We start from the raw sequence: 125,000 nt of genomic DNA on the forward strand, positions 1-125,000 counted from the left end.
GACCTCACTACATATCCGTCGCCAAACCCACTGGCTCCAGGTCATCTATAAGTCTTTGCTAGGTTAAGCCCCGCCTTATCTCAGCTCACTGGTCACCATAGCAACACCCACCCGTAACACGCGCTCCAGCAGGTATATTGCACTGGTCATCCCCAAAGCCAACACTTCCTTTGGCCGCCTTTCCTTCCAGTTCTCTGCTGCCAATGACTGGAACGAATTGCAAAAATCACTGGAGCTGGAGTCTTATATCTCCCTCTCTAACTTTAAGCATCAGCTGTCAGAGCAGTTTACCGATCACTGTATCTGTACACAGCCAATCTGTAAATAGCACACCCAACTACCTCATCCCCATATTATTACTTACCCTCTTGCTCTTTTGCACCCCAGTATCTCTACTTGTACATCATCATCTGCACATCTATCACTCCAGTATTAATGCTAAATTGTAATTATTTTGCCTCTATGGCCTATTTATTGCCTTACCTCCCTATTCTTCTACATTTGTACACACTGTAGATAGATTTTTCTATTTTTTTTCTTCTATTGTGTTATTGACTGTACATTTGTTGATGTGTTGTTATTTTTGTCGCACTGCTTTGCTTTATCTTGGCCAGCTCACAGTTGTAAACGAGAACTTGTTCTCAACTGGCCTACCTGGTTAAATAAAGGTCAAATAAAAACTCCCCTTACCTCATTCCTTTCTACCGTTCCCATGTGGAAGAGGTTAATGACATATTGTCCCATGACATCATAATGTTAAAACACTTAGAATGAGTTTATATGGTCACTGACAGTGTTTTATAATGGTCTCCCACCAATATATTGTATTCCAGTCATTTATTAACTTTGTATCTGTTGATTTGTGAATGCTGTACATGCTGTACATGCTGTACATCCTAGCTTCTGCACTTTCTGATGTAGGCTAGATGTTGTCATTGGGTTAGCATGGCTACTCATGTCCCCTTACTTTGTTAATTTGTACTTTGCAGAGGAGTTTGGCATGTTAGGGCAGCACAGTACTTGTTCATGGAGGTTTCTCCTGTTGATTATCAGGTGTGCCATGTGTTTTTGTTTGTCAAGTTGTGTTGAAGATTTTTTACTGTTAGTTTGCAAGAACACATCATGTACTGTACTGTACCGTACCTAACGGCTGTTATTTATGAAAGTTGGCTAGCCCAGGCCCATAGGCAAATACTGTACATTAGCTACATTTTATACTGTACACAGTATTTGTTCATGGACGTTTTACCTGTCATTATCAGAGAATAAAAGATCAACACCAACCCTGATCCTTTGGTCAAATGTAAGCCAATCGAAACACATCACAGAGGCAATCTACAATGGTCTCACAGGCACCTGTTTACAAATGCCAATGCCTGCAATTCTCAATAATTCCAATAGGTACAGAGGTCAATGACAGTTTCCCCCGGTAAGAAAGGGTCATGTGCTGAAAGACTGCTGACATACTGTGACCCCAAGTATACTGTCACATCCACAGTCACAGCACAGTCAGCCATCTGTAAATACACAGGTAGCCTACTGCACAATGCCAACAATACGATGCAACACAACATGTATAGATACTGGTGGTGTTATTCAAAGAAGAGACAGATACTGGTGGTGTTATTCAAAGAAGAGACAGATACTGGTGGTGTTATTCAAAGAAGAGACAGATACTGGACATACAGTAAATGTTGGGGGGGGAAATGATAATAAAAGCTATTTTAATGGACTGACATACTCAGATGAATTTCCTTTACCTCAGCGACACACACGTGTGAGCAGTTCAGTCTCGTGAGTGACTTTTACGTTAGAGTAGTACTACAGTACCAGTCCTTCAATTCTTTCTATTAGAGGATCTGATCTGGAAAACCATCAGGTGAACAGTGGGAAACATACCACTCATCTGTTAGTGAAGAAGATAACGTTTTATACCTTGACAGAAGACGAATGAAGTCTGCCATCAACAAATAGGCTAAAGAATATGGCCTATGTATAAAGGTGTCGTGTCTAATGGTTTTTCATTGAAGTGCTAAAGAACATAGGAAGATAAAGTGCACAGTAGAACTACAGGTGATTGAATTGACATCTTCCTATTACATTGAATCTCACCTGGCTGTCACTATTCCCTGGGCTCAACAAAGTCACCAACAACAACAGTTTAAAGAAGGACTTTTATTCATCAGAGACACAAGGAAAGAACAGCCAAGAGAATGTTATTTATTTTACTAGGCAAGTCTTATTTTCAATGACGGCCTAGGAACAGGGGCAGAACGACAGATCTTGTTAGCTCAGGGATTTGAACTTCCAACCTTTCGGTTCCTAGTCCAGCGCTTTAACCACTAAGCTACCCTGCCGCCCCAATGCCAGCTAGCCAAGGAGAAGGGAATAAGTGTGTCTGAGAGAGATATAACGGCAGGGCCGATGAACCACATTGGCACGCCTCCCTCTCTATGAATGCACAATGAGGCCGCTGGGCTTGTTAGCACTTGTCTGGGAAGCCAGGAGCCAGGGGTGAGGGGTTATGTCGGCTAACCCCTCTGCAATTCTATTACACTAGTTTATAGCTCTTGGCAAACGCACGGTGCACCAAAGATACTGAGAGAAGGGTGGGGTTAAAGGGGGACTGCTACGTAGCATCCCAGAAGGAGACGGAGAGGGCACATAGGGAAAAGAGTAGAAAAGGAAAAACAGGGAGAGAAAGAGAACATGACCAACGTTCACTGTTGCGTGACCAAGAAGCTTGACATGGCATGACACAGATGTAATAAGCATACATCACACACAAGTACAACAGTTGGAGAGGACAACCTTTATATTCTGCCTCCTTACTACAGAGAGAGAGAGAGAGAGAGAGAGAGAGAGAGAGAGAGAGAGAGAGAGAGAGAGAGAGAGAGAGAGAGAGAGAGAGAGAGATGTGCAAAACACATGGTTGTGGTTCCATTTGTACCTGGCCTTAAAACAAACGAGGCTAGTCTGCAGGGAGGTAACCCCCGATGCAGTGTTAGCAGTGATCCATCACACTGTGTCCTGTGTGTGTGTGTGACCTGCCCTGCTCGCTGCTCTCGCTGCTTTCCCACACACGCACACACAGACGCACACACACTCAGCCTCAACCAAAAGGTAATTGAGGAACAGAATAGGCTACAGTGTGATTGCAGGAAAGGCGTTTGGGTTTGTGTCCCTCTGTGGGTGTGTGGTGTGGGAGGTCTGGTGTAAAGAACAGGGCAGGCAGAGCACAGTAAACAGGTCATGACTGAGTGTGGCCAAGCGTAGTGCAGCAGCCAGATGCGCCATCCCATCCTATGCCCCCGTCAGGCGCCTGACAGAGAGCTGACCCTGAGGTACAGAAACAAACAGACCAAACTGGGCCGGAAAATCAAACCTCAGACTCATTTTAACTCCCATACATAAAAACAGACAGACCCACCATGACAGAGACTCAACACAACACATTAATACCTGGGCCTGGGAAAAGGCCGTAGACACTGTGAAGCACCGCCTCACAGGCAGTGGTATGATATTATAGGAGATGATTGGTGCCGCCACAATAGAGTATAGACCCTTTACTCATATGTCTCTAAAATAGACATAACCCACTGCTTCTCCAAAATTGCACATTATTTTATCAATGTCTTCCAAGAGATTTGTGAATTCATGAATCCCCGAGCTGACAAGGTACAAATCTGTCATTCTGCCCCTGAACAAGGCAGTTAACCCACTGTTCCTAGGCCGTCATTGAAAAAAATAATTTGTTCTTAACTGACTTGCCTTGTTAAATAAAGTTTAAAGTATCCTGTAGTAATAAATGATGAATCCTTGTACAAGCGTATCATACGCATATTACGCATATTATTGTTGCCTATGATTATATATGATTTGTATTGCTATTTTAACAACATTTTCAAATATCCTTTTTTTGTGAACTTCTGATGCTTCTCTCAAGCCACCATTTTGCTATTGACAGACAAAAGTGAAGAAAAAGCTACCCACGTCACAACTACAACACAGTGCCACACAGTGGAGAAGAGAGGAACAACAAACCCCTCTGTAAATAAAATCAATTAATGACTGTTAGATTATGCCACAGAGGGATTTTTATGGGCATGTCCTTTTCCTGTTAAAGTTTGATCACTCTCCAAAGGGAATCATGATTAGTTCAATCTAAGTGGTGCTTGATACTCTACAACACTCACAAATCATTCTGCTCAGACAGTAACAGTGTCCAGTGTTTCCAGATTTCTATTAAATATGACCTATAATTAATTACAATATGAATTCAATTGTTTTCCTTCCAAAAAAGGATTATGAAGCATTTTAAAAAGCAGCTTTTCTGTGTTGGAATGGTGTGGGCGTACCCCAACAACAGAATGGTATTGGTATATACCGGTCATGCGAGCAGACCGCTGATTGGCCAGCTCATCCTCCTCAGGAGGATGACATCATCCTCTCTGAGGAAAAAGCAAGCATTTTCCAAACAGTCTGTTTGAGATACAAGTTTGAGGTGTTTTTTTTTTATAAGTGTTTTTACTCCAATTTTTGCTTCTACCACAAATATGATTATAGGATGAGTCAACAACATTATTTGGGTGTGAGTTAACAGAATATGAACTTTTAAAAGTGAGCTTTTTACTGGACAGATACTTTAACATGGAGAGGGAGAGGGAGGCTAGACTACCTTTATGGATCCTCTGTGTTCATCTCTCTCAGGTTTATTAGGAAGAATAAATCCTACTGCACTCGTCCTGAGCAGAGCCAGCCAGGGGGCTGTGGTGTAGACAGCAGCCAAGGAAGGAACTGTAATAAAAAGAGCCTTGATCCTTGAAGTATCATATTAGTAGATTATGAGTGAGGTAAACAGAGGCAGTCAAGACAACCCACCCAGACCCAGACTCGTTATAGGTCTACATTAACAGGCTGATTTCCCCTGGAACAAGGGTCGCTCAAGCACGTCTTTGTGTGTGCCCCTCAAGAAAAATATTGTGTTCTATAAAACTTCTCCGTAAATGGCCAGGCACAATAAATCCAGGGTAGAAATATTAAGTGGAAGCAATATTTCTCTGGACTCGCTCCAGATTCATAGTAAAACCAAATAGTCGGGATGACCTTACCGTTAAAATATATGTTTCAGCGGGAAATAATGCAATTTCTTTCCAATGAAGGCATCCCTGAGCGGGAACCATTTTCAAGCCACTGGAATTCCACTAGTGACAAATCCATTCAAATAGACTATGAAGACACTTGCAATAGATGTGGTCACTGTTCATAACAAATTAAATAATGTATAAAAAAAATAATAATGTAAACAAAAAATATCAAAAACATTGCGTTTAAGAGTAAACCCATCGAAGTCAAATACTGTACATGTTTCAGGACACCTGTTTTTTTTTTAAAAAGAGCTCGGAATTTGAATTATTTATTTTATACTTTCTATTTTCATGTAATTTGACCAAAGCACCGGTTCCAATCCAAGTGCCAATGCCGTTTAGAAAACTCCACGCGAATACATTTATCAGACGACATGAAAATACAGCTCGTTGGCCACGCACAACAGTGGTGGGTTTGATGTTGAAATTAGAATGCTTAAGCAGAAAAGAACCCCATACCTACTGTAAAATATGGTGCTGGATATTTTGAGTCTATAGGGCTATTTTGCTTCCGCTGGTCCTGGGGGCCTTGTTAAGGTCAACACCATCATGAACTTTATCCAGTATCAGGACATGTTAGTCAAAAACCTGGCTGCCTCTGCCAGGACCCACTGGGCACAGACGTCAACTCAACGTCTATTCCACTTTGGTTCAACGTCATTTCATTGAAATGACGTGGAAACAACGTTGATTCAACCAGTGTGTGCCGAGTGGGGAGGCTGAAACTTGGCAGCAAGTGGATCTTCCAGTAAGATAATAACCACAAGCACACATCAAAATGGTTAATAGGCCAAATAAATCAACATTTTGCAATGTTTTGCAATCTCAGTCTCCGGACTTGAAACCCATTGAAAACCTGAGGTTTGAACTGAAGAGGGAAGTCCATAAGTACAGACGAAGGATATAAAGGATCTGGAAATATTCTGTATGGAGGAATGGTGTAAGATCCCTTCCAATGTGTTCTCCAACTCATAATATATTTCTGAAAACGGTTCAGTGACGTTCTCCTCGCAAGGTGAGGTATTCAAAACAATTTTGACCCCTACCTGTTAAAAAAAAAAATGCTCTCCCTTTATCAAGGGTGCCAATAAATGAAATGTTTACATTTTAGTCATTCAGCTTAAGATGGCTAGGTGGGACAATCACATATCACAGGCATAGAAAGTAAAATTGTCCTCAATACTGTAACTATCAGAAGAGAGAGCTAGAAATGGAGGAGGGGGGAGGTGTGGTCAAGTGCAATTGCTGGTTAATGGTTTAAGTGTGTGTGTGTGTGGGGGGGGGGGGTGGTCGGGGTGAGGAGGAGGATTATTTAAGATACTGTTTAAGGAGGTAAGGTTTCATGAGTTTTCAGATGATGGGCAGGGACTAGCTTCAGGGGGAAGCTGTTTTCCACCATTGGGGTGCCATGACAGAGAAGAGCTTGGACTGGGCTGGGTGGGAGCTGCCCTCCCGTATGAGTAGGAGGGCCAAGAGACCTGAGGTGACAGAGGTCACCTCTGTAGGGTTTGAGCATAGCCTAAAGGTAGGGAGGGGCAGTTCCTCTTGCTGTTCCGTAGGTAAGCACCATTGTCTTGTAGTGGACGCACACATCGACGGGAAGCCAGTGGAGTGTACGGATGAGCAGAGGAGCGGAACCAGGCGGGCTGCAGCGTTCTGGATAAGTTGGAGGGATTTGATGGCACAAGCGTGGAGCCCAGCCAACAGCGAGTTGAAGTAGTCCAGACGGGAGAGGACCTGTGTGCCTGGATTAGGACCTGCGCTGCTTCCTGTGTGAGGTGGGGTCGTACTCTACGGATATTGTAGAGCATGAACCTGCAGGAGTGAGTCAATGCTTTGATAACCATATGTAAATGAAGAATTTATATAAGAGATGTACCATTACAGGAACACAGAGACATATTTCAATATGGCATGGTATTTATCACTGATGTTTTCAAAAGGAGAAAGAGAACATGCAAACCGGATGTTTTATTAATCAAAGCAAATGTACAAAGGGAATACATGTTCTACTGTAGAATCCTCCCAATTAGCCCTTCAAATAAGTGGTACACTGTCTGTGATCCTGGCAGTCCAACCACACTGGTCCTCACTACAAACTCATCTGGACCTGGATCCATGGCAAATCTCCCTTAACAATTATGCAAAAGAAGGCCAAGGCCTCTTAGCACACTTACCCACACTTACTCACACTTACCCACACTTACCCACACTTACTCACACTTACCCACAGGAAACCTACATTAACTACCTGCTGACAACTGCCGCTAAAACATGCCATTGTTGCTTTGCTAAAAGACACACAGTGAGCTTTTGTTACAAATTTCACATTAAGTTAATTGCCTCTGGAGGGGTTAGATAGATGCTATGATCAAAACATCCTAATGAGGAGAGTAGGGAGAGGGAAGTTAATGCAGTCCCTCTCTGATGAGGTCATAACAACCCCAATCTGCTTTGTGTGTTAATGATGCAACAGCCAGACATTTTTGGACACTCATTCCCTTAGTGAAGGGTCGGTTGTCTGTGAGTGGAGGAAGAGTCCATCATGAGAAAAGAGAGATAGAGTGATACATAGAGGGGAAAGAGAGAGGGGAGAGGGGATCCAGGCAGAGGACACTGTAGCTACGTAGCTAGTGCTGTGTCTTTAAAACGCCAGGCCCCTCCTCCCACCACACAGTCAGAGCGGAGCAGCAAAGCAAGTTGTGCTGGCAATAGCCTGAGCCCCACGATAAACCCTGGCATCAGCCTGCCTTCATCCGGCAGTCAGCGAGGACACTTCAGGGCGCAGGGGCAGAGAGACGGGACGGAGAGAGAGTGAGACAGAAAGAGAGAGAGAGAGAGAGAGAGAGAGAGAGAGAGAGAGAGAGAGAGAGAGAGAGAGAGAGAGAGAGAGAGAGAGAGTGTCGTTAGGAGCAGGGCTCTGACTGATACAGATCCTCTCCACAGCTCTGTACGCAGTAGCTCTTTCTGCTGTTTCCCGACGCCGGCAGGGTTGATGAGGATGGCGGGTGGCTTCTTCCTTTCCACAGCATCGTCACTAGAGCAACGGTAGCATCAGCATCTACAGCAGCAACAGTTTCAGCCTCAGCATCATCAGTAGCAGCAGCAGCCGGATCTATACTCTGCTGCTGGTCCCTATTCTTCAGCCGCCTCCTCTCTCTGGTGTCTAAGAGTGCTGCTGTCAGGGCCGTTCAGCCCACCTCCTCTTCCGACTCCTCCTGCCTCCTCCTCAAGCCTGCCTCCTCCTCCATCCCGCCTCTTCCTCCACATCTCCATCCTCCACATGCTCTCCCTCCTTCCTTCCGCTGAGACACGGCACTGAATGAATTCTTCACCCTCTGACTGGAGCTGCTTTCTCTGGGAAGACAGTAAGTGATGTAGAGAGAGCGAAAGATACAAAGAGAACAAGTGGGGGAGTATAATATGCGTGTGTGCGTGCATGTGAGTGTGTGACTGGAAGAGAGAGAGAGGAGGGTGTCAGTGTGTGTTTTGATAGAGAGATTGAGACTGCAAGAGAACTAGCAGGATGTGTGTGGCTTGGATGATCCTCCTGTGCATTTAATCAGTCAGTATCACCGAGGAGCATAGACTGTAAGCCCTGGACACAGCTACAGCTGCTGATGTAGAGTGAAGGTAAGTGTGTGTGTGTGTGTGTGTGTGTGTGTGTGTGTGTGTGTGTGTGTGTGTGTGTGTGTGTGTGTGTGTGTGTGTGTGTGTGTGTGTGTGTGTGTGTGTAGGTAAGTGGTAAGTGTGTGTGTGTGTGTGTGTGTGTGTGTGTGTGTGTGTGTGTGTGTGTGTGTGTGTGTGTGTGTTAAAGAGAGGAAGGTGGGAGAGTCCTGCTGAGACTAGATGTGCATTTTCACAGCAGCTAAAAAAATCGTCAAGTTCCAGCACCGCAGTTAATTCATGTCTATCTCCCTGCCTTCCTCCCTCTTCCTCTCTCTTCTCTCTTCCTTGCTCTATTGCTGTTGTGTTCTATTTGCAGTGCTGCTGAGTCTAGAGAGGAGAAAAGAGAGAGGGAACGAGACAGAAAAAGAGAGAGAGGAAGAAAAAAACAACTGCTTTCCTTTCTGTCTCTCCAGGTGTCATGTGTGATTGGCCAGCTTGCCCTCTGGCAGTAGCATCAGCCTGGATTCAGTGTGTGTCTCACCCCCCTGCCTGTGCCTGGGCTCCGGCTGTCCCTGGGGACGCGCTACTGGGATTTACCTCTTACTGCTGGATGGAGATGGCGCAGGGCTTTCTGCCTTTTTGAAAACTGTTCACAGAAGGAGAAATACACAGATAAACAGAATAAGGAAATATAATGAATCAATCAGCAGCACAACCAGGCAGACTACTGGATTCCCTTAGCAACAACTCAGGGAGAATAAGAGAGAAGTGAATTGTCTCTTCCTATCTTCTCTGGTGTCTGGTTTCTGGGCGCAACCCTGCAGACCAGAGTGGACCAACAGTCGGATCTGAAAGAGCAGGACAAGGGGCACTGCAAGGGCACGAAGGACACGCAAGTCACCCTAACACCAGGGGAAGGACCCTCCTCTTCCACCTCCTCCTGTTCATCACCATGTTGGTTTGTCATTCTTCCCCTGCACATTCTATTAATTAGTCACATTTTACTCGCTAAGACATCCGTTTATACTCATTCCTGCCAACTGGAATAAGCCCTGCCACTGAAGAAAATATTGGACATTCTTCACACACACACAAACAAGCACAGAGAGACTCTCACCCTCCTCCTACCTTCCTTCCTCCTCTCTTTGACGAGAAATGAACAACACATGTCGGTCATCATCTGAGCATGAAATGGATGTGTGCAGAAGTTGCTTTTGATGTGGGCTATTTCTTTATTCCTTCAAGATTAGTTTATTCTCCTGTCACTTCTGAGAGAAAAGGAACACTGCACAGCAGAGGACACAGGAGGAATATCTCTTGTTTTCAAAAGGATTTGTCCTCCTCTCTCCCTAAAAAAGACAGAAGCCAAACTGAGGGAGTATATGTAGAAGGCGAAGCTTGTCCCTACTGCCTACCAATAATGTAGACCAAGATCATTATCAAAAAAATAGCAACTGCTGGGAGTTCTACTTTTCTGTTACGCTTGGATATTCTGATCTACAGGGGAGGTTGAACATGTACCCCTTGTTCAGCTTGACAACCTGGGATGCACTCTTTTACAGTAACCTGGCTGACACCAAGTCACTGCATCGTACCCGCTAAATAAGATTGTAAAGGGAGGTGAGTGGGAGGGGAAAAGAGCAACTTCCTCATACAGACGATCTAAATAAATATCCTCCTCAGAGACCGATGCAAACGTATACACTGACACATGAGATGAGTAGGCTCTCTGGCTCAACACTATTATATAAGGTGTTTTCACACACACCATCTTAGCTCCTGTTCTTCTCTTTTTCCTCCTGTTCCGTGGATTTAACTTGAGTTTTTTCATGTTTCTTTTGGCTTCATTTTTGGTACGATCCATCCTGGAGTCATGGATGGAGGAGGGTAACGCAAGGGGGTTGAGCGCTCAGGCCAGGCAAGGTCTTTTGGCTGTCCAGGGGATTTTAAGATGTTGAGGTCTCCCTGCGTGGCCGGGGCCCCTGTTCGGATCAGTAGCACTGAGGCTCCTTGCGGCCAGAGACATGGACCCCGACTCGGCTCCCCCCCGCCCCTGCCCTCAGCCTCAGCCTGCCAGCCCCTGGCCCCAAGTCGCCCTGTGAAGGATGTCCCTCAGCAGAGCTCCGGCCCGGGACACCTCTGAGACCCCCAGCCAGACCCCCAGAGAACGGATCCGCAGCCACATGAAGATGGTGATCAACCAGCTGGACGGCATTCTCAAAGAGCTCAAGGATGTGGCCAAGGAACTCCGGGAGGTGAGGCACTATAGCGGGCAGCATGCGCCACTGTCTCACCTTACTGGAGACAAGGTTCCGGGGGTGGTGGTGGGGGGTTGGAGGAGTAAGGTAGATGGGGGAGTTACTCCTTGAGAGGATTGCATTGAATGAAGTGTATAGAATGCATTTCACGGAATAGAGATGCTTTTAATTAGGATTTGAAGATGACATCACTTTGGCTTTGGTGCAGGTGGCAGGAGAACGTCGGTTTCTGCTTCCGTAATTAGAAATACCATCTTCCTTTTGGCATACAAGGGCTAATTCCAATATCATCAAGTACACAACAATACATGTCGTTGAGATGTACTCGGCGTCCTATGAAACCCTCTTTAAATAGTGGCTGCAGAAGAAGCAGGGCAGAGCCAGGAATAGGGCTGCAACAGAAACACAGGGGAGAGAAGAGGTGTGCTTAGGTAAGACACAGGACTTGGCACTGCACTAGTTATGTAACCATGTTGTTGTCAGCTGGGTTTCTACTGTATTTTCACAACTGCCATGGTAACGCGATGAAAAGATCAGTGCGTGTCTGCATCAAAAAGGGATGAACAAACAGGAAGAATATGTGTGTGGAACATGTAGTGGATGACAGTGTGTGGGTCTCTATGGAATGCCTACTGTACTTTCGATTTCAAATCCATTAATATTAGAATGCAGGGTAGATGTGTGTGTATGTGTGTGTATATTTTTGCGCGTGTCCATGTGTATGTACCTGTGTGTGAAACGTGCATACACGTGTAAATTAAATTAATCTGTACCAGCCCATCACTGGGACTGGTACAGTAGGTTCAATAGGTTCCTGTAAATCTCGTCAAAAAAGGAAAAAGAGCGAAGGGTTCTTATTAAACCCCTCCTCCATAGGATGTCCAACCCCCTCTCCCTCTCTCCCTCCCTCTCCCTCCCCATCACTCTATCTCTCTCTCTCTCAAGACTAAATATTGGCTCCCTGACACATCCCCACTCCAACCCCACCCTGTCTGTTATCAGCTGCCTCCCAACCTCCATCTGATCAGGGGGCCAGGAGCGGGGGGCCGGGGGCACACCCAGTGACCTGGAGACCCAGGGGAGGATAGAGTCCGACCAGACCAAGGGGAGGGTGGGAGGGCGCGGGGTCATAACTCACTCCATCACCACCACCTTCCACTGACTTCCCCAGTCTTTCGCCCACTCACCTCACCTCTCCCTCCTTCATGTACTCACATGGGGAGAGGTGCAAAGGCACGGCACACATCGCTCCGCACCGCTCACACACAGCTCACGCTTCCCTCTGAGCCCAGAAAAACACAACGGGTGCTCTAGTGATTGATGATTATGGGACGCCTGCAAGTGGAATAATGCTGGCTGGAGCTATTTATAAACAAAAACACTAGCTACCTCTGTCTAGCTCTGCCAGCACTAACATATACAGTATTACGGTTCTTATTTCAGAGCCCCGAAAAGGCTTCAATACAGCAGCCGATGTATCATCCGTTCTGAAGGGAACACAATGAGACATTTTGAAATCGGTAGCAAGAGATTGCATTAGCCACAACACCAGTAGTGGCGGTAGTATCAATATTTTGTCATTTGCTAATTTATTCCATTGTGGACTGTATTAAAAGCAAAACGTTAAAAAAGTTTTAAAAAATGTATTAGTGCTCAATGTACCGGCAGATGCATGGCTGCCTAATGTTCCGGAAAATCTCTCATTCTTGGCCACATAAAATGAATAACATAATAGATAACATCTGTCACATAAATAAATTATGAATTACTGGATCTGTTAAAAAAAATGAATAAATAACGGAAGTCAGGGTGACATGGTGAGTGAAAGTGAACTGGACTGACTGGGTGGTGGATCATCACTCCATGTTGGAGGATGGTGTTTGGAGAAGCTTGATGGCAGTAGATGTAAAGATTGGATTATCTCTAGAGGTCCGTAGGGAGCTGGGCTGATTTCAGAGCTCTCAGGGTTATAGCCAAGCAGAGCTCCTGTCAGTACAGTCCTGTACTGTACCAACAGCTCATAAGTGACTGTCTCCACAGCCAGGCCCGAACCCTGGTCATACAGGACCAGGACAGTATGTGGCCCTGGGCCCAGACCTGCATTCAGTATGTGAGTTAACTCAGACATGCTCCATGGCCACAGCAGGGGAGGCTAACGTACAGTCACCCCATGCCTTCACAGAGTTTAGAAGAAGGGGGTTAAGGTAGCGGCACCATGGCAGAGCCAACAGGGAGTGTTTTTGGAAGTGGATCTAAAACTGGCAATTATAGTATAGCTATACCCACAGCCTTTCCTCATCTCACTTCAGCCAATTGTCTGTGCTGGAGGTGTGACGACAGGAGACGAGGTGTGACGACAGGAGAGGAGATGGAGGCATGATACAACAACGTTACATACTATACATAAAGCGAAACCAAGCCGTAGAGAAGAAGTCATCATAACAACTGTCAGTTTAGAAGGCAGCGCAATCACATAGAGAGATGCCATTGATCTTATTTACATCCCATTGAGAAATGTATTACAGCGGCTATATACTCGCCGCGCTTCAAGATGTGATGTTTCCAGCATTACCATTCAATTGTGTCACATTTTTGAATCCCATTATGCAATTTCACAGAAAGAATAAAACAGAATCTAAATGAAGTCTCCAAAACGAAATACACTGATAATACACTCTCCACACATCAACAGCAATGGCAGCTGTAGAGGAATGTTTAAAATCATGTCAACATTATCCTTATAATCTCTGACAGACAAAAAAAAATGGAACCAAATGAAAATCACAGCATCCTCTGCTATTTTCAGTATGAAATATAATTTTTGCTAAAACTGAATCCCAAAGAATAAAAAGCTATTTCAAATAGCTGGAATAGCAAATGTAAGAAAACATCCATATTGGGCATTAGAGAGATACAAGACTGGTAAATTGAAAGCATTAAATGAGGCGGTAAGGACAGAAAAATTGGAGAGTGGAGGGGAAGAGCAGCCACGCTGCAATACAGAGAGAGACGAGTGGTAGGCACGTCTTTAGATGGAACCAAAAGGGAATAGGGAACTGTTATTATGTGGAACTAGTCATTATGTGGAATCATACGAAGAGCAGAGGACGGAAGTCAGTGAGAGGAAAATGCAAATAGGGCGGCCATGAAAACCAGTAGCGAGAATTAACGTAGCTAATGAGAGGGGTGAAGAAAGAAAGACCTGGAGCAATTATCACTGGCAGAGCAGTGTGCACCATTTCCAAGAACTCTGAGTCTGACTGCCAAATCATTGATCTGGGAGAGCAGGACAGCCGTCTCTATCAGCGATAAGCAGAGGGTCCATGGTAGGGTAGCTAGCTCGCCTAACAGCAGATCCATTTCATAAGCGTGGCTGTGGAGATTGGCTGTTACTGTGCAGTTCCAGTTTGTTCCAGAGACGAGGCATGATTGCATCAGCAGCGTCACTATCCATCTTCTCCCCCAAGCTGTGTCTGTTTCTCTAACAAATGGACAGTTAAGCTAAGCTGGGCTATATTGGACTATGCCCATTCACATGCACTGGGTCTGAATATGAATATTGCATTATACAGGCTGGTGAAAGAAGCTACCAATTCTCACTGTGGCTCAATGATCCCCGAGCAGCTAGGGGCCCCTCTGATTCATTATTAACAATCAAGGGATCATTGCAAAAATGAAAACGGACAAAGGAAAATGATCTGATTAGAAAGCAGTTTCCAGGGGAGCACTTTTATGTTTTGTGGCGTACTATAAACGGTGCATTGTTTGCGCCCAGTATGATGTGGTGGGAGGAATACAACACATAAACAGCTGGCTGATGATCAGTCAGAGAGCCACTGAGCCTCCGTCCTGATCCAGTCTGGACTGGGCCCCAGCACCACGTTGGGGGACGGCAAGGGAGTCGGCACACTCGGCTAACTGCCACAGAGCTCAGCACCGCTCAAATTTGGTCAGGTAGTCACAGGAGGGCCCTAAATCCAAATCAAAGGATGCAGTTTCTGCATGGGACTTCTTTCCTCTCCTATGTTTGCAGCGACGGTGCCACCATTGCAGGCCAGTCAGGGACGAGGCCACCTGACAGCTGTAGTGTCAAAGGTTGGACACTAGGTGTGCAGTCACAGTGACACTCCTTGCCTAGCAGCACAATTATGACAATTGTAAATTGGTGCACCAACCCAACCTCTCAGGTCTGGAAAAAAAGATTTTCCGTGTGAGAACAGGTGCCTTAATTGGAAAGGTCTTTGTTGAATAAAAAATAAAATATACAGTGTATATGTTAAAAAGATGCCCCTGTGGCCACAAACTAATCATGTGTTAGCGCTGCAGGTGGTGATGCAGGTTTCCTTTAGTTTACCTGAGCCCACTTATCACAAATTACAATCAGTCTCTGTGCCCTGGTGGACCGTTTCCCAGAAAGCAACTGTTTCCATTTCCCTGCCACTTCCCTACTGTAGGTTGACTGCCCAGTCTACCCTGGCCTGCTCTAGTGCTCTCCAGTGAGGGTGCCCCAGCCCAGCACCCTGGTAGCGACTAGCGAGGCAATTTACTGCAGATTAACAGCAGGATTTGGCCAAGCTAAGGGGCCTGCGGGCACGTGGAGTTCACTGGGCAATCCTGAAGGCTTTACCGTCACCTCTGAGAGGGAATAGGATCATTAAACCTGCCACAACTGGGCCAAAGGATTTCCTATAGCTTCACGTCCAACCAGAGATAAAACAGCAGGGATGCAATACTAGGTCAATTTGTTCCTCCTTGTTTGACCTCCTTTGTGTGCTGAAATTAAATTATCCTTAAATTCCACACATGAACAACACGACAGAGCCACTTCAATTTCATCTGTATTGACTTCAGTCAGCAACACCCCCCCCCCCCCCCCCCCCCCCCCCTCAGTGTCACGTGACCTGGAAGTGACCTTTGGATGGACCTCAGGGACCACCAGCCAGGCTAGTTCCTCCTCAGAATGACCCGTAACACTCCTATAATAAAACAGAGAGACACTTTAGCAGTGGCACTTAAAGAGTTAAAGCTTTAGTGGCTTCTAACCTTGAGAGGGAGCTGTGGAGAGGAGAGAGAAAAGAAAACTGCACCAGGCTGGCATACCTTTCCCCTGAGCCTCTTTTACCAAGCACCGCTGTGGAGCTACAGCTACTTTAAGATGCAGGGCCAGTGTGTTGACCAGCCCAGCATGCCTGTAAAACCCAGTGGATTAGCAGGCCCTTTGAACTCTCCTTCTCTGTGGACCTTGCACTCAGCATAGATGATAATGAAAGTTCCTGGTTAGAGCCCAGGCGAGGTACAAAATTGGCCCTTATATCAAAGCAGTCATCATACCAAATCAACCTGGTAAGCCACGTATCTTTTCTACAACGCCAGCTATCTGTGACTAGATACCATTACATGAGGTAGAGGATTGAGGGGGCTTGCTATGCATCTTTGTACATAATGTGAAGCTGCAACCCTTCCCCTTCCTCCAGGGGAGGATAAAGGAGAGAGAGGGGAGGGAGAGAGAGATAATGGTTCCTCCTGCTGTACAGGCTGGCGACAGACCGGTTGAAACAGCTTATATCAATTGTTGCAATTGTGCTTGTGGGCGTTTTTAGGATTGTTTTTGGCCTATCTTTGAGCTGTGAATAAAACCAGTGGGCTGTAGTTAATGGTGTGAAAAATGGCATCCATTTGAAGTGCACAAGCAAGCCCCAGGAATAGAATAGCTACATTACTTGATTGTCTCTGAGCATATTGTACATACGCTGACAAAACCTTTTTCATTGGACTTCCAGTGAAATGTCTGCAAGGTTGAATGTCACTGCACTGAAAGGGCACAAATACCCAATAAGAAATTGGAGACATGTAGGTTATGAATGTGTCTAAAAGTATGAATAGCAACCCAAATTAATACAGTAGGTGACCTACTTCTCAAGAGACCAATTTTTCTCTCCGTCGGCTGTACCAGGGAAACGCTCAGGGCAGCTAGATCCCTATTACATTATGGTTCGTTGTGACACACTGAGGAACCTACAGTATTCACGTGGTTTTGGCCAAACTATTAATAACTGCTTTGCTATGATTGGGTATCATGCGTCGACCCAGTTTAGAATGAGCCTATAATGTGATTGTTCTGAGAAGCCCAACGTCATATCAAAAGCTTTAACAGCAGGCAACCAAGCATCTGCAGCCTCAAACCTTTAAAAACCTTTCAATCAGGCATTTGATTCATTTGATCAGTTCTGGCAATTCTGTTATAGGCCTACCTGACAGGGCATGCATTGTCTGGTTATTTTCCGGTTTTATTAATGTTTTTGATGAATCACACTGGAGTGCCCTTTAAGTGAGACATTCCACTCCATTCATGTCCTCTCATTTGGTGCCAAACTCAGCATATTGCTTTTACAAAAATGTTTGTAGACGAATATGCATTGCACTTATTATACAGAATATATTGTGTCCTGATACAGTTGAAGTCGGAAGTTTACATACACTTAGGTTGGAGCCATTAAAACTTGTTTCTCAACCACCCCACAAATTTCTTGTTAAGAAACTAGTTTTGGCAAGTCGGTTAGGACATCTACTTTATGCATGACACAAGTAATTTTTCCAACAATTGTTTACAGACAGATTATTTCACTTATAATTCACTGTATCACAATTCCAGTGGGTCATAAGTTCCCATACACTAAGTTGACTGTGCCTTTAAACAGCTTGGAAAATTCCAGAAAATTATGTCATGGCTTTAGAAGCTTCTGATAGGCTAATTTACATAATTTGAGTCAATTGGAGGTGTACCTGCGGATGTAGTTCAAGGCCTACCTTCAAACCCAATGCCTCTCTGCTTGTCATCATGGGAAAATCAAAAGAAATCAGCCAAGACCTCAGAAAAACAATTGTAGACCTCCACAAATCTGGTTTATCCTTGGGAGCAATTTCCAAATGCATGTTCATCTGTACAAACAATAGTACTCAAGTATAAACACCATGGAACCACGCAGCCGCCATATCGCTCAGGAAGGAGACGCGTTCTGTCTCCTAGAGATGAATGTACTTTGGTGCGAAAAGTGCAAATCAATCCCAGAACAACAGCAAAGGACCTAGTGAAGATTCTGGAGGAAACAGGTACAAAAGTATCTATATCCACAGTAAAACGAGTCCTATATCGACATAACCTGAAAGGCCACTCAGCAAGGAAGAAGCCACTGCTCCAAACCGCCATAAAAAAAAGCCAGACTACGGTTTGCAACTGCACATAGGGACAAAGATCGTACTTTTTGGAGAAATGTCCTCTGGTCTGATGAAACAAAAATAGAACTGTTTGGCCATAATGACCATCGTTATGTTTGGAGGAATAAGGGGGAGGCTTGCAAGCCGAAGAACACCATCCCAACCATGAAGCATGGGGATGGCAGCATCATGTTGTGATGGTGCTTTGCTACAGGAGGGACTGGTGCACGTCACAAAATAGATGGCTTCATGAGATAGGAGAATTATGTGGATATATTGAAGCAACATCTCAAGACATCAGTCAGGAAGTTAAAGCTTGGTCGCAAATGGGTCTTCCAAATGGACAATGATCCCAAGCATACTTCCAAAGTTGTAGCAAAATGGCTTAAGGACAACAAAGTCAAGGTATTGGAGTGGCCATCACAACGCACTGACCTCAATCCTATAGAAAATGTGTGGGCAGAACTGAAAAAGCGTGTGCGAGCAAGGAGGCCTACAAACCTGACTCAGTTACACCAGCTCTGTCAGGAGGAATGGGCCAAAATTCACCCAAGTTATTTTGGGAAGCTTGTGGAAGGTTACCCGTAACGTTTGACCCAAGTTAAAAACCAGTTGCATCTCTAGGGGCGCTATTTCATTTTTGAATAAAAAACGTTCCCGTTTTAAGCGCGATATTTTGTCACGAAAAGATGCTCGACTATGCATATTTGACAGTTTTGGAAAGAAAACACTCTGAAGTTTCAGAATCTGCAAAGATTTTGTCTGTAAGTGCCCCAGAACTCATTCTACAGGCGAAACCAAGATGATACGTCAAACAGGAAATGAACAGAATTTCTGAAGCTCTGTTTTCTAATGTCTCCTTATATGGCTGTGAATGCGACAGGAATAAGCTTAGACCTTCTGCCGTTTCCCCAAGATGTCGGCAGCATTGTGACGTATTTGTAGGCATATCATTGGAAGATTGACCATAAGAGACTACATTTTCCAAGTGTCCGCCTGGTGTCCTGCGTCGAAACTGGTGCGCAAAGCCATGTGCAAGTATTTTTCCATTTGATTGAGAGGGGAAACCATGCTTCCACGAACGATATATCATCAAAGAGATATGTGAAAAACACCTTGAGGATTGATTCTAAACAACGTTTGCCATGTTTTCAGTCGATATTATGGAGTTAATTTGGAAAAAAGTTCGCGTTTTGAGGACTGAATTTTCATTTTTTTTTGGTAGCCCAATGTGATGTAAAAAACGGAGCTATTTCTAATACACAAAGAATCTTTTTGGAAAAACTGAGCATCTGCTATCTAACTGAGAGTCTCCTCATTGAAAACATCTGAAGTTCTTCAAAGGTAAATTATTTTATTTGAAGGCTTTTATGTTTTTGTTGAAATGTTGCGTGCTGGATGCTAACGCTAATGCTAATGCTAAATGCTACGCTAGCTAGCTACTTTTACACAAATGATTGTTTTCCTATGGTTGAGAAGCATATTTTGAAAATCTGAGATGACAGTGTTGTTTACAAAAGGCTAAGCTTGAGAGATGGCATATTTATTTCATTTCATTTGCGATTTTAATGAATAGTTAACGTTGCGTTATGGTAATGAGCTTGAGTCTGTATTCACAATCCCGGATCCGGGATGGGGAGATCAGAAAGGTTAAACAATTTAAAGGTAATGCTACCAAATACTAATTGAGTGTATGTAAACTTCTGACCCACTGGGAATGTGATGAAAGAAATAAAAGCTGAAATAAATCATTCTCTCTACTATTATTCTGACATTTCACATTCTGAAAATAAAGTGGTGATCCTAACTGACCTAAGACAGGGAACTTTTACTAGGATTAAGTGTCAGGAATTGTGAAAAATTGAGTTTAAATGTATTTGGCTAAAGTGTATGTACATTTCCGACTTCAGCTGTATGTTGTAATGTATTATGTATTGGTCATTAATATGACAACTATTGATAAGTATTCATTGTGAAGGGAATTGTTAATTGATTAAAAACCTGTTCAGGGCTTTTAACATGTTCAGGTGCTCATTTTCAACCCCCTAGAGTTGGTCAGCATGGAAATCAAATTAGCATAATAAAAAAATCCACATCAAACTCTGCCTGTTTAAGCTAGAGATATCTTTTTTTGCATGAGCTGCGTCTCAATCCACCCCATTCGCCAATGTCAGCCTTCCGCTTCCATGGTGGAAGGTGGCAGGGCTACACCGCTTTTCGCCAGACCAGGACACATCCCGAAAATCGGTCTTCTCACAAAAACTTATGCAGAGTCTGAACGGTTTCGGCTTGAAAGTTGAGACTGTTACAAACGTGATGGTATTCTCCGTTTTGCTCTAGGACCCCCACAACCCCCACAAGCTTCACGGGACTCGTCTGAAGTTGGTTCTGCCGATGTGCCAACTTCTGTCTGCAGTGTCTGAACGGTTTGGGCTACAAACTAATGTGACTCCTCCATCGGAAGTTGAGCCCCTTACGAAACACGCACATGGCGGCCAAACAATTGGATGAACTGGATAGGGTATTTCCACGGCAACGGTATATGGGTCATTCCACGCCCCAAAAAATATACAAAAAGCTTTTTTAAATCTCTCAGATATAGGACAGACACTTCAAATCGTACTTCCTTTTTTTAATGTTCTTTTTGCTTTGTTATTTTTGTTGTTGTTGGGGGGGTTACAGGTACAGTATTCATGTCAATTTACACACTTTATACCATATGTACTCATAGGCTGCCACATTAAATAATACAAAGTTAAGAAATACATACAGAAAAATTATCATATTGATCACACAGGATTTTGAACTAATAAAATTGGTATGTAAAGAAAAATAAACAGAAAGAGGTGGGCTTACACCCAGGATTTTGTTAATAAAGTAATTTCAAGAAATAAAAATAGAGGTCAAAATTATTGCCACCCCTTTTTTCAATACTCTAGCACCCTCCCCCTTGCGAGGATAAGGACACTGAGTCTTAAATGTTTTATGAGATTGGAGAAGACATTGGGAGGGATCTTAGACCAATCCTCCTTACTGAATCTTTCCAGATCCTTGATATCCTTCATCTGTTCTTATGGGCTGCTTTCTTCAATTCAAACCTCAGGTTTTCAATGGGGTTCTTCAGGAGACTGAGATGGCCACTGCAAAATGTTGATATTTTGGTCAATTAACCATTTCTTTGTGATTTTGATTCATGCTTGGGGTTATTGTCTTGCTGGAAGATCCACTTGTGGCTAACTGCCTCCTGGCAGAGGCAACCAGGTTTTTGTATAAAATGTCCTAATACTTTGTAAAGTTCATGATGCCATTGACCTTAACTCCATTGGTCCCTTTTTGAGTGAAGAATAATCTTTTCTTTTAGGGGCTACAAGCAGAACACAAAACTATTTGACATAAACAGTTGCATTCATGAGTTAAATTGAAAAATGTCAATAAACAAATCAGGTCCGCCGAGCTTAAAATGATCTCCAACTAGTCAGTGACAGCTGTGTAGAGTTTGGAGTTTGTGACAGCATCTACATGAGCGTATTACAGTATTATAGACAATTTGTCCTGGGATTTCCTATGATCTTCTATGTAGACGAACCGCTTACCTTCTAACGATTCTTGTGTGGCTCTGTGTTGTTATCCTCACAAGGGTAGGGTGCTGGTGTACTGAAAACAGGCGCCCCAATAATTATGTGTTATTTATTTTACACAGTATTTTTTGCTCAGCTTCATCAAGGGTGCCAATAATTCTGGACCTGACTGTATACCACCATTTTGCACCTGAATCCTAATGCTTCACACCCTCCTGACAACACCATATGGTTAACTATTCTACAATGTTTCAGTAACATTTCAGCAGGCCAACAATACTGTTGTACCTTTTTATAATGTTGTTCACAACATCTCGTAAAATTCCCTTGAACGCCCCTCCAACTGGGGATTATTAGTAACCTCTGACGTCATTTGTCAATAAGACAGCAGCATGGCAGCATCTTCAGCCTCCAACCTATTGATTTAGAAAGTGAAAGCAGCTTTTTATGGACCAAAAATATTTTTTAAAGTCACAAGCCTTTCAATGACCTCCATGTTTGATGGCATTTCCCAGCTCAAGCACGTGAATGCACCCTACTCAGTAATTATGACTTCACAACTGTCATTTATCACAGTTGGTTATGAATGCAACATTATTCCCAGAATCCGCAATCTTAAATGTCATTCATTACCTAATTTATATTCTTGACTAGCCTGTGTGCATATTTAATCTAAGTAGGATCTTAGAAGGCAGGGGTGAGTTTCCCAAAACCTCTGAAGCACTAAAATCATCTGAAATCTATTGGTAGGCAATCGATCTTAGTGCACAAAGGTTTTGAGAAACCCACCTCAGATCAGTTGATAGCGATAGGTGTACAATTGGTGACTGACTGCAGGACCATGGGTCTGGAACTTCAGCCAGACATTTCCTTCCACCCAGAGAGAGAGAGAGAAAGAGAGAGATCCAAACCTCCTCTCTCTCTAACTATTTATATGCTGCTGTAACCTTGTGGTAGCAGTCACACTCCGCCTGCCACCTGGCTCCGCATGGATGACTGCCACCACTGTCATTGTCAATAGTGTTCAGATGCAGGCGTCAGCTGCGGGCGGGCAGGCAGGAGACCAGGCGGGCGGTGGGGAGGGTGATGAAAGATGCACAGATAGACGAGGGGACAGATTAATTATTCAGGGACACAGGTAAGAGCAGACAGTGGGGAAAGGATGTGTCAACAAACTGTTTTGATGATTAATATTTTTGTCCCGGGTCATTTGACAGTGGTGGTGAGGGTATGAAAGGGCATTAGGGTTGCATGTGTACTCAGTCACCCTCTAACAGTCACCTGCTCACCTCCACCTTCAGTGAACCTAGACTCACCCCAACCCGCGACAGGGCCACGAGTACAGCCATCCAACCAAGTCCCTCTCTGCCTATACTCTTACATCTGCAGGCTGGAAGTGAATATTTGGTTATATTGTATCTGTGTTGTTATAGTCTAGGGTGAGTTGAGCTTACTTCCAGGTGGCATGGCAGAGTTTATGCAGGATCTCTAGGGGGTGCACACACACCCCCTGCTGAAGTGACATCCCTTTTTATATGTAAAGCTACAGAGGCTGACAAGAAAAGCAGCTCCACTGTCCTCATTTCAACTATGACTCACGTCTCCCTTGCCTTGCTCTTGGTTCTGGTGCAGAGAATATTCAGTGGAAACTATATAGCTAGCTGATGGAGATATTGCAAGAATGACTTAATGTGTTCTGATTTTGGGGGCGAAACAAATAAGTCGCTCACTTTGCAGCCGTATCAGCAAGTCAAGTGGAGGTACATTAATATTTTTAGCTGGTCAACCGCTTCCCATTCTTCCTGTAGTACCACTGATCATGTTCTTACGCGTAAAACGTCCATCCGTGGCATTAGCTCACCTGAGTCTTTAATCAATACAGTGGGAGTAGAGAGGGATATGGATAGATGTAGAAGAACACCGTGGCGAGGGTGAGGGATGATGGAGTTTAGGGGTATCATGACTACAATGACCCTCACAGAGCTAAATCTTATCCCCCTGTCAAATAAATCTCAGCCCCTGACCCAGAGCTTTCACTTGATTATTCATTCTGTGTGCTCTTGTCACTTGCCAAAAGGCAAACTACATGACTCATTGGCAGAGCGTTTAAAGTCTAGCTGTCCTTGTTTGGCTGAGAGCTGCTGCAATTGACATGGGAGGAAATAAAGGATGGAGGGATGGGGGTTGGGGCGGGCCACAACAATGCAATGGACATCTCCACTGTGCTAATGTCATGGGTTGAATTATAAACCCCAGAATCAGCTGTTACTGTTGCCAGAGCAGAAAGTCCAGGGTGATGAAGTGCTTTGCCCAAAGTCAGGATTTTTGGCTTGGGTGAAGACACCCAGGTCAACACATTGTTGTGTTTGGGGGTCGGTTTGTATCAGCACAAAAAACAAAGAGCAGGCTACATGGGGACAATGGCACAGCATCAGATCTGCTGTACTGAACGAGGCTGCAAGTGTGCAGACAGTATACATGTGTATGTTGCAGAAAACTGTTAAAAACTGAGAAAGGACAAGATAGTGTGTGTGTGTGTGTGTGTGTGTGAGAGAGAGAGAGAGAGAGAGAGAGAGAGAGAGAGAGAGAGAGAGAGAGAGAGAGGAGCTTATCTCTGGCTACAGGCAGCAGTTACACCCAGAACCATGCCTGGGACCAGGAGGGAGGGTCAGCATGTTTCAGTCTACAGTTCTATGGATGTGAGTCAGTGGCAGATGCATGACAATAAAAACTGGGCCTGACTATTAAACACCTGTTATTCCTGCATCCACACTGGGAATTCACAGCAGTCGCTGCCTTCCTGATACAGGATTGAGTAGACAAAAATAATCTCACTGTTGATGTTGACAAAACTAAGGTCTGTATGAATGTACTCACGTATCTGAAACTGCAAAAGCATGATTGTTTTTCATGTTAAGTAGAGCTATTCAAGTATTGAGGGCAGATATACTTTTTTATACCTTTAACATGCATACGTTACATTCACTTTTACAGCGCACCAAATCCATATCCACCCATCCATTTAGTCTCAACCTCACTTGTGTGTGCCATGGTTGACTTTGTAAAAATAGCTTAACTCAATCCTTTCCCATCTACCATGGACCATAAGGAAAGCAGGTTAATTGATTTGTGAGGGAAAAATCGACTGGTGACATAAATGCGAGTTACCCAATCAACAATCAATCTGCGTCCGTAGTTATGCTAATCAGGTAAATCCGGACGTGGTCATGAACTGCAGGTTAGTTTGGGTTGTTGACTTGTCCTGCATGCTCAACTCAGCATTATGCATTCAGTGAAGTGCCCACATTCCCCAATTAATTAAAGCGTTCCTTAACGAGCCTTGATTTGAGCAGCAATGTTATCTTTTCCCATTTGCTATGTAAATGACGTCCTCATCTTTCTACTTATCATACCATGTTGGTAAGATCAATGAGAGATTTCTTGGGAGCTCAGTCCTGCAGAGTGATGAATGAACAGCAAAGCTGCCATTTTGGTCTCGCATCTTTGATTCGTCCAAAAAGGCAAAAAGATGCCATCTGTAAAGTGCATCAAATATGTTCATGTTCTTTCTTTTAATTGAATCAAGTTATTAGGTGAAGAAGAGTTGTTGAGAGAGTTAAAATGACATATAGCCTTTTTAAGAATTGTGGTGCAGTGCAGAGCAGTATTTGGGGTATTTTGATAAAGGCGTTGGTCTTTGGTCAGGACTTAGAAGAACATGGTGTGTGAAGAACACACGACAGTGGTGCTGATGTAGGGAGGTTATAAATCTGCACAACGGGAAAAACACAACGTGAGAGACAGTCAGGAGTGGTGTCTGTTTTAAAAGCTTGTTTGACAAGGCTTTACCTTGACACCAACAGGAGACAGTGCCCTTTGCACGCACGCTAGCTGTAAATGTCTCTGTAAATGTCTCACACACTCCTTTCCAGCAACAGTAATTGATGCCTGTGGCAAAAAGAATCTGCAGCGTTGTAGGCTATGACACCTTTGCAGAAGATGCATGCACCTGTGGGAAATTCACACACCGTCAAAAACTTTCCCCAACTGCCTGGACCAGCGGCAGAAGGCAGGACGGCCGGCCAGACAACTAGACCAGGTTGACACCATTACTTCTTCTGACTGCTGAGACAGAACTTTGCCTCCTTTCAAAAGTGTCCTGAGCCCCAAATGCTGCAGAAAAGGTGGCAGAGAGACTATGGCAGGAAGTGTCTTAAGACTCTCTAAATCTCAGCCCAGTTCAACGCAAACTGTTCTTAACCTAAATTCTGCAGAGAAAGTGTCAGAGAGACTATGGCAGCCATGCTCTCAGACTTGTTCAAGTGAAGGGCATATCTCTGGATGATTGACTAGATGATACTGTATACGGTCTCACTCTGGCCTCTCCTAGCTGCAGAAGGGAGGGATGAAGGGGCCGTGTGGGGCTTTCCCTCCCCAGGGCTCCCGAGGTTAAGAGCTCTGGATTCGACTTTGAAGTCTAGGTAGAATAAGGCCTAGTGTGGCGAACAAGAGTATCTAGTTGCCCAGATAGCACATTTGGTTTCTTGAAAGTTGTGGGAATGTACGTTTTTGGTTTCCCATTGGTTCTGGGAACGAAGCCATAAGTTACCTGATGGTTAAAACGGATTTGATTTGATTTGATTTGATTTGAAAGTTTTTAAACGTTCTGAGAACGGAAGTGAAATTTTGGTCTGTTCTGGGAATGTACATTTTTAGGTTGCAGGGAGGGTCTGATAACATTTTCCTGTGTTTCCTTGAAAGATTTCCTGGGATGTTTTATTAACTTTATGAGAACAAAAATGATAGGTTATTTGAAGGTAATTACATAACGTTCTGAACATGTTTCAATAAGAATTTACAAAGCTGGACATTTTAGACTATTCAAACAGACCCTATTTCAAAGGAAACAAGCACTCATTGAGTGCACCTGAACAAACTTAACATGAGTGTCAGCGTCAGTGGTGTATAGGTGAGGACGGAGTCAAGCGCAGGAAACAGAACTGAGTAAAAATAACGTACTTTACTTCGGGAAAAATAAACAGTACAATAAATCCATGTAGGGATAATAAACCCTAACACACAAGACTAACACAAAACAGGAACAATCACGCACAAAACATAATGAGAACCAGAGGGTTAAATAGGGAAATAATTATAACGTAATGGGAACCAGGTGTGTACACTCAAGACATAACAAATGGAAAAAGAAACGTGGATCGGTGGCAGCTAGAAAGCCGGTGATGACGACCGCCGAACGCCGCCCAGACAAGGAGAGGCACATTGAGGAGAGGCATGTTGTGTTTGTCCGTTAGCCCAAGGCTTTGGAATACCAGTGTGAATCCTTATCCCAGGGCTAAAGCTTAGCCCAGGGTTAACAAATTCTTGTGTGAACACAGGCAAAGCTAGCCCGGCGCCAGTCTAACCCGGGGCTGAGAACAATGCAGTGTTAAAATGCATTTTGTAAAAAGACCCCTGTAGATATAAAAAAATATATATATATTTAAAAATTATTTTATTAAACATTTAATTTGGCCTCACTGCTATTATCCCATACAAACACATTTAATAACATATTCATACACGGCAAAACAGAGAGTCAAAATAATTATCAAAATAAAGTTTGTTTTGAAGTGTCTGTCCTATATCTGAGAGATCAGGAAATTATTTTGATTATTTTTACCCATTTTGAACTCCTTTTTTTGGGCACTAAATTACTTCCATACATTCTTCCATCCATTGGGGTGGCAGGTAGCTTAGTGGTTAGAGTGTTGGACTTGTAACCGAAAGCTGACAATGTTGTTCTGCCCCTGAGCAAGGCAGTTAACCCACTGTTCCTAGGCCGTCATTGAAAATAAGAATTTGTTCTTAACTGACTTGCCTAGTTGAATAAAGGTACAATTAAAAAATTAATTTCTTTAACTTGTACCAACTACCATCAGATGAGAATTATGAGGCTTGTGGGCATCCTAGAGCAAAACAACCAACATGTACATATGTGTTTGTGTGTCTCACCTTTCGATAGTGGGCTCATATTAATGTGTAGCTCAAACAGTTCGGATGCTACAGACAGAAGCTGGCAGATCGGCGGTACCGACTTTAGACGAGTCCCGTGATGCTTGTGGGGGTCGTAGAGCAAAACAGAGAGTCTCCTCTTTCCACAGAGGGGTATTATTAGTTTGTAGCCCAAACGGTTCCGACGTTACAGACGGTTTCGTGAGAAGACCGGTGTTCGGGATGCCTCATGGTTTGACATTCACAGTTGTAGCTCTGCCAGCTTTCACCGCAGAATCGGAAGGCCGGCATTGGCGGATGCAGTGGATTGAGACACAGCCCAGCAAATAGAGATATCTACAGACAGATTTTGTTGTTCTTTTATACTAATTCTAATTCGACATCGACTCTAGGTGTTAATGTTCTCTGAACGTTCTGAGAATATGACTTTAAATAGAACCACGAGGAAACCTGTAGAAAACCTTACGCTTAGGGACTAAAATTCCCTTAGAAAGTGTTTTTTTCTTAAAGTTCTCTGAATGTTCTGAGAACATGACTTTGAATAGAATCACGAAGAAATCTGTAGAAAACGGTATGATGAAGTACTGAAATTCCCACAAAAAAACGTTGTTTCTTAACGTTCTCTGAACAATTTGAGGACATTACTTGAAATATTACCATGAGGAAACCTGTTGGAAACATTATAGGAAGGTTGCATGCAAAACAACCATAATACAACCAAACACTCACCAAGCTCTAAGAAACATATGGTTCTCAGAATGTTTTGTGCTAGCTGGGTAGAATGGAGCCTAGTGTGGAGACACAGAGTATCTGGTTACAACTAGGCCTAGTGTGGAGACTGTATCTGGTTAGAACGAGGCTATACTGTAGCTACAGTTGGTCAGGCAATTAGATAGACACTGTGTGAAACACTACCTCACGCTGTTCTCAACCCATTGCTGCATGCCTGCCTGCCTGCCTCAGCACAATAAATATGTATGAGTTAAAGCTGAAATGTAGGGAGTGACTAAATAAACCATCCAAATGCCAAACAATTGTCATACCCATACCTGTTGCTGCGGAGTCACTCTTTTGTGACAAAACTGGCCTGATGGGTTATAATGTACAACAGAGGATGTTTATAACTTGAGTGCCCCTGAGCCTCTATCCAAAATCACTCTGCATACCAATCTTCCATCTTCAGCTTGACTTTTTAATGACTCAATGGCTCTCAGCAAGCTTGTTTTATTCTGATGCTGTACTAGCTCTTCTGATGTCCAGGCAATGTCAAACACACCCACACGCACGCACACACACACACACACACACACACACACACACACACACACACACACACACACACACACACACACACACACACACACACACACACACACACACACACACACACACACACACACACACACACTGATCTGAACTAACCTTTGGAATAGTCATAGCTTTATGGGTGATGCATTTAGAGCCATTCTTAACATAGAAAAAAGGATAACAAGATCAATATACCCTACTTTTCTATTCACAAAGATGTTCTTTTTTATCTGGGAGGCTAGTTCAGACAGAATAAACTTTATTGATCTCTGACTCCAGGACACCACCTAGTATCCTTGAAGAATAACAAACTTAGTTAGTTACATTCAACCCTTAACTTTGCACACTGTCTAATAGTCTAACAAGCATGTTTGGAAACAGTAGTGGATCATTGAATTGCAAATCAAGACCAGACAGCATCCACCCGCTGTGTGAAGCCTTTAAAAACATGCAATGAAACTTTACACAGACCACAGACAGTAGTTAACTCTACAATAAACACTGCTAGCACATTTGATTCCTTGGAAGTTGTGGGAACGTACGTTTTGGGTTTTCCATTGGTTCTGGGAACGAAGCCATATGTTTCCTGACTGGTAAAATGTAACGTTTTTTTTAACGTTCTGAGAACGGAAGTGAACATTTAGCCTGTTCTGGGAAGGTTTATTTTTAGGTTGCAGGGAGGTTTTACTCTGGGAGGTTTTACTGCTCTGAGGATGGAAATTATAGGTAATTTTGAGTTGTTTTAATAACTCCCTTCAAAAATTCCCTGGATGTTTCAGTAAGACTTTTAATAAAGCTGCTAGCTCATTTAGGGTTAACTTTTTTGAACTCCAAACTCCAAAAGCACAGATAGGGCGTAGGGAAATTAATGTCCTTAGGCACTAATCATGCAAACACATTTTTATTGTGGCATGGCATCAGTGAGATTCAAAATTATAATCTTCTGTTTTCTATCCATGAAATGAGTTCACCGTGCGCCACCACGAGGGATCTAGCGTGCATTGTTTTTTTATGCATACAAAGCTGTTCAATTTTGTCTATTTAAACAGACCCCATTTCAAAGGAAGGAAGCACTCCTTAACATCAGGTGTGGTCAATTAGATTGAACACATTTGACAAAATAGAGGATAGAGAGAGTTATTAAATGTGCTGCAAATGTTCCAAAGCCAAGCAACTATCCTGCACCATTCCAAGAAAGTTGTGGGAAGGTTGTATTCTTTTCGTGATCAGTACACATCAACGGATCATGTATTTTCAGATACGTGAGGCAATCCTTTTATTAAAAATTAAAAACTGAAATATCACATTTACATAAGTATTCAGACCCTTTGCTATGAGACTCAAAATTGAGTTCAGGTGCCTCTTGCTTCCATTGATCATCCTGGAGATGTTTCCACAACTTGATTGGAGTCCACCTGTGGTAGATTCCATTGATTGGACATGATTTGGAAAGGCACACACCTGTCTATATAAGGTCCCACAGTTGACAATGCATGTCAGAGGAAAAACCAAGCCATTAGGTCAAAATAATTATGCGTAGAGCTCCGAGACAGGATTGTGTCAAGGCACCGATCTGGGGAAGATCACCAAAAAAATTCTTCAGCATTGAAGGTCCTCAAGTTTGAGTTGGAGTTTATTTTTTATTTTTACAGGGACAGTGCACATTAATCAACGTTTCAGTAAAAGTGTCGGTTTTAGCCAGCCGGCTAATTTTCAACCGCAGTCCCTGGGCAGGTTATTAAAAACAATTACAATATAGACAATAGCAGCATAGAACAAGCAAGACATAGCAACATAGGACAAGCAAGACATAGCATACAGACAGAGCAACATAAAACAAAAAGCAGCAAGACAAAATTCATAAAAGCAACAAAGTGTTTCCACACCTCACAAGCTACAGACAACAGACAACATGGAAAGCGGCAACACACAGCTAGGGACCATGTTCACAAATCTGATTGACCTTTAGCCATGTCTTCAAGCATTTTGTGAAAGTGTGATATGTGGTGCAGTTATGTGTGTCTGATGGCAGTGTATTCCAGACATGGGAAGCTCTCATAGAGAATGCAGATTTACTAAAGGTGCCATTCCTTAGGGGAACTATACAGTCACCTCTCATGGCAGACCTTGTGGATCTGCTGCCATATGTCTGGGTTTTCTGTTTAACAAAAATATTGAGTGGAGGGGGAGCCAGGCCATTAAGGATCTTGAATACAAGACATGCATCGGTGTATTGCACAAGATGTTCCCAACTCAAGAGCTCATGCTTTCTAAGAATGTGACAATGATGATGGCTATTGGGCTTCCTATCAAGCACTTTGAGTGCCTGTTTGTAGACAGACTGAATAGGTTTTAATGTTGTACAGCAAGCTTGGGCCCAACTAGTCAAGCAGTATGTTAAGTGGGGGAGTATCATAGATTTGAAGTACAGTTTTGCTACCTCTGTAGTCAAACAATTTCGTATGAATCGGAAATTAGCTAGGTTGAATTTGGTTATTTGAATTACCTTTTTCACATGCTTTTTAAAAGAGAGGTTGGAATCAAGTATGATGCCAAGGTACTTAAAATCGGATACCACCTGGAGTACACAGTGGCTTCCATCAATCTTAAATGGAAGAAGTTTGCCACCACCTAGACTCTTCCTAGAGTTGTCAGCCCGGCCAAATTGAGCAATCGGGGGAGAAGGGCCTTGGTCAGGGAGGTGACCAAGAACCCGGTGGTCACTCTGATAGTGCTCTAGAGTTCCTCTGTGGAGATGGCAGAACCTTCCAGAAGGGAAACAATGTCTGCAGCACTCCACCAATCAGTGCCTTTATGTTGGAGTGGCCAGACGAAAGCCAATCCTCAGTAAAAGGCACATGACAGCCCGCTTGAAGTTTGACAAAAGGCGCCTAAAAACTCCCTGACCATGAGAAACAAGATGCTCTGGTCTGATGAAACCAAGATGCAACTCTTTGGCCTGATTGCCAAGCGTCACGTCTGGAGGAAACCTGGCACGGTCCCTACGGGGTCTTTTCAACGGCAGGGACTGGGAGACTAGGCAGGATTGAGGGAAAGATAAACGGAGCAAAGTACAGGGAGATCCTTAATGAAAACCTGCTCCAGAGAGCTCAGGACCTCAGACTGGGGCGAAGGTTCACCATCCAACAGGTAAACGACCCTAAGCACACAGCCAAGAGAAGGCAGGAGTGGCTTCGGGACAAGTCTCTGAGTGTCCTTGAGTGGCCCAGCCAGAGCCCGGTCTTGAACCCAATCGAACATCTCTGGAGAGACCTTAAAATATCTGTGGAGCAACTCTCTCCAGTCAACCTGACAGAGCTTGAGAGGATCTGCAGAAAAAGAATGGGAGAAACTCTCCAAATACAGGAGTGCCAAACTGGCATCGTACCCAAGAAGACTCAAGGCTGTAATTGTTGCTAAAGATGCTTCAACAAAGTCCTCAGTAAAGGGTCTGAACACTTATGTAAATGTGATATTTCATTTTTTTATATTACAGAAATGTGCAAAATTTTCTAAAATTGTCTGTAGATTGATGATTGAAAAAAATCAAATGTGGAAAAAGTCAAGGGGTCTTAAGTCTTTCCAACGGCACCGTATATCTCAATATTGGCCAACATTAATTGGATATTTGAGTGAAATAAAATAAAAGTGAACTGAACCTGACAAATATAAGTAGATTAGGCTAATTTCCCATCCTTTGTGGGCTCTTCCTGTCAGACAGCAGAAGGCCGCATTTGCCAATGTACTGTTAGTTGATCATGTTTACTTTGCAAGCTACCGGTAGAAACTGTGTACAGTTGGCTAAACATAGTGGTAAGTAGACCTAATGTACTTTTTCTCCAACCAATGTTGGCCTACCTAGTGAAGTTAGCGAACATTATAACCTGTCAATTTTTTTTACGAGTCTTTAGTCACGATTGCTGCTGACAGACATGGGCTACATTGATTGATTGACCAAATCAAATTGACTAGCTAGCAAATAGCAGATCAGCAGGGCAGGTAGTTTGCCCCCAGTGATGCGTTGTGCAGACTGCACCGCCCACAACCACAGGGCTCTCCAGAGGGTGGTGCAGTCTGCACAACGCATCACTGGGGGCAAACTACCTGCCCTCCAGGACACCTACAACACCCAATGACACAGGAAGGCAAAACAGATCATCAAGGACAATAACCACCCGAGGCACTACCTTTTCACCCCGCTTCCATCCAGAAGGCTTGGCCACACTGTCGTGGGTGACGAGAGAGTACAGGAGAGGGCTGAGAACACACCCTTGTGGGACCCCAGTGTTGAGGATCAGTGGAGTGGAGATGTTGTTTCCTTCCTTCGCCACCTGAGGGCGGTCCGTCAGGACATCCAGTTGCACAGGGTCTCAAGCTTAATGATGAGTTTGGAGGGTACTATGGTGTTAAATGCTGAGCTGTGGTCAATGAACTGTGTTGGTTGCACTGCATTGTCCTCAAAGTGCGCAAAGAAGTTATTTAATATGTCTGGGAGCAAGACGTCGATGGCCGCTGGTTTTCTTTTTGTAATCGGTGATTGTTTGTAGACCCCACTGTTGAATTGCGACTTCACTTCGTCTCTATACTGACACTTTGCTTGTTTGTTTGCCTTGCGGAGGGAATAACTACACTGTTTGTATTTGGCCATGTTTCCAGTCACCTTGCCATGATTAAATGCGGTGGTACGTGCTTTCAGTTTTGCTCGAATACTGCCATCAATTCACGGTTTCTAGTTAGGGAAGGTTTTAATAGTCACAGTGGGTACAACATCTCCTATACACTTCCTTATAAACTCGCACACCAAGTCAGTGTATACGTCAATGTTATTGTCTGAGGCTACCCAGAACATATCCCAGAACATATCCCAGTCCACGTGATCGAAGCAATCTTGAAGTGTGGAATACGATTGGTCAGACCAGCGTTGGATAGACCTAAGCAAGGGTGCTTCCTATTTTAGTATCTGCCTATAGGAGGGGAGCAACTAATGAATTGATGGTCAGATTTGCCAAAAGGAGGGCAGGGGAGGGCCTTGTATGCATCACAGAAGTTAGAATAGCAGTGGTCGAGTGTTTTACTCAGTCATGTACTGCAATCGATATGCTGATATAATTTATGTAGCCTTGTTCTCAGATTAGCTTTGTTAAAATCCCCAGCTACAATAAATGCAGCCTCAGGATTTATTGTTTCCAGTTAATCATGAATCATACACCCCCGCTCTTCTTCTTACCAGAGAGATGTTTGTTTCTGTCGGCGCAATACACTGAAAATACCGTTGGCTGTACAAACTCTGACAGCATGTCCCCAGCTAGCCATGTATCCATGAAACAGAGTATGAAAGCAACTCTTGCCCTATTTTCGTTGACTTTGTTAACTAGGGACTGGACATTAGCGAGTAATATACTCGGAAGCGGTGGGTGGTGTGTTCGCATCCAAAGCCTCACTAGAAGACCGCTACTGCACCTTCGCCTCCTCCAATGGCGTTGTTTTGGGTCGGCCTCTGGAATCAGTTCAAATGCCCTGGGAGGTGCAGACAAAGGATCCGCTTTGGGAAGGTCGTATTCCTGGTCGTAGTGCTGGTTGTGCTGGTAAGTTGATGTCTCTCTGATATCCAATAGTTCTTCCCGGCTGTATGTAATAACACTTAAGGTTTTCTTGGCTAACAACGTAAGAAATAATACATAGAAAAACAAAATACTGCACAGTTTCCTAAGGACTTGAAGCCAAGCCGCCATTTTGCATCTCGCTAATAAGATAACTTTCAAGGGATAAACTAGAAGGCTAGTTTATCAAATATTGTTTGATTTGCTTGCCATCTATAGTGGTGATGACAGTTGTCTGACTGACAACTTTACCAGGATGAGGACTTGCCGATATCAATCTATTTCTTGAAGTCTAATTTCTGATGAAGCAATCTAAATGACACATGTTGTTTGCTTAGCTAGCTACATGCCAAATGGATAGCCTACGCTCACCTATCTGAAAATATGTGATCAATTGATGTTTACTAATTGTGAAAAGCATGCAGTTACTTGGTCCCTATAAATTGAAAATGTGTTGTTCTGACTATGCTCTTCAAGATGTGATGATATTAAAACCAAACAGTACCAACATTTATTTAACAATCCCCTGAAACTGGCACATTATCAATGGTTTTATCTGAGCTGTGGTTTTCTTGCCCCCCAGCAGCCAAATCGAACACTCTGCACTGTATTGTGACGTTCTGTTGACAAAGACCTATCCAAACAGCTTCAAAATTGGGATTGTGTTCTGTTTATATCACAAGGCAAATATTTATCTTTCCTTATTTGATTTGGTTTGAATTGACAAACAAACCAACAGCCAACAGATGTCAGAGCAAACATCAGCCAGGACAGAGTGGGGACACTGCCCCAGGCAACATCTCTGGAAGGGGCATTAAGCCATTAAGCCAGCTTTAAAAGGGCAATCTGCAGTTGCTATCTCTTTTTGGAATTCTATTTACCCATTGATTTTTGAATAATATTACCTATACAGTAAAAGTCTCATGAGCTTAGTTCAACTGTTGTACCCCATCAGAACCCAAAATATGAGCTTGCTTTACTCCAAGGTTTGATAAACATTGTAAATGTAAACACACACTGTATAGCCTGAAAACTCTACATTTGATATCTTCGATAGGCAGTTATTTCATCCATAGCTCTGTCTATCATTTGAGAGTAGTTACATTTATCCAGGCCCATCCCTCAATGATCTGCAATGAGAGAAGAACAGTGCATTCGGAAAGTATTCAGACCCGTTGACTTTTTAAAAACATTCTGTTAGGTTACAGCCTTAATCTAAAATGGATTAAATTGTTTTTTTCCCCCTCATCAATCTACACACAATACCCTATAATGACAAAGCAAAAACAGGTTTTAGAAATGTTTGCAAATTTATAACACTAAACAAACTTAAATATCACATTTACATAAGTATTCAGACCCTTTACTCAGTACTTTGCTGAAGCACCTTTGGCAGCGGATAGAGCCTTGAGTCTTCTTGGGTATGAGGCTGCAAGCTACAAGCTTGGCGCACCTGTATTTGGGGTGCCAAATACAGAGAATCTTCTCTGCAGATTCTCTCATGCTCTGTCAGGTTGGATGGGGAGCGTCACTGCACAGCTATTTTCAGGTCTCTCCAGAGATGTTTGATCGGATTCAAGTCCGGGCTCTGGCTGGGCCACTCAAGGACATTCAGAGACTTGTCCCAAAACAACTCATGCCTTGTTTTGGCTGTGTGCTTGGGGTCATTATCCTTTGGCCCAGTCTGAGGTCATGAGCGCTCTGGAGCAGGTTTTCATCAAGAATCTCTCTGTACTTTGCTTCATTCATATTTCCCTCGATCCCGACTAGTCTCCCAGTCCCTGCAGCTGAAAAATATCCCCTCAGTAAAGAGTTCCATCTTGGTTTCATCAGACCAGAGCATCTTGTTTCTCATTGACTGAGTCCTTTAGGTGCCTTTTGGCAACTCCAAGAAGGCTGTCATGTGCCATTTACTGAGGAGTGGCTTCTATCTGGCCACTCTACCATAAACACCTAACTGGTGGAGTGCTGCAGAGATGCTTGTCCTTCTGGAAGGTTCTACCATCTCCACAGAGGAACTGTGGAGCTCTGTCAGAGTTACCATCTGGTTCTTGGTCACGTCCTTGACCAAGGCCCTTCTCCCCCGAATGCTTAGTTTGGCCAGGAAGATCTTGGTGGTTCCAAACTTCTTCCATTTAAGAATGATGGAGGCCACTGTGTCCTTGGGGACCTTCAATGCTGCAGAATTTATTTCTACCCTTCCCTAGATCTGTGCCTCGACACATTCCTGTCTCGGAGCTCTACAGATCTCATTACTTTGTTTTTGCTCTGACATGCACTGTCAACTGTGGGACCTTATACAGTGCCTTGCGAAAGTATTCGGCCCCCTTGAACTTTGCGACCTTTTGCCACATTTCAGGCTTCAAACATATAAAACTGTATTTTTTTGTGAAGAATCAACAACAAGTGGGACACAATCATGAAGTGGAACGACATTTATTGGATATTTCAAACTTTTTTAAGAAATAAAAAATGAAAAATTGGGCGTGCAAAATTATTCAGCCCCCTTAAGTTAATACTTTGTAGCGCCACCTTTTGCTGCGATTACAGCTGTAAGTCGCTTGGGGTATGTCTCTATCAGTTTTGCACATCGAGAGACTGAAATTTTTTCCCATTCCTCCTTGCAAAACAGCTCGAGCTCAGTGAGGTTGGATGGAGAGCATTTGTGAACAGCAGTTTTCAGTTCTTTCCACAGATTCTCGATTGGATTCAGGTCTGGACTTTGAATTGGCCATTCTAACACCTGGATATGTTTATTTTTGAACCATTCCATTGTAGATTTTGCTTTATGTTTTGGATCATTGTCTTGTTGCAAGACAAATCTCCGTCCCAGTCTCAGGTCTTTTGCAGACTCCATCAGGTTTTCTTCCAGAATGGTCCTGTATTTGGCTCCATCCATCTTCCCATCAATTTTAACCATCTTCCCTGTCCCTGCTGAAGAAAAGCAGGCCCAAACCATGATGCTGCCACCACCATGTTTGACAGTGGGGATAGTGTGTTCAGGGTGATGCGCTGTGTTAATTTTACGCCAAACATAACGTTTTGCGTTTGCCAAAAAGTTCAATTTTGGTTTCATCTGACCAGAGCACCTTCTTCCACATGTTTGGTGTGTCTCCCAGGTGGCTTGTGGCAAACTTTAAACAACACTTTTTATGGATATCTTTAAGAAATGGCTTTCTTCTTGCCACTCTTCCATAAAGGCCAGATTTGTGCAATATACGACTGATTGTTGTCCTATGGACAGAGTCTCCCACCTCAGCTGTAGATCTCTGCAGTTCATCCAGAGTGATCATGAGCCTCTTGGCTGCATCTCTGATCAGTCTTCTCCTTGTATGAGCTGAAAGTTTAGAGAGACGGCCAGGTCTTGGTAGATTTGCAGTGGTCTAATACTCCTTCCATTTCAATATTATCGCTTGCACAGTGCTCCTTGGGATGTTTAAAGCTTGTGAAATCTTTTTGTATCCAAATCCGGCTTTAAACTTCTTCACAACAGTATCTCGGACCTGCCTGGTGTGTTCCTTGTTCTTCATGATGCTCTCTGCGCTTTTAACGGACCTCTGAGACTATCACAGTGCAGGTGCATTTATACGGAGACTTGATTACACACAGGTGGATTGTATTTATCATCATTAGTCATTTAGGTCAACATTGGATCATTCAGAGATCCTCACTGAACTTCTGGAGAGAGTTTGCTGCACTGAAAGTAAAGGGGCTGAATAATTTTGCACGCCCAATTTTTCAGTTTTTGATTTGTTAAAAAAGTTTGAAATATCCAATAAATGTCGTTCCACTTCATGATTGTGTCCCACTTGTTGTTGATTCTTCACAAAAAAAATACAGTTTTATATCTTTATGTTTGAAGCCTGAAATGTGGCAAAAGGTCGCAAAGTTCAAGGGGGCCGAATACTTTCGCAAGGCACTGTATGTACAGGTGTCTTTCCAAATCATGTCCAATCAAGTTTCATCAATGAAAACAGGATGCACCTGAGCTCAATTTAGAGTCTCATAGCAAATACTTATGCAAATAAGGTAATTTTTTTTTTTTTTATAAATTTGCCGAAATGTCTGAAAACCTGTGTTGGCTTTGTCATTATGGGGTATTGTGTGTAGATTGATGAGAATAAGAATAAGAACAATAGAATAAGGCTGTAACGTAACAAGATGTGAAAAAAGTCAAGGGGTCTGGATACTTTCTGAATGCATTGTAACTATTCTACTTGTTTTCATTGGGGGGGGGGGGGGGGTTGTTTCTGAAATAGCTATCCATTTGACTCCACTTCATTAGTAGGAACAGAGTGTTGCTGTTGTCTGCTGTGATATGTGGTGGATGAGTATCTTGAGGCGAGTAAATGTATTGCTTGGCTTCTTGTGTGTAGGAGCAACTGCCTGCTACTGTACCCCTGAACTTCTACCACATCATCATCACCTTCCACACTGAAAACAGAGCGATGATGGACTGCACCTTCCACCTCCTGGTCATGTATTACTAATCCCAGATAGACAGGCTTCCTGCCTGCCATCCTCTCCTTGCTCTCCACAGCCCAGGGACTGCTAGCAGCAAAGTTTGTTCTCCCTTTTGTTGTTGTTTACTCTCGTGGAACCATTTCCAAGGCACCTCTAAGTGTCTGATTAACCAACTTTTTGTTCTAGACTGAAGGGCACGATTTGATGCACATCCTAGTAGTTTATAGGGACCATGTTGAATCAATCAAGAGGCTTCTGCACCCAGCGTAAGAGTCCTTTACATAATCTCATTGTTCCCCGGGTGTGGAGTCCATTTTACCTTACTGATTAAAGTGCTACTTATTGTCATAGTGAACTAGAGGGAGAAGTGTCCTTCACAAGGAGGATGGCCTGAGATGAGCCTGTGTCCCCACCCCAGCAGCCTAGCAGTAGGGAGGCTGTTCTAGTGTCTGTGTATGAGTGTGGGCTTCCAGCCCCCTGCCGGCAGCACTGAGGCACATCATTAGGAGGGTCTAATCAAGGCCAGACAAAACAGCACAGAACAGTCACGGTCCACTCTGTCTAAGTGCCAAGCTAGCTAGCTGCCCGCCAGAGGCATGAAACAAAAACATGATCCCCCAGCAGGTAGGCCCACTTTAGGGTCCAGTCTGCACGGCCTCCCTCTTCTCCATCATGGGCAGGCTGGATGGTGAGGCTGGTTCTATGTTTTTATTGGCTATATTTAGACTAGTCTGCTTCCCTGCAGATAGAGTGCTAATCAGGCCACTGCAACACCAGAGAGAGAGGAGAGAGAGAGAGGGAGAGAGAGAGAGAGAAGGAGAGAGTGAGTGAGAGAGAGAGGGAGAGAGAGAGGGAGAGGAGAGAGAAAGGAGAGAGGAAAGAGAGAGGAGAGCAGAGAAAGAGAGAGAGAGAGAGAGAGAGAGAGAGAGAGAGAGAGAGAGAGAGAGAGAGAGAGAAAAAAAAAAGAGAGAGAGAGGGGGGGAGAGTTCCTGGCCATCTCTCTCTGATACATTATTCTGCCGTTTCTCACACCTGTATTTGAGATATATTTGATATCTAACGCACTACTGCTCTTCACATATAATGCTATGAAGGAAGACAATATGATGCAGTGATATCACAGACAAGGAGCATAAAGTATAGAGCATGAAACAATTATTCAATATGCATACCAATGATATCACTTAAAGTGATGGCCTCCAAACGGGATGGATCTATAATATTATCTGTAATTAATAACACAAGCCTCCTCTGCAAGCATTGCCTATTATTTATTATCATACTGTCATCATTACTCTCCATTATGTATTAGAGTGAGTAAATACTTTAATAACATGTCAAATGGATAATTCATGGTATCTTGAGCAGCTTGCAGGGGGAATGTGAACTCAAACGGCAGGCAGGGTGAAATGGGTTGCATCTTCAGCGCCTGGCTCTCCTGCCTTCTGACCACCATTGAACAGGGATAACACAGTTTCTCTCTCAGCTTACAGTGCTGGCCAACTCTCTCTATCTTCTTCATTCTCTCCCCTGTCTCTCTCTCTCTCTCTCTCTCTCTCTCTCTCTCTCTCTCTCTCTCTCTCTCTCTCTCTCTCTCACCATCTCCCTATCTCTATCCCTCTCTTCTTAAATCTAACACCCTCTCTCTCTCTCCCTCTCCCTCTCAAAATGAATCCAGATGTCAAATGAAAGCACTAGGCAGAGCAGTGCTGAATTAAGAACGAGGCTGCATCAGGGACATTCTGAGTGAATTTTTAGGGCAACTTACGCATTTTATCATGTCATTCCAAGTCATAGTTTATTATTACAGAGGAGAATGTCTCCTGGTTCCAGTGAAGAAGAAGGCTTAGTGCTGGAGTGAGAGGTGCAGTGTAGTAGTGACAGGATGTGTTGTTGGCAATTGTGCACCTTCCCCTGTCTGCCTGCCTGCCGGGGGGATTCAGACATATGGTAGGCAGGTAGAAGAAGTTATCATAAGAGAGCACATCCCGGCCTCTTCCACTGTCTCACAGTCCTTGAATTCCCTTGACTCCATTTAATAAACAGGCACTCTCCTCCGGAGTCAGCAGAGATGCGCCCTCCCTACATTTCAACACTACCATTACACTGGCCATGGGGAGAGGAGGATTAGAGAGAGGACGAGAGAGGAAGCAAAAGATAGAGAGGGACAGAGGGAGTGAGAGAGAGAGAGACAGAGAGAGAGAGGGAGAGAGAGAGAGAGAGAGCAAGGAGAGTGTCAGGGTGCTTCATCATCCCCAGTGACAAGCATAGCACACAGAGTGGGAAGCGGAGCACATGTCCATGTGCAATCTGCACCCTCATACAGCAAGCAGCAGGCTGCCAGGCTGCCAGGCTGCCAGCGGTCACCTCGCTCCACTCAGACGTCTGGCCAAGACCATCTATCCTGTACTCTATCCCACCAACAGCTGCTGGCCCACATCCAGGGGAGGCTACGGCACTTTTAATTGCGTTTGTGTTCTGGAGGGGCTGCTTCGATTACATTTACATTTTGATCATGAGTGAAGAGCCTCATCTCCAGAGAGAGGAGAAGCTCCAGAGTTATTGTTGATAAATAACAACCACTGCAACCTTGGTGGTGAAAAGCCCACCGTCGTGAGGGCATCGTAATTCTAAGTGAAAGCAACAATGCAAAACATAAATGGATTGCCTTTTCGAGGTTTCATCAAAAACCAAGTAATATATATTATGTCATCCACTTTCTAATTGAATATCTTATCCCCCCACACTCCCTCCTCTCGCTCCCAGCTCCTCGCAGGATCTCGGCGATGGTGCAAAATGTATCAACCTCTGCATAATACAACAAAAATAATTTCCTTGTCGCCTGCTGTTCCAGAGAGGACGAAAATGCTCAATGCTCTCCTCCTGAACACAGAATAATCATCTAGGATTTATGCCCCCAGCTTGTATCAAACTAATTGTGCGTAGAGAGGGGAGGGTCAAGCCAATATCTCATAGAAATGGATTTCACCTTGTCATCATAAAATTGCTTTAAAATAAAAATTGTCTCACTCTGTTTTTTTTTTCACTTCCTCTCAGCAGATAGACCACAGTGAAATAAAATGTGAAAGAAATGCAGAAATATAGTGTGGGTCAACAGTACATTGACTTATCAACCTGAATTCCACAGCATAGCTGTACATGGGAAATGATCACATGTCATTGATGTGGACAGTGTTCAGAACACAGTGCAGTAGATGGGTAATGATCACATGTCATTGATGTGGACAGTGTTCAGAACACAGTGCAGTAGATGGGTAATGATCACATGTCATTGATGTGGACAGTGTTCAGAACACAGTGCAGTAGATGGGTAATGATCACATGTCATTGATGTGGACGGTGTTCAGAACACAGTGCAGTAGATGGGTAATTGTGTAAGTCGGCCATACTGTTTTTGGGAATTGATGTGCACCTGCAGCATTGACCTGATGTTTTCTTGCAGGGTTCAACAGTAAGAACTGAAATCCTCTACAGAATAATGCTTTGCGTTGCCTACATGAAGGTGTAATCAGCTACCATACACAGAGCTGTCATGTTTCCCCATGTTTTCCTTGACTAAAGATTCAGCAAATAATGTAGAAGCAATGCCAATCAAGTCAACCTGCCTATTAATGCGTCACATTTACCCTATTTTACATGGGGAAACCCCTGTTGCTATTTGGTTTACACAACTTTCCTCTTTTCAGTTGTCAAATGTCATTTTTTACTTTGCAGTATTGACAATTCCTTTTGTGGAATTGTAGGTACCTCAGTTGAAACACACAACCTTCCCTGAGTGTCATATCAAAAAGCTCTGCAATTACCTTTGTGTTTTCCCAAAATATGACTTTTGTGAGATGTTCCTGCATTGTTAATGTTAACCTGCTTTGGGTTCTGTTGGTTTTTAAGTGCAAATGAATGCACAACTAACTGAAATTCCATGAGTGTTCCTGCTGCCTTTTTGCAGATAACTCTGTGTGGTTGTACGGTGTGTGTGTACAGTGTGTGTTTGTACGGTGTGTGTGTACAGTGTGTGTTTGTACGGTGTGTGTGTACAGTGTGTGATGTGTACAGCGATGTAGTGCACAGTATGTGAGTGAGAGTTTCTTAGTGTGTGTGTGTGTGTGTGTGTGTGTGTGCGTATCTATGGCTTGGAAGTCACCTCCATGGGGACGGGGAATGGCATGTCACATTTCATAGATCACTGTACCATTAGTTTGAGGGTTGTATTGATGGTTACTGTACAGCTGTCCTTGTGCTACAGAACAATGAAAACACACAGCCATATCTGCACAATTGAACTGTAGAGAGAACCACATGCTACACACTGAATTTCAGGCTGATGCATCTTTTCTTTTCTTTTTTTTTTTTCTGAATTTTACCCCTTTTTTTCCCCAATTTCATGGTATCCAATTGTTGTAGTAGCTACTATCTTGTCTCATCGCTACAACTCCCGTACGGGCTCGGGAGAGACGAAGGTTGAAAGTCATGCGTCCTCCGATACACAACCCAACCAGCCGCACTGCTTCTTAACACAGCGCGCATTCAACCCGGAAGCCAGCTGCACCAATGTGTCGGAGGCTACACCGTGCACCTGGCAACCTTGGCTAGCGCGCACTGCGCCCGGCCCGCCACAGGAGTCGCTGGTGCGCGATGAGACAAGGACATCCCTACTGACCAAGCCCTCCCTAACCCGGACGACGCTAGGCCAATTGTGCGTCGCCCCACGGACCTCCCGGTCGCGGCCGGTTACGATAGAGCCTGGGCGCGAACCCAGGGACTCTGATGGCACAGCTGGCGCTGCAGTACAGCGCCCTTAACCACTGCGCCACCCGGGAGGCGCTGATGCATCTTTTCAATAGCCTACTTGGTCATTTCTTTATAGGAGGCCTTGCATCTCCGGGTGGAGGCATCATCTCCACACGTTGGAGGATGTAGAACACCAAAACATTCCCTTAGTTCTATTACGGAACTGAGATATGGCACACTCTGCTGTTCTGCTTTTTAACTCTAGTGAGCAGAGACATGTATCTGTAAATCAGTAACTTGTTGGTTTGACAATAAACAAATGAAGTCTTAACTAAGTGAGCTCTCCAGCAGGTGAATATGAGTCACGGGGTGTTAGAGAGCCAGCTTACTTTGAGGAATCAGTACGGTTGAGTGGTGGATCACAGTTAGTCTCTGGAGGAGCTGCCCGAGCCTGTCTGAAGCAGCTCCATAGAGCTCAGTTCAGCTCAGAGGAAGATCAGACAGTATGTTCAAGCTGTTCAATTCTGCTTTCTGTCTCTTAACACAATGCAGCATGACCATCCAACACACACCAGCAGTATAGTGCCATTCAGTTGTTGCATGCACACACACGCACACACTTTAGACAGAGACACAGCCACCATGGCAGAGCCCCATATGATAATAACGACAATGTCACCATGAGGAGGAAGTGGCGTGGAAATAAAGAGAGGAAATAGATGAGGCACGCTAGATTCATAGAGCCACGCAACGGGAAGAAGGGTTGACAGTAAACCCTGTAATTCCATTGGGTTTTTCCGACATGGAGGGAGAATGGAACTGACAACAGCTTCAGGGGCCAGAGCTCGATGGAGTGAATACCAGAGCGGAGGAGAGAGAGAAAATAAATAAAGAATGTGTCACCTAGTGGGAGGAGGCACTGAGCGGAGGCAGAAGCTGTCAGAACTCTGCTGCTGTCTGCAGATTAGATCTGGGGCTATTTAAAGAGGGAGAGCACGCCAAGCCCAACGTACAACGCCATACACCGACGACCACTGTCCACACACACACACCACAACCCCTCCTACATCATGACATCATCAGTGGCCATCAGCTTTTGATTGAGGCATAAATGACTGGAAGGGAAGTGAGGGGGAATAATTCCACCACTGGCATGAGTAACCTGATCACATTGCATGGCATGATGCATCAATGTCTGCTGTGTACAGTCAGTGGATAAAAGCCAAGGTCAAACATGTGGGTTTGGCTGGTGACTGAGATGGAGCAGAGCAGAGAAGAACTGCACATGTGCATTTTCAATGGGCAGGACAAAAGGGTTTTGTTGACATATTTGTTGACTTTTGTTGACTTATTAATAGCTGGAATTTATTGACACTAGAATAATCTCTACCTCACACCAGGATTAGACCAGGGATAGCCAAGCAGCCAGGCAAGGAGGCCGTGAGGGAGGCAGGTTGGCAAACAGGAAGGGAGGCAGATAAACAGGCATGCAAGCAGGTAGGCAGGCAGATAGACAGGCGGTGTCTGGCCCATACTGTCTATAAAATGTATCCATATTGTGTGTGTTCATGACAGTGCACATGTGTGTTTATATATGTGTAAGAAAAAGAGAGCAAGTTGATTGATGATTGAGATGTGTGGGTGTATGTGTACCAGCCAGAGTGGGAGAGTGGTGCCGACAGAGAGGGTCGCCTCGCTTCAAGTCCTTAGGAATCTATGCAGTATTTTTTTTAATGTATTATTTCTTACATTTTTTTGCCCCGAAAATCTTAAGTGTTATTACATACAGCAGGGAAGAACTATTGGATATCAGAGTTCATTTACCAGTACTACGACCAGGAATACGACTTTCCTGGAGTGGATCCTTTGTTCGAAGCACCCAAGGAATTCAAACTGATTCCATAGGCTGACCCAAAACAACGTCGCCACAGAAGAGGTAGACGGATTGGTCTTCTGGTCAGACTTCGGAGGCACGCACACCACCCACCGCTTCCGAGTATGTTACTAGCTAATGTCCAGTCTCTAGATAACAAGGAGGACAAAATTAGGACAAGGGTTGCTTTCAAGAGAGACATCCGGGATTGTAACATACTCTTGTTTCACAGAAACATGGCTCTCTGGGGACATGCTGTCGGAGTCAGTACAGACACCGGAATTCTTTGTGCATCGCGCCGACAGGCATAAACATCTCTCAGGGAAGAAGAAGAGTGGGGGTGTATGTTTCATGATTAACGACTCATGGTGTATAGTGCCTTGCAAAAGTGTCATTTTGGCATTTTTCCTATTTTGTTGCATGTAATGGATTTTGTTGCATGTAATGGATTTCATGTAATGGACATACACAAAATAGTCCGAATTGGTGAAGTGAAATGAAAAAAATTACTTGTTTCAAAAAATGTAAAATAACGAAAATGGTGCGTAAAATGGTATGTATTCACTCCCTTTGCTATGGAGCCCCTAAATAAGGTCTGGTGCAGCCAATTACCTTCAGAAATCACATCATTAGTTAAATTAAGTCCACCTGCGTGAAATCTAAGTGTCACATGATCTGTCACATGATCTCAGTATACATACACCTGTTCTGAAAGGCCCCAGAGTCTGCAACACCACTAAGCAAGGGGCACCACCAAGCAACCTTGAAATCCAAGTAGCTCTCCAAACAGGTCAGGGACAAAGTTGTGGGGAAGTACAGATCAGGGTTGGGTCATGAAAAATATCAGAAACTTTGAACATCCCACAGAGCACCATTAAATGCATTATAAAATAATTGAAAGAATATGGCACCACAACAAATCTGCCAAGAGAGGGCCGCCCACCAAAACTCACAGACCAGGCAAGGAGGACATTAATCAGAGAGGCAACAAAGATACCAAAGATAACCCTGAAGGAGCTTCAAAGCTCCACAATGGAGATTGGAGTATCTGTCCACAAGACCATTTTAAGCCGTACACTCCACAGAGCTTAGCTTCATGGAAGAGTGGCCAGAAAAAAGCCATTGCTTAATGAAAAATATAGCAAACACATTTGGTGTTCGCCAAAAGGCATGTGGGAGACTCCCCAAACATATGGAAGAAGGTACTCTGGTTAGATGAGACTAAAACTGAGCTTTTTGGCCATCAAGGAAAACACTATGTCTGGCGCAAACCCAACACCTCACATCACCCAGAGAACACCATCCCCACAGTGAATCATGGTGGTGGCAGCATCATGCTGTGGGTATGTTTTTCATTGGCAGGGACTGGGAAACTGGTCAGAATTGAAGGAATGATGGATGGCGCTAAATACAGGGAAATTCTTGAGGGAAACCTGTTTCAGTCTTCAAGAGATTTGAGACTGGGACGGAGGTGCACCTTCCAGCAGGACAATAACCCTAAGCATACTGTTAAAGCAACACTCGAGTGGTTTATTAAGGGGAAACATTTAAATGTCTTGGAATGGCCTAGTCAAAGCCCAGACCTCAATCCAATTGAGAATCTGTGGTATGACTTAAAGATTGCTGTACACCAGCGGAACCCATCCAACTTGAAGGAGCTGGAGCAGTTTTGCTTTGAAGAATGGGCAAAAATCTCAGTGGCTAGATATGCCAAGCTTATAGAGACATACTCCAAGATACTTGCAGCTGTAATTGCTGCAAAAGGTGGCTCCACAAAGTATCATTTTTCAGTTTGCGCAAAACTGAAAGCACGCACCACCGCATTTAACCATGGAAAGATGACCTGGAATATGGCCGAATACAAACAGTGTGGTTATTCCCTCCGCAAGGCAATCAAACAAGCAAAATGTAATTATATGCACAAAGTGGAGTTGCAATTCAACGGCTCAGACAAAAGACGTATGTGGCAGGGTCTACAGACAATCACTGACTACAAAAAAGAAAATCAGCCACGTCACAGTACACTGACGTATTGCTTCCAGACAAACATAACACCTTCTTTGCCCGCTTTGAGGATAATAGAGTGCCACCGATGCGGCCCGCTATCAAAGACTGTGGACTCTAAAATTCTCCATGGCCGACATGAGTAAGACATTTAAACGTGTTAACCCTCGCAAGGCTGCTGGCCCAGGCGGCATACCTAGCCACGTCCTCTGAGCATGCGCAGACAAGCTGGCTGGTGTGTTTACAGACATATTCAATCTCTCCCTATTCCAGTCTGATGTCTGCTGTCTGCTGTCTACAATGTCTACTCTGTATTTCAGATCAACTTGATGTTATTTTTTAACCTGTCTACGATATTGGTTCCCAATTGGGAATCAACCCTCCCACGTTCAGCTAAAACGGCGGCGCATGGAACGCAAAAATATTCTTAAAAATATTTAACCTCCACACATTAACAAGTCCAATAGCTCTAATGAAAGATAAACACCTTGTTCATCTAGCCAGCAAGTCAGATTTCTAAAATGTTTTACGGCGAAAACATAGCACATATATATGTAAAACCACCACCAGACACAGCTCATTTGAATAGCCAAAACATGCAATCAACAAACGCAGGATTAAAAAATAAATCGCTCACTAACCTTTTGAAAATCTTCATCAGATGACAGTAATATGACATGTTACACAGTACATTTTTATTTTTTTCAATAATATGCCATTTATATCCATAAATGTCCATTTACAGTGAGTTCACGTTCAGAAATTACTCAAAAATGCCCGCAGGAAATCTAGGTAGCGCGGCAAGATAACGTAAATAGACATCATAAACTTTGACTAAATATACATGTTCTACATATAGTTAGAAAGATACACTGCTTCTTTATGCAACCGCTTTGTTGGATTTACTTTTAACGTTACAGAAATCGCACACTATTCAATATGCTGAGACGGCGCTCAGTTCCAAGCTACATTTCTACGTAATGTTGGAGTCAACAGAAACACAGATTTAAGCATAAATATTCCCTTACCTTCGATGGTCTTCGTTCAGAATGTTCTGGAAGGCTTCATACTTACCCAATACATCGTTTGGTTTCAAGTCTTGCGTCTTTGTATTAGCTACTGCTAATAACATCAGCTGAAATGCACCCAAAACGTCCTCTGGTCCGGAAAAGTTGCGCATCAAAACTTCAAAATTACATATTATATGTCGACTAAACAGGTCAAACTAAGTGCAGAAGCAAGCTTTATGATGTTTTAGACACGCAAAACAAACTTCAATTCAATCGGCCATCGTCTGCCCTTCTCTTGAGTGCTGGAACAAAGGAATGGCTGGGACCAATTCGCGCCCCTACGCACAGCCTATTTTCTCGTGGCACGCACTAATTTCACTCCCATAGGGTCAATTCTCGCTGGATTTGAACGATTCAAAGCTCTACTGAAAGAGGACATCTAGCGGAAGAGATAGAAAGTCTCCCCAGAATAACTAACTGGTTGGGAAGGGTGGGGGCCATGACGTCAAAGTTGCTCCAACTTTCATGGCCACAAAAACTAGTTTGGAAGAATGCCTGCCCTGTGAGTTCTGCTATACTTACAGACATAATTCCAACGGTTTTAGAATCTTTAGAGTGTTTTCTATCCAATAATAATTTTTATTTGCATATATTAGCAATTTTTGACAGATTTTTTTTTCAGTTTACTAGGGGTACCCAATCTCTCCAAAGGGGGCATATGTCTGCCATATCCTTAACAGGTTTTAATGGACAAAAAATTAGATTTTCTTTCAAAACAAGGACATTTCTAAGTGACCCCAAACTTTTGAACGGTAGTGTACATATTCTTATTCCATCTCTTTACTTAGATTTGTGAGTATTAGGTAGTTATTGTGGAATTGTTAGATTACTTGTTGATATTGCTGCACTGTCAGAACTAGAAGCACAATAATTTTGCTACACTCGCAATAACGTCTTCTAAACATGTGTATGTGACCAATAAAATGTGATTTGATTTTGAGTGCCTGGGTGTATGGTGTGCGTACATGCGTGCGTGCGTTAGTCATTTCTCCATCCAGCCCCCCGAATGCTCCCCTCAATAGTTGTCATCAATCGGAGACAAGGCTGCCAGAGTTGGAGATGAGAGCTCCACACACTAAGAGGAGTCAAAACAACTGGACGACTGCAGAACCATGCAACATTGGGGAGGTCTGGTTACTCTCCATTCTACATAAAGCATGGACATGGAGTCCATTGGTTATTAATGCAGCCTTCTGAAATATTTCTAGAAACATGCTGCAGAACAGTGTACGATAAGTGAGTGAGGAGGTTGCATCGGTGTTTCCTTAGAGAAAGGTCGGCGTTGCATCACCTGGACTGGTAGTGGAGCAGCACGGGTTTAGAGAGAGGTGTTTTCATTGGCAGGCTGAGAACAGGCCAGGGTCAGGGAGAAAGGAGAGATGATAAAGAGATAACTTCATCAGAAAGAATGTAAGGAAGGCTCATCCAAGAGTGACTCACAGAAACCTCCAACACGCAGATGGCATGGTGAAGCCTCGTAGCTAGCTAGCTTCTACCTGCTAATTAGCTGCAGGCCCGGCTTCACACTTTTCCCCGGGCCAACACTGACTTTATTGAAAAGCTGAATACGCTTTTACGTGGAACAATACATCTCCATTCCATCCAATTTGGGTCAACAGCACGGCAACAATAGCCCCACTGTTTATGGACTGTACTGGCAATTTAAAGAGAAAGAAAGAGAAAAGATGGAGTGAGAGAGAAGAGACAGAAAAGGACTTTTCCTGTCTTTTCTCCGCCCACAGTACTGTATGTTGCTTATCTCTCTCTGTTAATTGCCCACTTTAAATACATTCCTACAGAATACACATACAGGCTAAGGGCAGAGGACTCCTTATCTGTAATGAGGGGAGAGAAACATACAATGTAGCAGGCTTAAGACAGCGAATCGGATGAATGCACACAAGGTTGCCTCACTATAAGTTGATGTGTTCATGTGTTTTAGACTGCTAGCTAGGCGACTTTACTCACCATAGAGCCAGGGTTGCCTGGTCCACTCTGTCATATCAGACCAGAGTTATTGATGTGCACTGGAGAAGAAGTCAATGTGCTGGTGTCCTTCCCACACACTCTAGCAAGCAGACATCACAACCACTTCTCCCTCCCCCTTCACCCCCTCTATTCTATTATAACTCCATGCCAACCGCTGCAACCTGTAATTACCAAGGGACACACATACACACACATGCCCACACATGCACACACACACACACACACACACACATTTCACACACAAAACATACACATACACACTGAACAAAACAAATCAGGAGGATTGTTGGGAGAAAAATGCCAAAAGGGAGCTATGTAATTAAGATGTTTTCTCTGTGAATGAGCATGTATATATCCTCAAACTATTTTAAGTCTGCAAGCGATTAATATGTATCAGGTCAGAGCATCCACATATTTCAACACGTAATTAAAGGAGTATGACTGGATCCATACACATTGACTAATGACTCCCACCAGGAGAGGTCTCCAGTAAAATACATACAAAGCAGGGGAGAAATAAACGGCCCACAGCGGAGCCCTGTGCCAGCACACCTGGGCATCACTAACGACTCATTCTCAAATTGGAAGACTAACGTTTTACATCCAGCAAATATTTGTTGAAATAAATGTTTTTTCTTGTTCCAAGTGTAAAACCTTGGATACAGAGAGAGACACAAAGAGAAATGGGAAAATGTTTCAATGGTGCTAACACAAACTGAAATAGACATCTGGTTCTGACTGGCTGTGATAATATCGGCTGCTGTCGTGGTAGTACTCACATTCACATGTGACTTTCCATATACTTCAATGCAGTTCATGGGTGATGTTTTGACAGTGCAATTAAAGTAATGCTGTTGTCAAGCAAGAATGCAACTCTTGGAATTCTCGGCGTAGCTCTTATTTCAAAACATATTTGCAATGTCACAGACAACATAAATGGCTACATTGAGTCCATCACGCATCATGAATCTCCAGTTTAATTTTAAACCCAGACACAATAAATTCACCCTCTGTAGGTTGGCATACAATTAAATAAATGTCGCTATAATTATTTGGAGTGATGCAGTCTATTTTGCCCCACTTTTTTGTATTATCAAAATTTCCTTGATGGCAAAGGTTATCTTGTTCTACAACATAATCCCTAATAACCTAGTTAAACCCCCTGGAGATGATACATTGAGTGCATATTGATATTTCTGACATGGCGCTGATGGCTTACACAACTTCTTTCACTGTGACACCTCACCTACACCGCCAACCTTTTTGAGTACGCATAAAGCAAGAGCACCCTTGTTGTTCTGATGCGGAGAGTCATTAATCTATCTCAATGTTCATTTGTTTGCGGTACCTCCTTTGGGAAAGGTTCCTGAGAACACATGAGAACATTTAGAAAGGCCCAAGTAGGTTGTTGATTGGCTGACAGGTCCTCTACCTCCCCAAGGAGTTGATTGGGGAAGAGTTGTCTAAAACTGGTAATGACACACCGTGCGGTATTGGAAATCAGCTGTTTGAGTGTTTCACCTGACATGTTAAAATTGGTCGTCATGAAGTTTCATTGTTCAAATGAGATCCTACCTACGTACAGTATGTGGTTATAGGACGTCATTTAATCCAGGCGCAGTGTGGGGTGTGAGTGGAGAGTGACAGGCTCCCTGTATAGTAGAAGTCAGTTATTGTGTGGAGGTGAGACAGGTATGTGGTGGCCAGATGGTGCCTCGCAGGGGACAGCAGGATGTCTCCTACTGATTTTGTTTGCAAATAGCCCTCTGTAAAATGTCCCGCTTCTCCCCTCCAGTTTAACCCTGTTTTATAGGGAGGGATAGTTTTAGGAACTGCCATGTCTGATAAAGGTGTTGCAGCTTCAAAGACATCCTACTGCTTGTAGGAGAGAGAGCGTGAAGGAGACGCGTTGTGACAGGTTTTGTCACCAGTTGAGAAGAACGCCCTACAGATTGTCACATAAAGAAATGGCGGAAAAAATGGAAGCAAATTGTTTAGTCATTTCAATATATCCATTTTCTACTTCACTATGGTGAGGAGTGCACCATCTAGCAAAGCACTGAATTCACCTATACAGAGTACCCATCATGCCCCATTTTCTGGTTTCATGACCTCTTGGACATCCTGTTATCGACAGTACACTTTGTTGAACGTTCAAATCTACCTATCAAATCTATCCACCAATAAGTCAATTGCTGTCCATGCAGGGATACTCATGTTCATAGGCTGGTAAAGAACTTTCTGAACTGAGGGAAAAGGCACCGGGGCATTGTAAACATAAGCGGATTTGCCTAGATGGAAACTCATATCTGATTAGTATGGGAACCATGCCTAGTAACATATCATTGATTGTAGGATGTTCCTGTAAGTGTTTCCGTGGAAATGACTACAGAGACCTTTACTTGAGTAAACACAACAAAGACAAACAAGATGGAATAGAAATGGATTCGCCACAGATATGTAGTAGTGCACAGTGAAACAAAAAATAAATTGCATAAATAGTATTTCTCTGGGCTTCAATATTTCTACTTCGGTATGGTCGAGCAGGCTACATTTGTTGGGTAATGATATATGGGGTTCACACAATAAAATAAAATAGGGCCGCACTCCCATTAAGATAAGTGTAGCGGGCCAAGGAAACCTGGAAATGCCAGTAGCATATTGATCGTGTGCCCTGTATTTAGAGTAAAGTGCATACTGCTTTTCTTTCTCCTGGGCATCGCTCCTAGAGCCCCCTGTGCCCACAGAACAATGAGAACACACACAGACCAGGGTCTCATTGAGGAATAGGGTTAGGGCAGCTCAATTTATGGATCAGATGTTTTCTTATGTTGACACTGTTGTACTGTAAACAGAAACGATCATGTAAAAATATTGCCCAATACCCACCACCACAGACACTCAAACACCTATTCGTGGACACGCACACAAACCACACAGGCACTCTCTCTCATCCAAATACTTCATTAAACTGAGCTGGTTTTGAGATAATCTTGACTGGGGGAATTGTCTGCTCACTGGGTTGTTGCTTTCAGTGAGACTTCCAATCTCTCTGTCAGCGAGGTTGGAAGATTTACCGCTGGATTGGGCTGAGCTTCTTCCTGTGGTGCAACGTCCTCTCTACCAACAACACCCAGCCCGATCCCTATGTCCCTACTCTCCCCCTCCCTAGTCCAACACACCCCAAACTATCACTGGCAGCCAGGCCTTTACTGTCCCTCCCACAGAAAGACAGTGTCTATGATGTGTCTGCCTGGTACAGTAGAAACTGCTCGGCAACCAAGTAATTAAAAGGGTCAGCTTGGCCTGACTGCTTCTCACAACACACTCATTTCCTAGGCTGCTCCCAGCGTGACCTGATGCCACACGAGCTGCCTGGTGCTTAATCCAAGCGCTATCTCTGGGAAGCAGACACAGTGAGAAGCCCAGTAGCGTGGCGCCTCCATCTATTTCAGGTCATTACAAGCGCTGGGGATCCTCAAAGATAGAACCAATGAAGGAGAACCTCCATAAATGTCCAGCATGCATTGCTACAGTACACAGCCATGCCTTGGTTGGTGGAACACACTCTGTGGTACTACTAAAAGCATGGTCTGTTCCTCCACAGAGTGTTTCAGTATTTACTCCGTACATCTCTGGTCCCTACAATCTCCCTCTATGTTTATACAGAAACATACCAATTAGTTACAGTATATACCAAATGGCAGGTGGGGGGAGTCAGTCGGCCAAAATAATGACCTGGATTGAGCTATTGAGAGCAGTGGAGTAAAAAGAGTGGTTAATGTGATGTATCAGCCCTCCAGGACTGCACTCTGGCTGCAGTCGGAATCCTAAACTTGGTTCTGTCCTGTCTTGATTGATGTCCATTATGCAGTGAGATTGTGATTCTGCTTTTGATTAGCGAGTTGTCAGGGAGTGTCGCCGGCTCTGCTCTCATCCTCATCGCGGCGTCCGTGTTGTTTGTGAATATGCACAGCCCCTTTAAGGCTTCCATAAAGATGAGTGTTTTGGAGGGAAAGATTAAAAAGTGTAATGAGGGAGGGAGGGAGGGATGCACGTGAACCTCCAGGCTTATAGTCCTCTCTCATGACAGGATAATTACAGCTTGCAGGGAGCATTTCAAAGACATCGTTTATCCCGCCGGTGCCAACACCGAGAAACATCATAGTCTCACCAATCAGGTTGACCCAAATCAGGCAGGTCTTTCTAACATGGCTGTTGTGACTTCTTCCTCCTCCCTTATCAAACCTCACACTTTGCAGGGTCAATTATGGAATGTTCCTGACTGAAAACTTTACCAGAGAAAAGGGAATATTTAGATTGAATAGACTGTGAGTAAGGTGCCCTTTAGGAGTAAAAAAAATGAAATACAGAACTATTTATGTTTCAGAAGCACAGCAGACCTACAATTTTCATTGGACAATAAAAAGCTATTTTTCAAGGGAATTCAGTAAACATGTCCTTTCAGATTGGAGCTAGGATGATGAATTAGTTTCAGTGGGATGTGATAAACAGTATCTCAGAGATACTCCAACAACAGGACGCTCTGCTATCCTTGTACTGAGGAGAGCTAAATTATTGTGGAAACAGGCATGGGGCACTGGGTGAGGAGGAGCTGGGAAGCTGCAGGAACTAAATACATTAAAACTATATTTGCAAACGTTTCACTTCAGAGTCAGCATGCTAGGCTATTTTGGTAATTGCTGAGGCTTTCTAATTGGCATGAACTGCTCCCCAACACTAGAAGTGCTGCACAACGACAGGCTGGGAATCCATTGAGACATGTTGAGAATAAAATGACATTGAGACGTTTTAATTGCGCTATTGAACACATTTCACATTTTCGCTCTGAAAAATAAAATCGATGCCAGACGCTTGATGTAACATAATTAATGAGTTAGCGCTGCAAACTTTTCGAAGTAAACTTGAAAAATGACAGGGGGAAATGCAGAGAGAGAGAGAGACACGGGAACAGATGGAGGGTCACATAAATATTGTGTAATGGTTTTACATCAGATAGTCTGCATCACAGAGGAAGGATTCACTAATACAGCATGTGTATCTATCTTATGAAAACTCAGAGATGGTTATTACATTTAATGTGTTTTGCATGTCTCGTTAAAATAATGCTGCATTGATTGCATAGCAGCAATTGTAGTACAGTAGTTGCAATAAAACTGGCACTTGAAGTAGTTGTAGTAATAGTAGTAGTAGTAGTAGTAGTAGTAGTAGATTATAGAAGTGGTAGGGTAGTGATAAATGAATAGAGGAATGATGACAGTGGTTAAAAGCATGGCAGTAGCTGGCAGCCACTATTCTTTTTTTTCCAGACTCCGACCTCTGTAAGTCATTCTACACTGCTACTACCAACAAATATACAAAATGGTCTGTAGCCATTAGGTTGGAATGATTCATATTGGTCTGTGAATTACAAAACTAATACATATAACCTATTTAGAATACATGTATGCAAAGTATTTTCAAGAGATGAGGGATTTCCTTTGTTTACTAGACAGACAGCTGGCTGGAATGTTTTCCTACATCAAAACCACCAATGCATACCGAAGCAAACGTACCACATTAAACATCCGTTTATACATCAATGGAGTGATAAGAGCATGCGGTAAATATCGGCCTCCTTGTCAACAGGCAATTCAAACACTCATTATCACATTTGCTGGTTTTGACCTCAACAGCTTGGTCATGTTGCTGCTTCAAATACAACGACCGGAACAACAAGACAAACTGCATAAAAGGAGCACAACTACGAGACAGGACATTACACACAGACAGGTAGTAGTAATAAATCTTCAACACCCCTGGTATATAATTGGCTACATTACCATTTTATGTAGCGGGGAACGTTAGGAAAGCAGGGGGGGGGGTTTAAATAAGCAATCTGCAGTAGCTACATCCATTTTTTGGCTTAGAAATCAATGATATATACACATTGATTCTTGAAGAATATAACTTATAAATGCCTCAGAAACTTAGTTCCTGTCGCACCCAGTTAAAACCCAAAATATAAGCTTGTTTTACTCAAATGTTTGTAAAAAATTGTAAATGTCAACAAACACTGCATAGATTCAAAACATGGTTAAAACTATAATTTTGATATCATGGCTGGTTGGTCCTTGCTTCCATAGTTATGTCTATAAATCCCTCAGCTGTTTACCAAAACAGAGGCGGGGTGTCCACTTTGTTCATTGTTTCCACTGAAGAATGGCCCTTTCATAGAGGACACTACAGAATCGAATTCAGAGATCACCACTGCACTATCTCAGACAGCTCTCTGCAGAACAGAGCAGAGCTAAGGCTTTAACAGAGAATCACAGCTTCAACCATCACTCCATGTCCAAATACTTCCCTCCTGGTTCCCCCTCCTCACTGTAAGGCTCTGTCACAGGCTGTGCTCCAAGTGCCCTTCTTCAGCCTGACCATCAATTACCCAGCAGGCCAATCATGGCAGATGGAGAGTTGGGGGTGGTAAACCTCAGCTGACATTCACACACAGCCTTTCTCACAAAGCCACCTTTGAGCACTCCAAAATGACGAGGCTCAGTTTTGAGTACTTGGCCCAATTATGATCATGTGCTTCGAGCCGAGCTGGGATTGTTTTGAGTCTGTCACAGTCACAAGCTGCCACAATTATGCCGGCACAGACAATGGATAAATAGAGAGTGTGGATGTATCTCCCGAAAAAGAAAGAAAACACCTCATCTATCTTCTCTGTAGTCATTATCAATCAAATTCAATCAAATTTATTTTTATAGCCCTTCTTACATCAGCTGATATCTCAAAGTGTTGTACAGCAACCCAGCCAAAACCCCCAAACAGCAAGCAATGCAGGTGTAGAAGCACGATGGCTAGGAAAAACTCCCTAGAAAGGCCAAAACCTAGGAAGAAACCTAGAGAGGAACAAGGCTATGGGGGGTGGCCAGTCCTCTTCTGGCTGTGTCCCGGGTGGAGATTATAACAGAACATGGCCAAGATGTTCAAATGTTCATAAATGACCAGCATGGTCAAATAATAATAATCACAGTAGTTGTTGAGGGTGCAACAGTTCAGCACCTCAGGAGTAAATGTCAGTTGGCTTTTCATAGCCGATCATTGAGAGTATCTCTACCGCTCCTGCTGTCTCTAGAGAGTTGAAAACAGCAGGTCTGGGACAGGTAGCACGTCCAGTGAACAGGTCAGGGTTCCATAGCCACAGGCAGAACAGTTGAAACTGGAGCAGCAGCAGCACGGCCAGGTGGACTGGGGACAGCAAGGAGTCATCATGTCAGGTAGTCCTGGGGCATGGTCCTATGGCTCAGGTCCTCAGAGAGAGAGAAAGATGGAAAGAGAGAAAGAGCGAATTAGAGAGAGCATACTTAAATTCACACAGGATACCGGATAAGACAGGAGAAATACTCCAGATATAACAGACTGACCCCCCGACACATAAACTACTGCAGCATAAATACTGGAGGCTGAGACAGGAGGGGTGAGGAGACACTGTGGCCCCATCCGATGATAACCCCGGACAGGGCCAAACAGGCAGGATATAACCCCACCCACTTTGCCAAAGCACAGCCCCCACATCACTAGAGGGATATCTTCAACCACCAACTTACCATCCTGAGACAAGGCCGAGTATAGCCCACAAAGATCTTCGCCACGGCACAACCCAAGGGGGGGCGCCAACCCGGACAGGAAGACCACGTCAGTGACTCAACCCACTCAAGTGACGCATCCCTCCTAGGGGTGGCATGGAAGAGCACCAGTAAGCCAGTTACTCAGCCCCTGTAATAGGGTTAGAGGCAGAGAATCCCAGTGGAGAGAGGGGAACCAGCCAGGCAGAGAAAGCAAGGGTGGTTCGTTGCTCCAGTGCCTTTCCGTTCACCTTCACACTCCTGGGCCAGACTACACTCAATAATCAGACCTACTGAAGAGATGAGTCTTCAATAAAGACTTAAAGGTTGAGACCGAGTCTGCGTCTCTCACATGGGTAGACAGACCATTCCATAAAAATGGAGCTCTATGGGAGAAAGTCCTGCCTCCAGCTGTTTGCTTAGAAATTATAGGGACAATTAGGAGGCCTGCTCTTGTGACCGTAGCGTACGTGTAGGTGTGTACGGCAGGACCAAATCGGAAAGATAGGTAGTAGCAAGCTCATGTAATGCTTTGTAGGTTAGCAGTAAAACCTTGATGTTGTTACTGAAACAGTAATAAGTGGACTGGATAGGTCACTGTAGCTACAACTGTATTGCAGTTGAGCTACAAAGGACCAAATAACAATTCCATAGAAAATGACGAGGGGTGGGTGGAAACCAGTGGCCTTGCACCCTGAGGTCCAACAATTGTGCCACAAGGTTTCCTGTTATATACTACTTGTCAGCATTTGTAAATATGAAGAGTGTTTAGCTCTATTCAAAAGAAAAAGTGCTCTTTTACAAGTCAGGTGTTAAGCCAAACAATGTTTCAAAGCCGATTCTGTGTCGTGGTCCAGCTGCAATCTGCTGTGACATCATGAGCTATGGAACCCAACAAAAGGATGTGATTTTACTCTAAAGCTTGTAATTACTGTTGCTGGTCCTCATTGTGCTCTCTCCATTCCAAACACAGTGTGTCCCTCACTAATGACTTGTTCCTGATGTGTTCATTCATCCTTTACGCTTAGGCAATCTGTTTACCCAATAATTCACTCTATAGCTCACTCATGCCACATTTTTCTTTCTTCCTGGAAGAAAGGACTGAGATTACTGATCACTGTTGCTGCATTGAGCCCATATGTTGTTCTTGCAAGTTCAAATCCCCGAGCTGACAAGGTACAAAATCTGTTGTTCTGCCACTGAACAGGCAGTTAACCCACTGTTCCTAGGCCGTCATTGAAAATAAGAATTTGTTCTTAACTGACTTGCCTAGTTAAATAAATAAAAAAAAATTAAAAAAATATGTGACCTAGACTGTTATCAAGCTAAATTAGCGTACATGCTGGAAGCTGATGACGGTGTAACAGTGCCTGGGAGAGAGGGCTCACGGTGGGTTAATCCTGGGGAGAATATCTCATGATAGGATGTAAGCTGGGCCACCAATGATGTTTAACAACTATAATCATAATTTGTAGCATTTAAATATCTTATCTTAGCAGATGTGTCAGTCAAAAAGGCTTTGGCTGGTAGTCAGTGTTTGCCATTCTTTTGTATTCAAATCCATTTTGTTTTTTACAAAAGGGATTTGTCTAACATATTATGACTGGAAATGATATGCCTCTGTTCTTTATTAATTGATATCCAATTAAGGCAGTTAAATTAGGTCAGCGTCAGGCGTTCAGGCGGACTGGTGAAATTATTCTGACAGACCATACTTTTCTAAACACATTGATTCAATTATATCCCTTTTTTTCCAGGATGAGTAATCAACTAAACAAAGCCATTCCATTCCCTCTGGGTGTGAGAATCATCCCGCATTAGTTTAAAGTCTGCAAATCATTCAACAGACAGGTTGGTTTACCCATTCAGCTCGCCGCTTAGTGCCCCCACAGAGGATCTGCTCCCACAGGGCTGACTGTCAATGGAGGAAAAACATAGCCCTGGTACTGAAGCTCCTGTGGCATGCAAAGCTGCTCAGCCAGGCCTGGCACACCCACACAGAAACCTATGCACGCCATACACAAACCTGACAATCTGTTTACCCAAAGCCCTATACAGATACACACGTCACATGCCTGCATTAGATATACTACAAAGAAACAGAATGATTGAAATCAGGAATATGAGGATGGGCTGTTCCAAGACTGGTTCAAATGCAGATGGTTGAATTCACTACCATGATATGGACTATGATAAGAACAGGACGCTTTGGGTTTGTAAATAATACAAATCGGTACGTTTTGGACAAATATTGCATGATGATACCCTCCATCGCTCCTCTGTTGTATGGTGTACTGTAGCCTCCCTATAGTCCCTGTGAGAACTTCAAAAATGTTTTCCTCCATCTGTGAACAGTTGTTGGTGGGCAATGCAAGGCTTTGTTCTTTTTCTATTTTCTAAATAGACACTACATACAGTGGGGCAAAAAAGTATTTAGTCAGCCACCAATTGTGCAAGTTCTCCCACTTAAAAAGATGAGAGAGGCCTGTAAAAAAAATCTAGAAAATCACATTGTAGGATTTTTTATGAATTTATTTGCAAATTATGGTGGAAAATAAGTATTTGGTCAATAACAAAAGTTTATCTCAATACTTTGTTATATACCCTTTGTTGGCAATGACAGAGGTCAAACGTTTTCTGTAAGTCTTCACAAGGTTTTCACACACTGTTGCTGGTATTTTGGCCCATTCCTCCATGCAGATCTCCTCTAGAGCAGTGATGTTTTGGGGCTGTTGCCGGGCAACACAGACTTTCAACTACCTCCAAAGATTTTCTATGGGGTTGAGATCTGGAGACTGGCTAGGCCACTCCAGGACCTTGAAATGCTTCTTACGAAGCCACTTCTTCGTTGCCCGGGCGGTGTGTTTGGGATCATTGTCATGCTGAAAGACCCAGCCACCTTTCATCTTCAATGCCCTTGCTGATGGTAGGCTTTGTTACTTTGATCCCAGCTCTCTGCAGGTCATTCACTAGGTCCCCCCGTGTGGTTCTGGGATTTTTGCTCACCGTTCTTGTGATCATTTTGACCCTACGGGGTGAGATCTTGCGTGGAGCCCCAGATCGAGGGAGATGATCAGTGGTCTTGTATGTCTTCCATTTCCTAATAATTGCTCCCACAGTTGATTTCTTCAAACCAAGCTTCTTACCTATTGCAGATTCAGTCTTCCCAGCCTGGTGCAGGTCTACAATTTTGTTTCTGGTGTCCTTTGACAGCTCTTTGGTCTTGGCAATAGTGGAGTTTGGAGTGTGACTGTTTGAGGTTGTGGACAGGTGTCTTTTATATTGATAACAAGTTCAAACAGGTGCCAATAATACAGGTAACGAGTGGAGGACAGAGGAGCCTCTTAAAGAAGAAGTTACAGGTCTGTGAGAGCCAGAAATCTTGCTTGTTTGTAGGTGACCAAATACTTATTTTCACCATAATTTGCAAATAAATTCATTAAAAATCCTACAATGTGATTTTCTGGATTTTTCTCATTTTGTCTGTCATAGTTGAAGTGTACTTATGATGAAAATTACAGGCTTCTCTCATCCTTTTAAGTGGGAGAACTTGCACAATTGGTGGCTGACTAAATACTTTTTTGCCCCACTGTATTTATGTAAGATTCTGTCCTGTCGTGATCTGTCAGAGATTATGAAGCTCTTTGATGCCAAATGGCTGTGTTTGCACTAGATATCACCTGAGCAATCAGTTAGCACATCAGCTGAATGATACTGGGTTTTTAATCAGGGTATTTGTGTAGTCAGGTCTTTGGGACTGTTAATTGCTCCTTTAAAGTCATTGTGCTGAAATAATTAATTAGGGTTTTAATCCCTCATGCAGACAGGGGATTGTTTTTCTGATACTGCTCATTTGATGTCACAATGAGCAGTTGAAAGCACAGAGGCAAATAGCAAATAGCAGATTTAGGTGGAAAAAAGATCAGCATATCTCAGCTCTTCAACAAAAATGTTGCTCCAATTCCATATGCACATGTTCTGAGAAACACTAGTATTAATTGTGGAATGGTTTAGAGAAATGTATCACTTACAAACTACATGAATGCTGAGCATTTTTCCATTTTACAATAGATTGCTTACGAGAGCGCGATGTGTTGATTAAGGTGCTCAAATGTCAAGTGTTTGAGGCTCGAATTTTATGTGCCATCAGCAAATCAACAAAATCAATGGTGTTGTGGGCTCAAGTGCTTTCTATTCATGAGACCATAAACACTCATACAGCATGGGTGGATGCTGATGAGGAGTATTGAGGTTGATTTTGCCAAGCCAGGTTGATAAACTACCCTGCTAGTTTGACTCCCTGTACAGTGGGTGAAAGTCAAGCTTCATTACGGCTTGATTTAGTGAAGTACATTTTCTTCATACTAGTAGAAGGTATCTTATATCGAATCGTGTAAAGAGTGAAAATGACTGCATAAAATAAATAATTCAAATACGGAACTATATTGTAGACCTGTGCTTTTAAAAAAAAAGGGAAATTACGTTATTTTTAAACTAATACAATTTCTCAGAGAAAGAGAATGATAATTCAAATGATAATTTTCTTTCTCAAAAAAGGTAGGGGTCAAAATTATTGGCACCCCTGTTTTTAATATCTTTGAATACCTCACCACACGAGGTTAACCGCATTGAGCCTTTAAAAGCAGGTTGGAGAACACATTGGGAGGGATCTTAGACCATTCCTCCATACAGAATCCTTCCAGATCTTTGATATCATTTTACTGCTCTGATGGACTGCCCTCTTCAGTTCAAACCACAGGTTTTCAATGGGGTTCAAGTCCGGAGACTGAGATGGCCATTGCAAAATGTTGATTTTGATTTTGCCAATTAAACATTTCTTTGTGGATTTCGATGTGTGTTTAAGGTTATTGTCTTACTAAAATATCTACTTGTGGCCAAATTTCAGCCTCCTGGTAGCCTCCTGGTACTGAGTAAAGTTCATGATGCTGTTAACAATGGCCCTAGAACCAGTGGAAGCAAATAGCCACATAACATCAAAGATCCACCACCGTATTTTCTATTTTACCTACTGTAAAATATGGTGTTAGATCAAATCAAAATCTAATCAAAGTTTATTGGTCGCGGACACAGTTTTTTTGTTGTTATCGCAGGTGCAGCGAAAGGATTATGTTTCTTGCTCAAACAATGCATCAATATCTAGCAATCAACAACAATACACACCTAATCACCATTAAGACATCAAAATTAGCATTATCAAAACGAGCAATGTCAGAGTCCGGAATATAAATAAATATGTACATGCATGTATATGAATGGTATGTATAGACAGTGTAGACAGTATATGAATCGAAAAGGTATGTACAGCAGTAGTTATATAGTATGAGCCATGACTAGAATACAGTATGAAGTGGTTAAAACAGTATTGAAGCATTATTAAAGTGACCATTGTTCAATGATTTTATGTACGTATGGCAGCAGCCTCTAAGGTGCAGGGTATAGTACCAGGTGGTAGCCAGCTAGTGACAGTGTCTTACATTTCAGGGCAGATCTTTGATGTTATGCTTCCACTGTTCCTAGGGCCGTTGTGAAGGTCAACGGCATCACGAAATTTACCCAGTATAGGACATTTTAGCAAATAACCTGGTTGTCTCTGCCAGGAGGCTGTATCTTGGCCACCAGTGGATATTCCAGCAAGACAATAACACCAAGCACACAACAAAATCCATAAATAATTGGTGAATTGGCCACAAAATCAACATTTTGCAATGGCCATCTGTCTCCGGACTTGAACCCCATTGAAAACCTATGGTTTGAATTGGCAGTCCTTAAGGGCAGACGAAGGATATCAAGGATCTGGAAGGATTCTGTATGGAGGAATGGTGTAGGATCCCTCCCACTGCATTCACAAACTCATAAAACATTTTAGAAAAAGGCTCAGTGCCGTTATCCTCGCAAGGTGAAGTATCGAAAGGTTGTCAATCATTTTCAACCCTACCTTTTTGAGATATGTTTTATTACTTACTAAACAAAATCTCTTTCTCTGAGCATTTCTAGTAAAATACTAGAAATTACAATACAATATAGCTCAGTATTTTAATTATTGATTTTAAACAAGTCATTTTTGCTCATCTTCATCAAGGGTTTCAATCATTTCAGACCCCACTGTATGTCTTCATAGTGGACGTTAAAACATCATATTATTGTAAAGTAGTGTTTAAAAACATGTCTATACTTTCAAATCATCTTCCCCCCCCTCGCGCCTCCCTCCTTGCTATCCCAGGTGGTGTGTGAAGTATTTGTCTTGATAATGGAAAGGATATTCATGTATAGTTAACAACATATTAAGTCAAAAACAATGTATAATGACGTAGACCATATCTTCTAAACATCTATTCTGCCCTCTCTCTACTCTTCTAGGTGGTGGGTCAGATCGACAAGCTGACGTCAGACTTTGACTTTGACCTGGAGCTGGATGACTGGACAGTGGCCACAGCGAGCAGCACGTCCAGCAGCGAGAGGGGCCTGGGAGAGGCCTTCAGGCTGGACTTCCTCAATCCTGACGTGCTCTCAGACAGCTGGGAGTTCTGCAGCTATCTGGAGGCCTCCGTCGCTGCAGCAAACGCCGCCCACAAAGCAGCGCCAACAGAGCAGCCCACGGATGCAGGGCTGGAGCCGGGGGCGGGGCGTGGGTGCATCCCTACCCAGACCCAGACCCCAACCCCACCCCCCACAACCGCCTCAGCCTACTCCCAAATGAATGGGGGGCTGCCAATCCCTAACGGACCTCTCATAGTCACCCCAGACTCGTCCAGTGCCAGCGAAGAGGCTTCCAGCTCCACACACAGCCACAAGACCTCTCGCACGTCCGGCACCAGAGAGAGAGTCCGCTTCAGTGACAAGATCCTATACCACGCCCTGTGCTGTGATGATGACGAGGAGGATGAAGAGGAGGGAGATGAGGAGAAGGGCGGCTGTGCGACCCCAGACACTGACGACAGTGAGCCCAGTCCTAGTCAAGCCGGCTCGCCCACACCACCGCTCTCCTCCTCAGAGCACTCCGTCCTCCATAACTGTCTGGACCCTTCTTATGTCTCGTTCCCAGTGAACGTGGCAGCGGGGACTCACACGCTGCCCAGAAAGGGTCTTCTCAATCTCGCAAGCTGCCGGAAAAAACTGCTACGGAACAGCAGCACACAGACTGTTTCAGATAAAAGCACCCAAACAGTACTGCCCTATATTCCAGCCAAACAGAAAACAAAGGACCACTGAGAAACAGTAACTTTACAACAACAGAACTAATGAAAAAGGACTGTGTACTATTTAATATTAAATACATAGATCATAGATTAATACACAAATAAATAAATAAATACATATTAATTACTAAATAAATACATGATATGGGAAATTACTCGACTACCTAAAGTCATTTTGAGGCTCAGGGAAATAAAGGATAAAGGCAGTTCCTTATGGCAGAGAGAAAAGGGATATTGACGGACCAAAAGGTTAGTGCCTGCTAATGTTAAGAAATGGACCGAAAGGATTCCCTATTTCTAACCATTTGCAACACTTATTGAGATTACTAAAGTAATCTTTTTTCTAGGAAGTTGAAATTGTTCTGAAATCGGAAAGTAAATGTGAAGAGGTCGTTTCCCTCCTCGTACACCAGTATAAATCACGAGAAAATATCATGCTTGTTCTTTAAGATGTGGTTAAAAAACACTGCACATTCTGTACACTGAGAATCTGTATAAACATTGTCTTTTTCATCTTCCAATTATTTCAAATGTCAAGGGGGTTCCTGGTGTAACAACAGGGAGTGTATCTAGATGCACAAGTCAAGCCTTCTTCTCTCTTTGATGTCATCATAAGTGAGTCAAGGCCCAGAAAAACACGGTTTGACCTGCCCTTGATTTTATTAATCAATTCAATAATTTATCTCTTGATCTGCTGCTGAAACTGTAGTTGTGGAAAGCAAGAAGAAAAACAGGTATTTTTGCGAGATTCTGTGCTCCAACTCCACATTGTGACATTTCCACTTGATCTGTCCGTTCCTCTCTGCAAGGGAGCAAGGTTGTTAGGGGTGAGGACTTGAATAGAAGTGCACAAAGTCAAGATGCAAAAGGTTATGTCTCTCCATTCTGAATCCCAGTAGGGATTTGGACTCAATAGAGCAGCATTTTATTCACAGGGATTATGCCAATAGCAGTGCTGATCAATAAGGCTGATTGAGAGAGTGCTGTGAGAGGTCTCTCTGCTGAGCAGGCAGACCCTGCTCCTGGGGGCCCACAACAAAAACTCACAGTTAGACCTCCATCTATTTCCTCTGCTATTAGTGGCAGACATGGACAGACGCAGCCTTCAAGAAAGAGATTGGCATTCAAGAAATGTGTGGCCGGATGTGAAAGAGTGGGTGCAGACAGAGAGAGATGGAGAGAGAGAGAAGGGGGGGAGGAGAGAGAGGAAGAAAGAGAGGTGGGAGAGTGAATGCATTGGAGAATGCAGGAGAGGGTAAAGGGCTGACCTCACAAAGAAAATGTGCTGCTAGATTGTTGTTAATCAACCCTCGGAACACAATCATTTCCCCTCTAATCACCAGGAGCTGACTCATGTCTCTGAGGATGGCCAGAGAGAACTCTTCTCCCAGATACAGATCTATTACTGTCCATAGGCCCCCAACTGCCCTGGGCCCCAGGTTATAGTGCAGAAGAGAACACACACATAATCAGGATTGGACTCTTTCAAGGACTATCCTTGACTACACATTCCATATATTTATCACATATTTTACATCTCATTATCTTATGTAAAGGGATTTTGTTAAAACACACATAATGAACACATCTATAATGTTTTCAAATCAAATAAAATTAAATGTTATACACACGGTTAGCAGATGTTATTGCGAGTATAGTGAAATGTTCATAGATATGAAAGTGCAGCAGATAATATCTAAAATTTCCACAAAAATAACTAATATCTAACAAATTCCACAACAAAGCAGTGACAGAGTGGCTAAGATGCAATAGATAGGATAGAATAGATAGTGTAGTTAGTATACAGTATACTGTATAGACACATGAGATCAGTAATGCGAGATATGTAAACATACTTAAAGTTGCATTATTAAAGTGACAGGTGTTCCATTTATTAAAGTGGCCAATGATATCAAGTCTGTAGGTAGGCAGCCGCCTCTCTGTGCTAGTGGTGACTGTTAACAATCTGATGGCCTTGAAATAGAAGCTGTTTTTCAATCTCTCTGTCCCAGCTTTGATGCAGTTCTACCGACCTCGCCTTCTGGATGGAAGCGGGGAGAACAGGTAGTGGCTCGGGTGGTTGTTGTCCTTGATTATCTTTTTTGCCTTCCTGTGACATCGGGTGTTGTAGGTGTCCTGGAGGGCAGGTAGTTTGGCCCGGGTGATGCGTTGTGCAGACTGCACCACCCTCTGGAGAGCCCTGCGGTTGTGGGCGGTGCTGTTGCCGTACCAGGCGGTGATGTAGCCCGACAGGATGCTCTCAATTGTGCACCTGTAAAGGTTAGTGAGGGTTTTTGGTGACAAGCCACATTTTTTCAGCCTCCTGGGGTTGAAGAGGTGCTGTTGCGCCTTCTTCACCACACTGTCTGTGTGCGTGGACCATTTCAGTTTGTCGGTGATATGTACATCAAGGAACTTGAAACTTTCCACCTTCTTCACTGCTGTCCCGTAGATGTTGATGAGGGGTGCTCCCTTTGCTGTTTCCTGAAGTCCACGATCATCTCTTTTGTTTTGCTGAGATTGGGTGAGGGGTTATTTTCCTGACACCACACTCCGAGGGCCCTCACCTCCTCCCTGTAGGCTATCTCGTCGTTGTTGGTAATCAAGCCTACCACTGTAGCGAAATCTGCAAACTTGATGATTGAGTTGGAGGCGTGCATGGCCATGCAGTCGTGGGGGAACAGGGAGTACAGGAGAGGACTGAGAATGCACCCTTGTGGGGCCCCAGTGTTTAGGATCAGAGAAGTGGAGATGTTGTTTCCTACCTTCACTACCTGGGGGCAGCCCGTCAGGAAGTCCAGGATCCAGTTGCACAGGGCGGTGTCGAGACCCAGGGTCTCAAGCTTAATGATGAGCTTGGAGGGTACTATGGTGTTGAATGCTGAGCTGTAGTCAATGAACAGCATTCTTACATAGGTATTCCACTTGTCCAGATGGGATAGGGCAGTGTTCAGTGTGATGGCGGTTGCATCGTCTGTGGACCTATTGGGTCGGTAAGCAAATTGGAGTGGGTCTAGGGTGACATGATCCTTGACTAGTCTCTCAAAGCACTTCATGATGACAGAAGTGAGTGCTACGGGGCGATAGTCATTTAGTTCAATTACCTTAGCTTTCTTGGGAACATGAACAATGGTAGCCATCTTGAAGAATATGGGGACAGCAGACTGGAATAGGGATTGATTGAATGTGTCTGTAAACACACCAGCCAGCTGGTCTGCGCATGCTCTGAGGATGTGGCTCGTGATTCCGTCTGGGCTGCAGGCCCTGTGAGGATTAAAAAGTTGAAATGTTTTACTCACATCGGCCACGGAGAAGGAGAGCCCACAGTCTTTGGTAGCGGGCCTTGTCAGTGGCACTGTACTTTCCACAAAGCGTGCAAAGAAGTTCTTTAATTTGTCTGGGAGCAAGAATCCGATGTCTGCGACTGGGCTGGTTTTCTTTTTGTTATCCGGGATTGTCTGTAGACCCTGCCACATACATCTCGTGTTTGAGCCGTTGAATTGCGAATCCACTTTGTCTCTATATTGATGCTTTGCTTGTTTGATTGAATAACTACACTGTTTGTATTCGGCCATGTTTCCAGTTGCCTTGCCATGATTAAATGCAGTGGTACGTGCTTTCAGTTTTGCGCGAATGCTGCCATCAATCCACGGTTTCTGGTTAGGGAAGGTTATAATAGTCACAGTGGGTTACAACATTTACTATTCACTCCCTTATAAACTCACTCACCAAGTCAGCATATACGTCAATGTTGTTGTCTGAGGCTACCCAGAACATATCCCAGTCCACGTGATTGAAGCAATCTTGGAGCGTGGAATCCGATTGGTCAGACCAGTGTTGGATAGACCTAAGCATGGGCGCTTCCTGTTTTAATCTCTGCCTATAGGAGGGAAGCAGGAAGATGGAGTCATGGTCAGATTTACCAAAAGGAGGGCGGGGAGGGCCTTGTATGCATCCTGGAAGTTAGAGTAGCAGTGGTCGAGTCTGTTAATCGCTCGCATACTGCAATTGATTTGCTGATAGAGTTTAGGTCGCCTTGTTCTCAGATTAGCTTTGTTAAAATCCCCAGCTACAATAAATGCAGCCTCAAAGAGATGTTCGTCCTGAGGCTGCATTTATTGTAGCTGGGGATTTCAACAAAGCTAATCTGAGAACAAGGTTTGCATAAAGTCCAGTGAAGTTCCTTGATGGCCGTCTTGGTTTCCACTTGCAGGGGGGATATACACGGCTGTGACGATAACCAAGGAGAGTTCTCTTGGGAGATAATATGGTTGGCTTTGATTGTGAGGAATTCCCATTGTATTGAAAATCCCGTTGGCTGTATGGCTAGCCATGTCTCCGTGAAAATGAGTATGCTACAATCCCGAATATCTCTTTGGAAAGCATCTCTTGCCCTAGTTTCGTCAACTTTGGAAACTAGGGACTGGACATTAGTGAATGATATACTCGGAAGCGGTGGGTGGTGTGCGCGCATCCAAAGCCTCACTAGAAGACCGCTACTGCACCTTCGCCTCCTCCAATGGCGTTGTTTTGTGTCGGCCTCTGGAATCAGTTCAAATGCCCCGGGAGGTGCAGACAAAGGTCGTATTCCTGGTCGTCGTGCTGGTTGTGCTGGCAAGTTGATGTTTCTCTGATATCCAATAGTTCTTCCCGGCTGTATGTAATAACACTTAAGGTTTTCTGGGCTATCAACGTAAGAAATAATACATAAAAAAACAAAATACTGCACAGTTTCCTAAGGACTTGAAGTGAAGTTGCCATCTGTATCGGCGCCATCTTGGTTTCCTACTAAAGAAAGGCAGATTATTGATCTGTAGGCTGGAGTAAAGGAAGCATAGCATGAGACAAAACCAAATATGTTGCTCTGTGAAGCATAGTGTCTTGACTGGTCCCCTGTGTAATGGGTCCTATGTATAGCTGGTGTAGAGAGTCAGGCGCAGGACAGCAGATATGAGTAATCAACGTACTTTTACTCAAAATGTCAAATATACAAAGTAACAAATACACGCACACCATGACAGACCGAAAATACAATAAACAATCACTCACAAAAAAACATGGGGGAACAGGGGGTAAAAAATGAACAAGTAATTGTGGGATTGAAATCAGGTGTGTGAAACAAAGACAAAACAAATGGAAAATGAAAAGTGGATCGGTGGTGGCTAAAAAGCTGGTGACGTCAACCGTCAACTTCGGCGGAAGTCGTGACACCCTGATATGAGAAACATGGTCATGCCTCTAGTCTCAGTGGTGTGCTGGTGAAGAAGAGAAAGTGGAATTTTAGTTTGCGACACCTAACAGACTGAGTAATGCAGAGTAATATTCAAAGATAAGGGAAACAATATCATGCTATTTTAAAATGGTTACCCATTATAATACACTCTTTGACAAAAAGTCAATTTAAATAATTATCTATTAATTCATTATATTGCATACAAGTGCCCTCCCTGTATTTGGTGAATCAGCTGAGAATACTTTGAGTGACTGCAAGGTAAGGTTAAAAATGAGCAATTGAATAACGCAATGTAAAAATATTTATCAGTTAGTCTGAGTCCAAGCTCACACACGTGCAGAGATTTTGGTTGTGGCTTTTGACTGAGAAAATGTCTTTACTCTAAACCCAATATCAGCTGATAAGCACTGCACTAAAGGAAGGTAATAACCACAGCATACAGTATAAACACAGCAGTTACTCTCAATGGAAACCTCTCCTTTAGGTCAGGATACATTTCAAACTCACATGGCAACGGGCATAGACATCTTGGTGATGAGTGAGAAAGGAAATTAGCCTCTTTAATGAAACGATCATTTCAAATGTGATGCTGAGACAAAATGGAGAGGATGGAATCATGTATAAATTATCGAAGCAGCAGGGACGCACTTGTCTTGTGGCACGCTTTCACATTCTCATTCCGTCTCGCTCTGTTAATCCAGGAAGTCTGTGTCTGTCTATGAGAACGATGCATTGAACAGAGATCAATGGACGACTCCCGCAGCATTGGCTGCCATTTCACTGCTAGACGGAACACCAACAGGTCATCACACTCATTAGCATAAACAAACAAAGCTGGAGCAGTACGCAGAAAAAGCATCAATCAGACCAAAACAAACTAAATCCTTATTGTGATGCCTATACAGCCCCAAGGCATTTAATTTATATGGAGGGAATTTGAACTTCCAGTCTTTTAATAATCATATCCATGATGAAATCACCCCTGGCTGTAAGTATATAGTCGTTTGGCACTGGAGCGGAATACATTATCATTGACGATGAATGCTAGATATTTGGACAAAACATTAGGAATGTTTCTCTTGCCAGTAGGCTCATTATTTATTTGTAATAGGGCATTTCATCGTCCCTTGTCCTCTGTAGGACAAACTGGAGAGGCATCCAAAGGTTAAAGAATGTAAGCACACGGATTCCAATGCTTAATGGACAAGCAGGTGAGGTTGTTTTGTGGTGGTGTTTAATGAATGTTAGGAGTTATAGCAATACTATGTGTGTGTGCGTGTGTGTGTGTGTGTGTGTGTGTGTGTGTGTGTGTGTGCGTGCGTGTGTGTGTGCGCGTGCGCGTGAGTCATAGCATTTGATTTGACGTCACCAGTAAATCAATCTTAGAGCCAGGCCGCACCCTGATCAATGCTCTAATCACTGCCCAGAGGGCACTGTTTCTGTTTCAATGATCACCACAAGCTCACAAATTAGCACTGTTACACTGATGTAAGACAAATGTACTCCATGTATCACTATGCAAATAGTTGACGTGACCATTTTACGACAATCTGAATAGGTTGTGATACTTCTGTGATTACTGTAGATCTTAAAAATACAAATTTAGTGGGTGCTTATATTTGTTTGATTTCACACGCAGAAGTGTGTATTGTACATGTGTGAATTGGAAAGTTGTTTTTTTCATATCCCAACTCACCCTGAGACACCCTCAAAATGTGGGGACAGCCATTATCAACAGTAACCCTGGAGCAATTAGGGTTAAGTATCTTGCTGAAGGGCATATCGACGGAGTTTTCACCTTGTCAGCTCGGAGATTCAAACTAGCGACCTTTTCGTTACTGGCCCAATGCTCTAACCGCTAGGCTACCTTGCCACCCTAGTAAAATTACACAAAAACACACGCACACACGCACGCACGCACACACTCACACACACACACACACACACACACACACACACACACACACACACACACACACACACACACACACACACACACACACACACACACACACACACACTTTCTCTCTCTCTAAAGATCCCTTGAAGAAAATGGATGACAGATCTGTGTTTTCTTTGCTGATTGGTAAGGGTCTATGAAGTGGAGAACTCAATACAGTCACACTGATTACTATAGATTGGCTAACGGCTGGGGATACTGAGGGTCGATTTGTTTAATCTCTGTGTCATAACTTTCCTGCTGCTTCCAGAACAAACTATTTATGTTCCGTCCTCCCTCCATCCGCCATCCTCCTCTGCCGCCCACCCATTTCAATTTGTGACATCTTTGAATTTGGCACTCAGTCACCGCACGACTCACATCTACCCTCCTCACCAGTGAGAAGACAATTATTGAGACTGCAATGTTGGTCCAACAAGAACAAAGACACTGCAATGTGTCAGCGAGCAGCCATCAAATTCAGAGCCCCTTAACTATATCCAATTCATATATCATTGTATGATATTGCCTACAGTTTGCAAGAAAAGCCTTGGAAAGAGGGAAAGCTTTCAACTTAAGACCTCTTACTATCAGACAGCTGCCCATGTGGCAGGTCATTTTCCTATATAAAGTGGCATAGGCTCGTATCTTGGAAAATACTACATACTGACCGGATAAGGTCTGCAGCAGCGCATTAAATGGAACCAAGGAAGGGTCTTTGGATTGATAACCACGGGCACAGGGTTGGCATACAGAGATCCCATTTCGGGGAGCAACCAGGTGTGGAGGTGGGCATGTGTCTGACAGGCACAATGGGACACTGGATCCATACATGGAGGCCTCCCTCCAACCAGCCCAGTCAGAGCTTATGTGGGGAGGGGGAGCTGGATAAGGCCACGGGCTCTCTGAGTTATTAATGAACAGCCATGGAGCAGCCACAGATAAGATTAGACCTTCACAAGTGATGAAGGACATGGGGCGGGGCTGTGGTGGTAGAGGTGGTGGCGATGGGGGAGAGATTACAATTCTACTAAATTGGCACACAATCATTTAAACCCTGTCCATATAAAAATGATACAATTTTAAATTGTGACTTAAGCAGAACAAACAACAAAATAGAAAAATAAGTGAAGAAGGTTACTAAGTGTCATTTCAGCTCAGTGGTGGAATGGTAGAAAAATTGTTGGCATTGGGGAGTGGAGAGACTGAGCTCTAAAAAACAAGGTTCCCCAACCATGCTTCTCTCAGCCTCATCACTACAGTATGTTGATCCCAGAACCTAAAACCCATCCAACAGAACTCATTCAGATGGACTGCATCAGTAGAGCAGTAGAGCCACAAAACAAAGGACCGAACAAATACACTTCAGAAACTGAACTATGTAGGTGTCACTGTATAACCAGCCATAAAATAATGCAGTATATGTCACAACAAGTATACATATATGTCAGGACAACGTTGTGACCATATTATGACAGGTTATGACAGTCATGTCAGCTGTTATGACACATTATGACATGATTATGACCGTGTCATAGCATGTTATGACGCTAGGTGTCAAGTAAAGTGTTACCCCAAAATCAACTTAGTACTGTATAATACCCAAGGAAATGGGCTCAAAGCAATCACAACATGCAATTCATTTCTACTAGGTACTGACTTCCGTTTCCTTCTGAATAGTTCATCTGCAAGTAATCAATTGCTTGTCATAAATACATTTACTGCACCGGTATAACTTCTTTCTTGTTGGAAGTTAATAGTACCTTGTCTGACTGGCGATTTCAAAAACATCACATACATACATTTACGATTCAGGATGAGCAAGTAAGAGAGAAAAGTGGGGAGTCATTTGCAGAAGCCATTTCCTGTAGTGGGAGAAAGACGATTGCAACTGATGAAAACTCAGCACCTGCTCAAATGATCCAGCCATACAGATGCATACAAGTTATATACTGCATGAAATTGCTCAGAAATCAGGCATAAGGTTATATTTAGCAGCCGGGCGACAGTTTCATGATGACATCATAAAAAAACAGTACAACTGCAACAAAGAACAGACACAGTCCCCATGGAACGTCCTTGACTTTTAAATAACACACTGAAGGAGATGGAGAAATGGATGACACTCAAACAACTATATGGTGGTCTGGTAATGTGTTCCAGTAACTTCCTGTATTAGGCTTGAATGAGAAAGAGTGGAACCTGGATGACCTAAATACACAGTCAATTTCACTAACAGAAAACCACTACTAAATTAATTTTCAATAGGCCCATGGTTATAGATGACTCCAGAATATAAATGCCCAGAACAGCTAAGTGCTGCAGCAGCTATAGTAAGTGCAGGTAGGCAACTCTAATTCTGACAAAGCACTGTAGAATTCTAAGAAGACGCAGGCAGCAGTTCTTTCCTGGGAGCTCTGCTTTGGCAGATTGTCAGCATTTTCATGGCATTTACAGGTAAAGGCCAGGAGGCCAGAGTGTTGTTGACAGTTTTGTAAAACCAGCAAACAACCGTTAAGTGATGATGAAGACAGATGCTATGTACAAGGCACTCCCCAAGTTGCCCTTATGTTCACCTTCAAGGAGAGGGCTTTCCCCATCTCTTACTTGAAATGTTTTCCTCTACACCCCTCTCTGTAGTACATCATTTATTTTATTGCCTCCTCTAACTTTAATGTGTCCTCCATTCCAGTTCTGGAGGCCCATCATTGAGGTCTTCATCAAACATAAAGTGATCGACAGGGGGCCAAGGACAGGTAAGAGTCACTCAAACAGGGCTAGGACAGAGGAGGAGAGAATGAGAGAGAAAGAAGGGTGATGGTATAGCTGAGTATTCTGCAATAGCAGATGTTACAGGGAGATGAATGATTGTTGTATGGATTAGCCTCACCCTTCATTGATACACATAGAGACAATGCAGGGCTTCAATGAGAATCTCCCTGAAATAACCAATGATTGCAATAATTACTGCCAACCTGGGGGGCCACCAGCAGGGCCCCCTTCCATTCTATTAACCTCTTCTGCTCTTTTCCTATCTAATTAGCGCAGTTCTTTATTGGTGTAATTTGGTGGTTTTAGTCATTTCTCCTGGATTCAGGGAGTGAAGCAGGTCACAAGCCTGACAGGGGATCCTGTGTGTTGTGTTGTCGCTGCTGTGCATCACCAATACATCAGAGCAGTGATTATTCTCAAATGAGAGCAATTAGTCAAATGTCAGGTTCCGGCTCGCACTCTCTGGGTGGCTTGCTGACAAAGTCGCTCAGAGGTACCCTGTATGTCTAAAGATGAATAGCTGTGGGATGTCATTAAGTCATCTTGCTTCAATAGAACGGAACGAATAAACAAATAAATAATATTTCCTAAGTTTCTTTCATAATTAGCCACTGAGCACCAGTGACATTTGAACACTAAGAGGCATCGACCTATCCTGAGTCAGCAGCCAGACAATACTGATACCGCCATATACCCGTCTAGTTCAGAGTAGTAGTGACATGCTAATCGTATCATAAAATACACTATGAAATGCCCCTGGTTTTAATACGATCAACATGGTCTCCACTCCCAGCACTGTACTATAGTGCTTTAGCCTGAATGTCACCTTAGGGAAAGGCATTCAGAGAGCAGCTGTAAGTTATGGCGTTTTGGCACCCTTTCAAAAGTGTGTTCTAGTGAATTGGTCAATCAATGCTCTCTTTTGCTTGTGTCCTCGCTCAGTGCGGCGTCCCAGCATCAGTCTCAGCCTGAGCCTGATGCACCTATAAAACCTATCAAACACAGCAGTTAAATTGCTCTGTGGGTCTGGGTAGGCCTGGTGTTTGGCATCAAGCCCTCTGCCACCCTCAGTGTTAGGCCAGGGGGTTTAAGAGCATGTCAGGTGTAAATCTCCAGGCTGACTGATCTCCCATGTCTCCAGCTAGGATTTACCAGCTGCACAGAGAGAAGCAGTGAGAGGCCAACCTCGCTAGATGCCAAGCAACACGGATTGATTAGATCAATAATTGTTTTACGTGCAATAGACACTTAACAATCAAGCATTGATCATTCAAACAAGACTTACAAATCCTTCAAATTCTACATAAGTCTGTATATAGTGGTTTTAAAACCGACGTGGAACATTCACTTTTGGTAATGGTTTACTGTGCCATTTAAATCTTTATTCCTCTGTGAATGTGTCACAAAACTGTCACTGGCAGTTTGTGGGAAGAAAAGGGAATATTTAAGGCAGAGTTTACCACATATACAAATAAAGTATGAAAAAAGACCAAAGGCGAGGAGTGTGAGGCTGAAGAAACTGCAAGGTCAACAACAACACCACAAGAACAAAAACAGAGCTTGCACTACAATTCTCCTAAAGTGCTTCACTGCAAGGATAAAGACTATAGAATAAAATCAAATCACAAAACGAAAGAAAGTCTAGCAACTTTAGGCAGAGTAACATTTAATTAGCCTTTTAGCAAGAAGTTCTGAGTTTGAGTAATGACAAATACCCAATTTAAATCAACTGGCACAAGTGCTGTCCAGACCCTGTCCTTTTTTGTCTCCCCAGCAAGGACATTTGGTTCCTTGGAAGTTGTGGGAACGCACGTTTTTGGTTTCTCATTGGTTCTGGGAACTGTCATGACGTGGCTCTTTCTGGGTATAGAGCATGGCATCCCCCTCTCTATCCCTCCTATACCCAGGTTCTGTTAACTCAGGTTGTAAATTCCTGGAGGAGACTCTCTCCTCCTGGCCATGCAGTATAGAGAGAGATTTTCACAGTAGAACAAAGGAACTTCTTCTACATCACAGAACTTGAGATCTGAACAATATCCATGTTTTGGAGAATGTGTAAACAGTTGGTGGAGAAGCCAGCTACGACCCGGTCCGTTTTGTTTCATGTTTGTGACCTCATGAAAGACAATACAGCGACATTACCATAACTCTGTTTATACAGGTGTCTCCAGTATGAGGTTTGCGTCTAATTACTGTATAAAATGAACGAGTAAAGATGAAAGTATTTGTGAAATGATGTAATGATGTTAATGTGAGAGAATTGTATTCCCTTTAAAGTTGAACTAAGTCATTGGCCCGCCCCCATGAGCACAGAGATGATCTGGCGTCATGAAACAGCCCTTTTCTACTGTTATGAATAAAAACCCCACCTGAAGAAATCCTCTTCAGACCACGCATACCTCGGTCAGCTGAGGGGGCACAGGTTGAGTTTAGACCACAAAAACCTCAGTATAAGCTAAGGTTGTAATGGTTGTTGAATTCCTTACCACACCATGTGGAGCATTGGCTACACAGCTGGAAATAGTTAAACTATCGATCCTGACAGAATAAGAGCAAATCTTAGATACTAATTACTAGTCTGCAACTAGACATTATTTCAACCAGAGATGCGAAGACCAACAACCCCCGAAACATCTATCTATAAGTACATTTCTGAATGGTACTCTGAAGTAGCCAATCTAACCACGAAAGACTTCAGGGAAGCAGAGAGACGCTCGGATGAACTTTACAACAGAAGGACTGACAATTCCAAAAGAGATCACGACGACACACTGGGCGTATATACAGTGCCTTGCGAAAGTATTCGGCCCCCTTGAACTTTGCGACCTTTTGCCACATTTCAGGCTTCAAACATAAAGATATAAAACTGTATTTTTTTGTGAAGAATCAACAACAAGTGGGACACAATCATGAAGTGGAACGACATTTATTGGATATTTCAAACTTTTTTAACAAATCAAAGACTGAAAAATTGGGCGTGCAAAATTCATTATTATTAAAATATCTGAAAAGTTATATTAGGAAAATTATAACTTTGTAATATGAAGATTTTCCTTGGTGCCTCGACTTCCTAGTTAATTGCATTTACATGATTAGTTTAATCACGTAGTAACAATTACAGAGATTTAATAAAATAAGTCTTCAATTAAATGATGCCAAAGACACGACAGAACGAAGCCATATGTCTCCTGACCGGTAAAACGCAAAGTTATTATTAACGTTCTGAGAACAAAAATTCTAAGTTATTTGAAGGTAAATGTCACGGATCCCGCCGGTACTGCTGCTCATTCTGTTCACCAGTTCCGGAGGTCTACGTCACTGACTTTCTAGGCTTCACTGAACGGGATTCATTATCATCACCCCGGGCTGTCTTGTCTGATTACACACACCTAGTTCCCATTTCCCCTGATTAGTATGTTAAATATGTGCCCTCTGTTCCCTCTGTCTTTGTCGGTTATTGTTTCCATGTCCGTTGGTCGTGTGAGTGCCTATTCGTTGGTTCAACTGTTTTGCTGTGTGCTTTATGTATTGTGTATTACACATATCGTCCCGTGTCGTTCAACAAGGTTTATCCTCCCTCTTTTGTTAGGGTAGAGCCCAGTGTTTTTGTATATGTGTTTGTTTTGGGTGTATTAAAAACCCCATTGTGTATTCCTGCGCCTGTCTCCAAATCCCTTATAGCAGAGCGACAGAATAACCGACCCGCAAAATGGAGACAGCAGGAAAGGCCGAGCTGGCGACCAGTGTAGGGACAGTACAGCACCACGAGGACTGTCTCTCCAGACTCGGTATCGCCATGGACAGTGTGCTGGCAACCATCCTGCGCTTGTAGGGGAGTGTGCAGTCCCTCCAGTCTCCTGCACCGAGCCCGGTACCAGCTCCCACGCCACAACCTCTTTCTTTCTTTCTCTTTCTCTCTTTTTCTCTCTTTTTCTCTCTTTCTTTCTCTCTTTCTTTCTCTCTCTCTCTCGGACCTGAGCCCTAGGACCATGCCTCAGGGCTAACTGGCCTGATGACCCCTTGCTGTCCCCAGTCCACCTGGCCTTGCTGCTGCTCCAGTTTCAACTGTTCTGCCTGCGGCTATGGAACCCTGACCTGTTCACCGGACGTGCTACCTGTCCCAAACCTGCTGTTTCCAACTCTCTAGAGACAGCAGGAGCAGTAGAGATAGAGCAATAGTGCCAACTGACATTTACTCCTGAGGTGCTGACCTGTTGCACCCTCGACAACCACTGTGATTATTATTATTTGACACTGCTGGTCATCTATGAACATTTGAACATCTTGGGCATGTTCTGTTATAATCTCCACCCGGGACACAGCCAGAAGAGGACTGGCCAACCCTCATAGCCTGGTTCCTCTCTAGGTTTCATCCTAGGTTCTGGCCTTTCTAGGGAGCTTTTCCTTGCCACCGTGCTTCTACTCCTGCATTGCTTGCTGTTTGGGGTTTTAGGCTGGGTTTCTGTACAGCACTTTGTGAAATCCGCTGATGTAAGAAGGGCATTCTAAATAAATTTGATTTGACTTGACCTACCTCCATTCCATTGGAGCCGGTCCATGGAATACCCCTGTCCCTCCCGGAGCGCTTTGACGGTGCACCAGCAAGATGCAAGGGGTTCCTTCTACAATACGACCTATACCTCACTCGCTACGCCGGTGCTGTTTCCTGAAGAGACAAGGTTGCCACCGTCATCTTGGCAGCAGACTGCGGGAGGAGGTACAGCTGGAGTTAGCCTGTCGTGATGATAATCTGACATTCGATGGTGATCTGGTTGGACAACCTCCTGCAGTCCCAAAGAAGAGCTGCGCGGAATTCGGAGCCCATGGCTATCCCTGCTCCGTGGCCAAAGCCGATGGAGGTGGGCTCGGCACATTTGCCCGAGGCAGAGCATAGGAGAAGGAGGAATCTGGGCCTCTGCTTCTATTGTAGAGAAAGGGGTCATTTCTCCCCGACTTGCTCTCTATCCAATAGGAGGCGAGGAGGTGACAAGCCAGGGAATTCCCCTGCGCCAACCCAGGTAGGAGGCAAGGTCTCCTTGTCTGTCAAATCAACCAGTGTGTTTTCCCGTTAAATTCCCTGAGTATCCTAGCTCTTCACTCCAATTAGCTCTGATTGACTCTGGAGCTGCCGGGAATCTCTTAGCGCACTGGCCACTGCATTACGCATTCCTTTGGTTCCCCTACAGTCACCCATTCCAGTTCGAGCCCTGGATAATCGTCCAGTAGGGACAGGGCTAATACATCACATTACTGTTCCTGTTTCTCATTCAGAACAGATCACTTTCTTGATTATAGACACCCCCACGCACCTCATTGTTTTAGGTCGCCCCTGGTTGAGTTTGCATAACCCGGTTATTTCCTGGTCCAAGAGGAGACTGCTGGGTTGGTCGCAGGAGTGTCAGGGGAGGTGTCTCACGGTGTCTGTCAACACCACTATGGTGGAAAGTCCGGACTGTGCTCCTCAAATGGATTTATCAGAGGAGTATAAGGATCTGCACCAGGTTTTCTCAAAGACCCAGGCTACACGCCTGCTTCCCCATCACCCCTGGGACTGTGCCATTGACCTGTTGTCTGACACAGCCCTCCCGAGAGGACATGTCTATCTCCTCTCCTATGTGGAGACAGAGGCCATGGAGACCTAAGTACAGGAGAGTCTCCTGTCACCAGCCTCCGCTTTTTTTTGTCAAGAATAAAGATGGGGTCCAATAAAGACTGCGCCCCTGCATTGATTATCGAACACTGAACACTGAACAAGACCACCATCAAGTTCAGCTAGCCTTTACCCCTCATCCCAACCATCATCGAACACTTGTCTCCAGCGCGCCTTGCGTCGGCACAAGGAACAGGCCGACCGCAACTGCGATGAGGAGTTTTCTCCCCAGGTGACCGGATCTGGCTCTCCACACTCCACCTGCCCCTCCACCTGCCCTGCTGGAAGCAGTGGGGCCGTTTGAAGTGCTGAGGAGGGTTAATGAATTAACGTACCATTTACAACTGACACTCCTCGTCCCAGTGGTGCCTGGTCCCCTCGCTGAGGCTGGACCCAGTGATGCCCCGTCTCCTCCTCTGGACATCGAGGGAGGTCCGGCGTACAAATTCCAGATGGTCCTGGATTCGAGGCGTCGGAGGGGTCTCCAGTACCTCATCGACTGGGAGGGGTACTGCCCAGAGGAGCAGTGCTGGGTTCCTGCGGTGGACATCCTGGACGCTTCGCTGACCAGGGATTTTCACTGTCGGCGCCCAGACTTACCCGCACCGTGCCCCTGTGGTCGCCCTCAAGGCCCGTTTCATCCCACTGCACCGGGAGGGGGGGGGGGGGGCTGCTCGTTCTGTTCACTAGTTCCGGAGGTCTACGTCACCAGCTTTCTAGGCTTCACTAAACAGGATTCATTATCATCACCCCTGACTGTCTTGTCTGATTACACACACCTGGTTCCCATTTTCCCTGATTAGTATGTTATACTGTACATGTTCCCTCTGCCTTTGTCGGTTATTGTTCCCATGTCCGTTGGTCATGTGAGTACCTACGCGTTGGTGCAGCTGTTACGCTGAGTGCTTTATGTATTGTGTATTACGAGTATCGTCCCGTGTCATTCAATGAGGTTTACCCTCGCTCTTTTGTCTGTGTACAGCCCAGTGATTTTGTATACGTGTTTGTTTTGGGAGTATTAAAAACACTTATTGTGTATTCCTGCGCCTGTCTCCAAATCCTTTATACCAGTGTGACCGTAATTAAATAACCTTCTGAGAACATGTTTCAATAAGACTGCTAGCTCACGATAACTGTTTTGCACTCCAAGCACAGATAGGACACATGGAAATTAGTTTGCTTAGTCATTAATCATGCAAGCATATTTCTTTTTACAGCATAAGTGAGATTCGAACCTGTGATTTTCTGGTCCCTAATAATGTAATTAGTCCACGGCGTCACAAGAAATGTGCTAGCATGTCATTTTTTTTAAACTCATACAAAGCTATTCATTTTTGTCCATTCAAATAGACCCGATTTCAAAGAAAACAAGCACCCATTAAGATCACACTTAACAAGATAGAGGATAGAGAGTTTTGTTGATACTGAGAATGTAATTTATAGTTCTAAGAATGATATTTAAAAAAAATATAACTCTTTGAATGTTACACACTTTTTCTTGTGGTTTTTAAGGATATTTTTCTTAATGTTCTGAGAACATGACTTTAAATAGATATCCACTCCCTCATGATCAGATACCCACTCCTTCATGAGGAAACCTGAAGAAGATATTATGCTGAAGTACTAAAATTCCCACAGGAACATTGTTTCTTCACGTTCTCTGAACGTTCTGAGAACATGACTTGAAATAAAACCATGAGGAAACCTGTAGAAACCGTTATGCTGAAGTATTGAAATACCCACCAAGAAAAATTCTAACCATTATGTTCTGACCTGGGTTTAATGCCAAATAATCTGTTTCCTCAAAACACTCATATACTCTACAATAGCCTAGCTGTCCAGTGTTCATTTTTACATGCTGTAAAAAAAAGCTATTCTAAGAAGTCACTGTTCATTTCAGGCCTGTCTCTTTGGAGCAGTTCTGTGTATCATGGTCTCTTTTGTCTCCTATCAAAATGAATGGATTATGATTACAGGGAACAGGAACAGGAACTGGATAGTAATATATCCTTCATCCTTTGCTTCCACTTTCATTTTCTGCTTCCTCTACCTTTTTTAGTGTCAGTGGCTCATGTACTCATTGCCCTCATTCATCCCCTCACTCTGACTGGACTGGTGAATTGAGAGTGGAAATCCATTCTCAGAACATTTCCAGCTATTTCCCCAAGGTCCGGTCTGAGTCCCATCGCACAGTGTTTTTAGAGAGTGTAGAGAAAGGTACTTGGCAGGCTAGAAGAATACACTTCTGCTTAATTAATCCCATTCCTTATTTTAGGTATTAAAAGCCAATGGTCTGTTTAACAACTTTCCGCGACACTAAATGGGCAATTAGTCATAGCCTAATAATTTTTCATACATTTTATGGATATGTCCAGGGCGGGGGGTGCTCCCTGGACATCTCACTACTGACAATCTGACTTTAGTCCCCCTAACCCCCTTAACCCCCCCCCCCCTTATGTCATGCTCCATGATCAGATACACACTCCCTGATAGCCCTCTTCTCTCAGCCTCCCAACCTAGGCTAGCTGCCTGATTTGATAGCATGTTGGGGAGACAAATGTGCTGCATATTTCAGAGATAGGATGTTGGGGGAACCATCCGCCTATCGTCCATTCCAAAAATTTTGAAAAAGGCAAGAGGAGCTCGACGGAGGCCCCGGCGTAATCAGCTGTGGCACATTGATAAGCACTCTGTGCCAGCTGTTCCAGCTAGGCAGACATTCCATTCCTGGAAAGTAGTGTTATGCAGCGAGCTTTTCTGACATTCATTCAAATCGTAGGGAAATTAAGACCACTTAAATGGAGAGGGCCACCCACTGCCCAGGTGTATATAGGATTTCGATAACGCTCTCTGTTCTCTGAACAAGCACAGCTGTTCATCTACACCGCCAGCATTGTGACTCCACACAGGCCCAGGGTCAGGTTGTTCCTCAGAGAACAACGGTCACAACATTAATAAAAGAATGAGCCTTATCTCTCGCTCTCTCTCTCTGATAATATGTTTTAACAGCCACGGAACCAAAGGCTATAAATAAAATCCACTAAACACAATTGCACGTCTTTGTAGCCCGGTTCCAAAATCCATCTGAAAATGTAAATCTGCTAAGCATCCTATATTCGAAGCCTCCATGCAAAACATCATTAATGCCCTTTCATCATAAAGTGTTTTTTTTCTCCTCTCTCTCCTTTTCTTAATCTGATACTCCCAACGTTTTCCGAATGGAGTTTTATTTTTCATCCTTCACAAAGCCATTATCAGTTTGGAAGGTTTGGTGTGACGCACAGCACATCCATTTCCAACCTCCAGCCAGTTTGGAGTGGTGTCATCAGTGGAAGTTGATGTAATCCTCCATTGGGTAGCTTGGGCAGACACCCCATTTCATCTGTAATCAGCACTTTGTTTCCAAGGGTCAGCAAACACAGGTCTCCATGTTACATTTTCATGAGCTATTCACTGTCAATAACCAAACTGCCCAAAATCATTGAAATCAGTCCATGTCATTATGCTAACTAATGCAAAATCAACATATCAATCAGCTTTGAACAAGCAGGAAAGCACCAGGCTCTGGCCTGAACTATTAACCCCTCGAATGCGGAGGTCATCTCTGAGTGGAACATACAGCTAATGTCTCAAATGTCAGCCCCAACATAGCCCCCCAAGCGTCTGTCACTATGGGGAACTTCCTTTAGCCATGACATCAGGAGTGAGAGAGGCAACAGCAATGGAATAAGTAATTTCTTACAGTCTATTGCACAATTAATCTCTGGTAATGTCAGTTTGATACCGTTTCAATCTGTTTTTATCCCTCCATGTAGTACATGTACGGTATGTTAGTAAAGTATGGACAGTCATGTCAGGTGATACAAAGCTACGGAAAGGGATCCAGAAGGCAATATACTGTAATGACTGACACCAACGTATGACACACGTACAGTGCCTTCAGAAAGTATTCATACCTCTTGACTTATTACACATTTTGTTGTGTTACAGCCTGAATACAAAATGTATTAAATACAGTGCATTTGGAAAGTATTCAGACCCCTTCCCTTTCCCCACATTTTGTTACATTACAACCTTATTCTAAAATGGATTAAATAAAAATATTTCCTCATCAATCTGCACGCAAAGCAAAAACAGATTTTTAGAAATGTTTGCACATTTATTGCAAATAAAAACAGATATAGCATATTTAAATAAGTATTCAGACCCCTTGCTATGAGACTCGAAATTGAGCTCAGGTGCATATTGTTACCATTGATCATCCTTGAGATGTTTCTATAACTTGATTGGAGTCCACCTGTGGGAGATTCAATTGATTAGACATGATTTGGAAAGGCACACACCTGTCTATATAAGGTCCCACAGTTGACCAAGCCATTAGGTCGAAGGAATTGTCTGTAGAGATCCAAGACAGGATTGTGTTGAGGCACAGATCTGGGGAAAAATACCAAAACATTTCTGCAGCATTGAAGGTTTCCAAGAACACAGTGGCCTCCAACATTCTTCAATGGAAGAAGTTTGGAACTACCAAGACTATTCCTAGAGCTGGCCGCCCGACCAAACTGAGCAATCGGGGGAGTAGAGCCTTAGTCAGGGAGGTGACCAAGAACCCGATGGTTAATCTGACAGAGTTCCTCTGTCGAGATGGGAGAACCTTCCAGAAGGACCACCATCTCTGCCCAGCACTCCACCAATCAGGCCTTCTGGTAGAGTGGCCAGACGTACGTCACTCCTCAGTAAAAGGCACATGACAGCCTGCTCGGAGTTTTCCAAAAGGCACCTAAAGGACTCTCAGACCATGAGAAACAAGATTCTCTGGGCTGATGAAACCAAGATTGAACTCTTTGGCCTGAATGCCAAGCATTACGTCTGGAGGAATGGCACCATCCCTACGGTGAAACATGGTGGTGGCAGCATCATGCTGTGGGGATGTTTTTCAACAGCAGGGACTGGGAGGCTAGTTAGGAACAAGGGAAAAAATTAACAGAGCAATGTACAGAGAGGTCGTTGATGAAAACCTGCTCCAGAGCACTCAGGACCTCAGACTGGACTGAAGGTTCCCCTTCCAACAGGACAACAACCCTAAGCACACAGCCAAGACAACTCTGGAGTGGCTTCGCGACAAGTCTTTGAAAGTCCATGAGTGGCCCAGCCAGAGCCCGGACATGAAACAGATCAAACCTCTCTGGAGACCCAAAAATAGCTGTGCAGCAACGTTCCCCCTCCAACCGGACAGAGCTTACAGGTGTGTCATGCTTGTAGCTTCATACCCAATAAGACTCAAGGCTGTAATCGCTGCCAAAGGTGCTTCAACAAAGTACTGAGTAAACGGTCTGAATACTTATGTAAATGTGATGTTTCAGTTTGTTTTGTTTTTTTTACCTGTTTTGGCTTTAAAATTGTGGGGTATTGTGTGTAGATTGGTGAGGGGGAAAAACAATTGGATACATTTTAGAATAAGGCTGTAATGTAACAAAATGTGGAAAAAGTCAAGGAGTCTGAATACTTTCTGAATGCGCTGTAATTGTTTTTTCTCACTGTTGTGGAAAATGTATCCAAAGAGTAGGCAAATACTATGAGTATAATAGTAAACCTTTAATCACGCACTTGCTAGGGAGGTCTGTCTGCGGGAGTAGCCAAGAAACAACTCAGAGTACAGATAGTTGCATGTCCCTCATATAGAGAGAGAGGTGATTATACAATCATGTTAGTTACACAACCATTTTTTTATGCAAGCAACAGTTAGTTACAGAAAACATTGGCCTTGTTCTTCTGCATTAGTAGCTATGCATACTATGGTGTTACATAACAGAATGGCTCTAGATATTCTCTTAGCATCTAAAGCAGGGACTTGTGCGGTGGTGGGTCAAGAATGCCGTACTGACATCCCTGACCCCTCCACTAGGGTGGCTGAGGCAGTTGCTACTATCAGAAAGGAAGTTGCTACTGTGGCAAAGAGAGATCAAGAATGAGGCTGGGACCTGTTTGCATGGGTAAAAACTAGCATGGGGATCTTTGGAACTCTCGCGTTGCAGTGTCTCCTGGCGCTGGTTGGATTCCTTTTGCTGTCCTTCTGTCTGTTCTCATGCCTGGCCTTGGCGAGGAGATTGTGTCAAACAGCAATATCTCCTTCCCACCAGATGGTCATGACAGTGGTGAATTTAAATGACTTGATAGATCTCACCACCTTCTCCCCCTTCATTGGGGATCCAGATTTCCCTATGGGAGATGATAGTGCCTACTGTCATCGAAATGAGCCTGATCCCATTCTTTCCCAGATTATTATTATTACGTTATCCTTCAGGAGTTCCATTTAGATTACCCCCTTTTGTGTAAAAATACACATTTCCCAGAAACCAGAGGGTTTTAAGTTCTGTCTGACAACAGCTCAGATATCATGTACTGTGATGCTTATGGTTTCCATAGCATCTAAGGGGGAATTGTGGTGGCAGAATTTGGGGGTAAACTAAGTTGAAACTCTTGAAAGTTGTATTCTGTCCTTGCATGAACTGCATTTCATGGACTCCTACGCCAGTTATCTGTCTGCACCCAGCAGTCAGCTCCTCTATATCTTTAGCAGTATCCTTACCCATCCTCTCTACTTCTCTAGCCAGTTCTCGAATGGAGTCAAGCACAGTTGCCATGCCATAATTGGGAATTAATGCAGAGAAAAAAACAACGTTTTACAGGGCCGGCTACAATGGTCCCCTCCTGTACAAGTGGGAGAAAGCATGATTTGGGTGTTCTGGGGTAGCACGTACAGCAGGAACAACATAGGCAGCATAGCATGATCCTGACCAGGGTGTAGGTAGATAATGATAAGCTTTCCCCCCACACACATTGTTCCATTTACTGAGGAAGTTGGTTTAGCATACACATTGGTATTCTTAAGCTTATAATGTATTCCCAATGACATGATAGGGTGGAATGTTACATTTTTCAACAGCAGGGGTAGGGTAAGATTATTGTAGACGGAAAGATTATACTTATGGAGCGGTTCTATTTGCTATATAACACAAATAACCTGGGGGCAAATAGGCCATGATGATTGGTTGTTTAGGCAGGGAGGTGTGATTAGTCAATCAAATCTTCTCATATAAAACACCTAATCTTCTACCCAACCAAGCTCTCGGTCTGTTAGGTTACCTTCTTTGGTCCATATCAATATTTCATAAGCATTAAGGAGTATTGCGAGCAATGGTATAGTCTCGGCACTATCTGATAATAACCCATAAACCCAACAATCTGAAACATTTTGTAGTACTAATTGTAAGAAAGTGTTTTACCCAGGGAAACCCCCATAATGTTCATGTCCTCTTTTCCTTCTTTTTAGGTCAGCGGGGTCATCGGAGGTCAGGTCACTTTCATCTGCTTCTGGGCTTCTCCATGTGTAAGCCAGGCCTTACTGGAGCGGGGAGGTCGAGGTGAGTTTACTAGCACGTTACTGGCACGTACAGAAATATCTCATTTACGTAAGTATTCACATCCCTGAGGCAATACATGTTAGAATCACCTTTGCCAGTGATTACAGCTGTGAGTCTTTCTGGGTTAGTCTCTAAGAGCTTTGCACACCTGGATTGTACAATATTCACACATTATTATTAAAATTATTCATCCTCTGTCAAGTTGGTTGTTGATTATTGCTAGACAGTGATTTTCAAGCCGATTTAAGTCCAAACTGTAACTAGGCCACTCGGGAACATTCAATGTCATCTTGGTAAGGAATTCCAGCAGTGGAGGCTGCTGTGAGGAGAACGGCTCATAATAATGGCCGGAACGGAGCAAATTGAATAGCATCAACCACCTGGAAACCATGTATTTGATACCATTCCATTGATTCCGCTCCAGTCATTACCATGAACCTATCCCCCCCAATTAAGGTGCCACCAACCTCCTATGAATTCCAGTTTATATTTGGCCTTGTGTTTTAGGATATTATCCTGCTGAAAGGGGAATTTGCCTCCCAGTGTCTGTTGGAAAGCTAAGAAAAGCTCCCTAGTTCTTGCCGATGAAAAGCACACCCATAACATGATGCAGCCACCACCATGCTTGAAAATATGAAGAGTGGTACTCAGTGATGTGTTGTGTTGGATTTTGTGTATTCTAAACATAAAGTTCCCTTTTCTTTTCTTTTTTGCAGTTTTACTTTAGTGCCTTACAGGATGCATGTTTTGGAATATTTTTTATTCTGTACAGGCTTTCTTATTTTCGCTCTTTTCATCATTTAGGTTAGTATTGTGGAGCAACTACAATACAATGTCAGTTTTCTTGTATTACAGCCAATTAAACTAAATAACAGTTTTAAAGTCACCATTGGCCTCATGGTGAAATCTCTGAGCAGTTTCCTTCCTCTCCGGCAACTGAGTTAGAACGGATGCCTGTATCTTTGTGGTGACTGGGTGTATTGATACACCATCCAAAGTGTAATTAATAACTTCACCATGCTCAAAGGGATATTCAAAGGGATATTCAATAGGGATATTCCGTTTTTTATTTATTTTGACCCTTCTTTGCGAGGACTTGGAAAACCTCCATTGTCTTTGTGGTTGAATCTGTGTTTGAAATTCCCTGCTCGACTGAGGGACCTTGTCATGTATTGTCATGTTGTGTCTTTCTGTCCTTTCCTTTCACCCTGTCTCCCTCTGCTGGTCGTATTAGGTTACCTTTTCTCCCCCGCTTTCCCCCAGCTGTTCCTTGTCTCCTCTGACTACCTCATCCACCCCTTTTCCCACCTGTTCCCTTTTTCCCTCTGATTAGGTCCCTATATCTCTCTCTGTTTCTGCTCCTGTCCTTGTCGGATTCTTGTTTGTTGTGTTTCATGCCTGAACCAGACTATCGTCATGTTTGCTGTAACCTTGTCCTGTCCTGTCGGAATCTGCCGGTCTATCTGAGCCTACCTATGTTTGGTTATTAAAGAAGCTCTGTTTAAGTTAATTCGCTTTTGGGTCCTCATTCACTCACCGTAACAGAAGAATCCGACCAAGAATGGACCCAGCGACTTCGGATCCTCTCCACTCAGCCGTCGGGATCCAGGGAGCGATGCTAGGCAGACACGAGCAGGAATTGTCTGCTGCTCGACATGCCGTTGAGACCCTGGCCACCCAAGTCTCCAACCTCACAGAACAGGTTCACCATCTCCGCCTCGATCCACCGGCCACTTCCAGGGCTTTCGAATCTCCGGAGCCCAGAATCAATAACCCGCCGTGTTACTCTGGGGAGCCCACTGAATGCCGCTCGTTCCTCACCCAGTGTGATATTGTGTTTTCTCTCCAGCCCAACACTTACGCCAGGAGCACTGCTCGTGTCGCCTACGTCATATCTCTCCTTACTGGACGGGCTCGTGAGTGGGGCACGGCAATCTGGGAGGCAAGGGCTGAGTGTACTAACCAGTATCAGGACTTTAAGGAGGAGATGATACGGGTTTTTGATCGATCTGTTTTTGGGGAGGAGGCTTCCAGGGCCCTGTCTTCCCTATGTCAAGGCAATCGATCCATAACAGACTACTCTATTGAGTTTCGCACTCTTGCTGCCTCCAGTGGCTGGAACGAGCCGGCTTTGCTCGCTCGTCTTCTGGAGGGTCTCCGCGCAGAGGTAAAGGATGAGATTCTCTCCCGGGAGGTTCCTTCCAGCGTGGATTCCTTGATTGAACTCGCTATTCGCATTGAGCGACGGGTTGATCTTCGTCACCGAGCTCGTGGAAAGGAGCTCGCGCTCTCCGTTGCCCCCCTCTCCGCATCACTACCATCTTCCTCTGCCGGCTCGGGAGCTGAGCCTATGCAGCTGGGAGGTATCCGCATCTCGACTAAGGAGAGGGAACGGAGAATCACCAACCGCCTCTGTCTCTATTGCGGTTCTGCTGGTCATTTTGTCACTTCATGTCCAGTAAAAGCCAGAGCTCATCAGTAAGCGGAGGGCTACTGGTGAGCGCTACTACTCCTGTCTCTCCTTCAAGATCCTGCACTACCTTGTCGGTCCATCTACGCTGGACCGGTTCGTCAGCTTCCTGCAGTGCCTTAATAGACTCTGGGGCGGAGGGCTGTTTTATGGACGAGACCTGGGCTCGGGAACATGACATTCCTCTCAGACAGTTAAGGGAGTCCACGGCCTTGTTCGCCCTGGATGGTAGTCCTCTCCCCAGGATTCAGCGTGAGACGCTACCTTTAACCCTCACTGTTTCTGGTAATCATAGCGAAACCATTTCTTTTTTAATTTTTCGTTCACCTTTTACACCTGTTGTTTTGGGCCATCCCTGGCTAGTTTGTCATAATCCTTCCATTAATTGGTCTAGTAATTCTATCCTCTCCTGGAACGTCTCTTGTCATGTGAAATGTTTAATGTCTGCTATCCCTCCTGTTTCCTCTGTCTCTTCTTCACAGGAGGAGCCTGGTGATTTGACAGGGGTGCCGGAGGAATATCACGATCTGCGCACGGTGTTCAGTCGGTCCAGGGCCACCTCTCTTCCTCCACACCGGTCGTATGATTGTAGTATTGATCTCCTTCCGGGAACCACTCCCCCCCGGGGTAGACTATACTCTCTGTCGGCTCCCGAACGTAAGGCTCTCGAGGATTATTTGTCTGTAGCTCTTGACGCCGGTACCATAGTCCCCTCCTCCTCTCCTGCCGGAGCGGGGGTTTTTTTTGTCAAGAAGAAGGACGGGTCTCTGCGCCCCTGCATAGATTATCGAGGGCTGAATGACATAACAGTGAAGAATCGTTATCCGCTTCCTCTTATGTCTTCAGCCTTCGAGATCCTGCAGGGAGCCAGGTTTTTCACTAAGTTGGACCTTCGTAACGCTTACCATCTCGTGCGCATCAGGGAGGGGGACGAGTGGAAGACGGCGTTTAACACTCCGTTAGGGCACTTTGAATACCGGGTTCTTCCTTTCGGCCTCGCTAACGCTCCAGCTGTCTTTCAGGCATTAGTCAATGATGTCCTGAGAGACATGCTGAACATCTTTGTTTTCGTTTACCTTGACGATATCCTGATTTTTTCACCGTCACTCCAGATTCATGTTCAGCACGTTCGACGTGTCCTCCAGCGCCTTTTAGAGAATTGTCTTTTTGTGAAGGCTGAGAAGTGCACTTTTCATGCCTCCTCCGTCACATTTCTCGGTTCTGTTATTTCCGCTGAAGGCATTAAGATGGATCCCGCTAAGGTCCAAGCTGTCATTGATTGGCCCGCCCCTAAGTCACGCATCGAGCTGCAGCGCTTTCTCGGCTTCGCGAACTTCTATCGTCGTTTCATCCGTAATTTCGGTCAGGTGGCAGCTCCTCTCACAGCCCTTACTTCTGTCAAGACGTGCTTTAAGTGGTCCGTTTCCGCCCAGGGAGCTTTTGATCTCCTCAAGAATCGTTTTACATCCGCTCCTATCCTTGTTACACCTGACGTCTCTAGACAGTTCGTTGTCGAGGTTGACGCGTCAGAGGTGGGCGTGGGAGCCATTCTTTCTCAGCGCTCCCTCTCTGACGACAAGGTCCACCCATGCGCGTATTTTTCTCATCGCCTGTCGCCGTCGGAACGTAACTATGATGTGGGAAACCGCGAACTGCTCGCCATCCGGTTAGCCCTAGGCGAATGGCGACAGTGGTTGGAGGGGGCGACCGTTCCTTTTGTCGTTTGGACTGACCATAGGAACCTTGAGTACATCCGTTCTGCCAAACGACTTAATGCGCGTCAGGCGCGTTGGGCGCTGTTTTTCGCTCGTTTCGAGTTCGTGATTTCTTATCGTCCGGGCTCTAAGAACACCAAGCCTGATGCTTTATCTTGTCTCTTCAGTTCTTCAGTAGCCTCCACTGACCCCGAGGGGATTCTCCCTGAGGGGCGTGTTGTCGGGTTGACTGTCTGGGGAATTGAGAGGCAGGTAAAGCAAGCGCTCACTCACACTCCGTCGCCGCGCGCTTGTCCTAGGAACCTTCTTTTCGTTCCCGTTCCTACTCGTCTGGCCGTTCTTCAGTGGGCTCACTCTGCCAAGTTAGCCGGCCACCCTGGCGTTCGGGGTACGCTTGCTTCCATTCGCCAGCGTTTTTGGTGGCCCACCCGGGAGCATGACACGCGTCGTTTCGTGGCTGCTTGTTCGGTCTGCGCGCAGACTAAGTCCGGTAACTCTCCTCCTGCCGGCCGTCTCAGGCCGCTTCCCATTCCCTCTCGACCGTGGTCTCACATCGCCTTAGATTTTGTCACCGGACTGCCTTCGTCAGCGGGGAAGACTGTTATTCTTACGGTTGTCGATAGGTTCTCTAAGGCGGCTCATTTCATTCCCCTTGCTAAGCTTCCTTCTGCTAAAGAGACGGCACAAATCATCATCGAGAATGTTTTCAGAATTCATGGCCTTCCGTCAGACGTCGTTTCGGACAGAGGTCCGCAATTCACGTCTCAATTTTGGAGGGAGTTTTGCCGTTTGATTGGGGCTTCCGTCAGTCTCTCTTCCGGCTTTCACCCCCAGTCTAACGGTCAAGCAGAACGGGCCAATCAGACTATTGGTCGCATCTTACGCAGTCTTTCTTTTCGCAACCCTGCGTCTTGGTCAGAACAGCTCCCCTGGGCAGAATACGCCCACAACTCGCTTCCTTCGTCTGCGACCGGGCTATCTCCTTTTCAGAGTAGCCTCGGGTACCAGCCTCCGCTGTTCTCATCTCAGTTCGCCGAGTCCAGCGTCCCCTCCGCTCAGGCTTTTGTCCAACGTTGCGAGCGCACCTGGAAGAGGGTCAGGTCTGCACTTTGCCGTTATAGGACGCAGACTGTTAGGGCTGCTAATAAGCGTAGAACTAAGAGTCCTAGATATTGTCGCGGTCAGAGAGTTTGGCTCTCCACTCAGAACCTTCCCCTTAAGACGGCTTCTCGCAAGTTGACCCCGCGGTTCATTGGTCCGTTCCGTATTTCTCGGGTCATTAATCCTGTCGCAGTTCGACTTCTTCTTCCGCGATACCTTCGTCGCGTCCACCCGGTCTTCCATGTCTCCTGTATCAAGCCCGTTCTTCGCGCCCCCGCTCGTCTCCCCCCCCCCCCCCCCCCCATCCTTGTCGAGGGCGCACCCATCTACAGGGTCCGCAGGATTTTGGACATGCGTCCTCGGGGCCGTGGTCACCAGTACCTCGTAGATTGGGAGGGGTACGGTCCTGAGGAGAGGAGTTGGGTTCCCTCTCGGGACGTGCTGGACCGTGCGCTGATCGAGGATTTCCTCCGTTGCCGCCAGGTTTCCTCCTCGAGTGCGCCAGGAGGCGCTCGGTGAGTGGGGGGGTACTGTCATGTATTGTCATGTTGTGTCTTTCTGTCCTTTCCTTTCACCCTGTCTCCCTCTGCTGGTCGTATTAGGTTACCTTTTCTCCCCCGCTTTCCCCCAGCTGTTCCTTGTCTCCTCTGACTACCTCATCCACCCCTTTTCCCACCTGTTCCCTTTTTCCCTCTGATTAGGTCCCTATATCTCTCTCTGTTTCTGCTCCTGTCCTTGTCGGATTCTTGTTTGTTGTGTTTCATGCCTGAACCAGACTATCGTCATGTTTGCTGTAACCTTGTCCTGTCCTGTCGGAATCTGCCGGTCTATCTGAGCCTACCTATGTTTGGTTATTAAAGAAGCTCTGTTTAAGTTAATTCGCTTTTGGGTCCTCATTCACTCACCGTAACAGACCTTACATACATTGTATGTGTGGGGTACACAGATGAAGTAGTCCTTACATTTTTTTACTCCTGGCCTCCTGAGTGGTGCAGCGGTCTAAGGTACTGCATTGTAGTGCTAGAGGCATTACTACACAACCGGCCGTGGCCGGGAGTCCCATAGGATGCCGCACAATTGGCTCAGCGTCGTCCGGGTTATGGGAGGGTTTGGCCGGTGGGGCTTTACTTAGTTCATTGCGCTATAACGACTCCTTGTTGCGGGCCGGGTTGAATGACGTTTCCTCCGACACATTGGTGCGGCTGGTTTCCAGGTTAAACTGGCGGATGTTAAGGAGAGCGGTTAGGACGTATGACTCCACCTTCGGAGGACGCATGACTCCACTTTTGCCTCTCCCGAGCATGTTGGGGAGTTGCAGCAATGAGACAAGACCAAATATTGAGGAGAAAGGCGGTAAAATATGTAACTTTTTTTTATAATAAAAATATATATATTCTAAATATTTTTACTCCTTAACTTATTTAGGAATGACATAACAAAGGGGTAAAATACTTATTGACTCAAGACATTTCAGCTTTTCATTTTGAATTAATTTGTAAACATTTCTAAAAACATAATTCCACTTTGACATTATGGTGTAATGTATGTAGGTCAGTGACACAAAATCTGAATTGAATCCATTTAAAATTCAGGCTGTAACACAACAAAATGTGGAAAAAGTCCAGGGGTGTGAATACTTTCTGAAGTCACTGTATGTGTCCATCGCTCTGACCGTATAATTTCATCTTTAACATCCAGTACTATCTGGGGTTACCAAAACACAGAGCCCTGTTAGCCACCACTAGTACCCCTTCGTGTGTGTTGTTACACGATTGCTTTGTGATGGCAGGTCACGTTGAGGTCGAGGCGGTGTCAAAGCCACTCTCTCATCTCAAGATGGGAGAGAAAAGGAGAGGGTAGAGAGAGGACAAGAGGAGAGGGAAGAAGCGATAATGATGAGGAGGAGGAGTAGTCATTGTTAGGCTGCCCTCTGATTGGGCCAGAGTACAGTAAGAGAGACATCACACACCTCCTCGACACAGTAGCAACCCTAGAGGAGCATTGTAATGGTTTACATGAACAGGCTGCTCTAAATCCCTCACATTAGACTCTGTCATGAAGAAGAAATGTAGAGGTGATACATGGACCTATTGCACATTCCGGTTGCATTAGAAATAGCTCCATTCCACATTGATCCTCAGATTTTACACATCAGACACCAACCATTTACTTCATACATCCTGATACAATAACCCTCTTCAAATGGAAGCCATTTTAAAAGTATAATACTCTAATACCAGCTCCAGCCCCTCTCTGGCAGGAATAAAGCATAATATGCAGGGTACAGAAGTGTGAGTTTCACACCATTCAGCTCTCCCTCTCTCTCAGAGTGGCTGCCTTACAGCAATCCCATACCTAGGTTGCTGGCATAGTCCTGATGCTGACGATTAGGAGTCATCATTGGCCAGCCTGTTAATGTGAATGTTATTTATCCACAGTATTTATAGCGCACATTCCATCATCTCTGTGACGCACAGTGCAGAGCAGAGAGAGAGAGTCCCTACACTCTGAAAGACTATGTGCGTGGCTTCCTCCAGCAGCATCACACAAGTGGGATTAGGAGTGAGTTTTAATGAGATGATACATATTCTAATCACCAGTCTCTCTCTCCCTGCAACATGGAGCAGATCACTTTCTGGGGTCCTAAGCCTGCAATCAAGCGAATGCCACAATGGTACACTATTTTCCTGCCCATTCAACCGAACAGATAAAGAGGATGGTTAGACAATATTATTTGATGAAGTAACAAGGGCACATTCTGTGCACTGACTGTACTTGCTCTGAGATTCTGGAATTCTAACTTACACTTGTGGAATGAGAATCTTTGTTTTTTTGGCTCCCAGATGAACTTGTTTGATCACAGCAGAGACTGAAGGCACGTTTTATTAATGGCTCTGAAACATTATCGTATCCTCAGCCTGCCTGTTTGTTGCCCTACATGTTGTTTCTGCGTTGTTACTAATCCTCTTGCCTTTAATTAACGGAAACAAAAAATTATTAATGGTTCCTTCTTATCTTTATTATCGTGTCTTAAATCCCTTTAGCAGCTGAAAAGCTTGCATAATCCCACGGAAATGGCTTGTGATTGTACGTGTCATAGTTATTTTATTTTTCACTGGCAAAAATAAGCAAATAACTAAATATGCTGAGAGAATTAGATGTGTTGCATGTGTTTTTAGGGGTAAGAAAAGAACAATGGAATGACACAGTGAATAATATCTGCCTGTTATCCTCTGCCTTGAGGTGGGTGGCATGATTCTGTGTGTTTATGAACACATCTGACAACTGTTGCAACAAATTACCTCCATAGAGTAACAACTGCACGGGGAGCAGCCATTACGGCCATATGTTGACATACAGCACTGTATGTATAGGTTATGCTCAGATCATCTCTTATTAGCTGTCAGACTCCATGGGTAATGAACATGGTTCCACTTGTGTGGAAAACCAATAGCAGCAGTAGAAAAGGCCTTGGTTGTCAGTGGAAATCATGACAATATTCAGTATGAATTCATTATTGCATAAATAAATGATTCAACAGAAAACAGTCTGTTTACAGTTGTGGAAGTATTTCATATGCAACACAACACTGCTTTGAGCAAAAAGACACACAGAAAAAAGACACAAAAAATATTCAAATAGGCTAACAATAACAGAGCAAGGACATCATCATCAAGGTCCCACAAACCAGGTAATTGGCTACTTTGCTGAATGTGTACCAATTGCTTAAACCTTTGAGGATTTCTCCATATTCATAAAGAAATCAATTTCCATTATTTGTGTTATGCAGTCTGCATTTACAGTATAGCTCTCCAAGAAAAGTACAATGTGGTTCATTTCCATGTATTTGTCATTCAGTGCATCTCTTGGGGTTGTATGATATAGAAGTGATCTCTTTATGCTGCATACAGCAGCTGCACCATGACTCAACTCAACTCCCTATTATAAGGCCATGACCCAGCAGTATATTGAACTGCATTCCATAATGTTGTTCTAGCAATATGCGTCTGTAAGTGGTTGGGGTGGAGGGCTGGTGGAGGAATCACATAGCTTTGTACATGCATGTACTGTATATTACAGTATAACTTCACACCAGCTCAATTCATCAGGCATGGGATTGCATGGTGTATCAGCACAGTGTCTACAGAGCAGTAAATCAGATGGTCTGAGAGAGAGAGAGAGAGAGAGGTATGTGCACACTGCGCTGGCGCTGTCAGGAGCAGCGGCAGACGTTAAGTTGAGAGCGAGGAAGCGATTATAATTGATTAAGCACTGCCTTGTCATTTAATTCTTTAGCGCATACTAATGGTATTCATTTACAAAGAGTGCACTTCATAATAGAGTTGGAATGCTCTAAAAACGTCTCTGAGACAAAGGAAGCAGTGACTGAGGAGGAGGTGCTTCTGCTGCAGCTGATGTGTGTTTGTGCAACTGAGGCAGGACGGGATATGATATAAGAGCCCTTTTCCCCATTTACAACCCATCACAGTATAAATTATATTTGATTAGATCGCATGGCACAATGAGCTGAAAGCATGCGAAACCACATTCCATTTTCCCGTCTCTGTATACTGGGTTAAATATCATTGGGTCCTGACGCTCCATCCATTCACACTGCTCTGTTGTGAATTCTACATACTAAATTCAGAATAGATCATCAGGATTAAACACAAACGTCAATACCAGTGACATGAGGCTCTTCATTATAATAGTTTTCTGAGAAAGGGACTATTTCTGATTGGATTCAAATCCCCAAATATAAAACAAAATAAGATGATGTATTTGATGTACATTTGGCGTTGCATGTCATTTTCATGTCATTCCACATTTGTGTCTTTACAACCTGAATTAATGATGTAATACCGTAGGGATACAGCTCTCCAATGTTCTGTCATTACACACACCTGGTCCCTATTCCCATTCATTAGTAATTGTATAAGTGTGCCTTTTGTTCACCATTGTCCTGTCGATTATTGTTACAATGTCCGTTGGTTGTGTGAGTAGCTATGCTGTGTTGTTTTGGCTTTTGTGCCACTTGTATTGTGCAGATTATTACGGGTTTTGTCCCATGTGGAATCAATGTATGTTACGTTACGGGTCTCGCCCCGGTGTATTTATTTGAGATACTCCTCTCTCTTTTGTTTGTGTTTCAACCCAAATGTTTTGTGTATGTGTTTGTTTGGTCTTCGTCCCCGTGCCCTTTACATGGCACGCTGAAATTTGGGTAAATAACAACCCCTATTAGGCATTCCTGCGCCTGTTTCCCGATCCCTTTTTATCAACATGACAGTTCTCACATTTCACTCTATATTTCACTCTTTATAACTGAGTTATGGGTCGTAACTGAGTTACGAGGCTTTACAGTAAATATTGGCTTGACTGTTTGAAACATGATAGCTAGCTTTGATTATGTTTCCAGACATCTCGTGGCCTGTGTGTTGGTGGAGATGATTGTGATTCTATATCAGAGTTGTCAGTCCCTGTGGAATGGACTGGGATGCTTAGAAGACTAGTAATCCACTTCCAGTCTTTCTTAAATTACAGCTACTGCCCTTGTGATACACTTTACCACAGACAATGGCTGACTACAGACATCTAACTCTAAATCCCGACCTGAAACTGAAAACCCTGTTTTCATTTTAAATTACAATGATGCTCGTTCCTTTGATTTTCACTCTGTCATCACTTTTCTCTTCTGGCTACTTTGATGGGTATAAAATATTCAGGTCCTTGCAAAAAATAGCATTGATCGTGTCTTACAAGATGATATATGATTTTGTTTTATGGTTAATTCATTACCAAACACAGGTCTGCACTAAGCCATTCTCCTTAATGGTAGATCCAATCTGAGCTCTGAAACATCCCACTGGACAATTGGCCATGTACACTACACAACAAACATGATACATTAAAACAAGCAGGGGCGCAACTTTGGTTTTGGAAGTGGTGGGTACATACATTTTTAAAACTTTACTGAAAATGTTTTTTTTTTTCAGTCAGATGAACACTCCAAACAGCCTACCCGACCGCTCGGTGACGTCCTACAGCACACCGTTGGCTTGTTTTTGCAACACATTCCAATGATAAAACTGCAATTTCAGAATGTGTGTGTGGGGGGGGGGGGGGGGGGGGGGGGAGACATGAAAACAAGTGTACTAAAATATTCAGGTCTACTACTGAGGACTACATTATTCCCTTATTGCATGGTTGGCTTGCTTCATTTAACTTTAACTTATGCACCATTGAGTGGAATTAGCTTGCTTTTAGCCAAAGCAGCATGAATCATTTTCTGTGCGAGCCAGTGGCCAGGAAGTCGATACAACGTATTGTATTACATGCTGGCAAGGATGAGGTGAACAGTCTGAGGGGGATCCTATGGCCTGAAATGCTGCATACCGCCGAGACCTGGACTGAAGTGTGCGCTGTGCAATATTATATGGGGAAGGAAGGATTGGTGAAATAACCACACTACTCCATGGAATGGAGCTGGAGGATAGAGCACAGATCACATGGATAAGACAATTTAGAACTTCCATTTCAGTGCACGAGAGCACTCTGTTTTATCAGTTCTTTCATTCTACTGATTCTATCCTATCCCTGCTACCCTCATATTTCTTCTCATGCTATGCGTGAAGCACCACGATTGCATCGTGAGCTCCCGATCCAACCCCAGTGCTTAATTAAAATCTTAATTATTCAATTGACCCTGCAGCTGGTGATCAGTGAATAACCAAGCAGCACATCTTTCTCCCAGTTAAAATGAAGTATGAAGAGGAGGTTTTATTAAAAGCTGTGATGGTAAATTATACAACCGATGTCAACCCAAATCTGCATTAGTTAGACGACTGCATTATGCTAATTAGAACAAGTGCAAAGGACATATCTTATTAGACAAACACAAGGTGGATGTGCAGATGTATAGCACAGACAGCACAGTGTGAGAGGAGAACGTTGAGAACGGTAATGTTGCTAAGTAAATACACATGCTTAGGAACAGTAATGAAATTACAGACAGGAAGACTATTTCTGTCCCTGCTCCAATGAAAGCAGAGAAAAATTAACCCATGCATGCTCTCCTACACGCTTCACCCTCTGGTGGAGACGGATGGATGGCGAGAGGGAGAGCAACACTAACAACTCATGGCAGTCCCGCTCAGAGCACGCCACACCAGGGAGAGACGGGTTAGCGAAAATTCTATTTAGCGTTTTTAGACCGAATCACAGCAACCCGCCACCCTCCCCAATCTCCGTTCCGCATTTCTAGTTATTGGATGATGGGAGTGGGAATTCATAATATGAATATATCAATTTATTTTTTTAATCAAACCTTATTTTAAATGAAATTGGAACGAAAACTCTGATTATAGGAGCAAAGTGACCTTTCTGCCCTAATAAAGGGACTAGAGTTTTCTCAGCTCTGTCCACTCTGCTCTGTCCACTTCACAATATAAAATACTACTCATATACGGCGGCAGGGTAGCCTAGAGCGTTGGACTAGTAACCGGAAGGTTGCGAGTTCAAACCCCCGAGCTGACAAGGTACAAATCTGTCGTTCTGCCCCTGAACAGGCAGTTAACCCACTGTTCCCAGGCCGTCATTGAAAATAAGAATTTGTTCTTAACTGACTTGCCTGGTTAAATAAAGGTAAAAAAAAAAAAAAAAAAAAAAAAAAAATATCAGCTTCCTGTGCTTGATACATGTGGGATGCTGAGATACAAGGCAGACAGGTGCTATTCGGGGCGAGAGTGACTTCTATCACATAGACATAAATAAATTAATCCGCACATGAATCCCACACCCACCCACGTTTACTATACATTCTGTCCTGTTCACGTCAGATCACCTGGATGAGCAGAGGTTGATACCTACTGTTCCTACTGTTCCCAGGTGACATCAGTATTTGTGAAGTGACAGTCACATGATGAAGCCCAGATGTTTCAGATACAGTAGAACACGCTTCAACACAACACAGCCTGGGAGGACAACACCCTCATCTCCTGACAACAGGCTACTCATTATCCCAATCTGATTGGCCAACGTTCTGACACCAAGGTCCAATAAGCCTTTGAATTCTCTTCGATCCATGTGTCGTAATTGCTGCAAGCAGCAGTGAGAGAGAGGAAATTAGCAGAATTACCCATATTGTCTAAAGTCATTTCTTGACTTTCTGAACTTTTCCTCCAACTCATCAAGGGATTGCCTCTAACTTTGATGGGTTTTCAATGAAACACTTGTAATTGTTTTGTTCGGGGGACATATCTATGTGATCGTCTGTAAATCTTTAAAAGGGTTACGTGCCGGTCATGAGACTGAACAGCAGGATAAAGAAATGAATTTCACTGAGGTCAAAAGCTGAAAATAAGGGTCTGATGCACAGCCTTTGGGGAAATGTATGACACAATTACTTTAAAAGGCACACGCTGCCTTCTTGCCAGAACATCTCTGTGATTTGTCAGACATGCTGTTTTCACACTTTCCCCTCAGATATCCCCTTTCCTCTCTCCTTTACTTGGGACTTGAGGCATTGATGTTTGGCAGATAAGCACAGTTGCTCAACTTCACAAGGCTGCCCAGCCATGTCCCCTACCTTGAACGCCCAGTCATGATGTCGCCTAGCTGCACCACGCTGAGTGACAACAGATGGAAACCAATCCAAATGGTGGGAAATAAAGGACATGTATTAAAGTATTGTGGGTACACAGGACTGGGACTGAGCCAGACCATACAGTATGTTCTGGTGGGAGGGATACGCAACATGGCGTATGTGTTGCTATTTCAGGGTGTTCCAGAAGGGTGCTTGTGTCATGACCCACGTTGCTCAATATCTTGCAAACAGCCTGGAATCATCCCAGAGCCTTGGCAGCATGTGTCTGACGGGACTGACTGGGGACCAGCCCTTGGCAGCATGTGTCTGACTGGGGCCACCATCACCTCCCTGGCACAATGACAGACCCAAAGCTCATTTCTGTTAGCAAAAATACCACTTCACAAAGCCTCCCACAAGCAACTTCATTCATCTGTATTCTAGCATATACCTTCATCATCTGGCTATTTGTGCATGCAGTGAGAAATGTATTCATATCCAATCGAGGAAACAGATTCAGCTAACAGGAAAACAACAAAAGGGCATGCACTCTTGATCTTTCCTAACTCTAGTAGAATCCAAGGACTACTCCCCTACTTTACTTACCAGTTTAACGCAAAGGCAGGCACAGAGCTTGTTAATCTGAACACATCCCTCAAGTGTTCTGTCGTTTTGTCTTGAGACTGAAGGCTTTTTGGCCATGGAGTGAGGAAAGCCTCGGGTTGACTCCTGAATCTATATTATAGGCTCCTGGTTCTGTGAAGAAGGGTAGGTTGGAGAGAGTGAGATCGATAGTATTCATTATAATAATTGATTGGAGTTATATATAGCTCTTTTCAAAGATTATCAAAGTGCTTTACAGTACATTGTATAAGGGGAACTTACCTTTCACACGTACAAGGTATGCGGGAACAAATCAAAGCAAATTTTAGTTGTCACATGCGCCAAATACAACCTTAGCATGAAATGCTTACGCACAAGCCCCTAACCAACAACGCAGTTTAAAAAATATGAATAAGAATAAGAAATAGAAGGAACAAGCAATTAAAGAGCAGCAGTAAAATAACAATAGCGAGACTATATACAGGGGCTACTGGTACAGAGTCAGAATGCGGGGGCACCGGTTAGTTGAGGTAATTGATGTAATATGTACATATAGGTAGAGTTAATAAATGTAGGTAGGGGTAAAGTGACTATGCATATATAATAAACAGCGAGTAGTAGCAGCGTAAAAACAAAAGGGTGGGTTGTCAATGTAAATAGTCCGGGTGGCCATTTGATGAATTGTTCAGCAGTCTTATGGCTTGGGGGTAGAAGCTGTTAAGGCGCCTTTTGGATATGAACCCCAGGATTAATTTGTCTCAGAGGGATGATTTGTGAAGAGAACAGCCTGGTGAGGGAGCAGGAATAGTCCACCCCCCCCCCCCCCCCCCCCCCCCCCCCCCCCCCCCCCCCCCAAAGGTCTCACACATTTACTGCATGCTAATCTCAGAAAGGAGACCATGGGCAACATAACTGGACTAAGTATTAATGCACCACCATGTCAATATATACATTCTGATCACAATCAGCAACTGGTATCCACTTTTCAAATTACATTGTGTAATTACTATCTAATAGCTATGTACCAAACTAAATAATGCAATATTTAATTGGGGAAATGGATCTGTAGAGAACATTCTCAGCTCTTAATTATGGCTTTTGAATAACAAAAATGAATTGGACACCTAGGCTACATTTATCTTCTGGCTGGCACAATGCCCAAAGCTGACTACTGTTTCTGCACCTCCCTCTACTGAACTCCTTCTGACACACATTCTGCAAATGCAACCACAACATTTATTTTTCTTAAAACCCTGGAACTTTTACGTAATACCAAAATGTACAATTCTCCTCCCTTAGCAAAAAAAAATGAAATTAAAAGTGCAGCTTTTACAGTTTCCTCAACCCTTTTTGGAAGGGATACAAGTGCAGTAATGCTAGCATTAAAAAAGATGCAGGTGCTGCTGGGATTAATCAGAGGGGAGCTCAGGGGCTGAGAGGCAGTGGTAAGAGGTTACAGTACCTGGCAGTGTGGAGTCAGTGAACAGGGTTTAGGAGTTGGACTTCTCTAGTCTGTACCATACAGAGATACAGTACAGTACATTACATGCCTGGACATAGCCTGCTTCCTGCTCCTCCTGTGGGGACAGATAAATAAATAAGCAGATTACAGGCTCATAAATTATCACTGGTCCCTCTTAGCCCAGCTCTGAGGAAAGGAGCCAAGGCGTCCTATGAATAAAACACAGAGAGTAGCCTACTTGATTCCTTCTCAACTCTGGGAGTTCATTAAATGTATCACAATTCTCCATAGTGTACATTTACAGCTAGCTCCCTGCGGCAATGCATTCAACAGTGAACAGCAGAGGTTATTTTTTGGCTCAAGACCCAAATGACAGATTTACTGTCGTCGCATGACCCAAATGAAGAAGAAATAGTGTGTGATTATGAGGGCCCAATTTGGGTCCCAAACCATAGTTTAGGAAACCCTGGCGTACAGTATAAACAAAGTATAACATTTTAAAGAAAGACGCAAAGACTTTCCACTGATGAATGAGGGGCACACTAACCCAGGTGTTAAAATCTTTAAAGGGTGACTGCACTTCCTGATTTGACCTAGTTTTAGACTGAATTCAAATGTGAGTTGGTTCGGGGTGTGGTTTGCTGTGGGTGTCACTTGTGTGTGTTCGCAGGTGGTAAGAGTTAGCCAAATCATTTAGCAAATTGGCTTCAGCCGGCTGGTGTGCGACCATGGCAAAGTTGGTTTAACTTTGGACAGCCTATCTCTGGGGATAGTTAGGGACCATGAATAAATTACACAACGTAAATGGGGACATTTTATCTGGTGTCATTAAATGCTTTCAATATTTGTATATGAATTTGTAAAATGTATAGTTGGTTTGAGGTTTCCTCCCTCCTTTTTTTGCCAAATATTGACCATCAGGCATCTATTTCCCAGAGAATGACATCCTCTATCCAGCTTCATGGTGATTTCAACAGGTTAAACACACAAGAACAGAAGATGTCAGAGGTTCAGCTAGCTGCCTGAAGCAAACTTAGCTCTGCATTGTGGGGGATATGTAATTGACTTAGAGTTAGTTCACTTTCATTCAATAGGATAGTGTCTGAATATTATTGAATATTAGAACAAGCCCACTCACTAAGGCAGTACAAAGCCAGGTGATTGCACATTTAGCATTGCTCTGGATTTGGAGCACATGTTCTTAGGCACTGTTGAATAGTGCTTGAAGACCCTGATCCAACTCTCTCAAGACGAAAAACAAGGTGTGCAGATTTCTGAGTTATCTTCTGCTTTCAGAGTAACACCCAAACAAGACCGACCAGTGTTTGTACACATGCATATACACACACTCTCATTCAAATAAACACATACAAGAACACACACATACAGTACATGTAATCGTGCCAGACATGCACACAAACAGATAAAGTAGGCATTGCTGTTATGATTTCAATTGTCCTTGATGTCCTTTGTTTTAAATGGATTATTTGTGTTGTTGTTTGCTGTTTGCTGTTGTCTTTTCCTTTTTTCTCTTTAGTTCATTCTCTTGGTTGTTGGTGCATTGGGGGGTTCTTGGGGGTGGGGGGTGGAATTAATTGTATTTTTTATTTTTTTATTTTATTCAGTGGGGGACTGTGGGAGGGGTCTCGAATAGTTGAGGGACAGCTATTGGGGAACTGTGGGGAGAACTTTGAGGGTTCGGCTTTCACAAGATTGTGATAATGAAAAAGGAAACTATGACATATATTTTATATCACTATCATGCACATGCACCCTCACACATAAGGATGGCTCTGCTGCAGAAAGACTGATACATGTTTGATAGTGTCATGATGCTGAATTGTTTGTCCTTCATGTTCTAATACTTTGTTACCCCTTCCTTGTATTTTTTTGTAATAAATAATAAATACAATTTAAAATTTAAATTAACAAGTCCGACCACGTTGTGCGCGCGAGCGTAGCAAACACATTTACGTGTACATGTTATTCAATCATTTCATCCACACTGCTCACACATGTCAATGGGCGTCTGCGCAGCCAGGCGCTAAAATATAACTTAGTTGCATTTGAGACCCTTGATGCGCTGCAAGTCACTCCTTTCCCATCAAATAAAAAAAAATATCCTTGTGGCGGGTAGCTTGTAGCTACCCGCTACCAGCTTGTAGCTGGTAGGGTAGCTGGTAGGGTAGCTGGTAGCTAGATTACTAGCGAGATGGCAGAGACAATAGCCTTTATCGTGGAAGAACTCACATTACGGGTTCAGGTGAGTGCCCCATTTATTGTCTGGTAATAAAACCAACAACGTAGATAGGTGATCAAGTTAGGCTCACTTGATAAGAATTGACATTTCTCCAGCTCTGTCTTCACCATAAATATAAATGAAAGGGAACTACAATTACAAAATGTGACCGTATATTTTTACACATTTTTACACATACTTAATTACATAATATATCAAGCCCAGTTTGTATCTGTGTGTAAAACAGATTGGTAGCCAGCTCTATTTTTTTTACTGGTTTTATATATGTGTAAATAACAACATAATGAATTTAAAGTATTGTAAAGGAGATATTGATATAGGAGATATTATATGTCATCATAATTTGAGTTATACAGTAGATTAAGCCACAGACAGCAGACTACCTAGTCTGCGGCCTCTAATTTTTTTTATTTTACCAGGCAAGTCAGTTAAGAACAAATTCTTATTTTCTATGACAGCCTGTTCAGGGGCAGAATGACCTTGTCAGCTCAGGGGTTTGAACTTGCAACCTTTTGGTTACTAGTCCAACACTCTAACCACTAGGCTACCTGCCACCCCTAAGAATGAAAGACCAAGGCATCTTCAGAGGGTTTTCTGTTTTTCAGAAAGAGCAAGGTTAAGGTTTCTTAAGGTTTCTAAAACACCTAGTTTTACCAAACTAATCAAATAAAAAATGAAGGCATGGGCTTTATTTCAAAGTATAACTTTTATGGGTAGAATAACCACTATTCAATGCGTTCTACATGTCAGCACTTGTGGCAGCATAGCCATAGGCTACTAAACACAGACTAGTGACTTAATAAAACTAATATAAAATATGATATTCTGTTCATTTGAAATACAATTTATTAGTTGTTTAATGTTTAAGAAAGAATAATGAATTTCTTTGTGATGATGTATAACAATTGAATTGTGATGTTTTGTGTGTTTTTTTCCGTTTTTACATAGGCTATAACATAAACGAATGAAAAAGCTTTTTTTCATAGTATAATATTACCTAAGACCTTCATAAACAGAACCAAATGATTATTTTTGAAATAACATAGATAAAATGTATTCATTAGACTGTTAGAATGCATTGGTTCAGAACGGGATGGTTCGATGCCCAGTTTTTCTGGTGTTAAAAGTCGTAGTAGAGAAACGCATAATTTTGTATGACTTTTGTATGATCTTCCAAGACAAGTGAACTAGCAATTAGCAAGCTAGCTAAATGTCTATGAATGTTTCATACAGTATGTGTTTCGCCATTCCTCCAAATTAATATTGTTGGTTAACACCTGCGTGTCATGATCGGCTCTGGTGTGGTTGGACCAAATCAACATGTGCGTGATGCGCACTGGTGTAGTCAGCATGTAGGACCCTCAGCAAACGGTTGTCATGGAAATGCTTCCTCAGGCTATGACTTGTACGCACTGACTGTGTCCCTCACAATTGCCATAACAACCACATCAAAGAAAGCAAGGGTTAAGGAAAAGAGAGAGACTGTAACTGTGGGGGTATTCTGGAAAGTAATGGAAAAATGTCAGTAATATATGTTAAATCATATTTCAGGTATTTCAGTAAGAATGGGCCTTAAAGCTGAAATCCTGAATTGGTAACACTGCCATGTCAGTGTGGGTTTTTACAACAAAAACAGTTTTTTTCCCTCGGACATCATTGCACGCTCAATAGGACAGCGGAATATGTGCTGCAATCTTTTTCACCAAGATGCCAAATGCATCTCCTCCGTTTTTCATCAAGAAAACAAAAACAATAACACAGGCACTGGGGCGAACAGTGGCGCTATTTCCCCTAATGCGGATTCGGTCTTTCAGGACATCCCAGACCAACCTGTCAGATTGTGGGTGTAGCTGGTGCATGAAGTCAGGCACAGGAGAGCAGAATGAGTGAGCAACGTATTTTACTCAAAATAAAGGCACAAGGTAACAATACACTTGACCAACAATAAATGGTAATCAATTACGCACGGGTGAAAACAGCACCCATCGAAAACCAGCCATAACGTACCAAATGAACATAGAAACAATCACGCACAAAAACATGGGGGAAACAGAGGGTTAAATACATGAACATGTAATTGGGGAATGAAACCAGGTGTGTAGAAAACAAAGACAAAACAAATGGAAAATGAAAGGTGGATCAGCGATGGCTAGAAGACCGGTGATGTCGACCGCCGAATGCCGCTCGAACAAGGAGAGGTACCTTTGGCGGAAGTCGTGACATAACCGAGATGGAAAAAAAATACCTTCAAAAGAAAATGGCTACCATAGTTAAAGATGATCGTTAGTGGTGGCTCCTCCTTCACCCCAATACATTTACGGTGCATTTTGGGAGAGAGACAGAGAGAATATTAATGCCTGGCGTTACACAATCAAAAAAAACTCTCAAACTGCCTGAAGGTGTCATGTACTGTCATGTTGTCTTGTCTCTGTCCTTTCCCTTCACCCTGTCTCCCTCTGCTGGTCGTGTTAGGTTACCTTTTCTCCCCCGCTTTCCCCCAGCTGTCCCTTGTCTCCTCTAACTACCCATTCACCCCGTTCCCCACCTGTTCCCTTTTTCCCTCTGATTAGGTCCCTATATCTCTCTCTGTTTCTGCTCCTGTCCTTGTCGGATTCTTGTTTGTTTGTGTCATTCATGCCTGAACCAGACTGCCGTCATGTTTGCTGTAACCTTGTCCTGTCCTGTCGGAATCTGCCGGTCCATCTGAGCCTACCTATGTTTGGTAATTAAAGAAGCTCTGTTTAAGTTGATTCGCTTTTGGGTCCTCATTCACGCACCGTAACAGAAGAATCCGACCAAGAATGGACCCAGCGACTTCGGATCCTCTCCACTCAGCCGTCGAGATCCAGGGAGCAATGCTAGGCAGACACAAGCAGGAAGTGTCTGCTGCTCGACATGCCGTTGAGACCCTGGCCGCCCAAGTCTCCAACCTCACAGAACAGGTTCACCATCTCCGCCTCGATCCACCGGCCACTTCCAGGGCTTTCGAATCTCCGGAGCCCAGAATCAATAACCCGCCGTGTTACTCTGGGAAGCCCACTGAATGCCGCTCGTTCCTCACCCAGTGTGATATTGTGTTTTCTCTCCAGCCCAACACTTACTCCAGGAGCACAGCTCGTATCGCCTACGTCATATCTCTCCTTACTGGACGGGCTCGTGAGTGGGGCACGGCAATCTGGGAGGCAAGGGCTGAGTGTACTAACCAGTATCAGGACTTTAAGGAGGAGATGATACGGGTTTTTGATCGTTCTGTTTTTGGGGAGGAAGCTTCCAGGGTCCTGTCTTCCCTATGTCAAGGTAATCGATCCATAACAGACTACTCTATTGAGTTTCGCACTCTTGCTGCCTCCAGTGACTGGAACGAGCCGGCTTTGCTCGCTCGTCTTCTGGAGGGTCTCCGCGCAGAGGTAAAGGATGAGATTCTCTCCCGGGAGGTTCCTTCCAGCGTGGATTCCTTGATTGAACTCGCTATTCGCATTGAGCGACGGGTTGATCTTCGCCACCGAGCTCGTGGAAAGGAGCTCGCGTTCTCCGTTGCCCCCCTCTCCGCATCACTACCATCTTCCTCTGCCGGCTCGGGAGCTGAGCCTATGCAGCTGGGAGGTATCCGCATCTCGACTAAGGAGAGGGAACGGAGAATCACCAACCGCCTCTGTCTCTATTGCGGTTCTGCTGGTCATTTTGTCACTTCATGTCCAGTAAAAGCCAGAGCTCATCAGTAAGCGGAGGGCTACTGGTGAGCGCTACTACTCCTGTCTCTCCTTCAAGATCCTGCACTACCTTGTCGGTCCATCTACGCTGGACCGGTTCGTCAGCTTCCTGCAGTGCCTTAATAGACTCTGGGGCGGAGGGCCGTTTTATGGACGAGACCTGGGCTCGGGAACATGACATTCCTCTCAGACAGTTAAGGGAGTCCACGGCCTTGTTCGCCCTGGATGGTAGTCCTCTCCCCAGGATTCAGCGTGAGACGCTACATTTAACCCTCACTGTTTCTGGTAATCATAGCGAAACCATTTCTTTTTTAATTTTTCGTTCACCTTTTACACCTGTTGTTTTGGGCCATCCCTGGCTAGTTTGTCATAATCCTTCCATTAATTGGTCTAGTAATTCTATCCTCTCCTGGAACGTCTCTTGTCATGTGAAATGTTTAATGTCTGCTATCCCTCCTGTTTCCTCTGTCTCTTCTTCACAGGAGGAGCCTGGTGATTTGACAGGGGTGCCGGAGGAATATCACGATCTGCGCACGGTGTTCAGTCGGTCCAGGGCCACCTCTCTTCCTCCACACCGGTCGTATGATTGTAGTATTGATCTCCTTCCGGGAACCACTCCCCCCCGGGGTAGACTATACTCTCTGTCGGCTCCCGAACGTAAGGCTCTCGAGGATTATTTGTCTGTAGCTCTTGACGCCGGTACCATAGTCCCCTCCTCCTCTCCCGCCGGAGCGGGGGGTTTTTTTGTCAAGAAGAAGGACGGGTCTCTGCGCCCCTGCATAGATTATCGAGGGCTGAATGACATAACAGTGAAGAATCGTTATCCGCTTCCTCTTATGTCTTCAGCCTTCGAGATCCTGCAGGGAGCCAGGTTTTTCACTAAGTTGGACCTTCGTAACGCTTACCATCTCGTGCGCATCAGGGAGGGGGACGAGTGGAAGACGGCGTTTAACACTCCGTTAGGGCACTTTGAATACCGGGTTCTTCCTTTCGGCCTCGCTAACGCTCCAGCTGTCTTTCAGGCATTAGTCAATGATGTCCTGAGAGACATGCTGAACATCTTTGTTTTCGTTTACCTTGACGATATCCTGATTTTTTCACCGTCACTCCAGATTCATGTTCAGCACGTTCGACGTGTCCTCCAGCGCCTTTTAGAGAATTGTCTTTTTGTGAAGGCTGAGAAGTGCACTTTTCATGCCTCCTCCGTCACATTTCTCGGTTCTGTTATTTCCGCTGAAGGCATTAAGATGGATCCCGCTAAGGTCCAAGCTGTCATTGATTGGCCCGTCCCTAAGTCACGCGTCGAGCTGCAGCGCTTTCTCGGCTTCGCGAACTTCTATCGTCGTTTCATCCGTAATTTCGGTCAGGTGGCAGCTCCTCTCACAGCCCTTACTTCTGTCAAGACGTGCTTTAAGTGGTCCGTTTCCGCCCAGGGAGCTTTTGATCTCCTCAAGAATCGTTTTACATCCGCTCCTATCCTTGTTACACCTGACGTCTCTAGACAGTTCGTTGTCGAGGTTGACGCGTCAGAGGTGGGAGTGGGAGCCATCCTTTCTCAGCGCTCCCTCTCTGACGACAAGGTCCACCCATGCGCGTATTTTTCTCATCGCCTGTCGCCGTCGGAACGTAACTATGATGTGGGTAACCGCGAACTGCTCGCCATCCGGTTAGCCCTAGGCGAATGGCGACAGTGGTTGGAGGGGGCGACCGTTCCTTTTGTCGTTTGGACTGACCATAGGAACCTTGAGTACATCCGTTCTGCCAAACGACTTAATGCGCGTCAGGCGCGTTGGGCGCTGTTTTTCGCTCGTTTCGAGTTCGTGATTTCTTATCGTCCGGGCTCTAAGAACACCAAGCCTGATGCTTTGTCTCGTCTCTTCAGTTCTTCAGTAGCCTCCACTGACCCCGAGGGGATTCTCCCTGAGGGGCGTGTTGTCGGGTTGACTGTCTGGGGAATTGAGAGGCAGGTAAAGCAAGCACTCACTCAAACTCCGTCGCCGCGCGCTTGTCCTAGGAACCTTCTTTTCGTTCCCGTTCCTACTCGTCTGGCCGTTCTTCAGTGGGCTCACTCTGCCAAGTTAGCCGGCCACCCTGGCGTTCGGGGTACGCTTGCTTCCATTCGCCAGCGTTTCTGGTGGCCCACCCGGGAGCATGACACGCGTCGTTTCGTGGCTGCTTGTTCGGTCTGCGCGCAGACTAAGTCCGGTAACTCTCCTCCTGCCGGCCGTCTCAGGCCGCTTCCTATTCCCTCTCGACCGTGGTCTCACATCGCCTTAGATTTTGTCACCGGACTGCCTTCGTCAGCGGGGAAGACTGTTATTCTTACGGTTGTCGATAGGTTCTCTAAGGCGGCTCATTTCATTCCCCTTGCTAAGCTTCCTTCTGCTAAAGAGACGGCACAAATCATCATCGAGAATGTTTTCAGAATTCATGGCCTTCCGTCAGACGTCGTTTCGGACAGAGGTCCGCAATTCACGTCTCAATTTTGGAGGGAGTTTTGCCGTTTGATTGGGGCTTCCGTCAGTCTCTCTTCCGGCTTTCACCCCCAGTCTAACGGTCAAGCAGAACGGGCCAATCAGACTATTGGTCGCATCTTACGCAGTCTTTCTTTTCGCAACCCTGCGTCTTGGTCAGAACAGCTCCCCTGGGCAGAATACGCCCACAACTCGCTTCCTTCGTCTGCGACCGGGCTATCTCCTTTTCAGAGTAGCCTCGGGTACCAGCCTCCGTTGTTCTCATCTCAGTTCGCCGAGTCCAGCGTCCCCTCCGCTCAGGCTTTTGTCCAACGTTGCGAGCGCACCTGGAAGAGGGTCAGGTCTGCACTTTGCCGTTATAGGGCGCAGACTGTGAGAGCTGCTAATAAGCGTAGAACGAAGAGCCCTAGATATTGTCGCGGTCAGAGAGTTTGGCTCTCCACTCAGAACCTTCCCCTTAAGACGGCTTCTCGCAAGTTGACCCCGCGGTTCATTGGTCCATTCCGTATCTCTCAGGTCATTAATCCTGTCGCAGTGCGACTTCTTCTTCCGCGATATCTTCGTCGCGTCCACCCGGTCTTCCATGTCTCCTGTGTTAAGCCCGTTCTTCGCGCCCCCGCTCGTCTCCCCCCCCCCCCCCCCCATCCTTGTCGAGGGCGCACCTATCTACAGGGTCCGTAAAATCTTGGACATGCGTCCTCGGGGCCGTGGTCATCAGTACCTAGTTGACTGGGAGGGGTACGGTCCTGAGGAGAGGAGTTGGGTTCCCTCTCGGGACGTGCTGGACCGTGCGCTGATTGATGATTTCCTCCGTTGCCGCCAGGTTTCCTCCTCGAGTGCGCCAGGAGGCGCTCGGTGAGTGGGGGGGTACTGTCATGTACTGTCATGTTGTCTTGTCTCTGTCCTTTCCCTTCACCCTGTCTCCCTCTGCTGGTCGTGTTAGGTTACCTTTTCTCCCCCGCTTTCCCCCAGCTGTCCCTTGTCTCCTCTAACTACCCATTCACCCCGTTCCCCACCTGTTCCCTTTTTCCCTCTGATTAGGTCCCTATATCTCTCTCTGTTTCTGCTCCTGTCCTTGTCGGATTCTTGTTTGTTTGTGTCATTCATGCCTGAACCAGACTGCCGTCATGTTTGCTGTAACCTTGTCCTGTCCTGTCGGAATCTGCCGGTCCATCTGAGCCTACCTATGTTTGGTAATTAAAGAAGCTCTGTTTAAGTTGATTCGCTTTTGGGTCCTCATTCACGCACCGTAACAGAAGGGACTTTTATATTAGCTCCCTGAGAGATTTATATTCCCTTTACGATTGCATTAATAAATAGACAGCAGAGAATTCAGAATGGAACTCAGAAGTGAATCACTACTCTAATCATCATCAAAAGCCTAAATTCTGACTATGTTGGTCCAAGTCTCCACAGACAAGATTGTCTTTAATTCACAGTTCCACAGTTGGGGATCCCCAAGCTAATTAAATCAAACACAATGATAACATCCTTTAGAGAATAGTTTCATGCATACTTCTACTAATCTAAAGGCCGTAATGAAGAGAAAAAGATCTTTATTTGCTTTCAGTCAGTTTGCTTTCTTAAATGGAAAGCCCTACTACCATTTCACCACCTAGTCCTCTCTTCATTTGGTTCACTGTCATTTCTTTTCTCAATCACAGAGGTGACAAACGGAACAGGCAGGCCAAAGACCCCGCTGAGACTGCAAATAGTGATGAGAATCAGTATTGACACGAGGCCTAAGAGGTCCAGTTAGTCCCCTGTTTACCCTCCGCAAGGCCTGAGGATGTGGGTCTATTCATCTAAAAACAGCCAGTCAGAGAAAGTGCCTCGGTCACAGCCAGCTCTCTAACTCTCTGCTGATCTCCGAGAGAAAATACAAGGAACACTAATGCTTCTTACAATTCTGACATCACCTTTCCACAGGAGAGGAGGACACACTCGATTTGATGGGCTAATTGTGTGTGGCATAATTAATCAATGTCTCCTGAACGACAAATTCCCACTCGCATGCTCCCAATGTCGCATTGAATGCCGCCTTGAGCATAGGGGGTAATTTGCTTTTCATGTATTTATTCTCTTTTATCGAGTGATTTAGTTGTTATTGGCAGACACCTGTCACTTGTGCTCTGGGAGAAACAAGACGCCCAGAGACCGAGACAGGTGGGAGTCTTCACCTCACTTCAGTATACAGCGGCTGGACAGTGCAGTAGAAGATAGAGTGACTGAGTCAACACTACTTCACCTGGTCAGCACTACTCTACTGCAGTGCAGTCCGACTCTCTGTCTCTCTCCTTCTCGCATGACTCACATCATTAGAGCCTGGCCCTTTCTTAATCAGGAGCTAATTAAACACGATGGACTCTGCAGCAGCACGACGCTCAGCACTAAGTTACACTGCCACCTCAGCTCTGGGAGATAGTTAGCCCACAGGGAGAGACAAAGTACAGAGGAGAGCAGGAAAACACAAACAAGCTAACATAAAGCCCTGCAAAATTAGGCTGGTTTTAATAGCCAGACATGATATTGGCCTCTGCCGCCCATTCGTTGCAAAGAGGCTCTAAGGAGGAAACATCTCCATTAAACAAGTCCAATAACAACCTTTATGCTTCATATTTCACATAGAAACAGCTCGCAGGCTAAAAAAAAGACAATGTTATGACCAAAAAGCCAGTCAGTCATACATTAATGATAAGAATCTCATTGTATATTTTATGACAATACAACACCATTGAAATAGATACAAGAGGACCATAATGCCAACCAGACAGACAACAAATCTCTGAAATAATGGCAACATTAAGACTAAACAGAATGTATAATGCACCAATGAGTATAAAAGCAATAGTTTACAGGATACCAGAAAGAGGTTGAAGAGAGGAAATAAGCAATCTCCTCACTTGAGTGTCATAAAAATACATTATTAATTGTCAGCTATAAACTGGCTTCGGACAGCTTGTCGGTGAGACTTTAAAAGTTCAGGCATAGTTCAGCCTTGTTACTGCTCACAGGACAACCAACTTTGGGCCCTGTTCACTGCAAGTTAGGGCATACATGACTGACTTCAGATGGTGGGCATTTACACTTTGCCAACACCCTGTGATCTTTCGGGAACCAACATTAGGCCGGAATAGATTTCCTGTCTGAGATAATGGCTTAATACAGGAAACATCCACAATATAATGAAGCCCAGGATAATTCAACAGACAAAGGGGAGGATTGAGATTCAAACCACCGCAATTAGATTCAGCCGTCATCATCATACTAAGGAAACAGTCCACCCATCCCATCCCTTATCACTGTGGGTTGGATTTCCATTGCTCAGCATCCGGATCAATTTCAAGTATGTCTTGACTCAGTCGACTCATCCCCATTATGGCATAAACAAGCAATTACTGTGTACATGTATGATTACCAACGGGCCGTGACCGATTTCCTGGAATGGTGGTGTGAGATCATTTAAATAAATCTCACAAATAGAAGTCGGGTCGATGTGCAGAGTGGTTGCAGAGAGAGAGACAACATTGTTTATGTTGAACTTCACGGTGGTAAACGACAATTTAGGCTGTCACACTACGGTGACGAGTTACCCTTTTTCTCATTAAAATTCCATTGATTGGCAGAGATGGCTTTAAGTCGCCTAAATTAAGATTGGCATAAGAGGCTACACTTGCTGAAGGAAGATTAATTCCACCACACTGCACATCTTCAAGGTCCTCCTCACAGATCTTGTACTCCTCAGGTTCGCACAGGAAGGCCACATGGTTAATCTAGAGTTATATCCCCCTCTATCTAAATTACAGTCAAAATGATTCAAGCTAGTAGTGTGGAGAAGAGAGTAAATGTAGATGTAAACGTCAAATAAAAAAATGCATTATGTCAGACCATTTTAGCCAGCACTACCTTATTGGATAAAATGAGCCAGCTGCATGAATTATATTCCTCCAGTCCATTCAATTCTTGATCTTTATACGTACCATATTTTCAAAATGGTATTGGTCCTCTCGACAACTTTGGCATTGTACATGAGTGAGAGAGGCCAGTGACTAGTCTGGCTGATCTGAGGCTGGGACAGTGTTTCTGATAGGGATTACTGACTGAGGACAGAAGAGAAGAGATGCTGTCTGACGCTCTTCTCTCCAGGAATATGAGATGCATCACAGGCAGCTGGGAGTCTCACTTTAGGAGACTGGATGGATCCCTTTGATGGCTGCCACGATCAAAGGACGGAGATTTGCGACTATCTGCAGTAATTCCGTAGTCTTTCCCCCTTAATCTGTTTCACATTTCCCCACAGAAAACAAGTTTAATAGCAACCTACCCAGTGGGATTCCTTATCGAAAGATAAATAGAGGGATGTTGCTGATAAGGCAGGTTTCACTTTATGATGATGTCTACAATATCTAAATAACACAGCCACTATCTTTGTTGTTAGAGCTACATTTTCAATCACACAGACACCATCTCTATACTGTACATAGTTCTTCCTACCAGCATGGCTTGTGTTTACTATTCACCGTCCTTATTAAACATTAAGGGACGACAGGCAGCTTTCCGACATGACGGGAAGTCCTCTTCGGGGACTGGCAATAGAAGAGAGGCAAACACGGAAATGGCCAGATGTCATTGTACTGTCATGCACAGCACTAAAACATTTACGAGCCATTAGGCTCCGGTGCCAAAGGACAATAGCACGTGAGGTCTAGGAACCAGTCACGGATGGGCGGCTTCACAACAGTTGCATCGAGCCAATCATGCTACTCTACAAGCCGCCTGCGGTTCTTTCTTTCTATTCATCTTTCATTGTTTCAACAGTTCTTCCAGAAAATGCACACACCTCCCCCGTCGCTCCACCATCACCGACCACAGTATCAGGTTTTTAGAGATTTGCTAAGCCACGCATTGACCTGTAATAAAACACACTCAACACACAGACAGACACACATTGAGTGATGAAGCATTTTCAACAGTGTCCTTTCATCTGAAAACATTTACAGCGAATGAAAACCACACAGCCTTCCTATTGCATCATTGCAACAGAAAGGGTCAGTAGATATAGAAGCCAAATACCCATTCTAAGGGATTTCTCTGTAAGATGATTGTGTTCTCTGTGTGTCCGTTTGTAATTTCACTTCAAGACGAGATCTCATTTCACCATCATGCCTGAGAAAGGCTTAGAGGAGATGACAGACCTCTGTCAGAGGAGCCACAGCTCCAGCCAGGAAAATTAGGGTTACACAATTACATCGACTTCCACACGCGCCACCAAAAGCCCTCCCCATAATTGGATCCATTTTAGGGGGTTTAAGGACCACTTGCCTGAGATACAGAGGCAGAGAAGAAGTCAAATTCATCCCCTTCTCCCACCATCCGTCCCTTTCTTACTCCCTCTCTGTTGCAGTTGTATCACTACAAAGAACAACCAAACAGCAGTGGTCTGAAGAACCCTGTTATATACAATCGTCTCAATTACGAGTAGAAATGAAACTACACCCCAACAAATAAATAGTTCTCCTTTGCCTTACCATGACGTCATATTTACATCCAGCCGGTTCGGTTGTGGTCTTAAATAAGAAACCCTTCTGCAGACGGTCGACAAACTCAGACTTTTCCTTTCCCCAAAGTAATAATATTCACAATGAAAAGGGCCCAATCCTCGTCAGGTGTATCATTCATCTGTGAGATGTTTCCCAGGACTATCATAGCTATCGTTGCATAATGAATATGAACTAATAAGTGCTTCTCGTGACATATCTCTACTGACTCACTGTACTCAAGCATCCTGCTCTTAGGACAAATATTTAAGACATCTACCCTTGCTTTGGTAGAGGCTGGTATGAATGTCCATTTTCCACTGTGCTGTTTTTCTACAGGAATTGAAATATTAAATGTTGATGCATCATCTTGTACTGGATTGACTCAGCAACTTAAGTAGCTTTGACCTGCAATTAATTAATTCTCCAGGTAGTTCGTCGGTATTTCAAAGCGGATTAGGGTGATGTATTACTGTATTTCTAGATTTCTGTACAGTCTACATTTCAGGACTATTCCTGCCCTCCACCTTCTCCACCTCTCAAAGAATATTCCGGAGTAATATTCCAGAGGGCCGGTCATCCTCAGTGCCAAGCGATTTTAATGAGCAGTCTTGTAACCCTGATGAAATTTGTAAGGTTAAGAAGGATATTTAAACTCTATCTGATTGATTCAAAGAGCTTAAAGGAATCATGTCACTGGCCCTTATTTGACCCTTTTTCAGAGCCAGAGAGGCTGTGGAGAGAGAGAGAGCGGACTTTACTTGACATCTCCAACTATGGCTTCCATCAGCCGACGGCAAAGACATGGTATGGTTTTCCAAAAGCTGTAATACTCTATTTCACACATTTTGCATTGATCAGGGAATCATGTACCTGTCCAATCTACAGTACATATCTCAGGTCTATACTGGTTATTCCGAGTGACAAATCTCAAGCTAATTATTTGACATTTATATTTGAACACCTTAGGAAAAAAGCTAATTTTCCCCATTTACAGTGTGACTAAGAGTGTTTATGTTCAGATTTGAAAATACCTGGAAATATTATCAACCTTATCCATATGGCTGTGGCTGCAGACACTTTCACACATCCACTCTGAATGAAATAATAATAAAGAAATAATTAGAATGTATTTAATGCCAATTGCCTACCTGAAGTAACTCACTAATTGCCAGAAAGCCTTTGAGATGAACAGTGAGAATGTCAGCTTATGGAAAATACAAGGAAATAAGTTTAATTACAGAATGCCACTTTTCTCTTACATTTCTTAATGAGTTGTTCCATGTCATCACACATTCCATAGGGTGTTTGTCACTAACGTCTCTCTGCCCTTAAAGATCCAATAAACCACTGAAGGAAACGACAAAGGTGATTGCAATGTTTACGAGGGCAGATTAGCAATCAGTCAAACACAGCTGCGATACTTTTTTTCACGAGAACAATTCACATCTTTGTCATACTGAATGATAAATGCAGCTCATCTGAAAAGGCCCTTTTCTTTTCTCCTCCAGGTGAGTCTACGCCTTGTGTTCGCCAAAAACCTCCCTCTGTGCAGATGAGCCTTTTAACATGACTCATAAAAGGTGTTAGACCAAATGAGAAGATATTAGAGTACAACACTGTATGCCCTCCAGGAAGGTTAAATTAAACTTTTCGGAAAGCTATATAGGGTGAATGTAAATACAGGGATTGTGTAATTTGTAGGTAAATTATGTCTAGGCCCAAGCATAGTTTAAAGATCTACTGTGGTATTGTGTCTGGGGGGAGATAACTTGGATCCTGTAATGAATTGGTTATAGACCTTGTATTGTAAATCATTTTAAGAGTATACAGGAGACGAACCAGGCCAAAATGGGTCATAATATTTCATAGAGAGCATTATCTTTGATTTGATGATGCTTCCACGCACACAAGTAGACACATGTACACACACACACACACAAATACACAAACCAACACACACAATCAAGTTGGCTTTCAGCTTCATTAGAGTGCCTTGCCACCCACCCCCTCTTCTCTTCCAGCTCAACCCTTCTTCCTCTCTTCATTTTCATCAAAACATTGCAGATGAGGTCCTGAGCCCAATTAATCACTCCCCAGCCCTGCTACACGGCACCTTTATTAATCACACAGCCCACCACGCTGCTGCCTGACTGCGTGCATGCCTCACACCAACAGCCTCCTCAATGGGAGTGGAAGCCCTGTCACACACACAGACACACACAAACAACAACAGCAGCCACAGCATACAAATGCACTGCAGGCACTGCAGGTGCTCACACACATTGACTGGACTTTATATTCCAGGTTTTGCCATGATAATGGGATGTGGCTGAACGTAAGGATTTCATATTTATTTTCTTTATGCTGTCATCAGGGGAGTGGATAGTAAACTTAATATGGTCTTCTGAAACACTTAACAATAGATGTGAAAATGGGTGGGAAGGGGCTCTACTTCAATCACGTTGTAATTTACACCAGGTCATGTGGCTTTAACCCAAACAATGTATTATTTTTTTTTTAAACATTACAAGTATACTAAAGTATACTTATATATACCAAAAGTTTTAATAATATACTTCAAATATGAGATAATAATAATAATGCAATAATTACACTTCAACACACTTTATATTCATTGTTTTTTCAGTCTGTTAATATACTATAAATGCTATAATCACACTTCAACACACTTATTAAAAGTGTACTTTAAATGAATTATGTTTCATCCTTTAAGTGTGTATGTTCACTATCATTAAAACATTACTTACATTTTTAACTCTTTAATTGTAATTTAGTACATTTGTTCAAAATACACTTATTTTAAAGATGAATCATTTATATTTTTTTATGAAACTATGTGAGTGATCAAGTACACTATAAGTTCAGAAAGTATTCAGACCCCTTCCCTTTGAGCTCAGTTGCATCCTCTTTCCATTGATCATCCTTGAGATGTTTCTACAACTTGTTTGGAGTCCACCTCTGGAGCTCTGTCAGAGTTACCATCGGGTTCTTGGTCACCTCCCTGACCAAGGCCCTACTTCCCCGATTGCTCAGTTTGGCCTGGTCGGCCAGCTCTAAGAAGGGTCTGAATATTTATGTAAATGTGATAGTTTTTTATTTTTAGTAGTAACTCCACAATAATGAACTAACAGAGTTGAAAAGAAAAATACAAATATACAGAACATGCATGTAGTATGCAACAAGGCACTAAATAAATAGTGAGAAAAAAAACACAGTAAAGGAATACACTTTTTGACCTGAATGCAAAGCCTTATGATTGGGGCAAATTCAACACGTCACTGATTAACTTCCTCCTTATTTTCAAGCATGGTGGTGGCTGCATCATGTTCTGGGTTTGCTTGACACTGGCAAATATTGGGGAGTTTTTCAGGATAAAAAGAAACGGGATGGAGCTAAACACAGTCAAAATCCTAGAGGAAAACCTGTTTCAATGTGCTTTACACCAGACACTGGTAGAGGAATTCACCTTTCAGCAGCACAATAACCTACAACACAAGGCCAAATCTACACTGGAGTTGCTTACCAAGAAGACAGTGAATGTTCCTAAGTGGCCAAGTTACAGTTTTGACTTAAATCTGCTTGAAAATCTATAGCAAGACTTGAGAATTGCTGTCTAGACCTGACAGAGCTTGAAGAATTATGAAAATAATAATTAGCTAAACCTTCTTGCACAATCTAGGCTATGTAAAGCCCTTAGAGACTTACCCAAGAAGACACATCACTGTAATCGCTCCCAAAGGTATGTATTGGACTCAGGGAGCTGAATACTTATGCAATGACTATGTTTTAGTTATTTAATTTCAATCAATCTTTAGAAAATGTTGTTTTTTTTAAATCTCACACCTTGACATTACAGAGAACTTTTTAGATTGTTGACCAAAAATTACTATTATATCCATTTGAATCCCACTTTGTGACAATAAAATGTGAATACATCCAAAGGGTATGAATACTTTTGTAAGGCACTGTAGTTTCAGTGCCAATAATGCATTTTGAAGTACTTTCTGAATTCCTGTTCAGAAGAGTGCAGAGCCAGTTGATAATGATAACGATTGTTCATTCCACACAATGAAACATGCACAGCTGAGCAACATGCTTCTTGAGAGTATACTTTTTCACATCTCAAGAAAATGTACTTAGGTGACCTTCAAAAGAGTATATTTTACTTAAATGTCCACAAAATATTTTTAAAGTATACTTTCAAAAACGCATGTGCCAAAAATGTGCATATTACCCAGCCTCCTTTTCTGCAGCTGAGGTTTTGATTTATAATATGTTATTGTTCCATAATATGTTATTGTTCCATATTTAGCTTATTCAAATGCTTTGAAGTGTATTTTCAAACTAAATTATGTACTTTTAATTACACATGACATACTACACACTTTATTGAAATGTTAATTTATTGCCGTAATATGAACACCTAAAGAGTGAAATGCCACTGGTGCACAGTTATCAAACACAATACCTGAAAATTGCTGCACCAGTCACAACATTTTTGTATATAGTGTGTTAACACTGGCTGACATGATGCCTTGGTTGGTCAAGGGAACCTTTACATTAATTAATTACAATATCAAATGTGGTTAAGGAGGGGAAGTCCATTAGTAAAATTACACTTGGATTATGAATATACTTTAGTTGTAATGAAAACACAGGAATTCTAATTCAAATACCATGTTAGTATACTTATAATGTATGAGAAATATACATAAAATGTACTTCAAATCAAATTGGTCACATACACGTGTTGAGCAGATGTTATTGCAAGTGTAGCTAAACTCTTGTGTTTCTAGCTCCAACAGTGCAATAATATCTAACAAGTAATATCTAAAAATGTCACAACAATACACACAATACACACAAATCTAAAGTAAAGGAATGGAATTAAGAAAATATCTGGACGAGCAATGTCAGAGCGGCATAGACTAAGATACAATAGAATAGAATAGAATACAGTATATACATACGAGATGAGTAGTGGAAAATGTGAACATTATTAAACTGGCCAGTGATTTCAAGTCTCTGTATATAGGGCAGCAGCCTTTAAGGTGCTACTGATGGCTATTTAACAGACTGATGGCCTTGAGATAGAAGCTGTTTTTCAGTCTCTCGGTTCCAGCTTTGATGCACCTGTACTGACCTCGCCTCTGGATGTAAGCGGGGTCAACAGTCAGTGGCTTGGGTGGTTGTTGTACTCAATTATCTTTTTGGTCTTCCTGTGACATCGAGTGCTGTAGGTGTCCTGGAGGGCAGGCAGTGTGCCCCCGGTGATGCATTGGGCAGACCACAACCCCCTCTGGAGAGTGCCGCGGTTGCGGGCGGTGGAGTTGCCTTACCAGGCGGTGATACAGCCCTACAGGATGCTCTCAAATGTGCATCTGTAAAAGTTTTTGAGGGTTTTCGATGCCAAGACAAATTTTGTCAGCCTCCTGAGGTTGAAGAAGCGCTATTGCCCCTTCTTCACCACACTGCCTGTGTGGGTGAACCATTTCAGTTTGTCAGTGATGTGTATGCCGAGGAACTTCAAGCTTTCCACCTTCTCCACTGAGGTCCCGTCGATGTGGATAGGGGCGTGCTCCATCTGCTGTGTCCTGAAGTCGACGATCAGCTCCTTTGTTTTGTTTACGTTGAGTGAGAGGTTATTTCCTGGCACCACACTCCCAGGGCTCCCACCCCCTCCTGTAGTCTGTCTCGTCATTGTTGGTAATCAGCCCTACTACTGTAGTATCGACTGCAAACTTGATGATTGAGTTGGAGGCATGCATGGCCACGCAGTCATGGGTGAACAGGGAGTACAGGAGGGGGCTGAGCAAGCACCCTTGTGGGGCCCCTGTGTTGAGGATTAGAGAAGTGGATGTGTTGTTTCCTACCTTCACCACCTGGGGCGGCCCGTCAGGAAGACCAAGGCCCAGTTGCACAAGGCGGATCAATTGGGGCGGTCTATGGATCTATTGGGGCGGTAAGCAAATTTAAGTGGGTCTAGGGTGTCACGTAAGGTAGAGGTGATATGATCCTTAACTAGCCTCTTAAAGCACTTCATGATGACAGAAGTGAGTGCTACGGGGAGATAGTCATTTAATTCAGTTACCTTTGCTTTCTTGGGTACAGGACCAATGGTGGACATCTTGAAGCATGTGTGGACAGCAGGCTGGGATAGGGAGAGATTGAATATGTCCGTAACCACTCCAGCCAACTGGTCTGCACATGCTCTGAGGATGCGGCTAGGGATGTCGTCTGGGCCGGCAGCCTTACGAGGGTTAATACGCTTAAGTGTCTTACTTACGTCGGCCACGGAGAAGGAGAGCCCACAGT

General features: G+C 43.9%; 1 protein-coding gene across 2 annotated transcripts; it reads left to right on the top strand.

The window, feature by feature from the left end:
- The first annotated feature begins 7,736 nt into the window (after positions 1-7,736).
- Positions 7,737-67,318, top strand: insyn1 (inhibitory synaptic factor 1). 2 transcript variants are annotated; one of them, XM_021607209.2, is made up of 3 exons: positions 7,737-8,515; positions 9,133-11,011; positions 64,889-67,318. In XM_021607209.2, exons 2-3 carry the CDS (start codon positions 10,862-10,864, stop codon positions 65,738-65,740), a joined length of 1,002 nt encoding a protein of 333 aa, XP_021462884.1. In that variant the 5' UTR covers positions 7,737-8,515; positions 9,133-10,861; the 3' UTR covers positions 65,741-67,318. The 2 variants fall into 2 exon arrangements, with proteins under 2 accessions (XP_021462884.1, XP_021462885.1); XM_021607210.2 differs by having other exon boundaries at positions 9,230-11,011.
- Positions 67,319-125,000: the final 57,682 nt, after the last annotated feature.

Source organism: Oncorhynchus mykiss, chromosome 6 (assembly GCF_013265735.2).
Source record: "Oncorhynchus mykiss isolate Arlee chromosome 6, USDA_OmykA_1.1, whole genome shotgun sequence".
Taxonomy (NCBI): Eukaryota; Metazoa; Chordata; class Actinopteri; order Salmoniformes; family Salmonidae; genus Oncorhynchus; species Oncorhynchus mykiss.

Bases quoted from the DNA above. Each gene is read 5' to 3' on its own strand.
- insyn1 (XM_021607209.2), top strand. From the start codon at position 10,862: ATGTCCCTCAGCAGAGCTCCGGCCCGGGACACCTCTGAGACCCCCAGC. The intron at 11,012-64,888 runs GTGAGGCACTAT...CTACTCTTCTAG, and splicing joins TGGCCAAGGAACTCCGGGAG to GTGGTGGGTCAGATCGACAA.